Here is a 144,179-nt window from a genome sequence, read left to right as displayed (position 1 = left end):
AAAAAATGTCTGAAAGTGTGCAGAGCCAGCAATCAAAACGTCCGCGTTTCAAGAGGTTTAAAGGTTATCGCGGCTTGGAAAGCACACACATACACATCAACAGTTTATACTTAGATTACCACAAAAGTAGTAAATAAAAATGAATATAAAAAATTTATGTATGTTCTATATATACATATGTTCAAGCTTAGCTTGACGAAGTGAAGAAAAGAGAAATTGTTTCAAGAATGATATATATTACCAGATGTTTTATGGAATTTTTTTGACAAAACTGTGTCTTAGGGATTTCAATGAAATTATTTATTCCCGTGAAAGTACATTCGTGCATATTCCATGAGTCACTATTACATCCCGAAAAAAAATACGATTCGGTACTGTTTATGGGCCGGCAGCGTCATTGGGCCGTACTTCTTCCAAATGAGCAAGACCGACACGTTACTGTAGATAGGAATCGCTACCGCTCAATGAGAACCCAATATTTTTGACCCAAATTGGATGACATGGACTTGGACAATATGTGGTTCCAATAGGACGGCGCCACAAGCCACACAGTCAATGTCACAATCGATTTATTGAAAGTTTGCGATTTGACGCCGATACACTATTTCCTGTGGGGCTACGTCAAGCATATGGTCTATGCCAATAAGCTAGCGACGATTGATGAACTTCGTACGAATATCGAACGTGAAATTGCAGCAATATCGGCCGAGTAATGCTTGAAAACCGTCGAAAAAATTTGGGCTCAGCGTCTGATATATATCGATATGATATCGATATCTTAAAAACCTAGAGACTATGACAGACGGACATATGTAGATAAATAGACTCAGTTAGTCATGCTGATAATTTACGTGTACGATGCGAAAGGTTTGTCTGGCAATTTTTACCATGGAAAATGAATTGAACAACGGACCAGGGAATCTGAAAATATTGCAGAAGTGTTTTAGGGATTCTATTTTAACACAAAAACAAGTATTTGAGTAGCATAATGCATTTAGTGTAGATCGTGAAGTCTTCGGAAGCTTGCTTCATGCGCGTCGGCCATCCTCATTGGTTATATTGCCCTGGCATCAGGTAGATGCAAAAGAGATTGCTGAGGGCCCTACATTTATCAAAGGCAAAATTACTGGTGACAAGACGTTGGTTTATAAATAAAACGCCGAAATCGTAAAAACCCATTCAAAGTCAGTTAAAAATCAAAGTAATGTACATTCGTTCTACAGAATCAAACGATTAATAAGGATAGGCCGTTTTAAAGCGTTTACGTGAAGCCGTCCGTCGTAAACCAGCAGTCTCTTGGGCAGTTAATGCGCCATCACATTCCAGCAAGATTGTGATAGACTTTACCAATCGCGAAACGAGAGTCATCGCTCACTGACCGTATTCGTCAGATTTTGGTTTTCGAAACGGAAAAATTCACTTCGGAAAACTCGCCATGAGTCCATTGAAGTCGTTAAAAGTTATTGGCTGTATGCACTTAAAACCATCCCAGCCAAGCTTAGAATAATTGTATGGAAAATTGGAAAAAGCGATGGCATGTGTGTTCTGGCCCAAGGCTCTAGGATGTTAGTTTGAAGGCGATAATGAAGATTTGTATTAAAATACGTAAAAGTATCGATTTAAGATCCAAGGTATATTAAGTTTGCCCCGATAATTCATGAGCTGAGTTCATTTTGCCACGTCCGTGTGTCGGTTCGTTTGTATATACATTATATATTTGACGGACTAGTCAAATTTTTGAGATGTCGACCTTAAATTCTGTACACGTCCTTTCCTAAAGGTTCCCACAGAGTGGTTCTTTTAGTAACTATGTGTTCAGTTTATATGGAAGCTATGTATATGCTATAGTAATTCGATCTGAACAGTTTTTTCGGAGATTACATTGTTGCTCTAGAAAATAACCTGTGCCAACTTTTGTGAGGATATCTTGTCAAATGCAAAAGTTTTCCCTAGAAGAACTTGATTCCGATCGTTCAGTTTGTATGGCAGCTATATATTATAGTGGTCCGATATCGAAAGTTCCGACAAATGAGCAGCTCTTGAAGAGAAAATGACGTTTCCAAAGTTTCAAAACGACATCTTAAAAACTGAGGGACTAGTTCGTATATATACAGAGAGACAGACAGACAACAGCTCAACATACTGATCATTTATATATACGTATACTTTATAGGGTCTCCGACGCTCCCTTCTGGGTGTTACAAACTTCGTGACAAACTTAATATACCCTGTTCAGGGTATAATAACGAGATATCTTCAAGAAATTTGGCGTGGCCTATGGTCGGAAGCAACGGTTCAATCTCCGAAGCAATTAATCAGATCGGGCCACTATAGCATATACCTGTCATATCAAATTAAGTTCATGTGAGGAAAACTTGAACCTGTGAAGGGGATTATGCTTCGCTGCACCTGAAGTTAAAGTGTTTTTTATACTCTCGCAACAATGTTGCTAAGGAGAGTATTATAGTTTTGTTCACATAACGGTTGTTTGTAAGTCCTAAAACTAAAAGAGTCAGGTATAGGGTTATATATACCAAAGTGATCAGGGTAGAGTCGAAATCCGGATGTCTGCCGTCCGTCCGTCCGTCCGTCCGTTCAAGCTGTAACTCTGAGTAAAAATTGAGATATCATGATGAAACTTGGTACACGTATTCCTTGGCTCCATAAGAAGGTTAAGTTCGAAGATGGGCAAAATCGGCCCACTGCCACGCCCACAAAATGGCGGAAACCGAAAACCTATAAAGTGTCATAACTAAGCCATAAATAAAGATATTAAAGTGAAATTTTGCACAAAGGATCGCATTAGGGAGGGACATATTTGGACGTAATATTTTTGGAAAAAGTGGGCGTGGTCCTAGCCTCCTACTACAAGTTTTTTGTACATATCTCAAAAATGGAAGAAATCGGATAATAACCACGCCCACCTCCCATACAAAGGTTATGTTTAAAATCACTAAAAGTGCGTTAACCGACTAACAAAAAACGTCAGAAACACTAAATTTTACGGAAGAAGTGGCAGAAGGGAGCTGCGCCCAGCCTTTTTTTTTAAATTGAAAATGGGCGTGGCGCCGCCCACTTATGGACCAAAAACCATATCTCAGGAACTACTAGACCGATTTCAATGAAATTCGGTATTTAATATTTTCTTAACACCCTGATGACATGTACGAAATATGGGTGAAATCGGTTCACAAGCACGCCTTCTTCCAATATAACGCTATTTTGAATTCCATCTGATGCCTTTTCTGTATAATACGAGTATATATGTACATTAGGAACCAATGATGATAGCGGAATAAAACTTTACAAAAATACGGTATTTGAAAAATATGTAAATGATGTATAATGAAATCTCGATTATCACTTTATCATGCGAGAGTATAAAATGTTCGGTGACACCCGAACTTAGCTCTTCCTTACTTGTTTGTTATTATTTTGCTAAAATTTTGTATAACAGATTATAAAAAAATAAACAATTAAGTAAAATATTGACTTTATTGTTGAAGTTATAAAAGTAATTATATACTCAAAATTGGAAAAAGAGTTGTAAACATATTTTTAATGTAATAGAGTATTACAATCTAATAATATTATAAAAGATTGCTTAAATTATGTAATATTATTTCTAATTAGAAGTATTATTATAAATTGTTTTTGTTTTGAAAAATAAATATTATCGTATATTTTACTTTTAAATATTTAAAAACATTCTAAATGATCACCGCTGTGCATGTATGTATGTATATTTAAATTTTATATTTTAGTTTTCAGACGAAATAAACGATGTGATAAATTTTAAATAAAAAATGTTTTTGAAGTCAAATAAATTTTTTGCAAAGTATGATTTCACACAATCTTTCCACAAATGGTTGACGCTCATATGTACATAAGTATATATTCCAACTAAGAAGTATTATTTATTGACTCATATTACAAAATTCACAGGAGTTATTTTATCAAATTTATAAGAAATTAACAACATCAAGCAAAATTTTGCACATTTGTATGTGCATGAAATTGCGGTAAATGCCCTTTTGGCTCGCGCCAAATAAATGTGTCACATACGCCAGTATAAATGCCGAGGAACCCGCACAAGGTCGATGAGTCAAGTTGAATTCAAACAAATGAGTTTCACAGCAAATTCAAGACATTGCGTATTTATCGCAGCACACATTTGCATGTATATTTAGCACTAAGCAATTTCTTTCTTCGCTCTCAAGTATGAATAAAAATCGCAGACACGCAAAATAGTGGGGACTCGAAAGGTGGGTGGATGAGGATGAAAGACGAGTACAATTGTGACGCTGGCGCTTAGCAGTCAAATGCGAAGACACCGCGCACAAAAGACTTGTAGTCGTGCGAACATACATATACACATTTGTACATATGTAAGTGAAATAATTTATCATTTAAATTGAGTAGAATCGAGCCGTGAAGGCCGCCCGTAAATGCTATTGATTGAATAGCGCTTTCTTTCCTCAGGTTGATACATGTGCATGAGGAAGTGTCTATTTGTATAATTTATATTGCATTTTCCCCATTACATATTTAAATTATAGTGTAAAACTTTAGACACACACAGTTGTCGGCAATATATGGCGAAACAAAGTGAAATCGTTTGTTATAATGTTAGGCACGGCTCCGACAAGCAATTGCTGCTGACAAATAAAAAAAAAGAAAACAGGAAAGGAAAATCTAATTTCTGGTGAGATCTCCATTTTTCTTTATATTTTCAAAAGACATTGTCACCATCTAGAGCATGGCTTATTGGCCTATCAGATTAACCTAACCTACATATGTATGTAGGTATTTGTATTATTGAGAATTAAGTGTTAGAGTTATGGGTTTCACGGCCTCAAAAAGCGATATTTGTATTGTCTTAATTAATTCTATAACATCTCTAAAATATTATTCTAAATACTCAAGTTAATCCGAGTAATAGTTTTGGTTATACAACCTTGAAAAGTTGCGATCTCGAGGTCAGCTATATAGTCACTTAAAACTTTAACGCGGATTTCTCAAAAATGTGTGTTCAAAGTCCGTTGTCAAGACTTCTCGCGAACTACTCAACCGATGAAATTTTACACCGATCTTCGAGAAATAATTTACAAGGTTTTGAACAAACGAAGGTCTTTTTTGTTCAATTACAACCGTTTAGAAAACAAAACACTTCGACCAAACTTGACTTTTTTTTTTAAAAAGTCTGCCAAAAATACAATTTTCACATTTTTTGATTTTCTTAGTCCAATACCTAGTTTATGATCTTACTGAAAACACTTATTATTTTCTTTTTTACTTTAAATGATCTTTTAAGAAGTTCTGCTGTCAACCCGGAGGCATCTTTTTTCGAAAGCTTGTTGGAAATGACGTCGTAATGGACGAGTTTTTAATATTTGCCTTTGAGCTGTGGTGCGGAGCTACCATAGTAACGGAAAACTACTGTACCAAACTATAGAGGAATCACGACAGATAGCGGTCACGTTAGGAGCACCACAAGAATCCATTCCAGGCCCAGACTTGTGGAACATCACCTACTACGCTATACTAAAACTCGAAATGCCAGACGAATCGTATTTAATTGACTACGTGGGCGACATTGCAGCAGTAATTACAGCATGCAAGCATGGCTCGACTCACACAACCTCGCTACGGAAACAACGAAGTTACTAATGCTAACAAATAAGCATATACCCCTCGAGATATGCATGCAAACGACTACGGATATTCTTAGGACACAAAGGGCAGTAAACTACCTAGGCGTAAGACTTTACACCAGACTAGCTTTCTGGGTACAAATTCAGCACGCCGCAGGAAAGGCAGCGAAGATCACCTCCGAACTCAGCAGACTAATGGCCAAAATAGGAGGCCCCAGTCAAGAAAAGAGGAGACCTGAGATCTGGACAGATGAGCTTAAAAAGGAAAATCAGCCTACCGAACATTGTCAGGCGTTGCAATATTAGGTATAAGCGGTAATGCCCCTATTAACTTTCTGGCATACGAAAGGAAAAAAAAGCTTTTGGAGCTTAAGAAAATATCCGAAAATAACAAGAGTGCAATAGAAGAAATAAAGAAAGATATAATAACAACATGGCAACGAAAATGGGAGAATGAGAGACGCGGCAGATGAACGATCAGACTAATAACAGATCTAAACTTATGAACAAGCCATAAGTTTGGAGATTTTCTGTCACGGATACTTCAATAACTACCTCCAAAGAATGAGAAAAGTCGAAGGGCCGACATGCCTATACCACGACGCGACAGAAGACGACGATACACACACATTCTTTGATTGTGGGCGATGGTAATAAGAACGCACCGTCGTAAAAGACCTGGTTCGCCCAATTATCGCAGACAATTTAACCTGCGTCATGCTGGAGAGTGAAACAAACTGGGGATTATCAAGAAATATTGAAGCAATGCTTTGGGTAATAATTCACACCCATTTTCGTGACGATATCACCTAAAAATACAACAGTTTTCCAAACAAGGACTTGACTTTGATTGGAATCTTTATATAGCAGCTATATGCTATAGTGGTCCGATATTGGCGGTTCCGGCAAATGAGCAGCGTCTTGAGGAAAAAAGACATGTACAAAATAATAAATCAAAACTAAGGGACTAGTTCGTATATTGTGCTGTCTATTGCGTTTAAAGACGGCTAAATCAAAACCAGTCGTCTTACAACTACCGTTATGTGTAAAAAAGCTTTATTACGTTACGGCTTATTAATTTAGGCAATGACAGTTCTATTTATATTAACACGCTGAACAGCAAAACAAAATTAGTGAGCGACTCTGTGACGTACAGATATAAACAAAACTTAAGTCGTTAACCTTGCGACTGGCACGTGCACGCTCACCCACACAATATCTGCAGTCGGGAGGAAAAACAATATTTGGCGAACAAAAACCATACACTCGGACAAAAAAAAAATTCACGAAACCTCATGAAGGTCAACAACATCAAAGCAAATTGTCAATGAACAAGGCTAACAAAGAAATCAAGGACTTGTCGACGGCGGTTGTCCTGTTTGCGATGGGAAAACAGCAGCAAAAACTGGATAGGGGAGAGTGTACAGCTATGGAAAATGAAGTCGAGAGCTTTTTGCTGTGAACACCCAATAACAAAGCAGCGTGAAATTTGCACTTTCCCACAGTTCATGGCTAAGGCTAAGAAACAGACTGTTTGCAGTTAAATATTAGTGTCGCTCGTCAATTATCCAAGCAAACAAACAACAATAAAAAATAACAAATGAGAAATGGAAAAGGCACAATGTTAGAAAAGAAACTATTTTAAGCAAATATGTACACACTTTCACACTGTACTTAGAAGCAAAACAACTGTTGGGGTGTCGCTTTTGTGTGCTGTGGGCTGTGGGCTGTGTGCATACGAAAATATGAAATGGAGCGGACAAGCACAGAAGGCGACCACTAGGCCATTTTGCGGCCATATGCTAATCAGAGTACAAATTGTTCATAATTTAGAGCAGTGGCTCAACGATCTCGGCTGCGTGTCTCAGACAGCTTGTGGGTTTAATTTCTTTGTCATTGTTGGTTGTGTACTTTATAAACATAGATGTGCTGGTGTTTAAATTAATGAAAGCTATATCTAAATACAATCATTTCATTTTGGAATAAATATTATTTACTTATATTGTCAGATAATTATAATGTTGCGTCGCTGTTGTTGTTGCAGCAGAAAACGTTTCTGAAGTAATTTGAAGGAATGGTGTCGAGATGACAGTCCTCGGTCGGATATTCGGGTTCGTTCCGGTTACTGAGACCCGACTGCCGTGGGAACGGTAATTTAATGGAGTTATATCCCTTAGCCTAGGTGTATGGTCCTTTGCGCATTGGCAACGGCGAATACCGCAGTCGATGGCACGATGAGCTATATGAGATATACGACGACAATCACATACACATTTGTCGGGAAAGTAATAGGACTGAGTCGATTAAAGAAAATTTATTAAACCAATCGATACAATTCTTAAAAAACATTCAAAAAAGACTCCTTTTGCTTCGATGCAGCGCTGTCAGGGAGATTTCCAAGCATTGAAGGCGTCACGGAAGGCATTCTCCGGAATAGCCTTGGGAGCCGAGGTGCATGCTGCTTGGATCCTCTCCGTCGTCTCTAAATGCTTGCCTTTCATCGGGATCATATTCAAAGATCCACGACTCGTCACCTGTGATTATATTATTGAAAAGTTGGGGGTCACTTTTACATATCTTTAAATTTTCTTGGCGCACTTCCATTCGCCGCAATTTCTGGTCGTCATGAGCACTTTTGGGACCATTTTCGCGTACACCTTGCGCATGTTCAAGTGCTCCGTCACAATGTCATGAACCAGAGACTTTCATAAATTTAACATCTAGGCAATTAAATAACTTAGTCGACGGTCTGAGTTCAAGACTTTGCGCATACGAGTCACATTGTCGGTGTTTGTAGATGGTACAGGTCTCCCAGCACGATCTTCATCAGTGACCTCATCCCGGCCCTCCAAAAAGGCCTTGTTCCATCGAAACACACCTCTTTTTGCTAAAGCAACATCTGAGTAAGCCTGCTTGATCATATCAAACGTTTTTGTCGCAGATTTACCGAGTTTCACACAGAATTTATTCTCGCACCTTTGCTCTAATGAACACAGCATTTTCGGCTTGCACTACTCACAGAAACACGTCGCGCGAAAATTTTTGTCACGACTCTCCAAGTGCTCGGAGACAACTGACCAGCCGCTCGTACGTTAGCTGGGAACGCCGAATCCAGTTGGTGCGCGCCGAAGAACAGTCGCGGCGGAAGGAAATCGGTCCTATTACTTTCCGGACAAACCCTGTATAACGCCGGACCGTTGTGGTATCCATATTTCCTATAATATTGATCTTAAAAACACTATAAAACGACTAAGCGCTTTGACCCGATCACAAATCAGTTGAGGCAGTTTCCGCATGTCTCCTGTTTCGCCGAAGGTATGACTGCCGATATGTTTCAGCCTTCGTCTTGCAAAGACTGGACAGTGGAAGAAAAAGTACTTGGATGTTTACCTCACTATCTTTCATATAGCTTTGACAAATTGCGTCCGACTTGATTTTTAGCATTGCAGTATGAATGACTATTGGACAATTCCAGTAAGAACTCTTATGTTTGCGGCAATATGAAGGGCAAGTAGTTCAGTAGATTTCCTACATCCTACTCTGACCAGAATGATTTCACAGTCGTGCTGGTTGCCGAGCAGCGCTTGCGAAGCGCTTGCGAAGTCCATTGCCTGAATGCTACACCACAAGATGACAACAGAAATTCACCCTAATTCCACACCGATGTGAACGGATACAGGTGCCCTGCCTTGCTAGCTCATCGGCTGTGCATTTTCTAGCGATTCCGCCATAACCAGGCATCCAGACGAATATGATGATGAAGTAGACGAATATGATGTTGAAGTAGACGAATATGATGATGGAGTAGACGAATATGATGATGAAGTAGCACGTTATTTCAAAACAAAAGTTGTGTTACAAAATACTTGAGCCTTGAAGATAGAAATAATTTTTTTTAGTAGTTTAGTATAACTCGACCCAAATAAAAATGTTTCTCCCTCAACAAATTCTAGGTTATGGGTTGATTGTGCTCGCAGTTTTTTGCAGTCTAAATAAAACAAAAATATATAAAAAAATGTTCATAGAACATATTCACGTGTGTATGCAAAAGCTTGGCAAAGCGTACAAGTAGAATAATGTCACATAATATTCGTGGGCACCCGTACAGGCTTTGGAATTGCGTGAGCACATCATTAACATGCCTGTTGCTTTCTAAACAAATTCAGCACAACGTTATAGGCACAGCAATTGAAGCAAAATACCGTTTTTGCGTCAGCTTAAGCGCACCAGATGCCAGCACCAACAATTTAATTTGATTTTGAAATGTTAAAATTATGGTGGCGTACCCACATTTTCGCCATACTACCTCTCATTGCGCATGTCAAGGTGTTAGTAAATTTTTTAAATTTTTTTTGAAGTTGTTTACATTTGTGGCTGAAGAAAAACTGGAGCAGAAAAACAGCGTGTTCCCCATTCACTGCGCGGAATGGTCCCGCATGCCACTATATTATGCCACTTCACATGTAAACTTTGTTACACTATGAAGCAAATGAGAGGAGTAATTTAAACCCACCAAGCCTCGAAATTACTTCAGGAATGTTTTCTGCCGCTACAAAAACAGCAACAACAATATACACAATTGAAGTGTATATTTGTGTAACGTGTGCGGAAACCTACAATGTATAAAAAACAGCCAATTAACAGCAAAAGTGTGTTGTCTTGAAAACGAGTACAAAGCACCTCAAACCGCACTTTCATTTCTTCTATTTATTATTAATAATAATTATGTACAAATGAAAATTACTCTTTTCTGTTTTAAGTACAGGGCAGAAAGGGAAGGAATTCGATTTTTTGTAAATAACAAATCTTGCTCAACAATCAAAATTTAAGTATAGAAGTGAACTCATACTCATATGTACATATACATATATCCGTACTCATATTTTATTATTATTGTTTTTGGTTTACTATGCTCATATATACAAACAATATATTTTATTTTCTATATACACAAATGTACATACATACATATAAAATATTATCTAAACCGAGAAAAAATGATTTTGAAACTTGCTGATAAGATTAGAAAAGTTACAGCTTGGTACAGCTGAATAAAATGCATACAAATTATTCACACATTTAAGAAATAACGTGTGGGGTAAAACAAAAGCTGTTTCTAAAAACTAATGTAATGTAAATCAAGAAACAACCAATTAACGGAAGAAAACTTTGCACGCAGTGTCGTAGAAGTATGCCACCTTATGACCAAAAATTATCCAAATCGAACCAAAACCGTTCTAGCCACTAGGTACCGAATATGCGAACCCCAATAATTGACTTTTGACAGAAAATATCGATCAATGTGTGAGATACATATGTAATTGAATTCCTTACACTTATGTCTGCGTGTCAAAAATTAAATGGAATTAGTTTTTTGTAAAAAGAATTTAAATTCAGAGTGGCTTAAATAACCAGGCTTAAGGGGCTATACCAGTGTGACACTTTCAAAAAAGAAATTTTTTTTTTGCTTTTTTCGATAGCTTATATATTCAAAAATATCCTGTGAAATCGGCGAGATCGTATTTTAAATAGTTTTTGAATGGCAGTTCTAAATAGCGACCGCTCAGAGGTGCAAACATATATAAGTGAAACTTTAAACGCGTTTTTCTCGAAACGACATTTTTCAAATTTGCTGACATTATAACTCAACGAGAAATTAACCGATTGTCAATTTGGCATTAAAAAAACGACAATTTCTTTCGTAAAAAAACGATTTTTTTTTCAAAATGGCGCCATTTTCTTAATTTTTGATATTTTTCAAAGATCGTAGTCCATTGTATAGAAAATATATTTAAGTTTAATAAACATTTTGAATTTTTTTGTTTCAGCTACTCAATCGACCGGAATCATGCCAGCAGTTGAAGCACTTTTTTTTTGGCACTTCCGCAGACAGCACATTACTCCGTTATTTTTCAATATTTTTGTAAATTTTTTTTTTTTTAATATAGCTAAAAATATACTTTATTACGTCCATAGAACGTCGAAACATTCAATCTAGTACTCTCTTTTAAAAAAATTCACGAAAATCGCCTAATTTTTCATGCGTCACACTGATATAGCCCCTTAATGTAATTATAGGTTATAAACAATGATGCTGTCAAATGTTACTAAAGAAAAAATCACCTAATAAACACTTTTGAAAAAATCGCATAACTTTCGTTTTCTTTTGGCCAAAATCAGAAAACAAATATTTGTAGATGTAAACAAATAACCTGTTTAAATAAAGAAAAAATAAACTATAAAATCAACTAAAAAGATTCAGTATAAAAAGCGTAAAATAGAGCTAGAAGTACGAAGTTGATATTGGAAACTATACAAAACATGTTTCGCATGTCTGATTCAGTTTGAGCTGATTATTATTCCTCAAAAGTTTAAGTATGAGCCCCTCTTCAAGGTCGATTTTGTATTAAATTGAGTTTGATACAAATTTCATACACTTTGCATTTATCTTCAAATTTAAATACGGATGTATAATTAGCATTTACTGTATTATTATTTTTTTACTTATACTGTTAATTGATACCCGTTTATTTGAATAAAAAAAATATATATTTCGGGTACTCACAACGTGTCATAAAGCATCGTAAAATCATAAATTTATACTGGTTTAAAAAAAATTGTTGTTGGATTGCATACTAAAATAAGTTTACGCAAATACAACTCTGAATGCTGTTTTCGGATCTTTATTACTTATAATGGGTAAATTTTAGAATAGCATCCCCGGATTTCGGGGATCGATCGGATTGCAGCCCTTATAAGTTTATGATACTATGTGAAAACCCTATTTGTATACAAGATAAGTGTTAATTTTTTGTTTTTATAACAATGATCTCTAAACATATAATGTAAGCCCATTGTCTTGTTTTTATATATTAATAATAAAAATATTAATACTAACCTTCATTGCCAAACATGCTCCATAATTTTGAAATTAAAAGTCCCATTTTGTTGTTAGCTGGCGTTATCCGTTTTTAGAACTAAATTGATTAACTGTAGTTTCTAACCCGTAGCTCCACTTCACTTTTACACTATTTGCTGTACACTATTTTGAAAAACAAGTATTTACACGTATTCAGTAGAAATATTGATTACAAAATATACACAAAAAATATATTTATCACCAAAAAAAAAAAAAAATCAGTTACAATAAAAGTAACAGCTTAACAAGTTTTTGGCCAATCGCTTGTAGCGGCAGTGGTATGGTACCGGTGGTGCGTAGACCAACTGTTGGCGATGGTGCGATCGTTCGCAATTCCGTTCACTTTCCGCTCAATATAATGACGTAAATAGAGCTAAATTGCAACCAGCTCTCACAAATAATAAACGACTACCAAATAACAAAAAAGCTACGTTTAGCATTGAGTATTATAAAATGGCAGTAACAAATTAAAGAAGGAAATAAGTAGAAGAAATATACAGCTATTCGTTGTCACCGTTATGTCTAGGAAAGTGTAGTAATTTTAGCAACAGCCACACCATACTTAATGGCCCGTATTTAATGCAGTTCGCATAAAGTTACGCAGTCAAAAACAAGCTTTGTTTTATATTCCGTTTTTTCCGCAGGTATAAACTTTCACTGTTAATCACAATCCTCTGGTAATCGAACCACTGCGTTTTATAGTGAAAACAAATCAGAAAAAATATGCGCTTATGTATTTTTTTATTTCATATGGATACCGCTGATGAACTGGAAAGGAATGTGTCCAGTTATTGTTAATGTGCACATGCAATTATTATTACTTTTTTGAACCAAAAAACCTTTGCGCTATTGGCTATGAAGTCTCACTTTTTATTCGAAAATGTATCGACACAAGCTTTCCATTTTTCGTTTTGTTAAACACTATTCGCATATTCAAAATAATTTTTTTCTTAACATCTTCGAAAGGCTCCCAATATGACAAAAAAATAAATTTATATAGAGAAAATAAAGCTAATTAAATTAATACACAATATTCTCACACGCATTAAAAATCTATCAAATATCACGAATGACTGAAAGAAGACCAAACTTTATCAAGCACCTTGACAGCAGCCACCAAATGACAATGGAAAGCAATAGCATGAAAGGTGGTGTTGCCATTATATAAAAATTAATAATTACAGGGGCACTCAAATGTTTTAAAACTAAATAGTAATTTTCATGCTTAAATCATTTTCATTTGCTTCTTTATTTGAACAATATTTTAATTTACAGAAAAGTTATTTTATATATCGATATTCATTTATATATAAATATATACACTTGCATATACTACAATAAATAACAACAGATGATTACAAGTTATTTTATTTTAATCCATAACAACTTTATAACTATTTTTCTATTATTAAATATTTTCATTATTTTCGTTAACACAGCGATTTCGCAGATTTGCTTTAGGTACACTTTATATTATTTACAATTCGTAAGCCAAGTAATCGGTTTCATTGTTCGTCATTCTGGTAGCTGGTATGTATTTTTAAAATCCTATGAGAAATGCTGAATCACCAATGTGTTGATGTGAAACTCTCCTGAAATCAAAAAATTAATTAATTAAAAAGACTGAAAACCAATGAGCCAATTACACGTACTTTATTTTAAACTCATAGTCCTTTAGCGCCTTCATTAGGGCAAAAGCCAAAATTGTTCCTTGTCCAAGTAATATGTATCCATGTTTCCAATTTACGTTAGTCCTGGTCAGTGGGCTGGATTTCACTTCATTAGCAGTAGATTGCCTTTGCAACTGTTCAAATACTCGGATGTCAATTCCACGAGAAAGCTCACGTACCACAATTTCTGAGGGTTCATTTTCTAAACGACTTCTCTCTACCCATGAATCATCACGACTTTCTATACGATCATGCCATACCTGACGACTACTACGCCTAGCAATATCATTCTGTTCCTCTCTGACATCAAAGCGCTTTGACTTTTGCCGTCGGTCATCTACATGCATTTCGATGGCTCGGCGTTCCTCGCGGTCATCAACACGTCGTGTAATCTCTCGTCCTTCTGGTTGTTCATCACGGCGCATTGATGTTTCACGTCTTTCTTTACGATCATCAACACGTCCTGAAGTCTCCCGTTGTTCCTGTCGGTCATCAAGACGCATTTCAATGGCTCGGCGTTCCTCGCGGTCATCAACACGTCTTGTAATCTCTCGTCGTTCTGGTTGTTCATCACGGCGCATTGATGTTTCTCGTCGTTCCTCGCGATCATCAACATGCCTTGAAGTCTCTCGTTGTTCCTGTCGGTCATCAAGACGCATTTCAATAGCTCGGCGTTCCTCGCGGTCATCAACACGTCTTGTAATCTCTCGTCGTTCTGGTTGTTCATCACGGCGCATTGATGTTTCTCGTCGTTCTTCACGATCATCAACACGTCTTGAAATCTCTCGTTGTTCCTGTCGGTCATCTAGACGCATTTCGATGGCTCGGCGTTCCTCGCGGTCATCAACACGTCTTGTAATCTCTCGTCGTTCTGGTTGTTCATCACGGCGCATTGATGTTTCTCGTCGTTCTTCACGATCATCAACACGTCTTGAAATCTCTAGTTGTTCCTGTCGGTCATCTAGACGCATTTCGATGGCTCGGCGTTCCTCACGGTCATCAACACGTCTTGTAATCTCTCGTCGTTCTGGTAGTTCATTACGGCGCATTGAAGTTTCTCGTCGTTCTTCGCGATCATCACCACGTCTTGAAATCTCTCGTTGTTCCTGTCGGTCATCAAGACGCATTTCAATGGCTTGGCGCTCCTCGCGGTCATCAACACGTCTTGTAATCTCTCGTCGTTCTGGTTGTTCATCACGGCGCATTGATGTTTCTCGTCGTTCTTCACGATCATCAACACGTCTTGAAATCTCCCGTTGTTCCTGTCGGTCATCTAGACGCATTTCAATGGCTTGGCGCTCCTCGCGGTCATCAACACGTCTTGTAATCTCTCGTCGTTCTGGTTGTTCATCACGCCGCATTGATGTTTCTCGTCGGTCTTCACGATCATCAAGACGTCTTGAAATCTCTCGTTGTTCCTGTCGGTCATCTAGACGCATTTCAATGGCTCGGCGTTCCTCGCGGTCATCAACACGTCTTGTAATCTCTCGTCGTTCTGGTTGTTCATCACGGCGCATTGAAGTTTCTCGTCGTTCTTCCCGATCATCAACACGTCTTGTAATCTCCCGTCGTTCTGGCTGTTCATCGCGGCGCATTGAAGTTTCTCGTCGTTCCTGACGGTCATCAACACGTCTTGTAATTTCTTGTGACTCCTGTCGGTTATCAAAGTGCATTGTAATTTCGTGCTGTTCTTCGTGGTTATCCAAATGTCTAACGTTTTCTAGTCGCTCCTGTTGGTTAACAGCACGCTGTTTAACTTCACGGTTGTTAGCCCGATTTGAATAGTCTCGAGATTCTGTGCGATCAACATAATCATAATACCGTTGAGGTTCTGGACGCTCTAAACCCGACTGTTTTGAGAATTCAATGTTTCCTCGTACCCAAATTTCACCGTTGCTTGAATATTTGGTCGTGGCGCTGTTTAAACATACAAAGTAATCGTTGTCTTCACAAGTGCGTAATTCCTCATGAGCGAAACTAGTTGCTACTAACAGGTAAAGGACAGTTGCTTGCAACTGCCAAAACCTGAAACCCATTTTATTTACCACTTGGTTCAGTATATTCGCGAACTCTTGTGCTTTGGATGAAATAGTAGTGATGCTTTTGTGTTTGTTGCGATTGTCCTTGTCGAGCGGATGGCTTTGACTTGACTGACCTCCTGCAAGTATTCGCAGCGCTTTTATACCAATTCCTGTGGATTCGCTGCAGGAAAACTCGCAGCGCTGCGCTCATAGTCAAAGATGTGTTCTAATTTCTTCCTTCTCAATGAACTTCATTTCCGCGCTGATTGATTAAATTCGCTTATCGCACATGTGCACCACTGCACCGCGTTAACACGCTTCAAACAGTGCGTGATTGGCCACAAAGACTTCTGTGTGCCTTCTTATGCCGGTACGGATTTGTGTCATAGCGCTTTTTTATCGTTTTCTTCTTAAACAATAATGGTCCTGGTTTGTGAATGAATTTTCCGAAGCCTTGACAATGACGTCAATGAAGTTTCACTTTGAATGCCAAGGACTTGTTTGAGATTCATAAAAATAACTGGACGCCAGTGGAGTACAGTAGTTAATTTATTAATAACAAGTGATGAAATTGTTTTAAATTCACGAACTTTTAAATAACAGCATTTCGTTTTGAGAAAATTTGTTGATCAAACGCTTTTTTTCAGGGAGAAATTTTGTAATTATAGAAAATTCATTGTTTATAGTCGTCGTTTATTCAATACTTGCTCCAATCTCCCGCGCTTTCTGGTATAGCCTGACATATTTGACCGCAACCGCATCTAAATTTTCTGCACATTTCACAGGAAGCGACGTAAAGGTATGTTTTGTTGACGTTATATCTTCGTCTGGCGACTGTGATCGCTAATCTATAGTAACCATACCGTTCATTTGGTTGAACTACAGAATCTGCTCCTATGTTATGGAACATTGTCTTCTTGCAGTATCCAATCATGGTAATTTTCCCCTTCGAGAGTGTTCTGTGAAACACCTCAAAACCCTAAATCCATGAGCAAATCCATGAAGCATCCACAAATATACATTTTTAGGGGTGCTTAACTCTCCTTTGGAAAACAGTTTCTCAACTAATCCGATTATCAAATTTCTTTGCTATTAAGCGTTTCCGACAACTTCTTAATTTAGTCGAAAAATATATTTTTCATTGCGGGTTGCGTTCATCCTAATGGACGGTAGGAGATCGCATGTGTCGGACAAGGAGTTTGGACTCATCAATCTCTCCTCTTTTGCACTTAGTAGTATCTCAAGAAATGGACTTTCAAGGGCACATCATTCCTATTGCAAAGGTAGGTCAGTGGTTTGGTTTTGAACCGAACCTTAAGCATCTCATCTTCAAATTTCACTGCAATAAAACGATAGTGGCGGAATGTAGTGGAGTTTGAAGATGAGATGCTTTAGGTTCAATTCAAAACCAAATCACAGACCTACCTTTGCCCACACAAGGTGGAGTTCTCTTGCAACTTCTCTGGATCATAATTGTTAATGATATTCTGGAAAAGCTGGAGGAAGTCGACTCCCTGGTGATTGGACCACGGAAGACATAGTTCTCACCGTTAAGGGAATATCATCGTTAAGGGAATATCTCTGAATACCGTGTACGAGCTAATCAGGGGTATTATAGAATCGTAAGCAACTGAGCAGCTGAAAACGAGCTTTTTATTAATCCTATCTAAACCGAACTGGTTTTATTCACTGTAAAGCCAAAGTAGAGTAGGCGCATTCACCATTAATGAGAGAATCGCATCTTCGGCCTGCCGACAGAGTTAAGTACCTAGGGATCCTTCATCGAGGAAGGAGCAAGGTATCGGTTGCCATATACTGCTGGTGGGGGCTCTCATCAAATGTACTTCTTAGTTAAGCCTATAATGTTCCACGGGATTTTATTTGGTGGAAGGCACTTGAAAAACTACACACGCGAAAAAATTGGTGAGTGTTCAACGAGCTACTCTAATCAGTATTTGTGTGTAAGAATCACAGCAATTATGGCACAGAATCTGAGAATCTGGGTACTTGGTACTTAGATGAAAGCAAGGCGATATTGCAGGAAACTGTAAGGCTGATCAGTCTGCTAGGACAGGTACTTCAGTCTCAATAACTGCGGATTGCTAACGGCTAGAAGCTTTCGGTGGCTTCCTGTGATTTGCTACTAAACCCCCGTGTCTCGGACCAGCTCAGCAAGCGTTGGTCAACTATCGCAAGGTTATTCTCGCACATAGTAAATAGTAAGAAGTCTAGTAAATTCTTCGCTCTCAGCAAAGCCACCTTTCAAAGGTTAGCGGCGTTCTAACTGGACACTGTCCGATCGGGATTCATGCAGTAAGATTGAATATCTTACCAGCTGGAAGAAGACGAGATAGAATCATTTTAACACTGATATTCGAGGAAGAATGGAATCTTTGTCAGTTCAAGGCAGAAAACCTCATGCCCTTTTACTTTTAGACATCCAGGTGAAATAGCGAAAATACAAGTAGAAATAAAACACCTAAACAGATGTCGTACTACTCAGGGGACCGCTAGCTGATATCCAGAGTTTTTTTAATCTGACTGTACATAGTGTACATAACAGTCTAAGCCTGATTCCTCACCATGATGATGAGGAAACAGCCATTTAACATAACCTAAACTATATTTGTCAATAATCTGTTCATATATCACGTCAGCATGTGACGTCAAAGCATTTTGGATTTTTATTTTTAAATCTGAAACTATTTAACCGTCAACTAATACATAATTTATGACTCTTATTTAGTATATCGTATAAAAATAACCTTACATTATTTGAAATCAATTTGTTTGTATGTATGTATTTAAGTACTTCATTCATTCATAAAAAAGGGTTTCATTCACATTTTTGTGACTTGAGGAAGTAATGAAGTGGCAAAAATTACCGTACAATAAATTTGACATATCATATTTTCAAAATTGACAAAAATAAATCGCCCTTACGACCGTTTCATGATCGTGGGCAATGAGTGCATGACTACCAGCAGATGGGTCCAGAGTTCGAACGCCGGCGAATAAAAAAATATAAAATTTGAGTATTTTAAGTTTTTTACTCCCAAATTTCCAATTTCTGATCAAAAAGCTGCGCTCTAAATGCAGTAGACGTTTGCAAGCGGTTCAATGCTGGCAAAGTCTGTTATGCGAACAGTTTAAGGAAGAGAAACTCGGCCAAAGTGCTAGTCAAGTAAGCTTAACTTCACTCTCTGTTTATTGAATGTTACATTTTTTTTATTTTTTTTTTTTAAATTTTGCCACTTTTATGGCGAAATATAAAATTAATAAATTCCTTAGAAAACCCTTTCCATTTAGAAATCCCTTTCCCTTACGATTCTAACAATATGTGTGTTGGCGCAAGTGCACATTTGTGATAAGAAGAAACCAATCAAAGGAAATTAAATCGAACACTCAATACAGAGAATGATTAATTTTATTTAGCGCCGGTTGAGCGCAGCCTGATAGCATATTACTTGACACTCAGTTAGGCGGAAAATTTAAATTGTATTAAAGGATACACTGCACTTGTATGAGTGTCCACATATGCTTTTGTGCTGAGAGAAAAGTATAAAAGAGCGAATCCATTCTAGCTTAGAGCTTAGTGCATGGATACCGCTCCCACTTGTGTGAGCTAAAGTTTCAAAAATTGTGCCGACGCTGATTGCCTAACTGTAACGTATTTTCGTGGAGAGAGTAGATGTTTGCATTTGAAAATGGGTGAGTTTGTGTTGGTAAATTTTGGAAGTATTAACAACAGTTTTCCTTACCAAACGTTGTAAACTTTTTAGCACACACCAAACCAAATAAACTCTTAAAGTTTTGTCGGTTTCGCATTCTCCTGAATTCTTCTTCTTCTTTACTCACCGCGTACCCGGTTATAGCCGAGCTTACAACAGCGCGCCAGTCGATACTTGCCGATGCCTCTTAATTCGCTGAACTATGTCAAAGTTGTCGTATATCTCGTACTGCTCATCGTTCTATTGCCTGCGATATTCGCCGTTGCAAACGTCCAAAGGACCATAAATCTTCCGCAGAACCTTTCTCTCGAAAACTTGTAACGCCGGCTTAACAGATGTTGTCATCGTTCATGCCTTTGCACCACACAGCGGGACGGGAATGCTGAGTCACTACGAGAGTTTTTTGGTCTTTGTTCGTCGAGAGAGGACTTTACTTCTCAATTTCTTACTCAGTCCGAAGTAGAACCTGTTCTGCAGCTCGAATTATTTTTTCCAGCAGTATTGTTCAACGTCGGTGTACATAGCCGTATTAGTTTTGCGGGGATACCAAATTCAGATCTAGCAGCATAAAGGCAGCTCCTTTTCGTGCTATCAAAAACTGCTTTAAAATCGACGAAGGGGTGAAGTGTGTTTTCACGGGCCTTTTTCAAGATTTGGCGCATGGTGAATATTTGGTCAATTGTTGATTTTCCAGGCCAAAAGCCACACTGATAAGGTCCAATTGATTTGCTGACGGTGGGCATTAACCTTTCACACAGTACGCTCGATAGAACTTTATATGCGATGTTGAGGAGGCTTATCCCACGGCAGTAGGCGCAGATTGTGGGGTCTCCCTTTTTGTGGATAAGGCAGAGCACACTTAAATTCAAATCGTCGAGCATGCTTTCGTTCGACCATATTCTACAAAGAAGCTGATGCATGCTCCTTATCAGTTCTTCTCCATTTGAATATTTGAATAGCTCGGCCGGCAATCCATCGGCCACCGCCGCTTTGTTGTTCTTCAGACGTGTAATTGCTATTCGAACTTCTTCATGGTCGGTCAACGGAACGTCTGCTCCGTCGTCATCCATTGGAGAATCGGGTTCGATATCTCCTGGTGTTATGCTTTCACTGGTATTCAGCAGATTGGAGAAGGGTTTTCTCCATAATTTTACGCCTCTGGGGGTTCTATAAGAGTATGCTCCGGTCTTGAAACCTTCTGTTAGTCGCCGAATCTTTTCGTAGAATTTTCGAGCATTACCCCTGTCGGCCAGCTTGTCAAGCTCTTCGTACTAAAGCATTTCGACATCTCATTTTTTTGTCTGCAAATGCGTCTCGCTTTCCTTCTGAACTCTCGGTATCTATCCCTGCCTTTTAGTGTACTAAATTAGTAGATTTTCTGTGCGTAGATTTTAAGGACCTGTTTGTAGCGTCCATTGCTTTTAGAATCCGCAATTTTAATATTCGGTTTTTAAAAAAGTATTAATTCAATCGTCCACATTAATATTGTCGATTTCAAAATAGATATTATGCACCCATGCCAGCGCTTCTTTCTTGAACTCGATTTTTGGGTTAGTCTTTAGCTCTTTCAGCGGTTTTATCGTACTTCAGGGCATTTTTATCAATATAATAAAAAATATTACAATTGGACTCTCCAAACCCGCGAAATTTATAACTTTAGAAAACTCGTTATCTTCTCAACACACCTCATATATCTGAATATTATACATCTTAAATTTGATATCAAAAACTTTTTTATATTTTCAGAATGACGAAGGCTTACTACAGGGTGCGAGGCGCCCAAACTCAACACTTCTGTTTATTGCCTTTATTTATTTATTTATCTAGTTTAATTTTTTTTAGTAAATTAGAAGCGTACAACATTTTCATAAAGCCTAATCAGTCGAGACCATCCATGCACAAAACAAAAATGAGTTAAAAACATATTAACGGTTATTTTTTGTGGTTACATAAACGTTGCTGACGCTCCAACAAAACTTTGTGCGCATTGCTGAAAGAATTCTCACTTCAGTTAATATAATTTAACACAATAAAAACAAAAACAATTATGGACAACTTTCGAGCGTGTGTAAATTGGACTACCCTACTAGATGGAAATGTGAATCACAATAACTAAACTTAGTAGCACATAAGTATGTGAAGCGAGTGAAATTATACGCCATTTCATGTATATATAACCAGTAATTAACCAAAGCTTACTACTTGTTGCAAAATTTTCAAAATATTACAAAAATATGCTAGAAAAGTGTTGAAAAATTTTCATGCTTTCCTGAAGCCTAGAATTGAAGAATGTGAGAATTATAATCATACCTACATACATAGATGTATATGAAATATGCTATAAATTAATTGTCATTATCAAAATAAATTGTTGTGTGTGTATTAATTAAAGTTTATTATGCTCTACTCAGTCCTTAAGTCATCATCTAGTATGAATATTCGAAGACCTCAAAACATGTTGCTGTTGTTTGGGATTACAAAACAAAAAAAAAACATAATGACTTAGAAAGAGCATGACATTTTGAATTTTGGTTGCGAAATACAATAAATTTGGCACTAAATCTCAAAATTAAAAATACAAAATTATACGATATTAATTGACTATATGTATAATCATATGTAAATGCACCAATACGGCGATACAAGAAATACATATATACATATATATACTATGTTTACTAAGCGATTTCAGGAGAAATGAGCACTTATGTAACACATTATACCAAGCATTATAAATATAAATAAAAATATGTAAATGTGCAAATTTAACTTAAGAGAGTTTCACAAATATTAATTATTATTCAAATGTTCAACTATAATTGCATGCGTTTAATGAAAAAATATAACTTTAGTGTTGGGTGAAATGAAAAATGAAGTTGTTTCTTTATGTTTCAATGTTTTTGTTGTTACAAAAATTAAGTGGGTTTGGAGAATGGACTCTGGATGTATATAAATTTGGTTTAATTTTGGTTAGGTAGACTTGAGTAGTAAAGAAGAAGAAGTAAATTTGAGCAGAAATTGTATTATTTCATTACTTTGAGATCTAAATCTACATGCAACCGTTCTCAAAAGTACTATATATCCACCATAAATCCTTGTTTCTAAACATCAGTTTGTTATTCATTACTATATGAATGATTTATTTAACTGATATAAAGGGTGATCCATCTCGAGGCTTCTTACTTTTTTAAAGAAAAAATACAGAAACTTCAAGTTTAATGGGGAATGTTTATTACCATTCGAAAGAACGTTCTTTGGTATTTATTTTTTTGAAGATTATCTATTTCAAACATTGACCGCGGCTACGTCTGCGATGGTCCAATTTTCGATGATTCGTTCGAGCATTTCGACTGTTAACTGGTGAATGGCACGCATGCTGTTTTGCTACATAGGCCTGAATCGAAGCGGGATTATCTGCATAGACTTTAGAGTTTACATATCCCCACAAGAAAAAGTTTAACGGTGTGATATCACAAGATCTTGGTGGCCAATCGACCTGCCCAAAACGTAAAATTTTCTGCTCACCGAAGTGTTCTCTCAGTAAATCCATCGATTGTTGGGATGTGTGAGAAGTAACGCTGTTTTGTTGAAATCAAATCTTCTCGAGATCAGTAGCTTCAATTTCAGGCATCAAATAGTTGGTTATCCCAGTCTTTTGGATGTCAAAAATTCCTAACTTTAAATTAAAACAATCTCATGTATCGACAAAGTTCTTTGAGTCTTATCGTTTAATATAAACTCCCCATAATATGCGCGGTTGACCAAAGGTAAAATGTCTACCAACAAGAAGGACGTGATGTTAAAATGTAATAAAACACTCTAATTTGGTCAAAGTGGGTTCTGTTTTTTTTTTTTTTTTGTTAGGCGGATAATTGTACGCCATTTATGATCCGTTTGCATTTACGTCAATTTTGAACGGATTCAGCATTTCGGCTATAGTGCGTTATAGGTTGTTTGGGATATCCGAGGGAAGATATTCTTCTTTATTGCTGAACTACATATGCCAATGCCGTCGTATAACTCGTACTGCTCATCGTTCCGTCGAATGCAATAGTCACCTTTGCCAATGCGCAAAGGACCATAAAACTTGCGCAGAACTTTTCTCTCGAAAACACGTAATACGGACTTATCAGATGTTGTCATCGTCCATGCTCGTCGAGAGGGGACTGTACTTCTGAATTACACTTGTTGGCAAAAGTTAACTTGCGTTGGATTTCGACGCTGATATTGTTATTGTTGTTAGTACTGGTTCAAAGATAGACGAATTTATCTACGTCTTCGAAGTTATGACTGTCAACAGTGATGTGGGAGCCTCGACTGTTTGTTTGATGACAGGAAATATTTCGTCTTACCCTCCTTCATTGCCAGACCCATTTGCTTAGCTTACTTATCCAGTCTGGCCAAGATATGAATAAATTAAAGCAACACTTATAAGGTACAATCAGTTTGTAGACGGTGGGCTTTAATCTTTCACACAGTACGCTCGATAGATCCTTATAAGCGATGTTGAGGAGGATTATCCCACGGTAGTTGGGTTGGGCAGTGCACACTTAAATTCCAATCGTCGGGCGTGCTTTCGTCCGCCGCTTTAATGTTGTTCAGACGGGTAATTGCTATTCAAACTTCTTCATTGTCGGACAATGCAACGTCCACTCCATCGTCATTGAATGGGGAATTGGGTTCACCATCTCCTGGTGTTATGCTTTCTCTGCATTCAGCAGGTTGGAGAAGTGTTCCCTCCATAATTCTAGAGTGCTCTGGCCATCAGTCACTAGATCACCTCTGGGGGTTTTCCAATAGTAAACAATAAACCACCTTGTCCAGCTCTTCGTACTCACGCATTTCGGCCTCTCTTTTTTGTCTGCAAATGCGTCATGCTTCCCTCAACTATCGGTGTGGTCGATGGTAATGTTGTGAGGTTGGCAGTCTGTTTTCTCTCCACTGCGACACGGCACTCCTCATCGTAAAAGCTGTTCTTTTGCCTTTTCCGAAAAACAATGATTGCGATTGCAACTGTACGTAAGGAGCTTGAAATACCGTCCCACAGTTCCCTTATATCGACTTGCTGGTTTAGTGCTCTCAGAGGGCAGAAGTGCAAGTCTAGTAGAAAATCGTTCGGTTGCCTGTTGTAATTGCAGCTTCTCGACCTTTCTTGTGTTCGTTAATGTGCTTGTGGTGGTTGGTGTCGACGTTAGAATCTTAACCATGTTTAAAATCCTGGAGACGTATCTTCTTTCTATCACAACATGATCGATCTGGTTGGAGGCTTTTCGATCCGGAGACAGCCAGGTAGGTTGATGAATTTTCCTACGCTGCAATCTTGTAATACAGGTAACCATATTTCGGGCCCCGGCGAAGGAGATTAGTCTCAACCCATTTGGGGTTGACCGTTGTGCCAAAGATACCTTCTTTGCCCACCCTGACGTTAAAATTGCCAAGCACGATTTTGACATTGTGGCGGGGGCAGCTCCCATAGGTGCGCTCCAAACGCTCATAGAATACATCTTTGGACACTTCGTCCTTCTCTTCAACTGGAGCGTGGGCGCAAATCAGTGATATGTTGAAGAACTTCACCAGGACTCGGCGAAAGAGAATACCACACCGATTTTGGCCTCCTTTATATGGCCACTGTAGTAATTGTCACAAGTACCTACTCGTCTCAGTCCTTCTACCATTTCCATTGCACTTCTTGGACGGCAGTGATGTCAGCCTTTACTTTTACGAGGACATCAACCAGCTGGTCAGCGCCACAATCCTAATCAAGGTACCGCACATTCAAGGTGTATGCCCTTAAATCGTTATCTTTAATTCGTTTGATATTATCGTCATCAAAAAAGGTCTCTCGTCCAAGGCTGTTGTTTCCTTTACATTGGGAGCGTTTTTTACTTGGCGGGTCTCAAACCCAGCCCACAATGTGTGTGTGGCGCTCCGTCTTGTGGGAAATAGAGATCGCCTACATGGACCTCATTAAATTTCGAGAAAAAAACCAGTCAACAACCTGTTATAACGCTCGTTTTGATGGTAGTGGCATTTCCTGCTCATTTCGAAAGAACGAAAATTTTAGGGATGCAATTGAGTTTCCTGAGCCACACGAGGATTTTACACACTCCAATAGCGACAATTTTGTTTGTTGTCGAAGCTATCAAGCTAGGAATGGAACTCAAAAATAAAAATATTTGTCGATTACAGTAGCCACCGAAGAACGTGAATTTGCTGTCTGACAAAATCACGGATGAGCATTGCTGAGAGAAAGTGGTTCAATGGACCTCTTGCATTTTACTCTGGACTAGAAAGACTTTGAGGAACTGGTTGAGGATCGAGCTCATTACGCGGAGAATGTGAGAATACTTATACATTCAATTAGAAAATGTTTCAAAACTAAAACTAAAGTCAAAGTCAAAATTGATTAAACTTTTCGAAATCTTTTATTTATTATAATAATTTGTGATGTAATTATATTAAGTTGTATTTTTATACAGTATATACTGCAAGTTACGTAAAAATATTTCAATACGCTATGGAACACAAGTAAAATATGATAATAAGAGGTCAACTACATAAAATTTCTTCATGAAACAATATAGAATAACGAACCATTTTCCAAGATAAGTAAATAAATATTTTCGAAACTAAATAACTTTCCAGCTAAAACTTAGTAATATTTACAGAACCTAGAACTTATACTTAAGTGGAGCTTAAGTGAAGGATATCAGTATTTATAGTAAAGCATTTTGTAATCTTAGGAGGTGAGTTAATTGAAACCGAATGGGTATAAGATTTATGGGTTTAAGATTCAGATTTAGATTCAGATTAGATCTTAATATTTATGGGTTTAAGATTTAGGTGTAGTTATTTAGATACATGCTCACCATATTTATATTAACATTTCAATCCATGTGCGCTAATATTCATCAAATAAGTTCCTTCATAAAGGAGGACCCAACCTTATTTTGTAATCGATTGTAATATTTACGGCTTTGAGTTAAGTTTTTAGCTTGAGATCAGTGAGTTCATGCTGAAATACATCAGAACAGTGGCGTATTTTGCATAAATTGACAATTTTCAATTTTGTTTTATTTTATAATTTATTGTTTTATTATTTAAAATTATTTATACTTTGCTTCGGCCTAATTCATATTTGGTTACTCTTACGCTTATGGATTTCTTTTTTAACTTTTATTGAATCGTCTCGACTTGCTCAATTTTATTTCAATAGTAATTATAACGTTTAATAACTACTGTAAAAATAACACACAACTATTTCTATTACCTATGGCTTACATAATTACTTGTAATAATCATATGAACGGTTTCCGTAAAGAAATTGACGGTAACTGACGGTCTCGAAATCGCACATTTTGGCATTGGCATTCCGTTTACAGGCTTTTATGTATGTATATTCATATATTTATACATAAGTATAAACTCACAAACATATTTTTATTTAAATTTTAGATTTAATAATATTATAGTTTCCGAAGTTTGGCATTTTTTATTCAAGTTCTATGCAGAGAATTAAAATAAAATCAAATAGTTAAAGAAATGTTAATATTACTTGGTAAAAAAGGAGCAGATTTCAAACTAAAAGTCTGTACGAAAAAATTTTAACTGATAAGAAATTAAAGCTTTTGACTTTCCCAGAATTGAATTTTGTGCAAAGCGGGATGTAAGTCAATGGTCGAGGTCGAGAAATTCTTAATATTTTAAGGAAAGCATTTATTGTCAAATAAAAAAAAACGATTATAACGGATCATCCAAATAAAGGTACTTTTTTCAATAGCCGTTTTTGACAGATCACGCGCGAGTCGTGTCAAGCTGTCATGATATTTTTGTTCAGTATTTTTTGGCATTTCATTGTGGAAAGACTTTCACCTGAACAACACTTACAAATCGTTCTACTTATTAACTAAGTTCAAGTTGTGTAAAAATGTGTTTCGAGCGCTTCGCTCAATTTATGGTCAACTCATATACACGAAGACCGTGGAGAGGCGTTTCGACGCCTCTCGCAGCAACACTTTTCAACATTTTCTTGATCTAGAAGCAAGAACACCTCCTAAAAAGCCACCACAGTATGTCTCACTCTATGGAAGTCATGAAACGGATTTTTTGATGAAGAATAATGTAGGTAGGTATGAGTACTGCCACTTTGGGCTCAATTTCCATAGGTGGAATAAAGAATTAAAAAAAATCATTAAGTTTGTTTCTTAACTGGTAAATATTACTAGCTACTATACTAAACAGAAAACGACTGTAACAAACTAGAGAGGGATCACTACAGATAGCGGTCACGTCAGGAGCAGCACAATTATTCATTTTAGGCCCAGACTTGTGGAACATCAGCTACGACACTACACTAAAACTCGAAAATCCAGACGAATCGTATTTAATTGGTTACGCGGACGACATTGCAGCAGATATTACAGCACGAGATATAGAAGAAGTGCAGAGACAGCTTAATCAGGTCATGATACGGACGCAAGCATGACTCGACTTCCGAAACCTCCTGCTCGCTACGGAAAAAAAACAGAGTTACTATTGCTAACAAATACAAGGACACAAAAAGCAGTAAACTACCTAGGCGTAAGACAGGATCTCAGACTAAACTTCTGGATACAAATCCAGCACGCCACCGGAAAGGCATCGAAAATCACTGCCAACTTAGCAGACCCACATCGGGCCCCAGGCAAGAAAAAAGAAGAGAAAAAAAGAGGGCGTAAGGTAGTGGCAAGAGTGCACCTCACCGCAGCCCTTAGAGTTGCAGCAGGCTACCGCGATGATGTCAGGCGATGCAATATTAGTTATAAGCGTTAATGCCCCAATTGACCTTCTGGCATCCGAAAGAAAAAAGCTGTGGGAGTTAAAGAAAACATCTTAAAATAACAACAGCGAAATAGAAGAAATAAAGAAAGATACCATAACAACATTGCAACAAAGATGGGAGAATGAAAGTCGCGCCAAATGGGCGACCACGCTAATAAAAAACTTATACTTATGGACAAGTCGTAAATTTGGTGAAGTCGACTTTTACACAATCCAGCTGTTATCCGGTCACGGATACTTCAAAAAGTAACTCCATAGAATGGAAAGAGTCGAAGACTCGGCAGAAGACGTCGCTGCACACACATTTTTTGAATGTGGCATGTGAAATCGATGGCAGAAGACCTGGTTGGCACATTAACAGCGGACAATTTAATCAACGTAATGCTGGAGAGTGAAGCAAACTGGAGGATTATCCTGAAATTCGCAGCAATAAGCGTGACCTGGACGCAGGAGCGCAGATTTAAATCTCTCAATGAGAAAAATGGAACGCCACCCTGATGTAATGCAAATGTGGTTCCAAGGTGGGCGACGGTTGCTTAGAGGGGGAGTTTTTAGTGATCTGCAAGTGGCACAAACCGTTGCTGTGACTCACCCGCACAAAAAAAAATATTACCTGCTAGACAAAAAGCGTTTCCTAACCTCAAAAAACTGAAAAAGCTGAAAAGAACACAAGGGAATTGTTTATAGCATAAAGGGGTATACCAAAATCGCTATTTTGACATTGATCGGTCAATTGCATGGTAGCATCACTGTGGCATAGATCCGACCTGAGCAATTTTTTTTTAAGTTTGTACCGTTGCCAAATTTCAGATCGATATTTCAAAAACTGAGCAACTATGTATTGTAGTTTGCTTATATACATTCAGACGAACGGATAGACATACGAGCATGGCTAAATTGACTCAGCCTGTCATGTTAATCATTTATGTATATATATCTTATAAGTCTCCGATATTTTATACTGAGTCAAGTGGCAAACTTAATAAATGTTGTTCAGCATATAAAAAATAAAACATTAACGAAATTAATAAAAAATAATAATTAATAAAAAAATATAATTGATAAAAAACAATAATAAATAAAAACAAAAAATGGGAAAGAAGTAAAATTAGCGACGGGCGCATTGTTTGCAAATTTTTGGCAATTCGAGTCTGCCATAAACTCAAACGCAATCTGCTTAGAACTATTTTCAACTTGCTTATGGTTAATGCAAAGTAACTTTTCATCAAACTAATATAAATTTTAGTTGAAACATTATTATCAGTAATTATACGTACTAATTTGAATTCTATGTGATTACAGCAAATTTCTAAATGGCAGCCACTCCCCTAATTACTCACAATATAACAAAATATTGACGTACCATTACAACTACACACACATATTATATCTAAACTACATACATACATATATATGTATATATGTATATCTAATTAAAATCTGTCATATCCCGGTAATGGGTGTCACATATGCGCCCAGCACAAGCGCCGCTCAGCGCATGCTTTGTGTAAATATTCAGTCAACTTTGTTTTTGCTTTTAAGCGCATTTTGGACAATTTTTAATTGCATAGTCAATTTACAAAGCAATTTAATGGACAATGTGCAATGCAATTTTTTTTTGGTTTGATTACAATACTTAATATTATTCGCTTACAAAATAGGGTATGTGTTTTAAAAGTCATACCTTATGATCGTTGAATAATTACTGCATAACCACAATTGAAATGGATGGCAAACATTTGCTGCGCTCCTTAATGCATGCACACACACATACATATATGGAAAGTAAAATAACTTTAAAACCGCTCAACAACGCGCATATGACTTGCTTGTTGCATGATGAGCATTGAATTGAATTTAAAATTTTGCAACTAAAACTAAACGTTGTTGTACTTTAAAAGAGGGCGTTGTGTGGGAGCGCGCAGCTATGGGCGGGCACTGTACTTAATACTGAGCATTTTATCTTTAATTTCTATTTTTTTATTTTTTGCGCTATACAGGGTGCTAAATAGCAGCTAGGAGCTTGGCCGATGCTTGCTGACAGTCGGTTCTACGTAAACGGAACGGACCCGGTGTTTTTATGCGGTCAACTACGGTCAACTCGTCAACTAAAACAACAACAACATGATTGATACTGACGCTTAAACGCGCTTTTAGGTGCTGCGCTGGTTGTTGTTGTCGCCGAGCAAGTCCTCAATAGCGCCAGTGAGACGTCCTTTGCTCAGCGCATCCACGAGCATGCGCAGACGTTCCTCACGCTCCGAATGGCGACGCTCCAACGACGAAACCTGCGTTTACGTAAGACAAAACAAAAACAAAACATTAAACATTGGCTGTTAAAAATTGTTATTAAACTGCAATTAACCTACAAATATACAGTTATACGCTTAAATGAATAACTTTAATTTCGAACATGAATAATTTTTAAGCGGCAACGTTACAAAGTCGTATTTAACTAGCAAAATATTATGTCGTAATACTTAGTTAAGTATGGTTGAGCAACATACAAGCACATTACTACTTTCGAGATCGAACGCTGAAGTGGTAAGAAGCGCAGCACAACAACAATATATCAAACAAAATATTATTATGTAAAAGTTAATTAGTTGCGCTCGTATATTAAATGATAAATGACCGAAAGAGCGCGAAGAAATGCGTAGCAGCGAATGAACTGTTAACAATTAAAGCAAAGCGGAAGGAAGCGTCAGCAAAAAGCAAAGCGTACATGAAAAATACCGCTTTAAAAATCATAAAAATGCGCAAAATTACAATTACAAAAATACAATACATATCACAGACATATATACATATGTATACATGTATGTATAGTATGTGCGACAAAAATCATAACAATCATAAATAATAAGATTTCCAAAGAAAATAGACTATAAGCATTGTGCCAAACATTATATGGCAATTAAAAAGCAACAAAAATCACATAAACGCCAACAAAAGCGAATAAATTCATTTATAAGTACGTTGTCGCATATTACACGCTTGAGTTTTGCTGTTGCATTATGACGCTTGTAAAAGTTTTGCACTTCATATGATTGTATTTAATTGATTTTTTTATAATTTTTTTTTTTTTATTTTTTATATTTTTTTTTTTTTTAATTTTTTATATTTTTTTTAGTTTTTAATTTTTAAATATATTTTATTATTTTTGATTTTTTTTTTTAATTTTAATTTTTTTTAATATTTTTATTCGTGCGCTTTTCTTGTGCTCGGACATTCAGTGGCGCGTATGCTTTTTGCTAGACTTCTTTTTCTTTTTCACTGTTACCGGGCTAACATTGTCGCTATGGCAGCTTTCCAACGCCGCTTTACATTCAGTTTGCAATGCTGCGCTGCATTCGCTTATGCTGCTGTTATCTAGCAGACTAGCAGTGCTCGTGCCACTCACCTTGGCTTTCAGCGCATAGTAGTCAACTGGCAATTTGCGGCGTTTTTGTGTGGCAAATGCTTCGTCGCGCTCGTTGAGCCGTTGTTGTAGTACGCGTACCGTTTCATGACACGAGGCCAACTCACGTTCATGGGCACTCTGCAGGGTCTTCAGCTGTTTAAAATGACAAAGTGTGATACTTCTTTAGTGAATATGTAAAATATGCATACTTTAAAGTATTTTTATTTTAGTGAAAAATTGCTTGAAATGGCATTAGCAAGCAAGCAAGTAATTCTTATGTTGCACTCACATCGTTCAAACGCTTGTCATGTAGTATTTTATAATCCGATTCCAGCAGCTTGAGTTTGTTTTGCGCCTCACGCAACGTTTGACTCTCTGTGGTAGCGGGCATTTGGTCGCTGTGCGCTTGGTTGTGATGCAGTGCCTCGTGACTACGCCGTGCGATATTTAAGCACGTATAGCTGTTCCACTGTGACTTGTCGGATTTTTGTGCTATTTTGTGGGGAATAGAGAAAAGAAGAAATTTTGTAAAAATTTGCGAACAAAAGTTTCTATAGATATGTAAACAGAACAAAAAATTTTGTAAACAATCGATAAGTCGATAATTTTTATAGCCTGAACAGGGTGTATAAAGTCTGCCATAAAGTTTTTAATACCCAGAAGAAAACGCATGACGAGATGAGTCGATTTATCCATGTCCGTTTGTCTGTCCATCTGTCTGAATATAGACGAACTCGTCCCTCAGTTTTTGAGATAACGCTCTGAAATTTTGCACATAAGAAACTGTTCATTTGTCGGAACCGCCGATATCGGACCACTATATCATATAGCTACCATACAAACTAAACGATTGAAATCAAGTATCTTCACGAAATTCGGGATGGGTTATTTCCTAAGACAATAATGTAATGAAGAGGGAAGCGACCCGTATTTGCAGACAAAAAAAGAGAGAGGCCGAAATGCGCGAGTATGAAGAGCTTGACAACCTGGCCGACAGGCGACTAACAGAAGGTTTCAAAACCGGAGCATACTCTTGTAGAACCCCCAGAGGTGATCTGAAATTATGAAGGGAACACTTCTCTAGCTAACAAGTGAAAGCATAACACCAGGAGATAGTGAACCTGATTCCCTAATCGATGAAGATGCCACTGCCTGTCCATAAAAAAGTTCGAATAGCAATTACCCGTCTGTAGAACACCTACAGCGGCGGTGGCCGATGGATCGCCGGCCAAGCTATTCAAATACGGCGACAAAGAACTGATAAGGAGGATACATAAGCTTCTTTGTAGAATATGGTCGGACGAAAGCAAGCCCGACGATTGGAATTTAAGCCACTACAAAGTGGGAAAAGTTTCCTAAACTATATTCTATAAGGTTTTATCGAGCCTGGAAAATCAGCAACTGACCATGCACCAAATCTAGAAAAAAGCTCGTGAAAAGAGGGCCGACACACCACCTCTTTGTCGATTTCAAAGCAGCTCTTGACAGTACAAAAAGGAGTTACCTTCATGCCGCTATGTTTGAATTTGAACAACACAAAAAGCTCTGTTAGAATTGGGAAGGACCTCTCTCTCTCGATAACAAACGTGGTTATAGATAAGACGACTCCCTATCGTGTGACTTGTTCAACCTACTTCTGAAGAAAATAATTCGAACTGCAGAACTAAACAAAGAAGGTACCATCTTCGACAAGAGTGCACAACTGCTGGCGTATGCTGACGATATTAATATCATTGGCCTTACCAACCGCGCCGGTAGTTCTGCTTTCTCCAGAATGGATAAGGCAGCGAAGCAAATGGGTCTAGTGGTGAACGAGGGCAAGACGAAACAAACAGCCATCGCACTCGCGACTTGTCTCTCACGTCATTGCTGATAGTCATAACTTCGAAATCGTAGACAATTTCGTCTATCTTGGAACCAGCATTAACGCCAACAATAATGTCAGCCTCGAAATCCAACGCAGAATAACTCTTGCCAACAGGTGCTACCCCGGAATCCGTAGGCAATTGTGAAGTAAAGTTCTCTCTCGACGAACAATGACCAAATTCTACAAGTCCCTCATCATCTCCGTCCTGCTACATGGTTCCTAGGTATGGACGATGACAACTTTAGGAGTTTTCGAGAGAAAGTTTGTGAGGAAGATTTATGGTTCTTTCCACATTGGCAACGGCGAATACCGCAGTCAATGGAACGATGAGCTTTACGAGATATAGTTCAGCGAATTAAGAAGACAGCGGCTACGCTGGCTAAGTCATGTCGCCCAGCTCTGAGAGTATTTGACGCAGTAGCCACCGGGGGAAGCAGAGGAAGAGGAAGACCTTCACTCTGTTGGAAATACCAGTTGGAGGACCTGGCTACACTTGGAACGTCTGGTGTGTTTAACGTGGGTACTTACTGACGACAGTCTTACCCCACGGCGCTCAAAAGCACAGTGGATCAAGCCAATGCGTTGATCAGCGCCCTGAGAATGCTAAGCATTTTCAGTACCAATTGGCAGTGTGGAATGAACACACTAACCACCCTGATAGGGTTAGAGGCCCATCTAAAACCTCTGCCGTGCTTTGGGTCCGAATCTCAGATTGGCGCCAAATAGCGAAAAGGAAGAACGACTGACGCGCTGTTGCAAATTCGGCTATAACCACGTAAGCGGTGTCTACGCCAATTAAGAAGGAGAAGATCCGTTCATATCAAGGCTCAAAAAAACCTTCATACGGTTACAATGTTGTTTTAATAATAATGCCGTACAAAAGACCTCTCTCTTAGTAACATAATATGGACCTTTTTTGTTAGAAATTTCTTGGGTGTTCGTGAGTGAACCGAACCGCAGATGCTGTTATCAAATAATTAATATTGTATAGAATTTAAAATATATACATACATATCTACATATATCACTTTCTAAAATATTTTCCTGAGAAAACACAAATTCCAAATTTGTCATTGACTAAGGTCGCCGTTCGACGTGCTTTTATTTTATGTTATATACGAAAATATACAATATCAACTATTTTGTTTACTTTATTTGCTTTAACTAATTCGCTCAAGCTTGTTTCTTCCCCTACTAACAAGCGCCGCATCACATTAGTTTACAGTGCTAAAGCACCCAGCCACTTTCTTCGCCCACAAACAATCAACACAACACATACAGACACAAATTTATGCGCGTAAATTTCACCGCAGCAAAACGCGTGTACCTCAGTGACATCTTCTTATGCAGATCAATGCACTATTATGCCACTAACCCCACCCACCCGTTCACCACAAACACTCACATCTGTCAATGTCTTATTCAAGTGTGGCTGAAGTTTCTTCTTTTGGTCACTAAAAAATTATGCAGCAATTTAAAATTTTAATTTCTTCCCGCTACCAAGCGAATAAATAAATTGTACACATAAAACAAAAAAAAAAAACAATTAACAAAACGTTACATAATAAGCAAAGCGATTAATTTTGAAAACATCGTCAAAGTAGCCGCTGAATAACGAATTAATTAAAAAATCGAATATAAGCCGGTAATAAATGTGTAAAAACAAAAGCAATAAGCTACGGGTATTGTCAAGAAGACACACCGAAGAGCCTGCTACTTTCGCTTTCAAAACAAAACTTTTTCTTTCGACGCAAAGACACAGACAGACAGCAACACACAGCTAAAAAAAAACACAACTAAAAATAAAAGAAAACAAAACAATGCACACTTTATAGAGGTTATTAACAATAGACAAAGCCAAATGGAGATGATCAATACGCCACGCTGCGTTGACTGCTACAAAATGTTGCGTTCGCTGACATAATAGAGTGAGCGTGTAACGCGTGCAGTTTGCGTCGCATTGCTGCCGCTGGCAATGATAACGGCGACCACAGTGGCATTTAAACGCGACGCACGTGGCGAAGGTGTGCTAATGGATAATAAAACAAAAACGAAACTATACGTTATCTATGCCAAGTAAATTTTACATGCGCGATTGAAAGAAGCTACTACGCACGTACATATATACTTTTGTACATGTTGCGCCGCCGCCCTTCGCTGCGCACAACGCGCAGAAAAAAAACTCACCCAAGTGTATTGCACAAGCGCGACGGCTGTAACGGCATTTGAACACACTCAAGTAATCAATTTCCCATTTCTATGTACAAGTATGCGATCGAGCAGAGAAAGTCAATTAATCAACGGCATAAATGTACTCTTCACCAGCAAACAGTGGGAGTTCACGCTAACGCCACGCGGCGCGCAACCTAACATTAAATAATCGAAAATGTCCATTAGTGGAAAATTTGGCAGCGGTGCTGGGAAGCAAGCGCTTACTGAACGCCTGCACGTGCAGCGCGTTACTTATTAATACACACTACAGTTACTTATATATACATACATTCAAAGCGCACATGCTCACCCTCTTTCTCGCGTTGCAATTTCTTTATTGTCTTCTTGCACTCCTCCAATTCGCGCGTCAGCCGTTGCATGGCCTTGTCCTTGATCGCCAAATCGACGCGCATGCCGCGTATGGTGGCCAGCAAGTGTGCATCCTCTTTGGCCGCTGCGTGTGCGTGATGTGCGGAAATTGTCAAATCCGAATGTGAGACAGGCAGTTTCGATGCAAGCGCCGAGCTGAGTGTGCCCATGGCGGTGGCGAACGGTTTGCGTATGCCGCTTTGTTTTGAGTTTGGCCGTGAGGTGTTGGGCGTTGAATTGGCGGTGCTGCTGGTACTTGAACTTGCCGAATGTACGGCGCTCGAGGTGCCAATGGTGTTGGTGCTGTGATCGCGTGTATGCTTCGTTTGTACCGTTTGTGTGCCGGTAGTGTTGGTGCTGCTGTTGTTCGCACTGGCATTGGCATTAGCATTGGCATAGGTGGTGGTGGTGGCAGTGTTGCTGGCGCTGCCTCTTTCGCCAGTTGTGTTTACACTAGCGCATTTGGTTATATCGCCGCTGCAGCCTGCCTCCTGCTCAACGGCCACGACATTGGCATCGGTTTGCGTGCAATTGTTGTAGTAGCTCTCAGCCTTCTTGGAGACAAAGTAGTCCAGTGTGCGCACTTGCGATTCGATCTTTTCGTTCAGTTTCGTATTGATCTCCTGGAGGCTGTTCGCATGTTGATTTCCAAATTAAAAAGTATTAATTTGGCGTGTGAATTCTTTAACACAACTTACCTGAGCACTTGTGTTTCCAGATCGGCTATGTGCGTCTCATATTTGGACTGTACTGAGTTGAAGCGCGCCTGCACATTTGCGAGTATTTGTTGTGCTTTTAAGTCTTGCTCCTTGGCATCCGACTCCAACTGCGCTATACGCTGCTCCAAGAGTTTGCGACTGTTGACATTCTCCTGGTCATTGCTCGCGCATTTGCCGGAATTTTTGGAAGCAACTATAAAATAAGTCCAAAATTTAGTTTTCATGCTTTTAAGCCCTAACTTAACTATTATGTGGGACTCACCTATTAGCGCCGACACCGAGTCCGGATGCTTGCGCATCAGTATACGCTCCATTTCACGGCACTGTCGCTGCAGATCTTGTATGGTTTTGGCATCTTTGTCTTTTTGTTCCTGCGTACGCTTCCTGTCCTGTCGGCTCTCCTCCAGTTCACCCTGCAGCGTTTTCTGCAAGTTCAACGCCTCATCGCGATCGGCGCGCGCAGTTTGCAGCTCGGTACGCAATATATTGGCACATTCGTTCAGATGTTGCACATCCAACTTAAGCATTTCCGACTCTTCCTGCAGTTTCGTGTTACTTTCACGCAGATCTCGATGTAGCTGCGACAGTGAATCGTGTTGTATGCGTAACGATTTGAGACGTTCTTCGGTGTCCTTTAGTTTCTCCTGCAATTGTTCGATTTCGTGCTTTAGCGCATGCTCTCGTCCCACATTCGCCGCAAAGGGTTCAATGGGCGAGGTGAGCGCGGAGATCATGTGCTTGGGTGACGAGTTTACGGACTTGTCACAGTACGTTTTGGCCGGTAACGGTGTGGAAAGCACTCTGTGGGGACTGTACGGACCAGGCGTGCACGACTGTGAGGATTGCGTTTGGCTGATGCCGCTGTCTGGCGTGGTCATCGAAGAGCGTTGTGCGCCTGTGCAGTAACCACCCGAGCTACGTCGTTCCAGCATGCTGGGACTGCTATGTTGCATGCCGCCGAAGTTGAGTGGGTTGCGACGTGCCGGACTGCCGCCGATCAACTGCATATGTGTTTGTGATGCGTAGTTGACGCTGTGCGCTTGCTGTGTGCTGGATAATGATTGTTGTTGTTGTGTCTGCTGCAGCATTGCATCGAAACTAGGTCGACGTGCCATCACGTTTACGCTGCCGTCTTCACTTTGTTTTAATTTTGTTGGCGCGGCGATACGTAATGACGTCGACATAACGGATGATGATGATGACACGGACAAATGCCCCGTATAAAAGGTTGTTGTGGTTGTTGTTGCAGTATTGGCGGCATTCTCAGCGGTATTAGCATCCAGTGAACTGCCGTCGGCACTCAAAGTGTCGGCGTCGCCACTCGGTTCGTCTTCGAGTTCGTTGGAGTAGTTGTTTGCCGACACTTCATCCAACGCGTTCGACCCACTTGAACGCGCATTGTTGACCTCTAACGGCTGCCCTTCATCATTCAATATTAGATCAATGTTTTCAATACCTTCAGTGATTTCCTCCATCTGTTAGCGGTAAGCGTGTTGGGAAGAGAAGAAAAATTAAAATATTTTAGTTGTTGCCCACTTCAACGTCAATAAAAAATGATCGGAAAATGTAATGGCTGCCCTAAAGCTAAAGTTATTAGAAAATAACCGTTAGACGTCGGGACGAGTACCCATTTCAGTTTACTCATTCTACATTTTCCTTAATTTTTTTAAGATTCCTATACAGACAGATTGTGTGTATGTAATCGTAGGTATGCTACATATGTAAGAGCTCGTTTGGAAATATCAACTGAAGCTGAAGGCTGCTGGCAGCATCGATAATAATCATGTTGCACGTACAGTCAGTGCGATGGGCGTACAACATGTGAAAGCGAAATCCAGTCAATTTTCGTAATTGCAAATCACCGTCAGCAGCCATTTCTCACCCATAGAAAGGGCGTTTCCTTAAAGATTGTGGTAACTACGCCCACATCTCTCCGACTGTTAACAGACTTTGTGAAAATTTCTCATGTTGCGCGCCGCAAGTGCATTGCGTAATGGCAAATCGATTATAATTGAACCTGTCGAGGCAGAATTAAAGTACTAAGGCAAGCATTAGAGCGGCTGAGGTGCATTCGCTGCATTAAAGTTGATTTGATGGCGATTTAAGCGCTTTAAAGTAGTCGGTCTCGAGCACTTGTCTGTTGGTGTATTCGATTACACTTTAAAGATTTTGCAGCGCCGATAATAAATATTAAATATATAGTATAGGAAAATCATTAGCGTGACGAGCTGAGACGATTTATAAATGTCTAACTGTAAATGTCCGTATTAGGTCCTCAGTTTTTGAGAAAACGATCTGACATTTTCAGCGCATCGCTGCCACAAATGGGAGACATCCGTCTGCAAACGGCGGATACAGCGTAATATCTAGGGCTCATCCTGAATAGGAAAGGTTAATGGAAACCGATGGCAGATGGAAGAGAGGCATTGATTTCCTTGTACTGCTATAGGGGAGCCATTAACCAAAGATGGGATCTCTCACCAGAAGTGGTCCTCTGGTTTTACGACACCATAGTCAAGCCCATTACGTTATATGGAGCCTTTATGTGATAAAGACCACACTTGCAAAGAAACTCGAGAGCGTTCAACGAGCGGCGCTCATCAGCACTTAACGCCATTTTGTGCATACTGCCCGTAGACAACTTCGGAAGGTGTATGTCTGCGAAAGTGGCTATCAGACTCAGAGAATCTAAGTTCCTAAAAGAGCACGTGTCTGAACACTCGGAAATCCTCACTCACTTTGGCTTCATACCGGATCACATGGAGTCGCCAAACCGTACTCTGGCTGCTCCTTCTCTACCCATATACCGGCGAGGGAGATGTGGGTGCGAAGAAGCCGTTAGTGAGCTTCTTAACAGCTGAATCAAAGCTTGGGCGTAAAGTTGGTGGAGGGGTTTACTGTCAGGAGATCTCTATCAACTCCAGCTGCAGACGTCCTGACTAATCTAGTGTTTTCCAAGCAGTTCATCTACTGTTTCGGAGTTCAGCCTCCTTCCGAAAGTGACCAGTCACTCGGATAGCAGAGTGAAGATACTAGCCTTGAACTCATTAACAGTGCGTTCAGGTCTGGTCAAGGAGTGCCTAATGTAGCTATCAATAGCATCGAGTGTTTTTGTGATAAGACTGGTATGGGTATAAGTCCACAGGGGAATTGCAGAGAATTGTAAAGCTTATGAGCAAGGCACCGTAGAACCGATATCTGTTTAAAAGGAGCGGGTCGGTGTTCCCGCATCCTCTTGTGTTCTACTACTAAATAAATGGGCATCGCGGAAGCTTGGCCAGCGCTGGGCCTCAATTGTATATGCGCTTTCGTAAAAACCTTTTGTTCTGAGATCGATCGCAAGAGATCTAGTACTGTCAACAGGACATTGCCTTATTGGCACCCATGCTGTAAAGTAGGGAAGAAGATGAGGTGGAAACAAGATTATTTAAACCATTTGAGCTAAACTCCGACTAGGACACGTTAAGTTCTACCTATGAATCGATAAGTGAGGTAAATTTTACCGAACACAGTTTTAAGGAGAATAAAATAGAATGGACAATCCTCACATTCGACCCATACAAATCTCCCTGTACGGAAGGAATCATTCCATACATTTACATGGGCAATAATGGCGGTTTGGCTAACATCGACTACATGATCCTACTTTTCAAATGGGAAAGAAGGTTAAACATAGAAAAAGATGGTTGGCGTAAATGTTAGCTGCGCGCAACACTAAACATTTATGCGGATGGCTCAAAAATGGAATATGGAGTTGGTGCGAGGATATGCTGTCCAGAGTTAGGCATAAGCGGACGAAATAGTGGACGAGATTACCAAGAATGGTGTACGGCTAGCACCCTAAAATGTGACCAACATTGGGAAACCTATGCATTGTCTATACGAGGATCTGGACAGAAGAACATCAATACTCGATGGAACGAGCTACTTGGGTGCATAACTGAAAATATCATGTGCAAAATGGTAGATCGGATGTTCACAAAATTCCTATTGGCACTCGATAGAAGCGACAGGAACGTGATCGGAATACTAACTGAATTCCATCAGATATCGCAAAGGACCAAAACTGGTCTATGCGTAGCCCATTGGCCTACCAGACTAACCTAACCCATTTGTTCGATTCACCGTTTTCGTCTTCTGATCGTCATATTCGAAATGGACCCAAATTTGTATCCAGCTAAGAATTGTCAATATGACAGCATTACTTTTATTATTTGGAAACGGTTTTTTGACATTTCAACAGCAACAAAAATAATGACCATTCCCAACTGGCTGTCAGTGCAAAAAGAAATAGCAGCAGTTTCGACATTAGGATATGGTAGCAATGAAAATACAAAACTACTCTTTGGTTAGCCATATACTGTAATATGTAGATATGTTTTTAGTTATATGTAACAGCTTTGGAAATTTTTTCCAACGATCAATTTTTCTTCTACATACCACAAATGGCTGTGTGTTATTTAAAAACAATGCGAAACCACTTTCCATTTTTTCTTAAACGAGAAGAAAAGTGCTTTAAGTTAATGCCGCACAGTAGTTCACATTTCTATTATAAGCATTTAGCTACATACGTACATGTAAGTGCATTGTCTATTGTACAAAATCCAGAAAATCCACTAAGACGAACACACAGCAAGCAGTTACAACAATAAACGCTGTCACTTTCAACGATGCCGCATGCGATGCCACCACCAGCAAGCGACCGACCGACCATAATGTGCACCACCGTTGAACCAGTGCGACAAGTAAACAAAACGGCCAACTCTTTACCACTTTCAGACATCCACACAAACATATGTACATATGTAGTATAATGGCGAGTGGCCGAGTAAGTGAGCTTACAGATCGACCGCGCTGAGCAGAGTTTTTCGCTGCACCAAAGCATTAACCCATTTTTCGTCGATCGGAACATTTAATCTCAACCCGGTCACAATGGCGCAAAAGCAAAATAATAACAATAACAATAATGTGGCGCATGCAGCTTGGGCAGGTGTTTAGGCCAAGCTTCAGCGTCGATTTGTAACGTGCCACGGGGCACAATGAAGCCACGGCTGGTGTACCTACAGCCAGATATAAATAACGGGTGATTCAAGGAGAGGTACCTTTTTCAATAGCTTTTCGTTCAACTTATGGTCAACATAATCGGCTACTGACCCTACTATTCACCACACCAACACACATCTTGAGACCCAGCATTCTTTATTATATTCGACCGAATAGACCACGTCCAGCACGCTGTGAAGGAATTATAGCAGCGGTAGCTGAGAGTGTACATGAAGACTGTGGACTGACGTATGGAACGAATGGATATGTAAACAAGCAAAATTGCCGTATTTGGGACGAAGAGCAACCAGAAGAGAAGAGCTGCCATTGCATCCAACAAATCGGCGCCACTTCTCATACATCGCATCAATCAATGGATTTATTGAAAGAATACTTCGGTGAGCAGATGAATTCAAGTTTTAGGCCGGTCGTTTGGCCACCAAGATCATGTGATACCGTACCATTAGACTTTTACCTGTGGGGATAGGCAAAGTCTTAAGTCTGTGCAGACTATACCCCTTCGATTTAGGCCTTGGAGCAAAACATCACGCGTGCCACTCGCCAGTTACCGGTCGAAATGCTCGAACGAGTCATCGAAAATTGGACTCAACGGATGGAACATATGAGACATAACCGCGGCCAACATTTAAAAGAGATAATCTTCCAAAATAAATGCCAAAGAATGTTATTTCGAATGATAATAAACATTTCCAATAAATTTGAAATTTCTGTGTTTTTTCTTTAAAAAAGTGGGAACCTCGAAATGGATCACCCGCTATCTACAAGTAAAGTACTAACTGTGGCCACAAGCGCTACAATAACACTAAAGCTAACGTCGAAGGTGCAACGCTTGAAACGCCACGGATTAGAAACTATTGAATTTCGATAGCCTTAGCAACGGTCCGAGCTTGAAGTAACAGCACGAGCACGAGCAATGAAGCGTAGCAGTGTGATCTTCCAGCCGTAATACTCTTCTCTGGGCTTATGACAACAACACAGTTTCAATTTCGGTCTATGCTTTTAATATTTTTCGGCGCTAAGCCCTTCAGCTAACTTGTGGCTCGCTAGATAAGTGTTCGTAAAGCTTAACTTGCGGGCATTTGTTGCTAGTCTTTTCTATAATTTTTTGTGCCTGTCAAGTGTTCAATAGAAATTCAGCATGATTTGCTATTTAATTAAATTTGCGCGAATTTCTTTGGAACCTTATCGAAAATTGCTTGCATGTACTTGGGAGCATATTGGATTTCTGAGCGCTAAGCGTTTTCGCTAGGCCAATTCAAGCGCCATGGCTTGCTCATAAAACGCCAACGGCATAAAAGCGAAATTATAAAATCTTAACGATGATAAAAAATACCGTTGAGGACAATTTCACTACTTGAAATTAGATTTAGTAATGTGAGCAGAGCCGATTGTGACACTAGTAAGCGACTTTGCTTCGATAGGAAACCAAGAGTGTTTCATTAGAGAAGTGAAAGGTGTTAAAGATCACATGATTTCTATTGTATAAGCATATGCATTGCTTCAAGTGAGGACAGTAATTATTTTTTAAGTGTTCACATTTGTAAAATAAAAACAAATTTCAGAATAAAACTGAACGACAGCGTTTGAGGCAAGCGAAAGTGAGACCGGCACTTATTGATCGGCAAATAAATATGTAATTGAAATAAGTAAATCACAACAATACTCAGGCAGAGTAATTAGTATGTCTAGTATGTGCTTCGAATCGAGTGAAAAGACGTATAAAAAGTTCTTATCTTTTCATTGAGAAGGAGCCACGGCTGAAATTTAAAAAACTCTTAAATGATTCTTTCTCATATACTTCCAAGCGGCTCATGCAGCTGGCATCCGTTAAGATGTCCAACCTGACGGTGTCAATCCCGATCGCACAGTATACGCCTAGAACTCCTACGACCATTGAAAGATGGACTTTGCTGAGAGCGAAGAGTTTCCTATACTTCTTTCGATTTACCCTGGGCCAGGCGGACCTTGCCACTGCACAGCTGTTGGTAGTTGGCTAATTCTTGCTGAGCTGGTCTGAGCCCCAACAGTTCTATAGTGAACCACTTTACATACCGTAGTCATTGAGTCTGAAGCATCTCTTCTAAAAAGCTCATCAGCCTTATAGTTTTCTGAAATAATTTGACCAGGTATCTTAGCAGTTTAATCACTAAATAACTTTATTCTCGATTAAGAGTCTAGACGTTCTTTCACTACCCAAGGATAATATCACTTTTCTACTATTGGAGTTGATATTCACCACTCTGAAGAAGTCTGCGTTTCAGAGCAGTAGATTTAATGCTACCTTTATTGTAGCCACCTCCGCTTGGAAAACGCTGTAGTGTTCAGGAAGCATAAAACAATATCCTCAAGCTCCCATTCGAAAAAATTTCACCGCCCTTCTCCTCCAGCGAGTCCTTCCCTCTCACACCTCCCTCAAAGGCATGTAAGTATATAAGTAACCCTGGGGCTAGGTCGAGCGACCTTATAATCCAAGTATTATGTAATTCAGACAAAGTGTGCGAGGATTCCAAAGTGCCGAGGCTCGCAGTCATTTAACTACCCTGATTCTGCAATGCGGAGGGCAGCTCTCGAGGTCATATCAGACTCGCAATCATTTAACCACCTCTGAGGCTTTCGCGGCAATACATCTTGTGGCTATGTTCAGCAAAACATTCAGCGCCATAGTTGGGGTGGTTCGCAGTGCACCGCAAAGACTGATGAAAACAGCCAGTTGAATATTCGCCAATTTTTCGCGAACTTATAGGCTGTTCACGATAAGGTGGTTATCGGGTTATGTGGTTATGTGATTAAGTAAACAACAACAAAATGCGGTATGACAAAATAACCAACTTTGACCAACCTAGGCCCTTGTTTACAGATTATGAGGTTGTTTGCTTATTTCCAGTGTTAAAAGGTCGTTGGAATTTTACTAAATGGCAGCACAAAAAATAAATAAAACTAAGCGATTGGCATTTCCATTTAGGTTTTCTTATTGGAAAATGTGCTATTAACAGCTGTTTATTGTTTACAATCAGCAAATTAAAACCGAAATAAAAAGCATCAAAAAATAGGAGATGAGCGAATTGGCATTTGCTGACGCGCAGCATTTGTAAAAATCTCCATCGTCAAAGCAACACAGAACATTTTCTAGCGAATAAATAGATTTTGGAACATGGAGTTCATCTTCCCGTGTACTACAGATGATTAAAGTTATATCCTCTAGCAGTTCTTCTAATACTTCATCCATTGCATTGTGACACTGTTCAGGGCGCAAAATGTCTGCAAATTTTTTGAACTCTTAAAATTCGGATTATTTAATGAGCACACACCTTCAATAAAGTCCGTTTCCTGAATAGCAGAATTTATTTTAAATTCGATTATTTTGCTTTTTAAACTTTGTTTAGGCTTTTTATAAGTAGGAATTTCATTGAACTAAAATTGTAAACAATGAACAGCTGTTTGTGTAAAAATAAGCAAATAACCATACATAGGATGTTCACGGAGCATAGAGGTTATTTTTAATCTAATAATCACATAACCCGATAACCACCTTACCGTGAACAGCCTATTAGTAGTTTCCAGCGCCTTTCTACCATACAAACACTTCATAGAACTTCAAAGTACTATATTTGGTGAGAGTCCCACCTTTTCACAATGGCTATACGGTAACAATACGGGACAATCGATGCTTTCCTTGCATTTTACTCAATGTTGGGATTTTACGAGTGGTTTCTGTCTAGAATGAGCCCTAGTATTTATCGTTGGATATTGCAGTAGTGGTATCGAAAAGTTTAAATATGGAGGGAAAGTTTCATGTTCGATCTATGCAGACTACAATAATAAAAATGGAGTTGTCTTTCTTAATAAGTACACTTACGATATGCCATAAACACAGATATTTTTTTCAGGCGATCACCGACCTTAATTATTGCGCATACCGGATACTCTAATAATTTTTTGAAATCCATTAACTTTCCAATAGATAATTTCAAGCATTAAGGGAGATTTAGTAAATTAGATATTTTTGACTGTACATATGTATATCAAATGTTTATAAACATTGGTTCATATATGTATAATCTCGTCTCTAAATGAAGAATTCTTAAATATTGGTCTATCGGGTTGACTTCAAAGTGAACTTTCGGACATTAAATATATCATACGTTCAGTCGAGTGTTAAGCTGTGGTTCCATTGGGTCAACTTTAAGCGAACCTTTAACTTTTTTAAAGATAATTACGGTTTCACATCTTGGGAATGAAGCCTCGGTACCGAAAGGTCATCAAACCTCTTTTAACACAGTTTGAGAATAATTTTTGTTTATTGTTGCTAACCTTAAGACCAGCCATGAATTAATTTTTTTAGTGAAAGTGTGAGTTTTTAAATAGCGAGAACTTCCATAATTTAAAGCCTAGAATTTTCAATGAAATCAAGTCGCAAACTTTGCTTCACAACAAGGTCACTCAACTAATAAGCTAAGAACAATGTTAGAAATGATCATGATGTAGGCTGAAAGAATTTTTCATTTCTTTACTAGCATTCTCAAAATCTCTGTAATTTCAAAACATTGCTGTGGAGTAGTTCCATAAGTTAAAGTTTTTTTGAAATCCTAGTTTAGAATGAAAAATACAATAAGGAAGTAAGCAAATCTGTCTGTGTTTAAAAGGTTTATATCTTATAAATCGCCTTATTGCAGATTTGGTGAACAAATATTAAATTCCGACTCTTCTCTTTTTAAATTTTTGGCTTCGAAATAGCTCTTCAAATAAAAAATAATAGGGTTAATGACACGAGATTCCTACTGTAAAAATAGGTATAGAGTAGGCAATTTATATGATAATTGGCGAAAGATATCGTACTTAATAGACTAAGAAAAAATAATAATATACGATTTTTTCTATGCAAAACAATAATGTGGAATTCAGAAAGATTATGTTTAAACTAAGTTATTATATATGCTGGGAAAGCCAACGATTCATACAATGAATGAAAGATCCACACATATACCACGCATTGCAGCATTCATTGATAGCCAAACAAAAGCCAGACTTAAAAATGTTACTGGAGAAACTAGGTCTACAAAAACAAAAAATAGAGTAATAAGCACACAAAACTCAATATAAAAAGTAAATAACAGATTGGAGCCATATATTTGTATATAGTAAGTATTTGTAAATATATAAGTACAAATGAAAATATTTACAATTTGACGAAGGAAAGAAGAAGAAAATCAAAAGGTTATTACACAAATATGTTAAGTAAATAACGAAAAGCAAATAAGAATCTATTGACGGTTAGTATTTATATTTATATTTTCTAAGTTCGTAAGTGGGCTTTATTTGCAGGCAATTTACAGGTAAATGACTCCAGAAATGACTCGTCTAAAGAATGGACTTTGAGCAATCATTAGCCAATGCATTCCATTTTTATTCTCAATTTTTTTAATTTAGAATTTGAACTAATTTCTATTTAGTAATTCTTTTCTACAGATTTCATCTTAAAAGAAGGACAGCAGATCGCTCTCGTCCTATTATACGGCGCGGTACCGAGGCGATATGAGAAAGTATTTGGACCAATCGAGCGAACTTTTCTCCGCAAAGTCCTTGGAGTCGTTTCCTTGGCGGTCAACAAAAACACGGGCGCCCACGCATTAAATGGAAGCAACAAGTGCAAAGCGGGCTGAATGCACTTGGGATGTACAACTGTCGGGACTTTGCAAATTACCATATTGGGGCAACTGGCGAAGTTTTGTGTAGTTGGCCAAGAGCGACCCACGGTTCTAGTGCCAAAGGAGAAGAGGTAATCGATTATTAATTTATTATCCATTATAATTGCTATCTATAAAAATACTATTTTTATACCGATCCTCCCAACAATTATAATCCGATAAAGAGGGAATTTATATGCCTTTACTTACTTGTAGTTATTATATATTTTATGCTTTTCATTGGGGGCGCGCTCACGGCCCGACGGAAGAGTAGGACGATGTGTCATTTATGAGCGCTTGGAGAGCACCTATGAGTGCTGTCCGATGTCAAAATCGAGCACTACAAAGGTTGAGGGTTGAGGCCGATCGACTTCCCCTGGGCCCGAAATATGGTTTTTTGTAGTACATATTAGATTCCAGCATGGAACAATTCATCAAGCAACCTGTCTGTCTCCGGATCAAAACCCCACCAACCAGATCGATTATTGTGCGATAGACGGATAACACGCCTTTTTAGATGTGCGTACGCTTCGAGGTCCTAACATCAACTCGGACCACTATTTTGTTGCAGGCAAGATACGCATCCGCCTCTGTGCAGCAAAAAACGCACGTCAACAAACACAAGGAAAGTTCGACGTCGGGAAGCTGCAATCACAACAGACAGCGGAACGATTTTCTACTTCTCTTGCACTCCTGCTCTCTGAAAGCACTCATCAGCAACTCGATATAATGAATCTTTGGGACGGCATTTGAAGATCCTTACGTACAACTGCAAACGAAACCATGCAAAAGAACAGCTGGTACGATGAGGAGTGCCTTGTCCCAGTGGAGAGAAAACAGACTGCCTAACTCGCAAAGTTACAGTCTATCAGAACACATGCTGGATGGGGTAGATTCCGAGTGTTAAAGAGGGAAGCGAGACACAATTGTAGATAAAAAAAAGAGAGGCCGAAATGCGAGAGTACGAAGAATTTGACAAGATGGCGACAGGGGTAATGCTCGAAAATTCTACGCCAAGATGCGGCGATTAACAGAAGGTTTCAAGATCGGAGCATACTCTTGTCGAACCCCCAGAGGTGATCTAGTGACTGATGCTCAGAGTACACTGAAATTATGGAGAGAATACTTTTCGAGCGTGCTGAATGGCAATGAAAGCATAACACCAAGAGATGGTGAACCCGATTCCTCAATCGATGACGATGGAGCGGATGTTCCATTGACCGACCATGAAGAAGTTCGAATAGCAATTACCCGTCTGAAGAACAAGGCCGGCCAAGCTATTCAAATACCGTGGCGAAGAACTGATAAAGAGCATGCATCAGCTTCTTTGTAGAATACGGTCGGACGAAAGCATGCCCGACGATTGGAATTTAAGTATGCTCTGTCCATTCCACAAAATGGAAGTCCCCACAATCTGTGCTAACTACCAAGGGATAAGCCTCCTAGCTCCTTCTATCGAGCGTATTGTATGACAGATTAAACCTCACTGTCAACAACTGACCAGATATTCACTATGCGCCAAGTCTTGGAAAAGACCCGTGAAATGAGGATCGACACACACCACCTCTTCGTCGGCTCCAAAGCTACTTTTGACAGTGGCTAAGTGTCTACGTGTCTACATCAATGAAAAAGAAGATATATTCTATGCAAATGCAACGCTTTGCATAGGTAAAGATTCGTAACTATCGGCCGAGAATGCTTTGATGATGTCTCGGAGGTTTCACAAATAAAACCTTTTGAAAGGAACACAGTTTGGTACATATAGGAGATTTCAGTCCGGGTGGTTTCACAATGGGTCCTCTAAAGGCTTAGGTGCGTCGCTACGCAGCCACAATACCTAATGCTGAACTAAAATCGACTTTATTTTTCATAAAATGCATTGTCTCTACGATGATCTGGACAGAAGCATGGTAATGAAAACAAAAACTTGATGGACCGAGCTACCTGGGTGCAATACTCCAAAAGTTATGTGCAAAATGGTACGTTGGAAGTACACAAAATTCCTATTGGTACTCGATAGAAGAGACTGCAGAAACATGATCGGAATACTAACTAGTCCACTGTCTGGTCCCGATACACGGCCGCGGAATGGGGCTGACATATCGAGAAGACTGCAGGAAATGTCTACAGCAAGGAACCAGGGAAGCAATGGAGCATCTCTTGTGCACTTGTCCTGGTCGCAGAGTCTGTTAAAATTCGCGTCAGGCGCAGGCATCCTAAAGGATGACTACTCTTCTTGAACTAAATCTGGTATCACAAAGGACCAAAACTAATCTATGCGTGGCTTATTGGCCTACCCGACTAACCTAACCTAACCTAACCTCATAAATTAGAGAGGAGCAGGCGCTCCTGTTTCAGACTTATTTGGAGGTTTCTTTGGTTTTCGAAAAATATTTTCGTTGCGAGTGCCTGTTACCTAACATACCTATGGTTACGTTGCATTGCTGTATTATATATGTATAACCCTCCATAGACAAAATAAACATTTTTCCTAGAAAATTGTTTTTTTTTTTCGATAAAAAGAAATACAAAAGTAACAAGATGTATGTATAGATACTATAATGAAACTGCAAATGAGCGAAAATTAATCGTATTAAGAGCTGGTGATATTTAAAGCGGAAATATGCGCACACAAGCGCCCAAACACATGCATGTATAGCGCCGCGACTATTATGAATTCATGCCAAATAAAACGACAACATTAAATGGTATTAAGCGCACTCACACTCACTCCAATTTATAGACGAGAGAAACGTTCAACGACAAGTACATACACACACATATGGACAAATGGGCGAGTGCGCGCTTGCGCGTCGCAAAAGTCATTAAGAAAGTAATGCTCACCGCGCGCCATCAGAATTAGACACAATAGCTGATGCTGAGCGCAAGAAAAAATATGAAATATCGCTGTAGATCAGCGCAGAAGCGCGCGCTATGGCGCTAGCAGCACGAAGTTAAATACAGAAATAAACATTTAACGAGCTTAACGATAAGCGCTCATCAATCAACAGCGCGCCGAGCAGCAGCGGTGCTGTAAAACCGCGAGTGACACTTGACTCTCAACAAAGAAATTACAAGATGCACACATACAAACCTATACGTATGTAGAGTGGACGGGGAGCTTTGTTGAGCTAAGCGCTGAGCGCACCACGAATTATAAGCGGTTTTCAGAGCGTATGCGCATCAAAGGCGCCTCAAACTCACGTCATCATTGGCATCTCATTTACATACACATCACGCTCTGGTATTTGCCTTAAACTCTAAACTCTGCATGTCCAGCAAGTGGTATTTGTGTGGCTCAAAACAAATTTTAAGCAACGCCAACAAAAATGAACGAAGAAGAAAGACAAATAACAAATGGTAAAAACGTTGGCGACAAAACATAACGCTAGCCAGCGGACGGCGGCGCAGCCACTGCACAAGAGACGACGGGAAGCTAGAGTAACTAGACAAAAGAGACACCAGCAGCAACAACAGCGGCGATGGCGACGGCAACGCTGAGGTGGAACAACGTGTTACATGTAGTAACGGCAACGGCTAGCGACGAGCAGCTGCGCGCTGTGTACAACGAAAACGAAATGGAATTACTTTCCCAATCGTGGTATAAAATAGCACTACGGGCATGTGGCTTGTCTTATTAGTGTTTAGTGTCAGATCTCGCAAAGATGTGCGCCGGGAGATCAAAAATGTTTCAAAAATCGACAACGTTGTCGCCTTCAGCGCGGTTCGCGTTCTACGCAATCGCTCTACTGTTACTTTCCTGCGCCACCCAACGCGCGTCGTCAATGTCACTCGAACGTTTGGGTGTCGATCAGAATGAGTTGAATTCGGCGGTCATTGCAAATAATTATGAAGAGAAAACGGAAACGGATAATGGTGCCGTTGTGGTGGATGATATGGAATTGGAAGCAGTGCCCGCTAGCGGCTATACGGATGCCTATCTGTTAGTGCCAGCCGGAGGTGCCACCGAGCGTGAAAGTGTTGAAAAGAATACAATTGAAAGTGCGGGTGATTCAAATGATGCTGCCGAAGAGCCACAACTCAACGAAGCAAGCGATATGTTGATGATTGAGTCCAATGATGCGCCTATGCATGTGTCCTTGCTCGCCGTGCCCGCTGAACAAACTGAAACGGTCGATGCGGATCAAGTGGCGCAAGTGGCGCAAGCAGAAGAAATCATTAACGACGATGAGAGTGTCGTGGACGAAGAACTACCCAATTTAGATGATAAGATTTTGGAGATTCCCATCGAACCGGAGCTTCAGCAGGTCGTGCCTGTAGTCGCTGTGGAAGTACCAGTAGAATCCATTGAAAAAGTGGATAACGCAGCCGCAACCGCTGAGGTGGAACATGATACACAAAATGAGGATACCATTAGTGCCGAACATGAAACTATTGCCGACATGATTGCCGATGCCGTTGTGGAAGTCGAGAAGGATATGGAGAATGCGCAGTTGGCTGATGAGCAGCCAAGTAATTTAGTGCCAGTTGAGAGTGAAATATTGGACGAAAGTGAAACGAATGTGCAGAAAAACGAAGAAACTGATAATATCCAGGAAGCTGCGGAGCAGGATGCTATCGAAAGTTTGTCTGCGATGGAAGAGGATTTACTACCCGAAATCGTTTCAGTGCCCGTGGAAGCAGTGCACATTGAGCCGGAAAACAGCAAACCCTTGCCTATCAGTGACAGCACAGTGAACGAGGTGAATGTAGAGGAAAACGAAATTAAAAAAGAAGAAAACGAGCATTCCCCAAAGAATGAAATTGCTGAAGACGCGGCAAGCAAACCTGATGAAATTATTGCAAATGCAGAGCCGGTGCCAGAAGAAATTGTGGAGGTCCAACCAGAAAGCACTAATAATGAAGATACTCTAAATGAGGAAGAGTCAAATGTGTTACCCGATACTATTATGCAAACTCAAAGTCAAGAAAATGAGATTGCAAATACTAATCCAGAGGCTGAAAGCCCAAATACGGAAGATTTGACTAAAGTAGAAGAAGAAAGTGGTTCAGCGCTTAAGGACGAAATTAAAGTAGAAGCCAGTGAAGATGGAGTAGCTACGGAAGAGCATGAAGTGAATCCCATGGCCGAAGCCATTGAAAAGGAAATTGAAGCTGAACTGGCAGAAATGATTGCCGAGGATAACAAGGCTGAAGAAACCAATGCTGAGGCGCTGACACCAAACGGAGACCACCTAGAAGATACCAACAAAGACATGGAAATTACCGGGGATAAACACATCGACGAAACTCAAATCGTTGAGGAAGCGCAACAAACAGAAAATGATCAGATGGCAGAGGAAAGTCAAACTGCAGAAGAATTGGAAGCAGTTGAAGAAATCCAAACCCCTGAAGAACATCAGTTGATTGGAGAAACTCAAACTCTTGAAGGAAACCAATTGGCTGAAGCAGCGCAAATAACTGAGAACCAACAGCAAGAAACAATGAATACCGACGTGGAAACCGAAGAGCTAAAACCGGAAGCCGCTAACCAGCAATTAGATGAAGTTACGCAGGATGCTACGGTAATTGGAGAAAGTCTACAGGCCGAAAATATGGAAAATATTGCGGAGGACACTTTACCAGTGGGAGAAGTGGCGGAAGTCGCTACACCAGAAGAAACTCCTGCTGATATCATTTTTGAGCAAGAATCAACGGCTGAAGATGTTAAAGAAAGCATTAAGCTTGAGGAAACTGCTAGTGAAGACATTAAAGAAGAAGCGCCAATTGCAGACGAATCGCAACCAGAAGAAATTAAAGAAGAGCAATTGGAGCAACAAGTGTCCGAAGCTAACAGTGAGCTGTCAGAATCGGAACAACAGCAGGAATTGACTAATGAAGAAGTGCAAGAAACCGCGGCCAATCAAGCTGAAGTAAACGAAGAGGCAACACAAAATGATAGTCAGCAAATTACAGAAGAGAAATTGGAAGAAGAATCGATGCCAACAGAAGAAGAAGCAGCACCCGAAACACAGGAAATAGTGGAGGAGAAATTGGAAGAAGTGCAACAACTAACAGAGTCCGAAACACAACCAGAAGCACAAAACTTGGAAGAACAACAGGGACAGGAACAAGCCGTACCAGCTGCAGAGTTGGTGCAAGACGAAGAACAACAGCCTCAAACACCACTACAACTTGTAGAAAATCAAGAAGAACAAGAGCAACAACAAGAAGCTCAGAAGACCACGTCTGAAGAGCTGCTACAGCAGGCTGTAGCGGAAGAAGCTCAGGAGCCGCAACAGCAAGCGAACGAGCAAGAAGCTCAGGAAGCTCAACTTGTAATTGCACAACAGCATGCTGAAGAACAACAGGCACAAGAGTCCGAGCAAGTAGTAGAGCAACAGCCATTGGAAGAAGCCGAAGAAAGTGAAAATCTAAAAGAACAAGCAGAAGAACACTTGGAAGAGGAAATCAAAGCGGTGCACGAACAAGTCGAGCAATTGAAGCAAGAGGAATCAGTTGTTCAACAACAGCCAGAAGAACAGATCGCAGAAGAACAAACACAAACTGAGGCCCAAACGCCTGTGGTCCAACAAATACTCGCCGATGCACCTGCAGAAGTACCGCTTGAGCTTGTTACGGAACCGCTGAACGCCGCCCCAATCGAACCCAGCAATTCGTTGCTCACAACGATCATCCAAGTGCCACAGCAACAACAACTATTGCCAGTAAAAGTCGAAAATGATGAAGCACCATTAATTGCAACACTTGTCGGTGTCAACAGTCCACCCGCCGCTGCAGCAGCGCCCACAGTAGCACCACTAAACGTCATGGATAGCGTGCTCAATTATGTGAATGCCTCATTTATGCAACTCAATGGCAACAAACAACAGTTAACCACACAAAATCTAAAGGATGACGATGACGCTGATTTGAATGCACAGTTAAGACGCTACGATGGTGCTCAGGTCTGGAGAATTGTTGTGCAAAGTGATCACGATAGGAAAATGGCGGATGAGCTGCAAACCAAATACGGTAAGTGTGGCCAGTGGCAACTACAACAACAGCTATCACAATAATAATTAAATAGTAGACAACAGGTCGATGCGAACCGTGTATGGTGGGGGTTAGGGGGTAGAGGACAGCGTGTTGGCACAGTGAAAGTGAATGCTTGGTGCGCTTGTTTAGCGGCTGTGCTGGCATTGGCAGTGAAAAGCGCAGGCAAGTGCGCTGCATGAGGAGCCTGACAGGAAGCATGCCTCTGTATTGGTGCATGCACGTATGTGTGTGTGTGATGGCGCTCATTTTACTATGTGACCAAGAGAAAAATAGAAAAATGTCGGCAGATATGTTAATCACTGGCTGTAGAGGTTAGCGTCAATAAGTAGCCGTACTTACAAACCAACAAACTAACTAACTGACAGACACACAAAAAATCATGGTAATTAGGCTAATGGCACTGCTGCAACGTGACGGCTTTTGAACTATTTTCAATATTATACATATGCATGTATATACATAGATATTTTTCACTTTTTATGCAAGACAAAATGTGCAGTTAGAAAGTTTGCAAAACGTTCAAAAATTCGCTTACGCTTCACGTGCCGTCGCAGGCAAATGCCAATGTGAAAGGGATGCAGGCAGGCACACACAGCAAGCCTTGGGCGTTTACAGTGCCATTTTTGATGTGGCAAATTTATTGCGTTCAAAACAAATAGGAATGTGAAGGGTAAATTGGCTAGATAGTGACTTGGCAGCGAAAGTAGCGTCGTTACTGCGCCACTAAAATATTACTTCGAGATTAATTTTTGTATAAAAAAACAAGAAAAAATTTTGAACTACTTTTCACAGTTCCGAACCGAAAAATTTATTTAGAGAGACTCGCATTGCCTAGAACAAACGCAGGCCAAATGTTGTGAAGATATCTTATTAAATAGAACAAATTTCCATATAAGGGCTTAAGTTTGATCGGTCTGTTTGTATGGCAGCTATATAATATAGTGATCCGATCTGAACAATTTGTTTGAAAATTGTAGCTATGCTTTGGATAATGATCTCAGCAAGATTTTGTGAAGATATCTTAGCAAATAGAGCAGTTTTACATACAAGAACTTTATTCTGATTGTTCAGTTTGTATGGCAGCTATATGTCGTAGTGGTTCGATATGAGCGGTTCCGAAGTATTAATAGCACATTGGGAAAAAAGGACGTATGCGAAATTTGAGAACGATATCTAAAGAACTAAGGGACTAGTTCGCGAATATACAGACAGACGAACAGACATACTGGATATGGGTAAATATTGTTTCGTCAATGTTTTTGAAGACTAGTAGACTAAAATTTGCTATATGCATAGTTACACTATCCAATCATTCGTCTACGAGGATATTATTTACTATTTTCTGCTTTCCTCGAAAAACCGCTTTGTTCAATAGATCAACAAATAGCAAGTATTTATACAAAACAGGAGTATCAAAATCAATACTTTGTGAGGATTCATTGTAAACCTTCAGAAAAACTTAGAATATAAAAGTACAAATTATACCACGACCGACATCATCGAAAGAGATATTTCTAAAATATCTAAAATGATAGGCCATCAAAACTTGTCGACAAACTTTGTCTTACATACTGCACCGAAAAATTTGATTTTGATATTTTTTTAAATTTTGTTTGTGGAAAAGTATCTTTAACTCAGATCTTGTCGGCTTAATATTTTTGAAAAAAAAGAAAGTTCATAATGTAAAACATCCTCAAAATAACAAAAGCGAGTCTTAATACCATAAACAAATACAAAAATTTAGAAAAAACTTCGTTGGCCTCGCAGATGCGTCTCTTGCAAACAGTTTATTAATCTGCGCAAGCGCTTTACCTGCTGCATTACTCGGTGGAAAAAGTTGCTGCTGCTCATGCAACACAAATACATACAAAACAGTCGTCAATTGGGCTTCTTTGCTACTCTCTGCACTTACTTAACTGATTTATTTATTTACTTTTAATCATTTGCATAGTTTATTTTTATTGTTATTGGATTTTTTTGTTTTTTTTTTGTTTTTTTCAATTTTTGTAATTTCACTTTAAACGTTAACATTTTGAATTTGCCTAACTGATTTTGTATGCTGCAGCATACTTTTCCGCCACTGAGCTGCCGAGTGCATATAAAACTTTGTTCGCGCTTGGCATTTAAAATGGGCAAAGGAAAGGAGCCTCAGCTGCAGCTGGCCACGAGCTGAACAATGAGAGTAGTTAGCTTTCTTTGCACAGCCGCCAGAGCGAAAGTAAAAGTAAAGTAATTGAAAAGTAATGCAAATAAGTAATCTATATTCAGCTAATGAAGCGAGATATACATACATAAATGCATGCAGAGGAAGAGTAGTGCCACAAAAAAATATATGAAAAAAATTTAAGTTTGTTGGCAAAAATGCGCGCTATTTTCAAATGCACAGAGAAAGTATGCGAAATATAAATATTTTTAAAATTTAGCAACAAACAGTTTTTACTATCGAAAATAATATCTTTTTTATAAATATTTTTTTTATATGAATATATGAATATGCTGTATCAAGGTCAATGTAGCAAGACATACAAACATAACAAACCTATACCTATGGCAAATGACAACCTAAATACAATATCAAACGCGTCCAAATAACTGTTCGTCCGTACATGTGTATATACGTAAATATATACATACATATGTACATATATATGAACACATATACATATGTAGCTACAACAAATATACATAAGTCCATATCCATGCTCTGGCTAATCGCCTGCGCCGTCGTGCAGAGCAGATTCTGATGATATAACGAAATATACTCAACTTTTTTACTCGTGCAATCACAAAAAAGTCTGCAAATAAGAATTTTCTCATGGTTAATGAGTTTGTGATGATAGCAGAAATGTTTATAATGAGTTTTCTCAGCAGGAATTATTAAAAAATATATTACACGCATATTCATATACGCATATATGTATATGTAGGTACATATATACGTATATAATATACATATATACTTATGTATTTATAAGTTAAGGAGCTTTTTCATAGTAATGGTTAAGAATACTTTAATTTAAAGTCTTTTCACAGCGTCACAACGTTATTTGATACAAAAACAAAAATATCTTATAATTGAAAATAATAGAACCTTTAACGCAGAGCAACATACAATATATAATTTCAAATAATTCGAAAAGTGAGAAACCTCTCATTAATACCAATATTACAATACAACGATTAGAAATTTAAAAAACAAATTTCCAATAGTAGCCACCCTCAAAAAAACAAGTTTTTATTTGGATGGAATCGTTCCTTTATTATATCTGTTTCGGAAAGTATATAATGTCTAAAAATATTAAAAAAAAATTTTTTGAACTAAAAATTTCAAGTAGGTGGCAACTCTGGGCAAAATTTGCAACCTATTTAAAAATTAATATATTTTTGAAACCTAATTAAAACTAGTTTGAAGTTTTGTCTCCCCACCTTTTAATTAAAAAAAATCAAAAGGGTGGCAACCTTCCTGCTTTAGTTTTTGTTAATTTTATTCACTTGTATGTTTTTAGCAGTTCATATTGCTAATTTTAACAAATGTTTTTAATTAAAAAAAATGGTGGCAACCTTCTTACTTTGTTTTCATTAATTTAATTCTTTTGTAATTTGTATTTTTTTAATAAAAGAAAAATATTTAAAATTTTCAAGTGGTAAGAATTTGTATTTCTAAAATTAAAAACGAACTATATTTCAAAAATGTGGCAACTTTCATAATAATTTTTTTAATAAGTTGTATTTTTAAAATTAAAAAGAAATTATTTAAAATTTTCAAAGAGATGGCAACCTTCTTAATTTGTTTTTCATTAATTTTAATCGCTTTATTTTTTTTAATAATTTGAATTTCTAAAATAAAAAAAAAATATATATTATTTGTTTCAAAATGGTGGCAATCTTCGTGCTTTACTTTTGGTTAATTTTATTCTTTTTTTTTATATTTTTTATTTCCACGTTTTAAAAAATTTATCAAATTTTCCAAGAGGTGGCAAACTTTTTCTTTTGTTTTTCATTAATTTTATTTTTTTGTGTTGTTTTTTAGTAAGTTGTCTTTTTAAAATTAAAAAAAAATATATTTAAAATTTTCAAAGAGGTAGCAACCTTCTCACCTTGTTTTTCATTAATTTTATTATTTTGTAATTTCTTTAGTAATTTGTCTTTTTAATAGTTAAAAAAAATTTTTAAATTTTCAAAAAAGTGGCAACCTTTTTACTTAGTTTTTCAATAATTTTATTCGGTTGCCTATTTTTTATAGAAATTTGTATTTTTTAAATTTTACAAATTTATTTCAAATTCTCAAAGAGCTGGCAACCTTCTTACTTTGTATTTGTAAAATTTTAAATAATCTATTTTTTTATATGACGACCATTAATTAGTTTAGCGGCCACAGCGGTTGGTGGTCCATGCCACTGAGCTCTGTTTTTGTAATAAAAAACATATAACTAAATAACTAATAAGCTACCGTTATTTTATGCACTACCATAGGTTAAGAAACTCATAAGGCTCTGAGTGAAGTTACAGTAATTAACAAATTTCCATAATCGATTCGTTCCGCAATTTCGTAGCTCTTCAAACAATTGCCGCCTATTCGTACACACACACATACCCATATGTTCATGAATACTTATACTACTTGAATGTAGCAGAAATTATGAAAAAATTTATTATTAATGTACAATCGATCTATTGAAAAATTTTCTAATTTCTTTATTTTTCACTTTTGTTTTTTTGCTTTCTTCCATTTTCACACGAACGCGGCGCGATTCCCATTTGTGCTTTCAACTAATAATTAACCAACCAAACATTAAAACACCAAAAAACAAACTGCAGGTGGTCAACTGTGGAAGGAGGTGAAGCAAGAGGTCGATTACTTGTTGAAGCCACAAGTTTTGGCCGAAGCCGCACAGCATGTACGCGCCGCAAATCTGTCGCGCATCGTTCTCATCGATAATTTACAAAATGTCATCGAAACGGAAAATCCCAGCGCAGCGGAAATCGCACAATACCAGAACCGAAAGGGTAAGTTTTGCTAACTTTTTAACCAAAAACAAGCAAAAGAAATTCACTCCATAGCAAAAAAACAAAAAAATGGCAGACGTTTCCATTAGATGAGCGCCGGTAGGCAAAGCGCGGTGATGTTGTTTCAGGTGTAAATGTGTAACATGTTGACGCCGTCGCGGGCAACAATTCACACTTTATTCAAAGAGCACATGCTTCATCATGCACATATAAATATCCTAACTAAGGGGTATTCACGATGCCAACGTTAACTGTAATTCGTTATACCACAACTCAGTTAAATATTATTTGCTTGCTGTCCTTTCTTACTTTATTTTGCACAAAAACCTCGCTCACAACGGTGTGGGAACGAGTTGGATCTCGCTTGTCATCTTGCGTTCTAGCACTGGACCTATGGACCACGCATATGCTTAGCAGGCTTTGGTCAGCGAACAGCTCCTGTACGATTGCCAGATCCTTCGGGCCTAGAGTAGAACGTAGAACATCAACTGAACTGCATGCCCTTAGCAATGTGCTTCTTATGGAAGTTTTTAGTTTTTTCCACATTTATTCAGTCTCCGGTTTATTTCCACAAACCCAGATCTCGTCACCCGTAACGTTTGATCAATGGCCCGTCTTTGCAAGACTGAGACTGAAACATCTCGATAGTCATACTTTCGACGAACCAAGAGACATAGTAAAAACTGGCATGAACTGCTCATGGCTCTTTGTCGATTTGTGATCAATTTTATGGGAGTTATGATTACTCTTATGAGAGTTTTGATTTTTACTTTTCAGTTTCCGATTCATTTTCATGAACCCAAGTTTCGTCGCCAATAATGACGCGTTTGATAATGTAGGGTTCGTTGTAAATCTACTTTTTTGTGATCTCTACCCGACATCGTTTTTGCAAAATATTTAGGTATTTCGGTCCTTGTCTAGCATTCACAAACTTCATACCCAAAAGATTAACCAACAAATGTTTGATCAATCCAAAAGTGATATTAAGATCCTCTGCTATCTCTCTGATGCCAACACGACGGTTTTTAAGCACTGTTTCTTTAAATTGTCTTTTGCTTTATATACAGTAAACTCTTCAAAATACTTCTAAAACTTTTGCAACAATTCTGCAGCCGTCATTTCATTCTTCTTCTTCTTTATTGCCATAAACACCGCTTACGTGGTTATAACCGAGTTTACAACAGCGCGTCAGTCGTTCTTCCTTTTCGCTGTTTGGCGCCAATTGGATATTCCAAGTGTAGCCAGGTCTTTCTCCACCTGGTCTTTCCAACGGAATGGAAGTCTTCCAATTCCACTGCTTCCTCCGGTGGGAACTGTGTCGAATGTTCTCAGATCTGGAATGCTTTCCTCCGTTCGGACGACATGACCTATTCAGCGCAGCCGCTGTCGCTTATATTCACTGAACTAGGTTAATGTCGACGTAGTATACTTATCTCGTGCAGTCCATCGTTCCATCAAGTGCGATACTCGCCGTTGCCATTGTGCAAAGGACCATAAATCTTTCGCAGAACCTTACTCTCGAAAATTCGCAATGTCCACGCATGGTTTTTGTTCGTCGAGAGAGGACTTTAGTTCTCAATTGCCTACCCAATTCGAAGTAGACTTTTCCGAGGACATCAACCAGTGGGGCAGCGACACCTTCCCAATTAAGGGACTGGACATCCCATGATTCCATTAATAACACAAAATTTCATATAAACTCGTCGTTTAATGAATATAAGTACGTCGAACTTCACACGAACATAAAAAGAATTGTATTTTATCAATCGACAGTTTAAATGTAATCAGCTGGTGTGCAAAGCAATAAAATTCGCGTAAAAAATTGTCGAGTTACGAGGTTAACTAGTTTGAATACCCTCAATGAATAAAAAGTGCGCCGTTATCGTGACAAAACTGCCACCGTGTGCCGAAGGAGGTATAGCGAGAGGAAAAACGGAGAAAACTTTTCCGTTGAGCTGCAAAAAGTAGTTGCGTTAAATAAGTAAGAAAATCAACACAATTTGAAAATTTCGGGGGTTGTTGCATTTACTCATCTGTGTCGTCTGTATGCCAACACCTTCGCACAAAACTTTGGCAATGCAGACAATTCGATGGTGACGGTTATAACGGAGTTAATGGCAATGGCAGTGGTGGTGCCACTTTTATGCGCTGTTTGTGGGGGGTGTTGCGCTGTTGGGCCGTTAGTTACGCCAAACTAACTTTGTCGATATGTTTGCAGCCAGCCACTGTCATAAGGCGGTATGAAAAATGACGTTTAGCTGACAATGGCGCACGCTTGTGAGGACAATGCATGGCTTGCAGTAAGCAAGCAGTGTGGCAAGAGCATGTAATTCTTACACGCCTGACTGCGCTAAATGACTTTTTTATTGTTTGGGTTTGAGAAGTGTTAGTTATTTGTCTTCTAATACATTTTCGATTGTTTGTATATGTGACACCACAAATTTTTGGGCGTACTAACTAATTTATCGAAAATCAACACGAGCACAGGAGCTCCAGTTGCCACGAAAATTACGTACATATTCCCAACTTTTACAAGGGGGAGTTGGCCTCTTGACACCTTTGCCATGCATTGCTAAGTTCTCTTCTAAGCACTTACACCCTTCTAAGTTTTTCGGTGATTTTTGGCTACGCTTTGTTATACTTTGGTATGCCGCGCTTGAGTTTATTTTTCGGTTACATAATGATGTGTAAATTTCGGGCTTTCGTGTTTTGTTACGCCCTGATTAAATGATAAAGTCAATTTTAAGTGCGGCAGAATTATTGCTGCAGTTGACAGACGCTATTGCGACACGAATGTAGTTAAAAGAAAAAATAAAGAGACATATAGCGACACTTTGGTAACTTCGATTGAGAGTTAATGATAGTGGATAGATAACGTGGATTACTAGATAATTTAGTAGTAGAATCTCTAAAATTTGCATAACAAGAAGAGTTTTTCGAGAGAAAGGTTCTCCGGAAGATGTATGATCTTTTGGACATTGGTAACGGCGAACACCGCAGTCGATGCAACGATGAGCTGTCCGAGTTATACAATGTCTTTGACATAGTTTAGTGAATTAAGAGACAGCGGCTACGCTGGCTAGGTCATCTCGTCCGAATGGATGAAAATACTCCAGCTCTGGGAGTATTCGACATAGTATCCCTCGGAGCAAGCAGAGGAAAAGGAAGACTTACACTCTGTTGGTGAGATCAGGTAGGGAAGCACCTGGCTGCCTTTGGAATCTCAAATTGGCGCCAAACAGCAAAAAGAAAGAATGACTGGTGCACTGTTCTAAAGTCGGTTATAGCCGTGCATAGCAACCTCTCTGCACTTGGCATGTACAACTGTCGTGACCTCGCATAGGGTAGAGGCAAGTGGCGAAGTTTTGTGGTGTCAAAGAAGAGAAGAAGAAGAAGACGAATTTCATAAAAGTCAATGTTGTAACAATAAAATATACTCGCAGCGTCGGAATAATTGCAGAGTCATAAAAATTTTCCCAACTAACTGAGAAGGATATAAAATTCCTATTGGCACTCGATAGAGAGACTGTAGGAACTTGCTGGTCAATGTCTAGTGGCGAAACACGCCCGCAGTATGGGGTTGACGGAACGAGAGGACTGCAGGAAATGTATACAGCTGGGCACAAGAGAAACAGTGAATGTCTTGTGCACTTGTCTAGCATTGGCAAGACTACGCTGTAAGCATCTAGGGACCCCAGATGGTATGATACATTAGCGGATTAGCGGCTGCAGGATCTGTTACAATTTATGCCAAGCGCAGGCATCCCAAAGGGTGACTACTCCTCTTGGACCTAACAACTGAACTCCATCTGGTATCGCAAAGAAACAAAACTGGTCTATGCGTGGCTTATGGCCCTACCAGATTAACCTAACTTTTGCTCGAAAAAAACTTTTTAATATTCTAATAGCCTTCAAAGTCCCAAAATCTTTTTTCAGTAGGCAAATTTGATTTTATTATTCAACTATCGAGAGTCATACATCAATTGTAGGGATTTTTCGTTACTATTTTCTCCGTGCGATTAATCTTTTGACTCAAAACAGGTTTCACTGTATACGATTTTTTTCAGGCGGCTATCTTTTCTGGTTTAGACACATGTAAAAATCGACAGAGCCCAGATCCGGTTAGTAAAATTCTAGCAGGCATTTCGAAGCCGAACTCTTGCGAATTTTGCCATCGTTTTCGCTGATCTCTAACACGATAAATCAGTCCTTTCGATGAGCTCACGCGACATCCACTTTGTGCAGAGTTTTCTAATAATGAAATGTTCGAGAACGCTATGTCTTTCACGTCCCTTTTCTATTCTTAAAGTGTCAGCTAACTCTATCAACCAGTACTGCATCAATTTCCTTAAACAATTCCGCATTCGTGTGCATTGCGTCAATTAAGACTGTCTTCAGTTTTACGGACGGCAATCAATCAAATGCACTAAGGAATTGTTTAATCAATAGGAAGGCAATTTCAATTCGAATGTCGAGCTGTTAAAACAATGACGACTAAAGCAAAATGCGAGTCCCCAAATTCTAAATGTAAAAGTGCAACATTGTAACATAAAAGGCGCTGCAATTATCGCGAACCCCCTTTGGTGAACGCACAAACCTTGGACGAATGCCCCAAATGACAAAGGCAATAAGTGCTAAGCCCAAATATACCAATATATACATACATACATATTCTATGCGCATTTAGTGCATTTTCCTTTAAATCAAGTTCAAATCACAGGAGGGGCGGGACCCTTGTACTTTGTAGCGCTTACTTAAAGACGACAGAGTCAAGTTGTATTTATTGTTATTATATTTATACTTTCTGCCATATCCGGCGTTTTTTACGACTGCTTTGGTGGGTGGGTGGTGTTTGTCAAACGTTTTAGGGATTTCACGCTTGAGTGAATTTAATTTGCGCACCACAAAATGGAAAACTTTTTCAATCAAAGAAAGCATATGTGATTTGTTGATTTATTTATTTTTGTTCCTTTTTTTTTTGAATATTTTTAGGACACCGCTTGACTTGGAAGGCCTATCATCGTCTCGCAGACATACATGGTTTCTTTGATACAATGGCAAAAACATATCCCGACATTTGCTCTGTGGAAACAATTGGCTATTCCATACAGAAACGTCCATTGAAAATCTTAAAGTGAGCATAAATATAATATTTCAAAATAATAATAAAAAATTTCCGAACATAACCCAGAAATGAAATTTCACTTGCTTTCAAATCCATGCGCCACACTTTCCACACCCTCACAATAATTTTCATATTCACTTTTTCCGCTTTATAGAATCTCCAATGGTAATCCTGGCAATCCCGGCATCTGGATCGATGGTGGCATGCACGCACGCGAGTGGATTAGCCCCGCAACGGTCACATATATTGCCAATCAATTGATTGAAGATTGGGAGAACTTGCCCGAATATATGCGCAATGTCAATTGGTAAGCCACCGTAAGCCGCACTTATTGCCACTTTCATAGTGAATTCAATTTCCATTCCACTTGTCAACAGGTACATACACGCTGTGGCTAATCCCGATGGTTATGAGTATACACACACCACCGATCGTCTCTGGCGCAAGAATATGCGTTCGCATGGCCGTCAATGCCCCGGTGTCGATTTGAATCGTAACTTCGGTTACAAATGGGGCGGCAAGGGTACATCGGCAAATCCATGCGCGCAAACTTATCGCGGCAGCAAAGCTTTCTCGGAACCGGAGACATTCTATATTTCGAAATTCATTAGCAATTATCCGCGCGACACCTTCAAGGCGTTCCTTTCGTTCCACAGTTATGGTCAGTACATCTTGTATCCATGGGGTTATGATTATCAGCCAACTGCCGATAAAGCGGATTTGGATCGTGTGGCGCGCCAAGCAGGAACGGTAAGTTAAATAATTATTTTTACATTAGGTTAGGTTTTATCTGGTAGGCCTATAAGCCACGCATAGACCAATTTTGGTCCTATTCGATACCAGATGGAGTTCAGCTGCAAGTCATCCTTTAGAATGCCTGTGCTTGACGCGAGTTTTAACAGACTCTGCGACCCCATTATCGATACCTTCTCCAGTGTATCATACCGTGGAAATCCCAGATGTTTACAGCGTAGTTTTGCCAATGCGGAGCAAGTGCACAAGAGATGTTCCATTGTTTCTCTGGTGCCTTGCTCTAGACATTTCCTACAGTCTTCTTGATCTGTCAGCCCCATCCTGCGGTCGTGTGTCGCCAGCAGGCAGTGAACAATTAGTTATTTTTACATTAAGTAACCATAAAAAATTTTATATTTAAATTTTGCCAGATTAGACCACTGTCCCAATGGAGAGATTGCTAAAAAATACTCGATTTTAGTTGTTAAAACAATAGTAGTGAGAAACTGTAGAAACAAAGCATTTATTAGAGGGTAATATTTGTGGTTTTCCCTGAAAATAATCGGTGTTACAATCGAAACTATATAATAGAGTAATTACCAAAAGTATAGTTTTCTATTTTTTGGAAACGAAATTGAAGCACTCTGTAGTTAGCACCCACACGCTAGCGTTTTAAACTAAATTGCATGCCATTAATTGGGTTCCACACTCGGCTGGCCGGCGAACTAGCACGCTCTGCGGCAGCGTCCAGGATGATGGGGCCAGAACCATGCATTGCACTGGGGTCGCACACTATAAAGGAGAGAGGAGAGAGTGGGGAGAGAACAGCATTGGCAGCAGACAGCAGGAATGCGCCATGCCAAACTACTTCTGGGTGGGTATAACCTTGCAAGATTTAAGGAAATGATCAACCTCCCACGAGACAAATTCCGTCCCCTTGTTAAGTTCTATACAGGGCACTGCAAGCTCACGAAGCACTTGTCTAACATGGGCATAGGCTCTGGCGCAAACTGCCGGTTCTGCGGAATGGAACAGGAAATTCCATAACAACTGATTCTAGATTGCCCAGCAATATGCAGAAGCAGGCTCAAGGCTTTAGGTGCCATCTACGTGGACAGGGATCACATCACCTCAGTCACGCCAGCAAGCTTCTGGAATTGTTCAGGATGCTGGACCTTTACGACCTTATGTGATATAGGGGTGGGTCGCAGTGCAAAGCCTCAATTTTACTATCTATCTAAGTCCCAAACTCGACTTTGTTAATTTACATCTAAATTGTCTTCGCTAAGAGACTTGCTTAAACATATTGCGGTTGCTAAATATAAAACTAGAGGCATTTTTTAAAAACAATGTTGTTAAAAAGATACTGAAACTAAAACTTTCCAAGTCTATAGTCTATCAATGAATGTTTAGGCCAATTTACTTGTTTTTTGTCGTACAAAATGCATATGACTGAACAGGTCGTAAATCTGATATGGTTTTTTGGTGAGAATGTGGAAGAACCAATTCTATTTTTGACCAAAACCTTCAAATAAATTAAACTTAGCTTTGGAGCTATAAGTGAACTTATAAACCGGACCCGTTAAAATTAACATTATTATAGCTTATTCTAACAAAAAATTTAAATTAAAAACTATATTTATCACACTAAGTTTATTACTCAGTTCTTAAAATTTAATTTATTTTTCTATAACTAGACCATCACCAAGAAGTCCGGTGGCAAGTACACAGTCGGCCCATCAGCCACGACACTTTATCCAGCAGCCGGCGGTTCGGATGATTGGGCCAAGGGCTTTGCTGGCATCAAATACGCCTATACAATTGAAATGGGTGACACAGGCCGCTACGGTTTCGTGCTACCCGCCAGCCATATCGAACCTAACGGCAGGGACGGTTACACTTTCGCTGAGACGGTGGCGCGCGCCATCACACAGGGCAACAAATACAGTCGAAAACGTGCCTTGTAAAATTGTGGATTAGTTTAATTTTCTAAATTAATTTAACATAATTTATTTAAATTATTTATTTATTAATTTAATATTTATTTATTGCAATGCTGACTTAAAGTTAAGTCTGGCCGGTAAACTACCTAATTAACTGCAAGAAGTGTGTAGTCCAGCAAAAGCCAATTTAGCTTAGTAACGAAAATGCCAATTATAGTAATGCCTATTTATTTATTTATTTATTGTATTTGTAAAAGTAATTTATTACCGTATTTATGTTGTACTGGCTTAAAGTAAGTGTAATTTTGGCCGATTAGTTGCATTTAAATGGACTGAAGTTTGTTTAAACAAATGAAAGCGTACAGACAATCCAAGTGAATAATAAAATGAAATGAAAATGAAAATAATCAAATGTGTTTTTATGTGAAATGCAAATGCAATGGTTTTCGATTGGAATGCGTGCAAGATTTAAGATTCACTACATGTCAGCTGAGTAAGTGTGCTGGCAAAGTTTTCAGACCGCGTGTGTGTGTGTGCGAGTAAATGAGATTTTGGTTATCCACTTGCGTACATCAAAGAAAAGTAAGTAGAGGGGTTCAAAAAAATTCAACGTTAACTTCGGTCCACTTATTTGAGTGCATACTAACCTTTGTAGTCACGCAGAGACATACATTTGTATGTAAGCGGACGGTTGGAAAAGTAATACTATAGTTTGTTACATTCTCGTAGTTGGCTACTACTAAAAATTTTAAGGGGTTCTATACTCCTGAGAATTTCAAAAAACCGATCCTTCCTTTGAATGTAATGGGGTTTTCCATAGGGACGCCACAAAAGTAGACCGAAAGGGACTGCAAACGACGCCATTTTTTCCGCTCTTTTGACATTTCTCTTCAGTAGGGTTTGTCATTTCATCACGGAAGATATACGATTCAACAACGAGTCGGAATTATTAAAATTTACTACCGAAATTCGGAGTCAGTGGCCTCAACTTTAAGAGCGCTACGTCCAATTTATGGTCGTCATAATCGGTCTGTCAGATCGACAAGCATCTAGTGGAAAATTTTTAATCTACAGGCACAGTACAAAATATCCCGTGCCAGTGAGACAAAGAAGTGCCCGTAGTGTCGTGGATATTGCTGCCGCTAGCGCATCAACTGAGACCCAAATCAGAGTCTCTCACCTCGTTCTCAAGCGTTGGGCATCTCTGTGACGTCGTTATGGCGAATTTTTCGAAAAAATCTTGGCCTACATCCTTCCAGATCAAATTGACACCAAAATCGTTGTATGTTCGTGATCCGGGCTGAGTAACTACTTGAAAATGCTTCGTATTTTCATGGCAGAAGCTAATTTCTGGCTGAATGGCTTCCTCAATAAGCAAAATATGCGTTATTGATCAGGCAGCAATCCACAGTACTCCATGAGTCACCATTGCATCTCGAAAAATTTACGGTTAGGCGCAGTTTATGGGATGGCGGAGTCAATGGACCGTTCCTCTTCCGTAATGATCAAGACTGTGAATGGGAATCCCCACCGCTCAGTGATAATCGATTATTTTTGGCCCGAATTGGATGATATGGACTTCGACAATATGTGATTCCAACAGGATAGCGCCACAAGCCACACAACGAATGTCACAATCTAAATTAAACTATTTCCTGTGGGGCTACGTCAAGGCTATGTTCTATGCCAACAAGCCAGCAACGATTGATGAACTTCGTATGAATATCGAACGCGAAATTGCAGCAGTATCGGCCAATTTATGCTTGAAAACTCTCGAAAATTAGGTTCAGCGTCTGGAGTTCTGCAAGAGTGCCGGTGGTGGCCATGCGACAAACATCGAGTTCCATACATAATGGCCTCGATTGCACTTCCACAGGAATCAAGAATTTCATTGATATCCTAAACCGTTTTTTTTTTATTTAAAAAAGTTTTAGTTTGTAGCGCTCTTATTGAAAAACCCGTTACATACATATATTTGAAAATATTCTCAGAAAATGTGAAGTGCATCCAGCGAGTAGTTTCGAAGAAATAAGCGTATTTGTAAGAATCTGAGTGTAATCGGAGGTTGAAATCAGAAAGGTTTACTTTACTTAAGTAAAATTGGAATGATCCGGGTAAGGTTACCTTCTGAAAGTGAAGTGAAAAAAGGCTTAGCAAGAGGAGAGTATTACCTCTAGAAGGATACAGAAAACATAGCCACGCAGCTGCTAGTCTTGTCAGCGCCACAGATTAATCCAAGCGTGGTTAACAATAGCAGAAAGGATTTAAGCTCACTGGTAGGTCAACTCCTCTTGTCTGTAATTTCGGTTCCCGGTCACAGGAGCAGTTACGTAGACGTGTTGGCTAAGCTCAGGAGTCTCTTTACTAAGTATCATTTGGAACATTTGGCTAAGCTAAGGAGCTTTTTCAAAATATTCTACATTAAGATCTATACATTTTTGATTGAGCTTCAACCAATTGTCAAGGCACTTTTGCCACTCGGATTAAGGTTCCTTCAAAACATGTCTTCTGAACGCATGAATCATTCAGTTTTTTTCAAAAAAAGAGGCAACCATTTGCTTAGCAACGCTTCATAGTCCAACAGCTTTTGTTAGATGCGGCTCATTTTGAAACACACATACAGCCGACTGCTGTTTACATTCGGGCTCAACCTTCTCCTTCAATGACAACAGTCTTAATTTGGTTCAACGAGTTGTCAGCAGTCGTTTTTGGAGCAACCACGTCCACAAATCTAGAAGACGGCTACCACAGAGGATAACGCGAAAATAGCTCAAGATCTCGTATTAGTACAGAACGCTGATTGAAGGTGAGCGAGAAAGCGGCGACTATAGCCGTATCAAAATACACTTTTTTCTTTCGTAGGCTAAATACTTATCGGACTGTCCTCGTAAGTTTATACCTAGACAGCTAATATACAGTATATTGATATGGTTTTGACAACTGCACACACTCATTCATACGAATATGACAGAATCAACAATTGCCAGCGCAGTTTGCGCTCCTCTCTTCCCGCTGTGTTTATCTTGCAAGTTGCCATGCACAGCCTTGACCTTCTTTCGGCATTGTTCTTTATTATTTTAAGTTTTCTTTTTTCGTTTTCGGCTACAAAGTATTTAGGCAAGTTAAGTAGAATGCATGCAGTTTGCACGGTTCCTGTCTTTGACGGCGCAGTAAATGGCGTTCTTCATCAAATTTACTGCTGTTGTTGTAGTCCTTTGTGGCACATCTTCTTATAGACGGAAAAGAGAGCGTATAATGCATACATATTCATGTTATAGTATATGTGCATATATATGTATGTAAATGTTTTATTCAGCGTCGCAATCGATATCCTGACAAGTGGATTTCCTTTGCTTGCGGCAACCTCAAAGTTATTGGCAATTGTCAATTTTATTGTTGGCTTAAGGGACATATTTTGTGTTTGTCGAATATATGAGATTGAAAGACACATTTTCTGAGGCATATGTTCATGCATATACTCACAATAAAACTTAAATTTCAGGCAACATATAAATGCAGAAATAGCGGATTTGTGGAAGATGGGACATACATATTGACGAAAGTCGGTTAATTTTTTAAAAGTTTAAAAATGAAAAGTTTTTTTTTTTTCAAAATGACTAGGGAACTGAAAATCCGCCTTGACCAATATCGTTTGAGCTAGTACCTATGTATTTTCAGCCGGTCATTTAAACCAAACGAAAAAGTTGATGAACATGAAGAAAAGCCTCTGATTTCAAAAAGAGATGACATTGACATTAACCGCCTGAACTGCAGATTTGATGGCACCCCAATTTTTTATATGGGGTCATTTGAGATGTAATGTATCAACTGTAATCTTTTTCTTTTGAAGAAAGAAAAAAAAGTCCAAAAGAAAACTTCGGACATCCAATAAAATATAAATATAAATGATCAGCATGACGAACTGTCAGATTATATGCGAAAGAATCGCTCAGTTTTTGAGATATCGATCTGAAAATTGTCACACGTCCTTTTCTTATCGAGAATCGCCGATATCAGACTATTAAAGTAAAGGATAAAAGTAGACCGATAGAGACAGCAAACGACGCCATATTTTTCCCCGCTCTTTTGATAGTTCTCTTCAGTAAAGTTTGGCATTTCATTATGGAAAGATATACGATTCAACAACGAGACGGAATTACTAAAATTTAGTAGCGAAAATCGGAGTCAGTGGCTTCAACTTTAAGAACGCTAGGTCTATTTTATGGTCGTCATAATCGTATTGTCAGAGCAACAACTGAGCGTCTAGTGGAAAAATTTGACGTGACTCTGTGACGTCGTTATGGCAAGTTTTGCGAAAAAATACTGGCCTACATTCTTACAAGATCACACTGACGCAAGAACTGAAGACGCCTGTTTGCCAGAATTGTCGTATGTTTGTGAAATGGGATGAGCAACAACTTGAAAATGATCCGGATTTTCATCGAAAAATTATCTTCAGCGATAAGGAAGTCAAGTCTATAGTCTATGACAGCAAGCCAGCCGTCAATGGTGACCATGCCAAAGAAGTCAAGTGCCATACATAATGACATCGAATGTACTTTTCACAGAAATAAAAAAAAAACTTTTGTAGGGCTCTTATTGAAAACCCCATTATATAGCTATAGCTGCCACACAACCAGACCGATAAAAATTGAAAAAAAAAATTTAAAAATTGGAGAATATTGATATAGACGATTTATGGTTTCAACAAGAAGGCGCTACGTGCCATACAGCCACCGAAGCAATCAATTTATTAAAAGAAACTTTTGGCGAGCACATTACCTCGTATCACAAAGCAAAGATCGTGAAATTTAACATCTCTGAACTATTTTTGTGGGGTTATGTGAAGTCGCTTGTTAATGCAGATAAGCCCGAGACTATTGGCGCCTTGAAAGAGATTATACGGCGCGTTATTTATGACATACGGCCCAAACTGCTGCAAAAAGTGATCCAAAATTGGGCTTCTCGGGCCAGACTAAAATTTATTCGAGCCAGCCGTGATTACACGAAATCATTTTTAAAGCTTAATGGCAAACTCTTATCTTAATAATAATGCCAAATTCTTGTCCATAACATTAAATTATATTTGTTTACTTTTCTTCTTGAAAATCACATGCCTAAAAAACCACCCTTTAATACTTCGAGGCCCTTAACAAAAACCCATATTACTACAGTGCAATTAGCATACAATTATATTCTCGCCAGAAGGGTTTAAGCAAGTTACAAAAAATTAACTTTAGAACCTCTGTATCTCTACAGTTAAAATATAATATATACAATTATTATAAATCATTAGCAACAAATAGTTAAATGAAGGAAAGCAAAAGATACGTGTTTTAATGAACAGCAATAAAGTGATCGAAATCACAAAAAAAACAACAATAACATGAATATATGTTCTCTATCTCTAGATTATTAATTTACTTTCCAATGCTTCATAAATTTTTTTTAATTTTTTGCGAACAAAGAGATAAATTTTTAATATTTAACAGTTTGTTCAACTGTTTCGTAATAGAGAAACAAGAAATGGATTTTAGAGGAACCACCACATTTGTATGTCGGTAAGCTGAAGATTTCGTAATAGTAGAAAATGCTTAAATTATTGAACGCAGCTGTGGAGCTCACTCAGTTCATTCAACTGTGACTAATATTTGCGCCCTAACTAAAGTCGAAGTCACACATTAAGGTTAGGTTTCTTAAGTGAAATAAGAAAAGGAAAAGTAAACTAAATAATAAATATATAGTACAATTAACAACACAAAATGCAAAATATAATGTAATGGAATGAAATTTAAAAGGCAAAAAGTGATTATTTTTGGAGAAGAAATAGCCTTAATGAAAACGGGAAGTTAAGAAGTGCAATGAAGCTCTAAGAATTTTATATGAAAACAAGTGTAGGAGTTTGAAAGAGGAGGGTTGAGCAGAAAAAAGTGTACGACAATCGTGTCGCAGTGAAGATAAAACCAACTGCCTACCCCGCAACGTTACAATCGACCACAACACCTGCGTGATGGGATAGATACCGAGAGTTGTCGACAGCACGATGCTAAGCCGCTATGTCTGAATTTGGTATACCCGCAAAACTAATACAGCTGTGTAAACTGACGTTGAGCTATACCAAAAGCTTCATCAAGATCGGGAAGGATCTCTCCGAGACGTTCAATACTAAACGAGGTTTCAGACAAGGACTTTGAGAAAATAATGCTGCTGCGCATTGGCAACGAAAACATTGAATTTTTTGGAAAAAAGGCGTCGCGTTGAAGTGTGTAAAACGATGCATTCCGACTACCAGGGTGTCATGAAACGCATTATAACTGGCGATGAGACTTGGATCTATGCGTACGACCCCGAAACAACCGATCAATCGAGCGAATATCGTGCCAAAAGAGAGCCGAGACCAAAAAAATTGCGCCAAAGTCGCTCAAAAATCAAGGTCATGTTGACTGTTTTCTTCGATTATCGTGGTGTTGTGCATTATACTATGTTCGGACCGACATTGAAAACATTTTGAAAACACATTTGTATGTTGTGGAATCTAAGTGGTTCAGACCGACAATGTGTGTTTTCGATGGGTTTTCACTGACAACTATCAATAGCGGCATTCTCTTGCTCTTGCAAGATTGCACGATGTTACAAAATGCAAAAATTCTATACCGAAATATGCAAAGCCAAGAGAGCACCCATTGCAGAATCTAGTGATATATGACGGCACGAAAATAAGCGTGGGGTTTGGTCTGACATATTTATAGCCATTGCAAACAATTTTCAGCGTGTGTTTGTTGTTGTGCCGTTGCACCAAGAGGAAAATTCTGCAATTTCTGCACCGTGCAAGATTTTGCAACAGCAAGAGAATTCCCCTAATATGAGAATATCAAGCGACAGCTGTTTTTGTATATGGAATGTAAACAAATATCAAGTGACAATTTAGGGCCGGCAAAATATGTCTTCCAAAAACATCGATTAACTAGAGCAGGCACCGATTATAATGAGTGGAATGTAAGTTTTCATGTAATTTTCAGCGAGAACTGTTTTTTTGTTTGACAGATTTTACATGGAGGAAACACAAGTTTTCGTGCGAAAACTAGTTTTTCCCACGAAAACATGTTTTCGTTGTCGGTCCGAACATAGTATTATGAATTCCTTCCAACCGGTCAAACAGTCAACAAGGAATATTATTTGAACGTTATGCGTCGTTTGCGTAACGCTATCCGCCTAAAAAGGCCGGAATTGTGGAAAGACAATTCTTGGTTTTTACACCACGATAATGCACCATCCCTCGTAATTCGTGATCATTTCGCCAAGAACTCAACCCATATCGTTCCGCAACCACCGTATTCACCTGATCTGGCGCCGTGCGGCTTCTGGCTGTTCACCAAGCTCAAAAGACCGCTCCGGGGACACCGTTTTTATACGATAGAGGAGATTCAAGCCGCAGCGAAGACAGAACTGAAGGCCATCCCGGAAAGTGACTACAACCAGTGTTTCGAAGATTGGAAAATCCGTTGGCATAAGTGCATTGCATCGGGAGGGGATTACTTTGAAGGTGATGAAATTGATTTGGAAGAGTAAATAAAGAATTTTCAAAATAAATACAATGTCACCTTATTTTTTGGGCACAGTATACAACGACATTGACATAGTTCAGTGAATTAAAAGACAGCGGCTACGCCGGATCGGTCATGTCGTCCGAATGAATAAAAACACTCCAGTTCTGAGAGTATTTGATACAGCACCCACCGGGGAAAGCAGAGGAAGAGGAAGATCACTCCGTTGGGAAGACCAGGTGGAGAAGGTCCTGGCTACACTTGGAATCTCCAATTGTCGCCCAACAGCGAAAAGGAAGAACGACTGGCGCACTGTTGTAAACTTGGCTATAACCGCGTAAGCGCTGTCTACGCCAATAGAGAAGAAGAAGATCATGATGATATACAATGTGGAAATAAATAGAATCCATAGAAAGCCAGTTGTTGAAAATATAAATAAAATAATAGAAATTCTCGAGTCCGGAGGTCGTAAAAGCATTGTTTCAATGGACCAGCTAAATATTGCACAAAACCCATTCGGAGCGTTTTAAATAAAGCTGGATACAAAGAAAAACTCAACGTATGGGTGCTTCATGAGTTCAAGCAAAAAAGAACCTCGTGGACTGCATTTCCATCTGCGAATCGGTGCTGAATCGCAACAAAATTGAAACATTTCTGAAGCGTATGGTTATTGGTGATGAGATCACTTACGACCTTCAAACCTTCTGACCTTCGACGTCAAACCTTTAATTCGAAGCAATTACCCAGAAGCGACTAGTTTTGACCAATAGAAGAGGAAATGTGTTCCAACAGAACAACGGAAGACTACACACAGCGATAGTAACTCGCTAGAAGCTTGGGTAGAAGGTTTTTATACATCTCCTTTATAGTCCGGACAAAGAACCAAATGATTACGACCTGTTCCTTTCAATCGCCAATGATTTTACTTTGAAAAATTTGGGTGATGAGAAGCTTGTGAAAATTAACTGTCCGAAAAAGCGCTAGATTTTTAGGACGTCTTTTAACTTTAGAGCTAATAACTAGTAATCGGTCAACTTTTCTAAGTTTACATGACATTATCAGTACTACCTAGTTTTCTTTCAAAAGGCATGGAGTCGCCAAACCGAACTCTGGCGGCTCCTTTTCTGCCCATATATCGGCGAAGGAGTTTTGGGTGGGAGAAAGCCGTTGGAGGAAATGGACAGTGAGCATCTTTACGGATGGGTCAAAGCTTAGGGAGAAGGTTGATGAAAGGGCTTACTGTCAGGAACTCCAGCTTCAGACTTCCTGACTATTGCAGTATTTTCCTCCTTCAGATAAGTGATCATTCACCCAGATAGGACGGCGGTACTAGCCTTGAACTTATTTACAGTGCGTTCAGCGTTGGTCGTTGAGTGCCTAACCTCGCTAACAATAGCATCGAGTGTATTTGCGATGAGACTGATATGGGTCCCAGGCGTGAAGTGTGAAGCTATCAGCAGAATGGGAGCGGGTCGGATGATTGCTTCCTACAGGCGGCCCATTTGTTGTCAGTATCCGTTTGTGTTCTACTAATTGATAGCTGGGGTTCGCGGGAACTTGGCCAGCGCTGGGCCACCATAGTAAAAGCCTTTTGTGCCAAGATCGTTCGTAAGAGATCGATATATCTTTTTGACCCCAGTAAGGCTAGTCTAGTTCTAACAGACTATTGCCCTATTGGAGTTCATGCTGTAAGGCTGGAAACTTTCTCAGACACCATCTCCAGAAACTGTATGGATGAGTTGGAAACAACTCAACACTTCCTTCTTGACTCTCCCGCGTATACCTGCAGACATTCCACCGAAGTGGCGGGAATGGAAAAAAGCGCCTATGCAAATTAATATAGCAGCCTACTAAGTGCTTTGCTAATTTATAATTTCGAACACAGGAAGGTTTCTTTTCTATGGCTTCACAAGGGACAACATATAGCAGTCTACGTCTGATATTTCTATATCAGCCATCTAATCTAACCTATTAGGTGTTAAAAATGAGAATAATTGTGGTTCACCCTGTATAAAATACTGCCTATATTGCCAAGCATTAGCTAGGTAATCAAAAATCTTAATGAAATGCAATTTGTTTTCGAAGCTATGAATTTACTGTTTCAACAACATACTATATACATATATGTACATATGTGCTGATAATCGCAATAAACAAAAGATCATCAAACTAAGAAAAGAAAAACAATATCGCTAAAATGAGCCACTTCGATCGTTACCTTTCCTACAGCCGGCTGCTCGCCGGTTCAGGTGATTATGCTGCTAATGATCATTACAAACAGCGCACTGTTAAAACAGTTATTTTCGATTTCCCCCCGAAATTTTATTGTTGTTAACTTTTTTTGTTATTATGCAAATTAATTAATTTTGCTCATGTGTTGTCGTTAAAAATTATTATAACCGCTATTTGGGCAAAGAAAAAAGAATAAAAGACAACTCCTCCGTTGGGTGCGCGCAGCTGCATTGTGAATTATGATTATAACAGACAAGTCTGTTGAGATGACTATCACTTTCTTGGCTTACAAGCATAATCGTCACAAAAGAAATTTAGCTTGAAGCTTGACGCGGCGAAATGCTCCAACTTTTTCACCAACAAACTGTCACGCACATTACTAATTAAGCACTTACGACGAGCAGATCGCGCTGACGGTTCGGTATATTTTTGGCGAGTTCGTTCGTGTCAACTTATTAATAGAAATTTAATGCTAAATAGTTTGAGGAATTTAAAGGATGCATATAAACTTTCACTTAATGCTCTTGACACTTCTGCAATTATGCTTGTTGTTGCTGCCGGCAGCAAACGCGCAAGCTATGCTAGAGTTGCCAGTCGATGTGAATGAAGTGCCCGTTAATTTGGTGGAAATACCGCGCACGAACATCCTGGCGCATATTCCATTCTTTCGCAACTTTCTACGCGCAGTGCGTCCGAATGCGCACGTCGGCCGAAAATCCGATTATCGCAGTGAGTTCGATGAGAACTATATCAACTATCACGGCGCTCAGTTGTGGAAGGTCATATTTAATGCAACGCGCAAACGCAGCAGCGACAACAAACGCACGGAAATGATGCAGACTTTTGTGGAGAAATTCGGTAAGTCGGTGAATTGTTTAGACGCACATCTTCGGCTTTAGTGTACCATGTACGAATGCGATTAAAAATAGGTTATTAATTCCGAGAGGTAGAAAAAATGTCACAGAGCAAGTAACATATGCATCAGGGGAGCTCTAAAAACAACGCAAAGTCAGACTCACATACTCGTTCTTTAAGCAACTGACAGCGAAGTCAGCTCTTGGACTCTGGAAATCCTTTATAATACAGGAAATCTGCGGTAAGGGACATCCTAAAATACCCAATACCACAGATTTTCAAAATCCTATGGAATTAAACTTAAATTTGGTCCCCAATATAACCTTCTCTTCCGGAGAAGAGTGTAATAGGGGTGCGGTGGGCAGGGAATCAGATATAAGTATCTATACAGATGGGTCCGTACTAGATAATCAAGTGGAAGGCGGTGTCTTTCCGTAAAATTAGATACCAAAATCGCCTTCCGACTAAAAAAAATTAAAGAAAGCCATCTTGTTTTGATAAAGCGTTCAATCACATCAAGATATATTTCTATATAAAGACAGCCAAACGGCTTTAAAATCACTAGTCTCCTAGGGTTTTTCTTATATAGTGAAAAAATTCCTTGATCTCTTAACGAATCTCACATCTCATTTTATGATAACAATACAATGAGTTCCAGGGCAAAGTGGTATTCCTAGTAACTGAGAAGCAAATAAACTAATCAGAGCAGGCACCATATTAAAATTAGACTCCAAGAGGAAACTTAGTTATATGCTTCTGGTTACTTGTGTATGTTATCGATGTTAAAACTAGATCATTAACTTGCTCAACAAGCAGGCAAATGTGGCATGAATGGGATATGGACAGCCTTTGCCAACTACTAAAATTCAACAGGAATGACATAGTAACTCTAGGAGGAGTGTGATGGTCCAACCGTTGAGACTAATTTTCATGACCCGTTCGCGCATTTTGACTTTTAACTTTACTGATTGTTCGCATAAACTTTAAACTTTACACATATCCACAAGAAAAAATCTAACGGTTTTATATCACACGACCTTGGCGGCCAATCGACCGGGTCAAAACGTGAAATTATCTGCTCACCGAAATGTTTTCTCAATAAATCCATTAATTGGTGCGATGTGTGGGAAGTGGCGACGTCTTGTTGAATTCAAATGTCGCCGAGATCACGCGCTTCAATTCCGGGCATCAAATAGTCGGGTTATCATGGCGCGATAACGGTCGTTATTGATGGTTACGTTCTCACCGCCATCATTTTTGAAAAAAATGGACCGATGATCCCGCCGGCTCACAAACCATATCAAACCGTTGTATAATCTGGATGAAATGGTATGAATGAATTTTGTTGTTTCATAGGTCAGTACGAGTTGCTGCGAACGATGCCGATTCGACTGTCTACGGTCTTCGTGTACACTTTCACCTATGACAGTTATATTTTTCACTGTGTGCTGGACGCGTTCTATTCGGTTGCATATTATCCCATAATGAATGCTGTGTCTCAAGACGAGTGATGGTGTTGCGAATAGTACGCTCTGTAGGCCGATTATGTTGACCATAAGTTGAGTGAACCGCGCCAAACACACTCTTCACAGAACGTGAATTTTCGTAACAAAGTTGAACGATTTGTAAACGTTGTTCAGGCGTTAATCCTTCCATGATGGAATGCAAGCGACACTGAAGAAAAATAACAGGAGAGCTTGACACGACTCACGTGTGATCTGTCAAAAAAAAGGCTATCGAAAAAAGTTACTCAACTTGGATCACCCGTTATATGAATGTATATAATTGTTCAATAAGTATTTGCAAACTCACTTTCTCAAGAAAGTTTCACTTAATTACAACCATCCGGTGTAGTTGAATAAAAATTCGAATAGCAACACCGAAATCGCGAATTAGGCAATCAAAATTGCAAAAAAATTGGCAAAAAAAAAGAAACAAATATTGAAATGAAGTTGAAAGTAAGAAATGCAAATTAATCTATGGCTGGCCAAAACTGTTCTAACGGCACTGCGATCTCCCAACTCTCCCAATAGTTATTTGCTAAAACTTATGCGCTTGGAGGCAAATATAGCATGACCACCTCTACCGCATTTGTATCATGCCAATGACATGACACGCAAACCCGTTATTCAGTGTTCTTGCATAAAATTTTCATAAATCATTATCTAAGTTTGTTGGTCAAACCGAAAAAGAACTAAACATAACTTGCTTATTTAAATAACGAAATTCCAGATTTGCGCTTAATCGGTCTTCGAACCGAGTTTATTTGGTCAGTAGTCGAAAACGCCGCGTGCACGTTGGAACTGTAAATGAAATCTGACGAAACGCCATATCGCGAAACAAATTTTTCGAAATTGTAAATTGAAACGCTGGAACTCGCATAATGTTAATAAAATACTTGTATTACAATTCGCTTGTGATTTCACTGTTATTGTTGCTGAATCTGCCGACGCATGCTTGCCGGAAACAACATACACAATTCTTTTTATTACGCAGTATACCCGGTTTTCCATCCGCGCTCATTTCGAGTGATGAATTGTATGAGAATACAGTGGAGAGTTTACAGTGGCTGGTGCCGATGGACATACGACAACTTAACATTTTCTCACCGCAATCTTCGTATCAGATTAACTTGCGATATCGCAATAGTAGCTCGGTGAAGCGCTATCCCGGTTATCAGTTATGGAAGATACATGAAAACAATATTGAAAATAAAGTGCTCAGAACGTTTTGGCGACTTTTCGGTTAGTAGTTGTGCAATTATTGTTTTTGCATGGTGGTTTTAGTGAAATATGGCATTTTCATTTGAGATTAGAAAAATTGTGTGTTTTAGTAAATTTATTAAAACAAATTTGTACTATAAAAAGCGCCACTAATGTACTGTTCTCCATTCTGTTTCAAGAGTGCAAGGTGCGTTCCAAAGCAAAAAATCAATTTATTTTATTCAATATAGTCTCCTTCTGCTTCAATAGAGCTTTTTGTACGGTCCAAAAGCATGTCGAAGGGGTGTTTTAGCTCGATGGCTAGTATGGCCGCCAGTATGCCGGTGCAAGCCTTTTGAATGGTCTCTAAGTCTGCATAACGCTTCCTTCATGGGAATTTTTCAGGTGAATACGGGGAGTTGTTAATGGTTAAAATGTGATTTTTGGTCAAATACTCGGTCACAAGCGTCGATCGAATGTTGGATTCTGAGCAATTTGTGGTCGTCAGTCAATTTGTGCGGAACAAACCGTGCACACACCTTTCGTAAGCCCAAGTGTTCGGTCAAAATGCGATAAATCGATGTTTTGGAGATGTTCAATTCTATTTCCATGAATTTCAATGATGATTTCGGCTGATTTTTGATGAATTCACGCACAGTTCCGATGGAATTTCCGGTGATCACGGATTTTGTATATACGTAGTACGAAGATCATAAGTAAAGAAAGGGCTAAGTTCGGATGTAGCCGAACATTTTATACTCTTTCAACTTATAAGCATCAAAACCCGGAAAATACCTTCAAGTGTTGATAAAACCTTATGTTAAATTATGGATGCACTGCATTAGAAAGACTGTTATTAGAATCATTATTACTCCATCCGACCGATATATACGATATAAAGTCAACCAGAAGCGCGAATATTTTTATTTTAAGTATAAGGGAAGTATTGACCCATATTTGATACAAGAAATGCTATCATCACAAAAATATTATCTCCGAATGTCAATCCTAGACCTCACAGATTGAACATTTGTTTGGTAGAAACAGCCATATAATATACATAATTTGGTCAAGTAGGTCCTGGAAGATGGACTCATGTATAGAAGTTCACGCAAGTGAGGAAAGTTCTCTGAGCGCCATTTACTTGGCAGTGGCTATAACGATTATTTTACATATGGCTCAAGCAGCTCACGACTGAAAGTCTTAGTCCTCTGGGTAGTCACTCATCATCAAAGTCCTGCAGTGGGCGTTGCAGTGCCATGGATCATGACAACATCTGATGAGTCGGCGTTACGAGTTTTCAAGAAAAAGATTCTGCGGAAGATTTAAGGTCCTTTGCGCATTGGCTACAGCGAATACTGCAGTCGACGGTACGATGAGCTATACGAGATATTCGATGACATTGACGTAGTTCAGCGAATTAAGAGACAGTGGCTACGCTGGCTAGGTCATGTCTTCCGAATGGATGAAAGCACTCCAGCTCTGAGAGTATTCGACGCAGTACCCGCCGGGGGAAGCAGAGGAAGAGGAAAACCTCCACTCCGTTGGAAAGACCTATTGGAGAAGGACCTGGCTACACATGGATTCTCCACTTGACTTCACTACCCGAACCCATAAAATCCTTCCCTACCACCTTGGTTGTAAAATTATATGCTTGGGGCCGATTTATTCAGTGAGTTATCTACTTTTGGTAGTTTTCAAGATAACAGAGCGTGGTGTACTTGATTTTACCTATTTTCATAGTGTATAAAAATATGCTAAAGGGACTTTTTTCTAACAAGTTTGGTTGATTTAGCTCCAGCGGTTTGGAAGATACATATGAACAGACAGTGGTCCCTCTTGCAAAAACAACCTGTCGGTAAGCAGGAAAATACGTGAACTAAACTTGGTTGTCGTTCTAACGGCAGAACAGACTTAAAAACTGTTCATTCGGCAGCAATCTTCAGAATTATTGGATGATTTGGAATAAGACTGGTATGGGTACCAGGCATTGCGGAATCGCAGGAAATTGCAGTGCTGATTAGGGAGTAAGAAAAGGTATTCTAGAAATGCTTTCGGTAGAATGGAAGATAGCTTGGCTTCACCAAAGCTTTGTCAGCGGTGGGCCACCATCGACACATGAGCTGTCGCAAAACCTTTTGGCCCAATATCGAACACAGGAGATCTAGTGATCTTTTTGCCCTCATTAAGGCTACATAGCTTCTCCCTAGTTGTTGGCCTTTTAACAGGTAATTATTGGCGTCCATGCTGTAAGGTTGCGAATCTTCCCAGACGCCATCTGCAAGAGCTGTATGGAAGAGGATGAGGTGGAAACAAATCACTTCCTTCTTGACTGTCCCGCATTTGGAAGGTCAAAATTTAGACACTTGGGATCGCATACCTTCAGACATCACACCGAACTTGCGGGAATGGAAACTAAACGCTTATGCAAATTTGTATTGGCTACTAAGCCGGTTTGCTAATTTATAAGTTCGAACACAGCAGTTCTTCCTTTCTATGACTTCACAAAAGACATATAACAGTCTACGTGCGATCTTTGAGCAGCCATTTACTAACATAACCCTAACCTTTCGCACAATTTCAGTTAAGTTTGGTTAAGAAGTTTGGAGTCGTTAGAAGAATAGACTAGTGTTCTATCATATAAACGACTGATTTTAAATCATTTTTGGTATCAACAATGTGAGGCGATTTAGTGTGCGAAAAACCCTTCCTTCATTCAGAATTTCTACTCATTAGCTGATCAAGAAGTCTGGAATCTAGACTCTGTGCAATTGTCCCGACTCTATGTAGTCTCTCGAGCGGTAGACTCTATAGTCGGTACAACTACATCTAGTCCACTACTATAAACACGTGAATAAAATGAATCGGTATCTCCAAGTATGAGAGATACGATAGAAGAAAGTTTACAAACCACCGAGAGAAGTTTCAGCTCTACGCTACGAATATCTTTTAGCTGTTACTATATCTATATAATGAGTTTAAATTTTATAAAATATTTTCACTGGAGAAAACATAATTAAATATTAATTTGCATTTCACTTTTCCTGCATTTTAGGCACTGAGGTATGGAATATAAATCAAGATGGCATCGATGTCTTAATTGACTATAAGAATACGGCTAAAGCCAAAGAGTTCATAGCGAAAACAGATTTCACCTACAATATAATGATCGACGATATTGAAACGGCGATCGATGAGACTTATACGGAAGTGAATAACAGCAATGCAAACATGCCGTGGTTAGATAGAGACAGTAAGTGGAATTTGGGTCAAGTGAGCTAATTTGGCTTTTATTATGTTTGACGAAAGATAAGAAATGTAATAATAATATAATGTTTTTATAGGCACAATATTGAATTGGAATCGTTACCACGATATTGGTGATATACAGCAGTTTTTGCAGCACATTTTGGAAACATATCCAGATTTGGCGGAGATAGTGCAAATCGGTGTGACGCACCACAAACGACCGTTGGAAGTGCTGCGGTGAGTAAAAACGGTCTTTAGATCTAAAGCAAATTGAGAGTTGATGCAAACTCATAAATAATGAACTTATGAAATAGCAAAACTAAGCGTGCACCGCCATTTTTACAGCATCTCCAATGGCAACCCCAAGAACTGGGCTATCTTCATTGACGCCGGCATGCAGGCACGCGATTGGCTGAGTCCCGCCGCGCTTACACTCGCCATTTCGAAGCTAACTTGGCTGTGGGACAAGGAGCCGTCGGTTATGCATAACATAGATTGGTACTTCTTGCCCGTGGCGAACCCGGATGGTTATCAGTACGCACGCATCACCGATCGTCTGTGGACGAAGAACCGCTACTTCGACAGTCAAACCGGTTGTTATGGCGTCAATTTGAATCGCAACTACGACTATCAGTGGGGTGGTGCGGGTTCATCCGAAAATCCCTGCAAGAACCTGTTCAGAGGTCCGAAAAAATTCTCCGAACCGGAAACGAAGGCGATACGTACCTTCATGCATAATATGCGTGAGTTTCTGGGCGCATACGTTTCGTTCGGCGCCTATGGCCAGGCAATCGCCTATCCGTGGGGTGATGCGGACTACGTGACGGACAACCAGCGCAAGCTGCACAATGTAGCGCGACGTGCAATGTTGGTGAGTGTTGCAACAAACTAAAAATCAATTTAGAAGCCACTATAAAATGGTTTGCCATTGTTTAACTTTCTTTTTGACTTTTTCTGGCTTTTATTGTTGCCATTGTGTGGCCGCCATTACACGTGTTGATTTTTTTGTTTTATTTGATTTTTTAGAACTTTCGCAAATTGAATCAAGCCGAGTACCGTGTGGGCACCAGCTATCGACTGAAATTGGCACGCGCCGGCAACTCGGCCGACTGGGTGCAGCAACGCGTTAATCCCCAATACGTTTACAATGTATTTCTGAAGGACCAAGGGCGCTATGGGTACTTGATGCCGCCGCATTACATTGTCGAATCGGGCGAGGAGGTTTACGAATTTATGAAGACAATAGCGGCGGCGCTGAATTGAAGCCGAGCCAAAAAGTGCATGCCACAAATCCATGTGGTTGAGGAGAAGAAATATAAAAAAACAAGGTGGAAGAAAATACACAAAATGCATGGCGCGATTGGGAAATTTCAAACTCTCAAAAAAACAAAAACAAAGAAAGTATTTAAACAAAGTTTAGCAGACGCTTTCAATTTTTCTTCAGGCGATGTTAGGTTTAGCAAACGTATTTACTAAATATTTAATATTTAAGCTTATTTATTTATAAATTTTAATGTAAATATGGACGAAAATAATAAATTGCATTTAGTTTAAGGTTTCTGTGTACTACTTCCTCGTCTCGAGGTTAAAAATGCCGAGGGCCAGTTGCCTAAACACGAAGCGGGCCACACATGTTGCAAAATTAACGGTAAATATTTAACAGTTATATTAGGAATATATCTTATTTATACAAGTGCAACACAATAAGTTGAGGTTGCATAAAATTTTAAACAAATATTAGGCAATTTGCACAAACAACCATTCAAATGCACGAAGATAGGAAAGTACAGTTAAGTGTTTTTTTTTCTCTATTAAACAAATTTATGTAGATTTGCTTTCAATTTTAACGAAACTTATTTATTTATCCATATGTAACGCACTTGTAATTGGAGTTCATTGCATATTTTTAGGCCTCACAAAAAAACGAATATCTGCGAGAGATTGTTACACTCAAAGCCGTACTTAAACACTTACGTGACGGCTGTGCTTAATATGCCACAGAATATATAGTATGTATATGTAGGTATTTGTTCACAATTAAATTTTTACACTTTTTTTTTATAATTTTACGATTTTACGATACTTTATGACAGGTTGTGAATTGCTCAATTGTAATATTGGATAGTTGAAAAAGTCTTTTATCATTTTAATGTAACCTTACCTGCAAAAAATAAAATAAAATTGCGTTAATTAAAAATTGTATGGCAGATATGATATAATATATGTACATATATAGGTCAAACAAAATAGTAAAAGTACAAGTTAAAATTATAGAATAGATTTAAGTGATCCAAGTAGAGGTACTTTTTTCGCCGTCCGGCGAAACCCATACATGTAAACAAGAAAAATTGACCCATTTGGGCCGAAGATCAATCTGAAGAGATTTAAGAGCAGGCATTCCAACCAGAAAACAACAAAGGGTTTTTGTGGTTTGTGAAATTATCGGTTTATACTATATACTCCAAGCTAAACTGATTTTGGAATTTATTGCTACAGGGTTATCAAAGAGCATTGAATATGTAAAACTAATGGAACGAAAAAGTAGAAGGAAAATGCTGTGTTAGTGTCTTGGCGTATAAATATTAGGGTGGGTCAAAAAATTAAATATTTTTTTCGCTTGATACTCAGCAAAATACATCCGGAGACGGCTCTAAAAAAATCTCTCCTAGTATGAACACTTAATTGAAACGGAAGGGTTCTCCGCCTTACAGTGTTCAATTTTATACATATCAACAGATAGAAAAATTAATTTCTTGCTTCCAGCTACTTGAAAAATTATCTATATCAAATTTTATTAGAAATTTACTGTGTTTTAGACGATTTTTTCATAAACCAAACCGGTATGATATTAACGGTTACAGCTTGATTATTTTAAGGCAATTTTTTTCTCATAAATTTTATAATATAATTTTATAACTCAATTAAAGAAACTGGTTTAAATTGCAAAAATCCAAATTTTATAAGAAAATTGCTGCCTAACCTATTTTTCAGTGTACTCAGCGAAAAAAAAATATTTTTTCTTTACACATCCTAATACATATGTTAGCATAGCATAACCTATGCGTTTTAAGTTATAATTTGATACCCAAAACTAATTTCAACTAGTTCTAAATAGAGCTAACACTCGCTATATATTATTTTCCTACATACCTGAAGACATCTTAAAGTGATTCTTCTAAAACAGCACACAGCCAATAATGGAAAGCTTTAAATAATATTTTTTTGATAAAGGCTTACAGAAAGTTGCACGATCACGAGCACACGATCTTTTAGATAGTCTAGATAGAATGATATCCAAAGTTTTACAGAGAAATTATATAAATTATATATTTTTGAATAACCTCGTTTTTTTATCTTAGAGAGTTTAAGGCCTCCAGGATATAGAATGTATGGGATACCGGCAACAATTGACAGTCCTACAAAAATTACATTCACTACCTGCCACAAAACTCTTAAACTGATTAGTTTTATTTCATCAACACTTCTTTTAAAATCGTAGCTAGGATTGTTTATAATTATGGCTATGGTCAGAAGACGTAACCTCAACTCTGTTGGCTCCACACCACTTCATTGCGCATATGCCTATATGTTTGGGGTTGTCATCTTGTTAGGATATCAACATTTTGACATACTTATGCCAATTGATCAATGACGCCTTCAATGTATGTATATCAGGATTTTGACGACTTTTGTTGTAAATCGGCTGTAGGTCAAAACGCTTCGCCGATCTATAAGGATCTGGTGATCCACTTTTTGGAGTTTATGGATTATAGAGGTCAAATATCTGTTCAAGTGAGATCCATCGATATTGGATCAACCCTACGACCTTAATCTAACCGTTACTTTTCGTGGACTTCTTGTTTTATGACTTCACCATCGCTCCTGACTGGGACAAAAGCATAATTGACAGTTGTTCATATTTATTGCAATTATTTAAGGAATTTGCTACAATTTGAGCTGAATTTTCTTCTAATTCTTGGATCTTTTTTACTTTCTTTATCTCAGTTTATATCGTATGTATAATATTTTTCTCTACACACTGAAGAAAAATATTTCAAAGATTCGACTAACAATAATTTCAGCAATGAAAAACGAGTGCTCAGTGGAAGAAACGTTTTGAAGCAGCCTCTTCAAGGATGCTAAAAGATCTCAAATGGACTATTAAAATACTGCAAACTGCAAATTATTTAAATACGAGTTGTACATTTGTGAAGAGGCGGTCTGATCATTATGGAAAAACTGGAAACGTAGATGACAAGTCAGGAAGAGGGGCAATCACGTGAGATCTAAAAGTGAGGCCAAAGCTATTGTTCTTCTTTTTAAGCATAAACCAGAGCACAGTCTAGGAGAAAACATAAAAATTTTTTTTAAAAAGAGATTAAATATAACGCAAAATACAATATGCGACAGACTTGAGAGATCTTGCACGAATCAAATCCCTAACTTTCAAAAACACACATTTAAAAAAGGCAAACACCAACCGTGATTGGAGCAAGGTAATCAGAAGAGGCCATTAGGTGTTTGTATTGGCTGCTTCACTACTTATGGATTTGGGGTTTCGAGGTGTTACACAGAACACCTGAACGCCATTAGAATGGTAAATTGTATAAAAAGGACTTGCTGATGCCAGCTGAAATGCTTGGCGGCACAATATTTATGACTTGATAGTGTAAGAAGACAATGAGCCGAAACATCTCAATGATACCAAGAAAACAATTTAACGCAAACAAAATTTTTAAACGGATACTCAAGCAAACATGGAGTTCGCTTTCTATAGAATATGTGAAAAGTTTATTAGCAAGCTGTCAGCAAAGATCCGGGTGGGAAATTGGAGCAAGTATTGAATAAACATCCGCGATAACATTTTGCCAATAAACCCAATGTAAGTCGAAAATCCATGTTGAAGAGAACTTTACGCTTTCAACAACCTAATGCAGTTAACATTTTGCTTACGCAAAAGAGATGCTTACAGATAAGACGAATGTATTTTTCCCAATATAAATATATTTTTTTTTTATTTACAAACATTACTAAATGAATATTACTGGATTTACCCAAAACAACAAACAATATTACTTAATGAGAAAAGCCACGACTTTATAGCTATGAGTATATATTTACAGGGTGGTCCATAGATTTGTTTCTTTTTAATTTTTAATTTGTTTATTTATTATTATATTTTTTTTGATAATACCACTAAGCCAATGGCTTAGTACGGCGCTTAGTTCTTTTACACGAGATTTTTATATGTTATTAAGGGTTCTACATCTATAGCTACACAGCTATTATAAGACCAATTCTGCTCTATAGTGCAGTAGTATGGTAAACAGGCATACGGAAATCCACCTACCCGAAGTCAATGAAAAGGGGTTGCGCTGTGCATAATGGGAGCTTTAAGAACAACTCCAAAGGCGGCTCTGAAATGGGTACTAAACCTGTCACCTATAGATGATGACTACTGGCTGCAGGAGAATTTTCATATACAACTTTCAAGCATAGCTCGGTGGGTAATGGCGGTTAGGCAAACACCGACTACATGATCCCACTTTTCAACTGGGAAAGAAAGTTGAAAGTAAACATAGAAAAAGAAGGCTGGCGTAAAAGTGTGTTAGCTAAGCGCAACACTCTAAACATTTTTACGGATGGCTCGAAAATGGACGATGGAGTTGGTGCGGGAATATACTGTCCAGAGTTGGCATAATGCAGCCTTTGACGGTGCCCGACTACTGCAGTATATTTCATGCTGAGGTCTTTGTTATTGCGAAAGCTGCGGAGCTGGTCTCTAAAGCACCTGCAGTCAATTCCAGAGTCAACAGCTATGTAGAGTGTCAAGTAGCAATCAAGACAGTAAACTCGTATCCCAGAAATGTCTTGGGAAGCAGGGAACCAGTGAAAAGTGTTGTTAGAAGCAAGTAGCTTCACTTCTACTGGATGCCAGGTCAGAAAGGCAGTGAGAGAAATGAAATATTGAACGAGAGAAGAATGGTAAAGAAAGTAAAAACCCGATGGAACGAACTACCTGGATGCAAAACTGCAAAAGTCATGTACAAAACGTTAGATCCGAAGTACAAAAAAATTGAATTCTTCGGTTTTACTATGTCTGAATTTTTGAACAAAGAAGTGCGATAATGCCCAATCTCATACATCATTGGTTATTCGTGATCATTTCGCCACATTTTCAGCTAATATCGTGCCGCAACCACCGCATTCGCCTAATTTACGTTCGTGGAACTTCTAGCTATCGAGTAAATTCACATGGCCACTCCGAGGACACCGTTTTGACTCAATTGAGGATATAAAAGCTTAATCGAAGACGGCCATCACGCTGGCCATCACGTTGGAGGATTTTTCCAAGTGCTATGATGAGTGGAAAATTCGTTGGCATAAGTGTATAGTAGCGGGAGAGGTTTACTTTAAAGGAGTGGAAATGGACAGAATTCACCTTTCAATTTGATCACAGTAGTATATGATATGACTTACTGTCAAAGTTTTCAGCGAACAAGTTCATTCTAAACTGTCAAAATGTCATATGAACCAACCTGTAACGGTTTATGTTATTGCTCATCGTATTTGTACAAATATACCTACATTACAGGCATTAGTATCATCATTAATATTACAAATACTGAGTCACTCGACGTGTTTTTTAAGGAACATACAGGTAGCTGGGCGGGAAACGCATGGGCTTTTACAGCACTGCACTTGGTGACTCTCATCACGTTCAACACAAAACTAAAGAATTTTTCTTTTTTTTTCAAACAAAAAAGCAAAAGAAAAGAAACAAAATACCGGTATTTCTTTTTAGCAAGCAAACCAAGATTTAATAAATTCGCGTTTCCTTTTCTGTAAAAAGAAAAAACACCAAACAAAAAATTGTCTAACCAAACTTTTTTACGCAACTTTTAAATAAAATGCGACTTTGTTGGCTGATAAAGGCAGCGAAAGAAGCAATCGATTAAAAGGAAATGTTACACAATCACAACAATAGTTAGGTAATGGTGAAAATAATTAACATATGTCAGTTGTTTACAAGCGTCAAATGCAAAACAAACAACAACAAGCGGTAAAGCGTTAATATTTAATTAGAATATTGACATAAAAAACTCGAAAACGAAACTAATCCGAAATTGTGAGCATTTGTCGTCGTCTTCGCGGGTTGCAAGCAAGCATTTAGAGACCTTTGTGTGCCTTCATAAGTCGCTTTTCGATTTTGGCCGATTTGAGAGATGTATCTAAAGTCAACACTTTCACTTTTGAAGTGAGAAGTGAGATTTCGAGGTGGCCCATTTGATTTATTCAAATAATGCACACATTCACATAAGCATAACTAAGTGTGTATATAGAAGCTTTGTTTGAATTGTGTGCGGCGCCAGATGAAGTGATCATCGAGAGCTCGTTAAGTCATAAAAAAGTGGGAATTTCAAATGCGTGAAACCACAACGAAATCTGCAAGTAATGCTTTGGCACAAATGTAATCAATAAATCAAATTAAAATTGCATTTAACCGATCTTAATAATGATCACATGAAAATGAAAATTAAAAATAACAACAAAAATATTTTGTAGGCACAAGACAGACCAAATAATTAATAAAAGTAGATGCCAAGTGAAATGAGAAAGTATTAAGGGACAATACAACAAAGCAATAAGAAGTATAAAAAATACAACAAAATAAAAAAAACTAAGCAAAATATTAAAAAACATATAAAAAATAAATAAAAAATAAAATAAAAGAAGTAAGGAGAGGCTAAGTTCTGGTACAACCGAAGATTTGCAGAATTCAAAACTAGGAGAATACTTTAAGGGGGTATTCTGGTCTAGAAATTTAAAAAAATCGATTTTTTTTTTTTTTCAAAGTTTAACTATGCAAGAATACGTGTACAAGAGGATTTTTCAAAGTTCAAATTATTTTCGGAGATATAGGCATTTTTCTGACCTGGCATTCAAACTGGTTCGGCCGGAAATAATCGAACAAAAGACTTTACGCGAAACTATAAACGCGTTTTTCTCAAAACTGACTTTTTGGGAACGATACCCACGATTTCTCAGCTTCTACTGCACTGTTGAAATTTTTATAGAGTCTTCTTTATAAACTTGTCTATGGTTGGAACTAGCCCCATCCCCAAATTTTTATTTTTATTATTTTTAAAAAAATTCGAAATAGTCAGAAAAAGTGATCCAAAAAAACTTTTTTTCGAAAGTCTTTATATTGGGTAGTCGAAAAAGTATTTTCTTATTTTGTCAATAGATGTCGTTGCAGTCGTATATCTCCAGTGCTACCAATCACATTGTGTCATATTATATAGTGTTGGAAAGATGAGATTTTAAGCTTCATTTAATCTACCAAAAATTAAATTCGGGGAAGTTGAAAAAAAGTTACAGCTGTTCAAAACTGATTGATAATAATAAAGAAATTCGCTATGTTTTGAAATTTTTTTATAAAAAAAAAGAAGAATGCCACCCAAGCCACCAATGAAATTTGTGAAGTTTACGGAAACGATGCTGTATCAGTTCGAGTAGCGCAACAATGGTTTGCTCGCTTCCGTTCTGGAAATTTTGATGTGAAATATGCGCCTCGCTTTGGTCGACCTATCGTTGAAAAAGTCATAGAAATTATGGAAAAGATTGACCACGACCGTCACATAAGCAGCCATGACATCGCTAAGGAATTTAACATTCGTCATCAAACGGGTTTGAACCATTTAAAGAAGGCTACAAAAAGAAGCTTGATGTTTGGGTACCATATGACTTGGCTGTGAAAAATTTAATGGACCGAATTATCATCTGCGATACTTTGCTGAAACGAAATGGTCGCAAAGCCAGGATTGACGCCTCGAAGGGCTATGCTGAGTGTTTGGTGGGATTGAAAAGTAATCATTCACTCTTAGCTGCTCCAGCCTGGTCGAACGATTGATTCTACATTTTATGGTCAACAACTGATGAGATTGAAGCAAGCATTCGAAAAAAAACGGCCAGAACTGATCAACAGAAAGGGCTTCGTCTTCGATAATGACTACGCTAGACCACACACATCTTTGATGACTCGGCAAAAACTGGGAGAGCTTGGCTGGGAAGTTCTGATGCATCCACCATATAGCCCTGACCTTGCACCATCGGACTACCACTTCCTTCGGTCAATGCAGAACTCCCTTAATCAAGAGGAGTTGGCTTCAAGAGAAATTTACCTGTTGCAGTTTTTCGCCGAGAATCCAGAAAATTTTTACGTTGAGGGAATAATGTCTCTAGAGGAAAAATGGCAAAAAATGTTCGACCAAAACGGTACATATTTGGTTCATTAAAGTTCATTATAAATACAAAATAAAAATAAGTTGAAGTTTGATTAGAAATACGAAAAGACTTTTTTGACTATCCAATATTATGTATAAGAGGACTCAGGGTAGCATTGACCCGATTCAACCCATTTTTGATACACAAAGATACTATTATCAGAAAAGGGTTATCTCTGTATTTCAATAATATGTATATCTCCCACATTGACCGATATTTTCGGTCAAAAGTCAACTAAATATAATTATTGATTTATCACACTTTTAGTAGTTTTGAACAGTACTGTTATATTGGCAGTGGACGGGGTTATCTTCCGATTTCATCCGTTTTTGTGTCGATAGGAGTTCTTAAGGGATTTGACCTGAGCGAATTTGGAAGGCTGTACCGCCTATCACTTTGAAACCGTGTACCATTGATCAGGGTAGCCGGCAATGAGCTGGCCGACGAACTAGATCGCTCTGCGGCACCGTCCAGGATGAAGGAGCCAGAAGTATGCATTGCGGTGGGGTCTCACACTATAAAAGAGTTGTTCCGCACGGAGGAGAGAGTGGGGAGAGAACGGCACTGGCAGCAAGAATGAGCCATGCCAAGCTACTACTACTACCTTGAAAGGTTTAGAGATATGATCAACCTCCTCCCGAGACAAATTCCGCCTCCTTGTTGCGCTCTATACTGGGCACTGCAGCCTCAAAAAACACTTATCGAACATGGACATAGTCTCTTGTGCAAACCGCCTGTTCTGCGACATGGAACAGAAAACTCCCAACCTGATTCTAGATTGCCTAGCAATTTTTAGAAGCAGGCTCAAGGTCCTAGGTTCAATCTACGTGGACAGGAATCACATCACCTCAGTCTCACCTTGCAAGCTCTTGGAATTATTCAGAATGCTGAACCTTTGTGACCATATGTGATATAGGAGAGGGCACAATAGACCATAGGTCGCAGTGCAAAGCCTCAATTTTCTATATCTCTAGCTGATGTTGTATACAGAATTTATGTAAGAGAGGCTAATAGTCGAACACGCCTAAAAATAACCGACTAAATGGGATAATGTAATGTGTTGATATGGATTGCTAAATCAATTGGTTCCAATTAAGTCACTTTTGTCAATATTTTTGCGTTTCTTTCACTAGCTTTTTGCCTCTAAGCTAAATATATAAGCATTTGTTAGCGATGTTTTTTTACATGTTTCATAATTTAGAACTCTTAAATTCATATTTTTTCTAATTTCGTAGAAGCGTCTGCTTTCGAATGCATCAAGTGTCAAATTAGTTATATTATTCTTATAACATATAAGTCTTTACAATAAGTGTAAACAATATATAAACACATTATTATGGCAACAAAAGAATAGAGTTTACAAAATCATTTTCATACATTGCACGAACACAAAGATTTTTTACAATTTTTACAAATCATTAAAAACTATAATTGCTAAGAAGCAGACAAAAGTAAAGCAGCGGTTACTTTTATGTTTCTTTTTTAGTTACTTTCCGTGAAGGAAAGTCGCACTTTTGACTCATTTTGTGTCTCACGCAGTTTTACAGCTTGTCCACCGGCGTTATCAAGTACTTCATAAAGTAGTAAAAATGAGATTCAAGAATGTAAAGAAGTACAAAAGGTGAAAGTCATAACAGAAAGTGAGAATCGGGTAATTAAAAAAAAACAGCTTGAGCTTGAGCTCGAGCAAAAATATATAATAACACGCTTAACGGCGAGAAGTATGGTAAGTTGTATGATATTTCATTTTTTTATACGAAAATTATTTATTTTAGCGAATATGTAGGGGAAGCGAATCAATTCGATAAATTCTAGTGCTTATGTGGAACGAGCTATATCCCGGTTAGGTCTATGTTTAATTCAAGTCACAACTTTCAACATTATATTTAAATATGTCAGGCACTAAAATAACATACATATGTACATGCATACACACAATATACAAAAACAGTATACATATACAGGCGTATATACTTGTTTATAAGCACCCAGTAGGAAAAATATAATTAGTTTCGTGAAAAAATTGAAGCCGTCTTAATTAAAAGTGAAAGGAAAAAAATGGACGCAAGTCACGATATGTTGCTAAATTGGCTTTATAACGGTTGATGCAAGTAGAAGTACTTTTTCATATTATTTTTGTGCAATATTGTTTGACATTTCTTCAACGTGTTTCGCGCGCTGCGCTCAACTTATGGTCAACATAATCGGCCTGCTGAGCGTACTATTCGCAACACCACGACCCATCTTGAGGCCCAGCATTCATTATTGAATAATATTCGACCGAATAGATCACGTCCAGCACGCAGGGAAGAAAATATAGCAGCCGTAGCCGAGAGTGTACACGAAGACCGTGCACAATCGATTCGGCCATCTTAAATTGAAGGCTTACAAATCACAGCTTATGCAAGAATTCCCAAATGACATCGTTTCGCTCTATGAGCTTTTCAAAAGTTCTAAGAAGATCCAACGTTTTTCAGCCAAATGTTGTTCAGCGATGAGGACCATTTCTGACTCAATGGGTATGTAAACAGTAAACACGCAAAATTGCCGCATTTAGGACGAAGAGCAACCTAAAGAGATTCAACTATATTTCCTCAAAAATTATGACGGTGAGAACGTAACCGTCAACGGCGTCCGTTATCGTCCCGTGATAACCGACTATTTGATGTCTGAAATTGAAGCTCGTGATCTCGGCTACATTTAGTTTCAACAAGACGGCGCCACTTCCCACATATCACATCCATCAATGGATTTATTGAAGGAAGACTTTGGTGAGCAGATAATTTCACGTTTTGGGTCAGCGATTGATCACCAAGATCGTGTGATATCAGACCGTTACCACTTTCCTGTGGGAATATGTAGAAACAAAAGTCTATGCGGACAATCTCGCCTCGATTCAGGCCCTGCAGCTAAACATCACGCATGTCATTCGCCAGTTACCAATCGAAATGTTCGAGCGAGTCACCCAAAATTGGACTCAACGGATGGACCATCTGAGACTTAGCCGCGGCTAACATTTTGAGGAGATAATCTTCAAAAAATAAATACCAAAAAATGTTCTTTCGAATGATAATAAACATTTCCCATTAATTTTGAAATTTTTATGTCGAATCGCAGGGCCAGAGGGAATGTATTCAAATTTGGTAAATCATTTTTGTTCATACCCGAGCACTGATTCTGTCAGTATGTATGATTCATGCATACGAATCGAACTGTTTGTCTTCAAATCAACGACAAAGAACAGTGTTGAATCAGAAGCGATCAGCTTAAACATGACTGGCTTGTGGATCATACTCATATTGGTATCATTGAAATGTTCGGCAGTGTTCGGGTTGTTATATACAATACACTGATTTACTGAAAAACAATTGTTTTATGTTCTGTGGCTGATGTGAGTTCATACCGAAGTCGGCCATACCGTTTACTCGATCGTGATTACAGAAGAATATATTATTCAAAGACTTCGAGTAGAGATCGCGAAAAAATGCTTGACAAAGTAGGGGAGGACACTACATTCATCAAACGCCTCATTACTGGCAATAAGACGTGGGCTCATGAATATGATGTCGAAACTGTTCAACAATCTAGAGAATGGTGATTCGAAAATGAGCCGATACCGAAAAATACCAAAACTCTGTGAAGACGCTGAAGCCAATCACATCCGAGGCATATAGCAAGTGTATGAAATATTGAATTAGTATTATTTTTTCTCACGTAAGCGGATATCAGACCCGTTAGCTTTCGAAAAAAATGTATTTTCCTACTTGGAATTGAAAAGCGTCAACTGCTTATATATTTATATGTAGTCAAAAGTGGCTCAAAAAACTTCATGCGTACATTTTATGTACCTACATATAGTAAGCACATTTAAACATATGTATGAACAAAAAAAGCGGCGATTAGAATACTAAAATCGGTAAAAGCAACAAGTACGCGACAAAAGAATTTCAAGTTTAGGCCATTTTAGGAAAAAATTTAAAAATAAAAAAATCAACTAAATTTAAATAGTAATTTAAGTTGAGGTGCGCTTAAACCAAAATATTGCACAAGTCAGTCAAATAATTGAACAATAAATATAATTTAATAATATTAAATATATTCGTAGATCATTACACTTAGGGTTAATAAGGGTTCGTATGTCTTCTGTTTGTTTAATTTAAAAAAAAAAAGTTAATGTGAATGTGTCAGCGTCATTGATCATATTGGTTACAAACTGTGTTCAGTTAGTGCATTATCACCTAGAGAATTTTTGTTGCATATTATCGGCAACTTAATTTTTGTGTTAATCATTAAATTCAATTCTCTTAGTGCAAATTTCTGAAATTTTTTTTCTAAAAATTTTGTAAGCCGCACTCACAAACATTTTATTTAATCATCAATATAAGAATCTTAAGCAAAAAATATCACCTGACGCTATTTCTTGATGATATCGGTTTTTTTTGAGTTGCTGCGTGTGCACACAGCGTTAAGGCTCAGTGTTCTAATTTTCTCTGATTAGCGAAATAAAGTGAACAATGAGTTGCGACTGCAAAATGGTGGTTTTTTCTGTGATGCATTGAAGGCAATCACACTAATTAAACAAATTGCTCACCCTAAAATCGGGTTCGTTCACTTATTCACATTAGGAAATAAAAATTATATTATAAATAATTAAATTTTGATAACTTGCTATTATGACAACGCAGTCTTCAGTAGGCCTTCAACTATTGAAGCTGCAAAGGCTCGCCTGCGTCTGTGCTTCAGGGGCAATGCGCAATTCCCCAACCGTAGCACTTGAAGTCATGCTGGAGCTCACATCACTGCATGTAGTAATCAAAAAAGTAGCGAAACATACCATGCTGCTCATGGCAGGTTTTTGGTAAAGGGAAGATAATGTTGTCTCAATAAAAGAAGGCCTTAAGGGAGGACACACCACTGGCCCTTCTTACAAGGGACGACGTTACGAAGAGGGTAAACTTTGCAAAGAAGTTTAGAGTTACCCTCGGAAGTAAGGCGGAGTGGAGTGATTCCGCACTCGACCTACTACTGAGGGGCAGCACTATCCAGTGGTACACTGACGGCTCGAAAACACCGGAAGGTATTGGAGCAAGCATTGCGGGACCGAATACCAAAGGGACGTTTTCCGATCATCTTTCAAGCAGAAGTCTTTGATATAAGTCAGTGTGCAGAAATCAATCTGCATCGCTACTATCACAATCAGCGTATCGCTATGCTCAAGCGACTTCAGTCTATGAATTCAAACCGCTTTTAGTGGAGGTGTGTATAAGAAGGCGTTCGCACTCTTCACAGGACTCTGCGGGCTAAGGAATCACTTGTATAACATGGGCATAGTCTTTTGTGAAAACGCTGTTTTCAGAGTCTCAGAGGAAAATTTTTTCGAAATGATCGCAGAGATACGCAGAACCTCATTGCAATGCGTGCGATAAATGCTTAATCGGCTGTAGAATTTACAACGATTTTTAAAGCTTTTTTAAATTTTTTTTTGTTAAATACATTTTATTTGCAATCTATTTTAGTAAATAATAATTAGCAAATTTGACAACAAAACCATAGTTTTACTTATATATTTTGGTCTCCCATGAGATCAAAAATAATATACAATATAACAATATGTTCTAAATACAAATGTTTATATAAAAATTATATAATTATACATTTAATATCGTAGTAACATATATAATTAAACATTTACTTAATTCCTAAATGGGATATCTAGAACACGTTGTCTTTTAAGTCTAATAGTTTCATTACTATCATCTAATAACATGACTGCGAAAGGATTGTCGTGATAACTTATCCTGTGCAAATATGCTGAACTAAATCTTTTAATTTCATCTTTAACAAACGGTATATTGAGATCTTAATAAATGGCTTCATTTGTTATGAAAAAAGGCGCGTTTGTAATTAATCTTAGGGTTTTCGATTGGTATCTTTGTAGAATTTCAATATTTGAATTACAAGCAGTGCCCCAAAGTTGCACACCGTATGTCCATATAGGTTTTAGTACAAATTTATATAATAGTAATTTATTTTCAAGATATAACTGCGATGTATGCCCAAGTAGCCAATAAAGTTGTTTTTTAGTTTGATTTTTTTTAGTTTGGTTTTTAGATTTTATCGGAAAGGCCTTTTTAATAACTTTTTTTTCTTATAAAAGAATTAAATATTTTATTCAAACTTTTTATTATTCTGAAGATAGATATTAAAAGACAAGTCCTTCGAAAAAAAGTTGCCGCCAGAATTTCTTACAGTACCATCAAAAGTAAAAAAGAAAAAAGACCTCAAACTAAGTACACTCAGCCCTTTTTTTACGCGATCTCTTTTTACGCTATTTCACTTTAACGCGGTTATTTTTGCAGCGCAAATTCCTCTTTTTACGCGAATGTCTCACTTTAACGCGATTGTTTTTTTAAAGAATTTCAATTTTTGCTAGCTTTACAATGGAAGCTAATTCAGGAAAAAATAAAAAACGCAAAGGCATTTCTTTAGAAACAAAAACTCAGTGAATCTACTGTGCGGACAATAAAAAAAAATAAAAATGCAATTAGGAAATCTGTAGTTTCCGGAAAAAATGTGAATGCGAAGAAAACTTCATACTCAAGAAATGTTTTTATTGAAGAAATGGAAAAAATATTAACAATTTGGATTGAGGATCTCAACCAGAAACGAATCCCAGTTGATACTACAACAATAAAACAAAAAGCTCTATTTTCAAACGATTAACATCGAACCAAGAAAACCAAAACGCCAGACCAAGTTTTCATTGCGGACGAAACAGGCCTATTTTGGAAGAGGTTACCAAAACGAACATATGTGTCTAAGACCCAAAAATCACTTGGTGGCTTCAAAGCTGCAAAGGACCGTGTACCGTTTTAATTATGTAGCAATGCTTCTGGTGGCCGCATGATTAAACCGCTGTTAGTAAACAAAAGTCTCAGGCCGCGAGCACTAAAGGGCAAAGATTTAAAACATTTACGTGTTCACTGGATGGCCAATAAAAAAGCCTGGGTAACTGGAAATATATTCCAAGAATGGTTTGCTAAATGCTTTGTACCAGAAGTTAAAAGTTATTTGGAGAAGAAGAAACAGCCCTTTAAAGCTCTTTTAATAATTGACAATGCACCAGGCCATCCGTTGATTGAACATCCTAATGTAAATATCATTTTCCTCCCACCGAATACTACATCAATTATCCAACCGATGGATCAAGGCATTATTGCGACTTTTAAAATGTACTACCTCAAAAAAACTTTTGCATTATGGAAAATCTGGAGGAAAATCCTGAATTGGACTTCACCGATGCTTGGAAAAAAAAAAAGGATTGCATCTTGTACGCGTCAAAAGCAATTTCTGAAATAAGGCAACATATGTACGTTAAACGCATGCTGGAAATCTCTTTGGCCAGAATGTGTTAAAAGTGGTATGTCCGTAACAAGCAATTCAACTAATTATTCAGATATCATTGATTTAGCACGTTCCGCAGGAGGAGAAATTCTTGCAGATATGACGATAGAAGATATTGACGAGATTCTTCTAGACCGACAGTTCGAGGATGACGATTTGATTGAAATAGCAACGGAAGTAATCGAATCGGAAAATGGCAGTGGCACCGAGATAGACGAGCATCCAATTAAAGCAGAGACGATTAAGCAAGGTCTTACACTGGCAGCAGAATTGGAAAATTATTTTGTAGCAAATGATACTGATGCCGAAAGTGCACGAATTTTTCAAAAGAATTGAGTCACTGCATGTTAAGATACAAAGAACTACATCGGAATTTATTGGGTCCAAAAAGAAGTGTTCAAACAAATTAATCATAATCATAAGTCTGAAATTTGAAACTTATTGTATTGTTTTTGAATATTTTTTTGCGCGTATATTTTGTTATACGCGATATTTTTTATATTCGGAACCAATTCGTCAGTTAATATTGGAAAAGTAACCATTTTTACGCGATTTTTTTTTTTACGCGATTAGTGGCAGAACCAATAATCGCGTAAAAAAGACCTCAAACTAAGTATTTGATCTTCAGTACCTCATTGCAATGCGTGCGATAAATGCTTAATCGGCTGTACAATTTATAATGATTTATAATGATTTTTAAGGCTTTTTGAGCTTTCTTTCAAGTTCATGAACGATCTTTCTTACTGCCATTATTTATTCGGAGAATTTGTAAAACACAGCAACATAGTCGAAGAATCAATCATTATTTGCTTATAATTTGGAAGTCAAAAATATTTGTTTTCTTTTCCAATATGTACAAAAATCTTAAGCGTGTCTGTAAACAGTAAATATTAACAACTCGAAGTGTGAAAAAATAAGAGAACGCAATCAAAATAAAGAGCTGATTGCCAATAATAAAAAATATAATATAAAAGTCGCAGTCAAATCCGCGCTCGCAGTGTGACAAATACTTTTTTGAAAACTTTTCCAGACGAGCGCAGCGCACTGAACGCCACCACAATAACACACCTTCATAAACCACGAACGAAAAGTGAAGAAGAAAAAAAAATACGAAAAAAGTAAACGGTAGATAGTTGTAATGAAACACCGCATAAATTGCACAAATATGAATATTCAACTTTGTTGTTGTTGTTATCATTGCGGCCTACGCATAAACAATAAATTTGTGCTATTACAAACGCCATCAGACGCAGTCAAACGCGCAGCAGTGTAACTGCAATCAGAGCAATATTTGCCATTGCAATCGCAACAGCAACAGCCCCTTTCATAGCAACAACAACAACACGACCAATAATCAGAGCATTTACATGTATAGATAATAAGCAGATATTAGCGGCGCAAACGCAACAAAGCGACTGCCTCGCGACAGCACCGAGGCAACGAACGAAGCCCCTATGCGGTGGCGCGATCGCTGCCCCAACACCAAACGACGAACGCGCCATTGCATAGCGCAACTAAGCGTTCGATGCGCGCGCGCGTGCTTGTACGATTGATAAGCGAACGCAGAGCATATAAATTGAGGGCTCAGCATTTCCGACGTTTAGTGTCGACTGACTGCTCTTTCAGACAAAACGCAACGCGGCGCGGATCGCGTTCGGAAAAAAGTGAAAAGTTTATAACAAAAAAAAATTAACGTAAGGTGTGCGCGCTTGCTCACGTAACGTAATAAAAAGTGTGAAACAAAAACGTAACGCAATTGTAGTGACTTGAAAACGGAAAAGGTCTACGAATAAAAAGGTGAATAAGAAAAAATTTTTTTTTTTCGTGTTGTCAAACTACAGTAATAATTTAATTAGGAATTTACATAAAAAATGCAAATAACCAGCAACGTTGCATTGCGCGCATGCGCGGCTATACTGAAAGCAGAAGTTTAACGAAAGTTGCGGCGCCGAGACCAACAACACTTTGAATTTTTGTTGTAAAAAATATGCAATAAACAAAGTCAGACACGCACACATATGTACATATCCTTACCTCAAATACAAAATAACGTATTATCAAAAAAAATCGAAAATCACTGTCAGATATAATAACCAATATATAACCATTTTATACTTCAAACTCAAATTTTGTTTCAATATGAGTGTATGATAACCAAAATATAACCAATATATAACCAAAACTCAAATTTTCTTTCAATATGAGTATTTTTTATTATAACGTTTTTTCTTCGCCAGCAAACTTACGAAAAGTGATGTTACGTTATTTTGAATTTTAGGTGACGTTATATACATACATATATACATATACACGCATACATAGAAAAGAGAAAAGACAAAGGAAGACGAGTTTTCGAAATTGTTGAAATTTTTTGGTGAAAGACGCTTACAGCCGCGGCCAACACAAATGCAGGCAATGCTGCCCAAAAGCCGTCATAACGGCATAAACGAGTTTGCTGCCACACATTTTTTTGTGAAGCCTGACTCGGCGCTCAGGCGCTTTTTAATTTCTGCGTTCATTGACGGCGTCACTTGAAAAGTGAACTGAAATGCCCGCGCGCTGCGCCGCAAAGTCAAAGGCAAATCGTGCAACGAGCCAGCGGCGCAGTGGCAATGCAGCAAAGCGCTCACCAGCCTCCTGCGCAGCGGCAGCCTTGACTTCAGCGTCCAGCAGTTCGTATACTGGAGTTGCGCGTCGATTTTCCAAATCAAACTTTGTGGTTTACATGAAGTTCAGTTTATTTTAAATTTGCCTTTCAGTTGATTTATTTTTTGACTTTTTGTACGCGTTTGTGTTGTGAGTTATTTATTCAGAAGCACTTATAGTTACATACATACATATGCACATAGATTCTATTGGACGCTGCGCAGCTGCATTGCAATGACTGCTATTAATTTGTATTTTTATTTACGGCAAAAACAAAGGTTAATGCCAATGATAATGCAATGCAATTGCTTGGCTAGTGGAGTCTGGCTTTTACGTGCTTCGCATGTGTGCGTTCGCGCTCACGAGTTGGCGTGTAATTGATCGAACGCTCGAATAGCAACTGGAGTGCCGCTTATTGGCTTGAAATTTTTTTATTTTATATACATATACATACTGCATATATATGTATGCTTATAGATTGTTTTATGCATATTTTATTATCACTCTTCTGATTCACTTAGCTTCAGCTCAAGCGCGCAGCTTTACAATAGCTATTTGAATAATTTTCGCGAGGCGATATAATTAAATATCGCGTGTATACACATATATACAATAATTGCGCGAGTACATATAATTATGAATATAACTTTCGAAAGGGTTTTTATCCATTTTAAGATCACAATAATAAACAAAGCGTTAGGGAAATGAAATTTTTTACAAATACAATGTTGACACGAGTAAACAAAAGCAATTATCTATAGCAAGATTAATTTCATATAACTCTAAAGGGTGCTAGGTCCGTCACTGGACTGAAAATGTAAAATACATCGCGACCGTGAACGGTATTTTAAATAAAATGTTGCAAGTTAATAGCACACACGAGCATTGTCAACAAATAAAAGGTTTGTTTCTGAAACAGGAAGAAGAAGCATGCAAAAATTGACAAGTTACAGTCACAGTGAACGAAATATGGAAAAACCAAGAAAAAACGTAAACTTCGGTTATACTGAAAGTACAATAACCTCCACAAATACAAAAGTTTCCTTACAAGTACAACATTTTGAACGTTCAGTTTGTAAGACAACTATATCTTTAAGTGGTCCGATCTGAACAATTTTTTCGGAAATTGTAGCGTTGCTTTAGGCAATAACCCATGCCGAATTTCGTGAAGATCTCGCGTCAAATGAAAAAGTTTTCCACACAACCACTCGATTCAAAATGTTCAGTTTGTATGACAGCTATATGCTAAAGTGGTCTGATATCGTTGGTTTCGACCAATGAGCAGCCGATTGGGGAGAAAGGGACGCGTACAAAATTTCAGTTTAATATCTCAAAAACTAAAGGACTAATTCGCTTATATATAGATAGACAAACATGGCTAAATCTACTCAGCGCATCATGCTGATCATTTATATACATACATATGTATAAACCTTATAGTGTACCCGATGTTTCCCGCTGGGTGTTACAAACTTCGTGGCAAACTTAGTTATAACCTGTTCAAGTAAAGAAACAGAAAGCTAGCAGATATTAGCAAGAATAATCACATCATATTAACACTTAGAAGTTAGTTGAATAAATTTTTGTTTTAAGAATTTAGAACTAATAAAACAAACAAATTCAAATCAGATAGGTCAAATCTGTTTTAGCAGCTGTTTCTTCAGAAATTTTATCAGCATCTGCTCTGCTTCTTACGCTCGCAAATTTTGCTCGCTTCAGCTAGTTTTTTGAGTTCTAAAAACGCTTCTCCAAAACAGAAACTTAGCTAGCTGCTAGTTGATAGTTAGCCGTACAGAAACAAATCCAAATTTTATACAAAAAACAGCTGATCAGCTGAAAGTTGTCAAAGCGAAATCAACAGACAAATATAAATATATTTTTCTACAAAGCTTTCCCGAAGCTTATTTTAATGTTTAGTTGCGAAAATTTTTGATAGAAAGAGGGGGACATAAACACGACAATTAACATTAATTTATATTAATTTTACGAACATAAACTGAAAAAGGTTTCTGAAATTCTGCTTAAAACCCGACAGACGTCATTACACCTGCATTCTTTGTAGTTAAGTGCCTTTGTACCTGACATAAGTAACTTTCACTTAGGTAAATTAAGTTTACTTAAACTACTCGAAGATTTTCCTATCCACGTATTTTGGCACTTTAAAGTAGAGATCTGCGGTTTTTGGATTTTTGGGACAACACAAGTCTTCAAAATTCCAGTAACTTTCGGTAGATGTGTCTATTATGCCTTTTGTATTTAAAAAAAAGCAAGGTCGTTTTTAAAAATGCTACGAATATTAAAGATATTAAAGAAAAAATTGTAGAAATGAACCACACTTGTGTGGTTAGATAGGTAATACCAGAAGTATCAGAATTTACCGCAACTAAACTTCCACTCAAGTGCTCATGAACGCAACAGCTGATGGGAAATCCCGAGACTGCTGACATTTCCAAATTTAAATTAATTCAACCCCAAGCTTTCTGAATAGTAAAAAGGGAATCCCGAGACCTAAAGCCTTAACTATTCTTGTTATATTGTGCACAGAATATATAGAAAATTGTTCATAGAATATATGCTTAAGGATATATCGCTCATTTTCTGCAAGACCGTCATAAGTCAAAAAAATCGATTTGCCAGAAAACGCGTTAAAAGTTTTCAACTGACTCCAACCTTACACGGAAAAAAGGAATCATATTCTCTTCTCAAGCGGAGCATATAAGAGGTATTCATATGAATTTTTCACCCAACATGAAGTATGATATAACGAACAATTCTGCATCATTAACTCAAAAATCACGTTTTTTGAATTATGCCGGTCTTGCAGCAAATGAGCGATATGTTATATAGATATTTATGATAGAATATGTACACATGACAAGAAAATAATCCACGATATTGCTACTCACAGGTTGCGGGCTACGTTACTAACAATGTTACAACCTGAACCTGAAAATAATAACAGTTCTGTAGCAGGTCGTTTTTATATACTTCATTAAAGCAGTATAACCGCTTGCTCTACTTAACTGTGCGTTCCACCAGCCTACAAGTCTTTAAAAGAGCAGCGCTTAGAAGAATTCTAAACTGAATGATTGGAAAAGTTTCAAAAAACGATAAATTCGTCTAGTGGATTTGTGACATAGTACATATGAATATGTGTATGCGACTGCTAGAATGTATTACAGTAGATCAACCGAGATGCGGTATAACCAATGCAATTTTGATTGTAAATATTTGCCTCACCACTGACCTTGCAATATAATGACTTGCGTCAATAACAGTTGTATCCTACCACAAACCAAAGACATTTTATTTGGAAGTATGGTGTTACAATTCAAACGAGAGCTTCTTCGCTCATTTAAAGTGCAGTTCGTGTTCTTTACTTGCTTTCAGCTGTAAGTTGTTTGTGCTGTAACAGAACTCATTAAATATTATTAGCGGTAATGAGTGATAACGTCCTTGTTTACGGCACTGAAACTACTTAAAGTTCGCTTAACTCGCGGTAACTACAATTTGTTATAATTTAATTGTTATGCGAATGAAAGCAATAAACTATTTTCTATATTCTATTTACGTAAGGATTGTTGGTAATTATGGATTTATTTATAAAAATAAAATTTATATTTAATTGAGTAATTTATATAAAATTATGGAAGGCAAATAATTCATTAAATTTAATTAATTAAAAATTAAAATTAAATTTTATAATTAATTAAATTAATTAAAAAAATTTAATTAATTATTTAATTATAAAATAAGTAAATTATTAATTACTTTTATTTTTTTCTATTAAATTTAATTATTAACTTATTACTTATTTTTTATTTTTTATTTAAATTATATGAAAACTAGGGAAATATTTTCAAAGCATGAGTTTTCATTTTCAGTCACACAATTGAAAAATAATATTAACCGCCATTGACCCTGATGTCTAATTTAATAGTTTTAAAAAGCTTTTATTGAAAAATAATAGAAGCCGTTTTGTAATTAAAACTATTTAACTTCAGTGGAAAGGAGTGTTGCTTTTAAAACAAAGGTTTGATCAAACAAAGAAATCCAAAAATTCTCAAAGTGTTTCGGCAGCCTTTCTTTCACTTTTGTTGTGATCTTTCATTTTAGTGTGGTTAGATATGGAGGTCAACAATAGACGAAAGAGGGATTACAAAACACTTGCAGGTACACCCCACACAACAACACACCGTTTAAGCATTTGTGGCTTGCTTCTCTTGTATTTTTATATACCACTTATCGAACGATTTTTTAATACGTGTTCTGAATTGTATATAAAAAGGCGACGTACGAACAAATATTTTCTCAGAAAATGCAAAATATCGCTTATTATATTTAGCAAACATTACTCATATTTCATTTCAGATATATGACCATATAAAATTAAAAAAAAAAAAAATCAAGAAAGTGGGTTCATATTAAAACTAAGTTTCAAAAATTACTCATATTTCGTTTAAGAAGTATTACCACATAAAATTAAAAAATTCCGAGAAAGTTTTTTCGCATTAAAACTAAGTTATCTTCACTTATTGTGTTGTGTTTCGTTTTTTATTATATACAAGTATTAAGCTCGATTCGAAGTTTGAAATACCCAGAAGAAAAAGTGCGAGAACCTATAAGTTAAATACAGTGAAATCTCCCACAAAGTATATGCAGTCAAATATCTCGGATACTGATGGGAGCAGCCTTTCTTTCCGCTTGATTGATTGTTCTTAATAAATATCTATGGATTTTGGCGCCCGTTTAGTGGAGCTTTCACTGTTTATATGTTATTATATTAAAGAAATCAGCGTGACGAGCTGGTCTAATTTTCCCATATCCACCTGTTTGACTGTCTCTATATACGTGAACTGTCCCCTCAGTTTTTGAGGAATCGATCTACAATTTTGCACATGCCCTTTCCTCCTCAAGAAGCTACTCATTTGCCGGAATCGCGACCGACGGACCACTATAGGATACAGCAGCCATACAAACTGAACGTTCAAACGTTCGTTTTGTCAGAAAATTACCTACAAGGCAAAAATTTGAAAAACTATAATAAAAAGAAACTAAAAATGCAACAAGACGCATCTTCGGCTAGTCATTTCACACTTTAAAGTGAAAATAAAGTTATAAAGTTAATTCAATGTCAGAGATTAGGTGCATTTAGAGGATTTTACATAGTAGATTTCTATCTTACTAAGCGATTATTTAATTTTAGCGAGCTGTTTATTCGATACGCCAGTCTCTAAGTATTGCACAAATCATATAATGACAACTTTCGAGCGTCTGCGCTATTTTGAGGTCTAAACGCCTGTGAAAACTTCGATTTTTAGAACTTTTCATAGTAAAGCCGTTTAGTTTTGGAAAGTGCCAAACTACATTTACCGCTGTGCTCAAAGTTTTCTTTAATTATATAAGTAAGTCAACATCAATTTAAAATTTCTTTAAAAATCATAACGATGAAAACTGCAAAACGCAACAGCAAACCAACAGTGAAAATAATAATATTCAATAAGAAAGTGAAATCAGTAGTAAAAACAAACCATAATGTATAAAATAATTAAAACCGCTATTTTCCTGCTTTTTTACAGTTACATAGCCGCAGACAGCGCGTCCTTCAGCCAGCCGCACTTGTACGTGCACATCTCCACAAAAACTTAACTATCTCTCTCCCCTACGCCCCACTCCAGCAGAATGCTACGCTGTCAGTGCAGCTTATTTAGCGTGTTTGTGCTTTTTGCGCTCACCAATGCTTTCGATATCACACGCATGGAACCCATTGCCGATAAAAACATACACACCGGAAATCGTATGCTCTACGAAAGGGAAATCAACGCCAACATTTCGCATGCGGCGGCAGCAGAAGAGGATGCAGCAGATGGTGTGCTCGATGTAAATGAGATCCCAGTGCGTTTCGATGATGCACAACTGTGGCGTATCTATAATATATCAGAGCATATGCAGAACAACATGCCGTTGGCAGAGATGCTGGAGAGTAAATTTGGTAAGTGCAGAGCATGTTGAAACGCTTAAGGGAGAAAAAAACTATTTGGCGATATGTTAAAAGTGCTTAAGTCGACTTGAGATTTTCATACATTTTAACTTAAATTTATGGTAACTTGAAATTGTTTTGGAGGTATAAAAACGCAGCGGAGAGTGTCGAATATGCTTGTCATAACAACTCTAAACTGCTGAGAATAATTTTAATTGACTTAAGTTACTTTAATTGAAAACAAAAAAAAAAAAAACACTTAAAAATATAGAATATTATGAGTTTGGACGCTTATAATCGTGCTTCTTCTTTCAGGCGGCGTTATTTGGAAGGAAAACTCGAAATTTCTGGATATCTCCATAAATAAGGAGAACTTGAAAGCAGCACGCAGCTATCTCTCTGAGCACAACATCGATAAAGAGGTGATAAATACGAATATACAGGAGATGATCGACGCTGCCGAATTAGAGGGCATCAAGGCGAGCCAAGCAGAGGCGGGCAGTCGTACAAGTGAGTGTAATTTAAAGTAGATTAAAATTTTTTTTATAAAAAACTTTTCGCAGAGAAACAAACAAGCAGCGGCATTGATTGGAAGGACTACCATGATTTGGAAACGATTTATGCGTTCATGCGTGAAATTCGCCAGAAATTTCCGAAAATCTGTCGTTTGTACTCGATTGGAAAGTCGGCGGAGGGACGTGATCTGAAGGTGTTGAGGTAAGTGAAAGAAACATTCTATAAGAAGATTAATACAATTCGGGCATGGCAAATCGACTCAGTACATTACGCTGATCAGATTCTAATCGGACCACTAGAGCATGTAGGAAAGAGTTAGGTTAGGTCGTAGAGTTGATCCAAAATCAATGAATTTCAATTAGACAATAAACAGTATTACCCATAAACTCCTAAAAGGTGGAGTACCGAACTCTTATCGATGGACGAAGCGTGTTGTGCTTTGCACAAATTTAGTAAGACGGCTAATTTCGTGTTTGTTAATTTCTAGTGATTTCGCTAGATTTGCTGAAAGTGGTCTAGTGAGATGTTTCCACATCAGTCTGGCAAAAGCGTGAAATAGAGAAGTGTCAACATGATTCCACCTCGCCTTTCTTCACACATCTTTGGCAGAATATTTTGCCGCACAGTTTCCAGTCCTATAATTGTGACGAGATTAACTTTGCTAAGAGCCATAAGTTCGGATAATCTCTTACGGTTAACTCTGGGCCAGAAGGTCCGAAGGTCGAAAAATCCAAAAGTCCAGAACGCAAGCATACATCAGACAACCGACTCGACTTCAAACGGACGAAATTCGGCAGTTTCCAGCGAGTCTAACATGGAAAAAGCTTGAAGCTATTGTTAATGACGTCATGCATTCCTTGACTAGTTTTGTGCGCACAGTCAGCGAGCTCAAAGCCAGTATAGCTGCTGTTGGAGTGAAACAACCAAAGCAGTGGAGAATTTCAGTGACCCTGCCCGGGCCGCTTATAACTGTAACCAGCTTCCTTAGGTCTAATAGCAGCCTTCGCCGCCAATCATAAAACTGCCATGCAGACGTTTCGATAAAAATCAAGTTCTTGTATGGAAAATTTTTTATTTGTGAAGGGTATTATAGATTCAGTCACAGTTTTAAAGTGAGTTTGTTTCACAACTGCATGCTTAGAATAGGATAATCAATATTTACAACTGGCCTTCCATACCACCAGACTTATTGAGAATTTTAATGGCCTTTAATTTTTAAAATTTTATGAAAACCTTGAATAGTCATATAATATTTCCAAAATATGACTTTTTATCTATGTGAAAAATAATGAAAAATACATACATACATATGTTTGTATGTAGCTTCTGATAGCTTTTTACTTTGATTTTGCTACCATTTTTTATAACAAAGTTTAACTTTTCTGATAACAAACATGACGTGACATGTCGGCGCAAGTTGTTGACAAACAGTGCTCTTCAGCACACAATTGTTATTGCAACCACAGAAACGCTGCAAATGGTGAGATAATTAAATTTTATGCCCAGCTAGCTAAATGTGTTAAGCACTTTTGAATGAATTTGACCCATTATCATAATGAGAAAATTACATTCAAACGTAATATCAAGGATGTTACTGTGTATACAGTATGTACATATGTACATATGTATATGGATATTTGCAAATACTTACTTATGTATGCAAACACATACAGGGCACATTAAGAGCAGGGAATTTGGAAAATGTGTTTACAGTTGTTTCTATTATTTGTGTGTTATTTAAAAAAATAAAATAAAAAAATTTTATTAGTGACGATTTTTTCAGCAAATCAGTAAAATTAATTTTTTGAGATTTTTTTTTGTGTTCAAATCTTAATAAGAAGACCGCGGAAGTTATTTTTATACTTTTTCTTTAATTTATCGTGACTTAGGCAGGATTCCTGAAAGTTTCACATTCTGATCATATGCAAATGTTTTCTGCTTCAACAAAGTTAACAAGTGGCTGTCATATCAGCTGTTCTTTGTTTATAAGTAGTTGAAAGCAAAATTCATAAAACACAATATTAGAAAAAACTCCTTAAAAATTTAGAATTTTAATATTAGAAAAAAAATCATTAAATATCTAGAATTTTAGCCTCTTTGATTAATAATATTAGAAAACAAGAAATTCGATTATCTACGGAGATTGTGGAGTTGTATTGGCCAAATTTGCTGAAGATATTTATTTTATTAAATAAAAAAGCTTTTTGAGACAAAAAAACGTGTACAAAATTTCAGATTGATATCTCAGACGCGTTTCTCGTATAAACAGGCAGACAGACAGACATTATGATGCTGATATTTTATAGAGTCTCCTATTTGGGTATTACAAACTTCGTGGCAAACTTATTATACCCTTTTCAGCATATGAAAATTCCACAAATCAAACTTTTAAATATAGTATACAAATGTTTAATGTATAACTTTCGAACCAAAACCAAGCAATACTGGAATCAGAGTATTTAAAATGAGTGAAAAATCTTGTCTCTACCTAATTAATGCTACATACTTCCTCTTATCTTACTAATAAATACACACAACTTTTTCTTTCTACACAGAATCTCGGAGAACCCACGTGAGTACAAAAAGATCTGGATCGATGGCGGCATTCACGCACGCGAGTGGATCAGTCCGGCAACAGTTACTTTCATACTTTATCAGTTAATGATCAAATGGGAAGAGCAACCGGATTATATAAAGCAACGCACTTGGTACATTATGCCCGTTATGAATCCAGATGGCTACGTCTACAGTCGCAAAGTGAATAGAATGTGGCGTAAGAATCGGGCACGTATTCCAGGTTCGAAGTGTATTGGTGTCGATTTGAATCGTAATTTCAATATTGGTTGGAAAGGACGTGGCTCGTCGACAGATCCGTGTAGTGACGTATATCGTGGCGCAAGCGCCGGCTCTGAATTGGAAACGAAAGCAGTGGTGAATTTTCTGTTGCGACGCAAACATAACCTAGAAGCTTATTTGACATTCCACAGTTACGGTCAAGCCATTGTCTATCCGTGGGCATACAAAGCGGCGAAGGTGAAGGATTCTGCCTTATTGCAACGCGTTGGCCAAACGGCTGTGCAACGCATTCTCAGTAAGACCAAGTCTGTGTATACAAGTGGTGTGACGTATCAGCTCCTGAGTGTTGCCGGTGGCGGTTCGGATGATTGGACGCGCGCAGCTTGTGATGTCAAATATGTTTACACCGTGGAGTTGCGTGATACCGGCAAATATGGTTTTCAACTACCGCCTTCGCAGATAATCGGCACTGGCGAGGAGGGCCTGATCATTGTGGAAGCTGTAGCTCAGGCTATTACACTTTAATCTAATTTATTTATATAAATTTATTTATTTATATAAAGGTATGTGTGTGTTTGATGAATGTGTGCATGTTTTGAAAGAAAAAAAAACTAAATATATACAGACAATTTTACCAATAAGCTATGTGCATATGTACTACTACATTATGTGTGCGTTGAAAAGAAATAATAAAAATCTATATAATTGATAAACTAGCCTTCATTCTATATAGATAATTTTATAAGAAAATCAATGCACCTCAATGGATCTGCTTTGACCCGAAACCCCTAAGAGCAGATTTTGTAAACCGAAAAATATAAAACATAAATACTCGTATGCTCATTCTATTCAGACAAAGCTGACAAAATCTGGCTTAAATGGGAAAATAACTCCCGACAACAAAAGATAACAAGCATAACCTCAAATTGCTTTTGAAAGACATTGGCTGTGGTTGGTCCTGCTTTATTATCCATATAACGCTGTTGTTGTTGTTGTATCAAAAAGTGTTCTTTAAATTATTTGAAGGAAAGGTGCGTGGTTGACAACCGTTGGTCGGCTAAAAATCCGGGTCCATTCCGGTTGCTTAGAACCGGCTGTCGTGGAACGGTTGTTGTTGTTCTAACGGTTATCTAATGCCTCTAATCCCCATTAGAATGGTAAGGATTATCTAAGTTGCCATCGACGTAATCTAACGGGAGGTTCAAGAAACGTGCTGTTTCGACGGGATCGGACCAAAGGGAAAGGGTTTCAGATGAGTGGTGTTGGAGGGACATGCAAAGAAGTGTCATGTAGAGATTCTGGATAAGTAGAAGTTTAACCTGCTACAATATCCAGAACGAAGCTGTGCATGGGTCACTTCGTATCTCGTGACAACTCGGACTCTTCGTCTGCAATGGGTGGTGATTTGACTCCAAGAACGTCATTCACTGGAATGGAGCCGGTGAAGGTATTGATGCCTCCGCTGTGAATGGCGGCCAAAGGGTTTGTTGGCAGTTAGTGGGAACGATCGATACTGCTGGTAAATGGAGTACAAATTGGGCCTATCATATTTAAGATGGATCAGTAGTAGCGACCATCTGGCCGAAATTCTATTCCAAATAACTAACTCGGCTATCTTTCCGGGAGATGAATAGATGTTCTGAGTAGAAACCTATTAAAAAAAAAAAAACTTAAAATACCGACGTGGGAAAGGGAAGGTAGTACATGACTTCCTTGAATGGGACTCACCATGAGTCACGCTAGGGGCGGTAAGTTAGTTGGAGCCGGCAAGAGCCTGTGGATAGAAATTATATGTAAGGCTGTAGTGAGAGGTGAAATCGCAATCCCTAAGTTAACATACTTCGTTGCCGGACTCGTTTAGGTATCTGGTCATAGCGGAATCGCTTAAAACTAAAAAGTCAATGAGTTTACAAGCCATGGTAAGGAGGAAAGTTCCCGGCACTTTTTCTCCATTGCAGTCACAATTTCACACAACCAGGTAAAATAGTCGTCTCAAATATCTACCCATCTACTTGTAGTATATCATCTGGTACATCATACCATTTGATACCCCGATGGCTACAGCCATTTGGCGCATCATTTATGGCTCAAAATACGCTCAGCTATAAACGCATAATCCCACAAGCAATGGTTTTCAGAATATGAAAATCAAGTAATCTGTTCTTTTAGCGCACAAACATAACCTCAAAAGCATGTTCCATTGTTGTGCAGAGCTGATTTTCTAGCCTTAGGCTTACAAAATCGACAATATTGGAAATATAAACGAACTTCATCGCGTTTATAATCTCTTGGCGAATAGAATATAAACAGTAACCGGCAAAATTTATCAGAGGAAGCAAAAGTAATATACTTTCAGATGTGTCGCGACACATCTAACAGTGTTACAGTCTTTTCAAGAGCTTTTGGCATTAACGACAATAAAATAAAGTTCACCAATCATAAGCAATATGTGTTAAATGTAATAATATGCACTTCTTTAGTTACGAATAAATTTTTATTTATATCCAACATAATATTGTCAGCGGATATAATTTCAGTTCAAAAAAATTTATCAAACACAAATTTAGATGTGTATATGAACAATAAAAAATCTTTATACAAGCACTCTTATTTATAGCCCTAATTGAGTTTCAGTTAAAAGCCGTTTAAATGTACACACATACACTCAACGACTTGCCGCTTCATTAGGCGGTTGAGGATGTGCTTGCGTAAAGGCGCCCCCCACTCACCGTGTCGGTATCATCGTCGTCGCCGTTTAGCAACGCCATTGTAGTAACATCGGCATCTGTGGACATCATGGTTTGCATATCCTTCGGTGTAGACTCTTCAGAGATGACAGACACCGATGGTAAATTGTCGACAAAAGCGTCAAAGCGTTGGTTTCCATTTGGCGTGGCGGCAGTTGGTGTTTGTGGCGTGTTTGTAGCTGTAAGTGTAGCATCCGCCGTTGCAAGTACACTGTATTCCAATCCGTTTTTTTGTGATTTCATTTTTTCCTTATGTGTACAATTACCGTTTGTCAGTCTTGTATGCGGCACAGATTGTAATTGCTTCGGCATTGGACTAACATTTTCGATACGTTTTGTATACTTGCTATTTAACTTGATATTTTGTGTTGCAACTGCGGGTTGTTGAATTTGTTGATGTACTGCAGAATTTGGCTGTGGTTGATTCAATTGATGACTTTTTGATTTGTTGCCTCCACTTACTTTCAGTTGTTTACATTGCGCTGCTCTATCTGTGCATCCGAAGATCGACTGCTGCTGCATTAGACGTTCAGCTTCACGTAAAATTTCGTCCACACTACGGGTGTCTGAATTATCAGCCAATCGACTTACTTCTTGGAAAATACTTTCTGTGTCTGCCTCAGTGCAACATTCTTGTTCCCTTGCTAGAAACTCCAATATAGAACTGCTGGTAAAATCATCGCAATCGACTGTAATGGGCGATGAAGAGGTTGATGGAGACTCCGAGGAACAAACCACGGAATTGGCGGATGTGCCTCTCATGCTGGTGCAACCATTTATACTACTGCAATTGCTATTGAGCATTTGTACAGTGGGTGTGGTTTTTTTGTGATTTTCAATTTTTTTTGGCTGCTGTGTAGGCAGGACATTTTGTTGAGTCAACACTTTGGACATAATTTATTTAAAAGCTTCCGTAAGTAAAATTTTGTAAGATATTGTTGTTAAATTGAAGCACTAAAGCACAACAAAATTCAAATTGGCCAGAAAGAGGAAAATGCTAATTCGAAATTCAATAAATTTACGTCTACAGAAAACCGAACTTCAAGTTATCTACACAAAACTCTTCACTCAACTTTTTCACATATGTATATATTTCGAACAAAACACTTTTTAACGTTTGTATACAACACTTTCACAATAAGAAAACATAATATTAAATGTTTCCAATATATTTGACAAAAATACCAACTATTTTTCAACACCGTCTTCGCGCAATGAACATTCACAACCGAATGCTCAGAGACAACAACGATAACGATTTCGTATAAACACCCGTACGAAGGAATACCCGAGTAGCATAAAAACACTTGTCCTAGAGTCCTACGAAATCTTGTTTGTGTTTTGTGAATTATCCTTTCGACGATTCAATTTTTTGATTTTGTTATATTTATTTGTTTTGTTATTAGTGTTGTTGGGATACAAACCGCGTTGACGCTTGCCACTCTTTTATAAAATGCTGAATTACCATTAAAAGATGTTGAATCGGTTTACAGGGTTGCAACGAAATATCTCATACAACAAACGCGCAATAAAAATTGAATTTATAAGAGAAAAATGTTTTGTTTTTTGATCAAACTTGAATTTATTTCGATTTTTTTTTGTAAAAAGGATTTCATGCCTTTACCTTAAAACTGCAGACACTCTAATTATTGTTTAATGACATTTAAAAGCAAATATTTTAAGATATTTTCCAATAATATTATAACATTTTTGCAGAAAAGAGACTATTCTGCACATTTATGAAAACAAAACTATCAGATCGTTGGTTCATCTGTTAAAAAATTTAAACCACTAATAGCCTTGACAGACGACAGCGCTAATATGCATTAGCGGGCTTAATTTACATTTATTTGCGCATTTGACCCATGTTAATGAAAGTTTGTAATGCACAAGAATTTCGTGCATTTAGCTGAAATTACCAAATTTGAGTAAGCAACACTGCTCAAAAATGGCCGATTTTTGCTATTTTTTGACCGATGTCGCTTGAAGTCTGCTGGCTCCTTTGCGTTTACTGCATCAGAGGTAAGCAGTTTTATATTGCTAAAAAATTATGTGCAAGTATATTAACAAAAACAAATTTTTATATTTTTAGATGGCAGAAAATAAACAACGCACAGTTTGCTATCCATTTTTCCAATATTCTTAACTTTTTCGCACACTTTTCCGCATTACAATCAATTATTGTTTTTAATTTCTCTCTATTATATTTTAACGTAGTCAATAATAAACGAATTTTTTCGTTTAATTTATATTGATTTTCTAAAAATACCAAAATTTCTATTAATAATTTATTCTATTCATTTTTATTTCACTTTTGTTATTTTAATAAATAAACAAATTTCACTATCAGCTGTCTAAATGCACAAGACTGCCGTCTGTCACCATAAAATTTCAATGCGCATTAGCGTTGCTTAAGGCAATAATAGCGATTGATTTATTTTTTATTATGCTCACTTAACATTTCCAATTTAAGACCATTTACAACACTAGTGGTGGTAAAGCAACTCTGTTTAAAGGCAAACCTGTAAAATGTCATGTTTTCCTTTTGACAAATTTGTTGGAAAAGGTGTTATTTGTGATTTATAAAGTTCTATTGATATCAAAATACAATTTGTTAATAAAAGTAATAATTTTCCCAAACTAATATATAAATAATCTGCAAACATGCTGTATCTTGAAGATTATCTGGAAAGTAAGTTTGTTATCGCAATACGAATTAAAAGACCAGGGTGTGCTCTAATGATTCAGTAAAACAAATTTAGAGGTTATGGATTTGCCAAATTTTGTTTATTTTGATGTTTTGTTTATGTTTTGACTTTTGGTTGTGCTGCACCCGCAATATTAGTAAACAATAAGTAGTAATGTTCTTACTAAATTTTTTACAAATCTAGTGATCGAGCATTTGCCACAGGAGCTCCGGGACAGATTTACAGAGATGCGTGAACTGGATTTAACAGTGCAGAGTAATAATTATTTATTTATACATTTTTTAGTGAACTCAGAGTAATATTTTTTTTCACAGATAGCATGGATTCTTTGGAGAAAAAAAATCGCACATTTTTTCAACAATGCAAACGTGGAGAATTACAAAACGAACCTGCAGATTTAGAGTTTCAAAATCTTCGTAAGGAATACTACAAAGTTTTGGAAGACGCTGATGAAAAAGTTAACATCGCCACACAAATACATGACTTGGTGGAGCGTTACCTACGCCGATTGGACAGTGAACTATTCAAGTTTAAGTGTGAACTAGAAGCCGATAATAATGGTATAACAGAAATACTAGAAAAGCGTTCGTTAGAGTTAGATGGTGGTTCAAGTGCAGCCACGGCTTTGATGAATGTAATTGGTGTTACACAAAAAGAGAATAGATATTATGGATCAATAGGGACAGCGGCAACAACAAATAGTCATGGTATACTGGGTGTACCCAGTAGTAACATAAGTGGTTTATCACTTTCTACTACACCCGCGGCAACCACAAAAGATCGGTATCGTACACCCAAACCGGAAAAACGCAGGGACAGTACAACAAATTTGGCGCTTCTACCGGAGAAACGTCCAAATTTAGGAAACAATTTAACAACCAATACACCACCGGTTGCGGTTGTTCGTCCTATAACACCAGGTATAAGCACGCATACGGTGCTAAATACCCCGGGCGCATCTGTCACTTCTGCAGGCAATCCCACTGCTGTAGCTTATAATTTACAACAATTAGGTGGCTCGGCATCGAACGCAATCGCTGCAGCTGCCAGTCAAGCCATAGTGGCAACACAACAAATGCCTCAAGGTCGACGTACGGCGAGCCTTAAAGCCAGTTATGAGGCAATACATGGCGCTGGTGGTGGACCACCGGAATTCTGGATCAGTCGTGATATTGCAAATGCTGCAAGCGCAGCTGCACAGACAACACTCCAAACTACAGGAGTTGAGAAAAAACAGAAAAAGTGTGTAGTATATATACGTTTAAAAAACACAAAAGTTTAACTTAACTCCACCTTTATTTCAGAAAAATAAATGCCAACAGTATTACGCACACCAACAGCGCTGGTAGCAGCAGTACTCCTTCATCTGCCATATCGCTGGCATCATCGTCGTCCTCTGTGAGTGTAGACTCTGTAGACATGTTGCCATCTTCGTCTAATTTAGCAACGGTTGGCAGTCTTGGTGTGCCCGCTATTGGCTTATCAACAATGGGAGTGGGTGCGGCTTCTACATCTGCCGCAGCAGCTACGAATCGTGCCAACTCGGCTTCATCTTCGATCTCATCCAATACTCTTACGCCTGCCACTAACATTAATATTAATGAAAGCGGTCTAGTGGTAGAACAAACACCAGAGGGAGAATGGTCTTACGATCCAAATGAACCACGTTACTGTACCTGTAATCAAGTTTCATATGGTGACATGGTCGCTTGTGACAACGATGCTTGCCCATACGAATGGTTCCATTACCCATGTGTGGGTATTACACAACCACCAAAAGGCAAGTGGTATTGTCCTAAATGTACAGCATCTATGCGCCGGCGTGGGAATAGGAAAAACTAGTTGTATTGAAATTAAAGTTTATTTCAAAAGCACGGCTAAATTCAGAGTTTGCTAATTGGACAAAATTTTGGTATATATACGTCTTATATTGAAATGAATTATTCAATGTTATTAGCGCACTTGGAATCAAATTAATAAACTTTCATTAATCGTCGTATACAAATTTGCTTTATTAAAAAAAAATTATTGTACTATTTGTTAAGAACTGCTCTTGTTATGGGAATGTTTATTCTTTACCCTTATTTTTTGGTATTTTTTCATAGACTGATTAATCAGCGTCATGTGTAACATGTGCCGTGTAAGTTATATGTATTAGACTGATCATATAAACGTACAGAACACGTACTTGAGTGGGGAGAAAATAAAAATTTATAAATTGCGCAGGTGGCCACAACATCCACTCAAAGCGATATATTTTCCACATTTTATTCCGCAATTCTTGTAAAGAATGTTCAATAGTATGGCCCTCCATGAAACCTAACGTTGTGAAGAAGACCGTCAAGTAGACTGGTGAACAAATCACTTCATCTAATACAATTTTTAACATCACAGTTTTGAAATTTCTGCCTTGTAGACGTTTATCAAGATATATGTACCAGTGATGACACACAACACCGCTACAGAGACCAGCAATACACATGCTGAAAGTACGCCTAGGACTCCATTCTTTACGTTTACCCGAATACTTTTCGTAGCTTTGGTCTATGATGTCCGCAACTCCACTTAATACAAACGATATTCCAGTGTTAGTGTAAAACAAATATTTCTTGGAAAAAGCGATTTTAGAGAGCCGATAGATAAAAGACATAAACGTATTTTACAATTTGTTTTGCTCGCACGTAAAAATTCTCTCAAATTAAATAACAAAATGAAAATGTTTTGTGAAGGTATTTAATTCTTATCATTTCCCCGTACGCCCATAGGGTGATGCAGATATTTCTTTTATTTTTAATTAAAAAGCGCATGTTCTGATGCTTTTCTGTAAAAAAAAATATTTATTTTGGTTTTTTATTAAGCACAAAAGTGTTCCTTTTTATAAAATGTAAGGAAAAGCTAGAATATACATATAAAAATCCACTGAGAATTGTCACAGCTCACGATTGCTTAGCGCCTCATTTGCTTAGTATTAACATTTATATTGTCACATATGATACCAATAACAATGGTTCAACTGATGGTCCATTATATGTATATAAACATAGGTAGGTATATTGTTTAATCATTGTTTTTCACTTGCGATGTATAAACGTCATATCCTAAACTTATGATGTTATCGTAGAATACACGATATCGTGTGGGCAACCAATAGAAGTTCACAAATTGTGCTGGTGGCCACACCATCCATTCAGCCGCATACAATTTCCATGCCTTTTGTTTCATCTCTAGCCAAGTGTCTTCAATGGATTTGTCTTCTAATGCGCCCATTGTCATGAAAAAAGCGGATATGTAAAGTGGTGAGCAAATAAATTGATCCAAAACAATTTTCTGCATAACTACGCGTATTGTGCGTCCTGGCATGCGTCGATCCAGAAACTTATACCAATAGTGACAGATCACGCCAACACCCATACCAGAAATTCCCATATTAGTAGTACGTGTTCTATCCCATTCCTTTAAATCGCCGCTATACATTTCGTAATGTTGTTCTAACAGATCGCCTGCCGTACTCAAGCTCAACGAAATGCCGACATTGGTAACCAGTAGAAATTTATTACTAAACGCTCGTTTGTGTATTTCACGGAAGAAATCCATGGACTTAAGCGCCGCGCTGCGTAAAGCAAGCACTGCAGTAGGTGCCATCGGAAGTGATTTTGATGTTGTTGTTATTTGTGTGACCTTCAATTTTATTGTAAATTATGTAAACGTAAATAATTTCGGCGATTATGGTAATTTTATTTGGTTGTGTGTAATGTTTTTTCGTTTTTGTTTCAATATTTATGTTAATCTTTCTCTGTTGCTGTTGTGTATCAAATTTAGGTAAAAGAACACAAATACCTTTAGGGCGCTGCGCACTTGCGCCCTAAAATCCTCAGCACCACGTCTAATAAATTAAAATCCAGACCAACACCACCGATCACAAATGTATAGAAAAAGAAAAAAAAACAACAACTACAATACAACACGTGCCAATCAGATTTTTTCTGTAGACAACTACATACATATATCAGTAGCTCACAGCTATAGAGCAATGAACACTGCCACCTCTATTTAATAAACAATAAACAGCTGTTTTCTTATGGCCTCAAAAAGGGTGGTGCATACAAACGGTTAAATGAGTAAATGTAGTGTAATTTCACAATATGGATATATCGAAAAATATCAAATTTTTTGAAGCGTGTAATATCCTACAGAGAATACAAAAGGCTCCAAGTCCAGCTGCAAAAGAAAAGCTAGTACGCCACTATTACGAATCATTTCAAAAGTTTCGGCTATTATTCCGTGAGAGAGTGGGCCTCACTGCAGCAGATCGAGAGGTACCTACTTAAAGCCATTAAGCAAGCATTTGTTAACTTTAAGTCTGTTTTCTATTTTGTAGGATGGTGGTACCAGTTTCTTTTGCATCCTTAGATGTTTAGTACCCCGTGAGGATATGTCTCGTAAAGCATATGGACTCCAAGTCAGTACGCTTGGTAGTGTCTACACAGAAGTGCTACAACTAAATAAAGATTGTATGATTGACAATTGCATTTCTAATATTTTAACAGCTATTAAGATTGCAATATATTTAATTAGCACGCGATGCACAGCTTTTACAAGCGCGCACATATAATGGTTCTGGCAATGACTTTGCAGAGATTTTGCGCGAAGTGCTGTATCTGCGAGGCGGTAATGGCAAAGGCATGAGTGACCTGTCGCTTTATGATGTGCATGAGATGTTAGATACTATAGCAGATGGTGATCGCCAGGGTGAATATTTCCTTAATCTACTAATTTATTGCCTAAAACTTTACGTTTTCCCTACTTTCCGCTTGCTTCGCTTGTAGACACGAAAAAGGTATTAACCAGCTTAGCGGAGGTAGCAACGTCCGCAGAGCAAATGTGGTTCGTACGTTTACTGCTAAAAAACCTGCGTCTGGGAATTGGCGAACAACGCATTTTCGCGCTCATACATCCACAGGCGAGAGATCTCCTTAGACGTTGCTCAGATTTGAAACGCGTCTGCTGTTTGCTGGCAAACAACGAAATAAGTAATGAACCTTTAACCGACCAACCAAACGAAACTAAAAATGCTCTTACCACATTCAATCTAAATAATATCGTACAACCCTTCCAACATATAAAAGCTATGTTATGCGAAATGTTTCATGGCAGCTTAGAGCAATTAATGGCTGAGGATGTGCTTTATTTGGAGACCAAAATGGATGGTGAACGTTTTCAATTGCATTACGAAAATGAACGTTTCAAATATATATCACGTAATGGCATTGACTACACTGATAGTTTCGGTGAAGACTTTTTGACCGGATCATTGACACCATTACTCCAATCGCTATTACCGAATAATCTACAATCAATAATTCTCGATGGCGAAATGATGGTCTACGATATGCGGCGTCAATGCTACCGTGACAAAGGCGAAAATACAGACGTCAAGCATTTGAATAACAGACAAAATTGGAGACCTTGTTTCGTGGTCTATGACGTGCTATATTATAACGGTAGCAGCTTATTGGAAATGCCCTACGTACAGAGATGTCAAAGAGTCGTTGAACTTATAAACAGAGAGGAGCGTGGTGTGTTGCAAATAATGCGTCCAATCAAATTAACATCGGCAGCGCAGTTCCAAGAGCTTTTTCAGCAAGCGCTAGATGCGCAGGCGGAGGGGGTAGTGCTGAAAAAACAAAACTCCATCTACCAACCAGGCATACGCAACGGTGGCGGTTGGTACAAGATAAAGGCCGATGTAATTTGCTATGAATATATATATGTATATATTGAGCTCTATATAATGAGGTGTTTATGTTAATTTTTTAACAGTACATCACTGGCTTGACCACTGAATTCGATTTGCTAGTCATTGGTGGTTTCTACAACAAAACGCGCACTTTCATACAATCCTTCTTGCTTGGCGTACTCAAGTACAACTCCGAAACACAGTACGAGGTTTATAGCGTTGGCAAAGTCGACAATAGAACACGCCAGCGAGCAATATTGAATGACACACTCAAACAACATTGGCACGATTGTAAACGAGAGCCACCACCGAGCTGGTATCATTACAAGCCAAGCAGTGCTGATGGCCGGCCCGATGTGTGGATCGAACCAAATAATTCCGTCATACTGCAAATTAGGGCTACCGATTTAGCGCCTTCCTCCGCTTTCGCGTTGCCTAAATCATTGCATTTTCCGCGCGTAGAAATGTGGCGCAACGACAAACTGTGGAACGAGTGCCTCTCGTGGCATGATTACATGACAATGATACAGGTGCGTGCGCTTTGCTATTACAACTTCAAACATAAAGTATGATTTCTATATACTACTCTACTCAGGGGGAAAGTGGTCTCACGAAAATCCACAAGCGCCAAGTGGAGTTGAGTGATTTGTTATTGCCGCAAAAGAAGCGTAAATTAACTGCGGCCGAGCGGCGCAAATTGGGCGTTTTATCCTATGAACGCCGTTTCAATGCAGATGAGGTAAAAAAAATATTTAAAAATATTGTATAGGCAATTGTTAATAAAATCTCCATCACAGGTAAAACAGCGCTCAAATTTGTTTGAGGGCTTCTCATTTTGCATACTGAGCGCTAGCTTGAAAACCGGTTACACGCCTGAGGCACTCAAAGCATTGGTTGTCACCAATGGCGGCGATATAGTCGAGAATCCCTTACAGGACCCCAGATGCATATCGGTGGCGGGCGATATCACATTTCGTGTAGAAACTTTGTGTAAATCGCGCCGTTATAGCATTGCCAAACTAAGCTGGCTGGTGGACACCTGTGAAAAGCAAGAGTTGGAATTAACGCCAATTGACATGATTTGCACGACGGATGAGCTGGAATCTGAATTCTCGAAAATATTCGATAAATATGGTGACTCATACAGACAGTGCACGGATGTGGACAAATTAATGCGTGTGCTGGAAGGCATAAAGGATGAAGACGTAAGTATAAATCGTCCAATGCTTTTGTTTGCTTGAACTTCATTTGGAAATTTGCTTTTTAGATCGCTGTCGCGAAGTCTTCCGCCGCCGATTTAGCCGAACTTGAAACGTTGTTGTTTGATGAATCTGTCGATTATTTTACAAATTGCAATGCTGCATTTTATAGCATAGATCAGCAAACGAATTTAGCGAAATTGATTTTCACGTATTTTGGCGGCAAGTGCCTGGAGGTAAATGCGTCCAACTTTCAAAGCATCAAATATGTGCTGGTCAATATCAATTTAATCGATAAAGTTAAATTGAAGGCTTGGATTTCCGAGCGATTTAAGAATTATTTGGGCAATCTTTATGTCGTTAACATTGCTTGGATATTTCATTCACAACGCGCAAACCGAAAACTCGACATACTTGAATATATGTGGAGTGAAATTTAATTGTGATCAATCAGTGTTTTATGTGTATGTATGTGTTTGTGTAAGTTGCTAAAGCTGTTGTTAAATTTTTGTGATGTATTATTGACATTTTTTAAGCGCATTTCACACGCTGCAAATTTTGTTTTTAATTTTACACGTTTCTTCAATATTTGTGTACGCTTGATTGATGTGTAATATTATATAAAATGTTTTAAAAAATATGTATGTAATAGGGCGCTGAAAATTATTCGAATAACCTGTAAACCGATTATTCGAATATCCGGTTTGTAACCTGTAAACCAATTATTCGAATATCCGGTTTGTAATCTGTAAACCGATTATTCGAATATCCGGTTTGTAATCTGTAAACCGATTATTCGAATATCCGGTTTGTAATCTGTAAACCGATTATTCGAATATCCGGTTTGTAATCTGTAAACCGATTATTCGAATATCCGGTTTGTAATCTGTAAACCGATTATTCGAATATCCGGTTTGTAACCGTTCCAAAAAACCTAACCAGTTAATATTATTCGAATAGTCGCAATAGTCGACAATAAATGGTTTACCGGATAGTCGAAAATTTGCGGTTAATCGAATAGTCGACGACTTATGACTATTCGGATACTGCAAATCGAATATTATTATTCGAATAATGCCCTATCGGGATAATCCGGTTAGTCGAATACCAAGAGCTCTAGTATGTACCGTATATTGTTTTATATGTCACTAATTTTTAATAAAAATTTATAGTAAAAAATCTAAAGAGTTAATAAATCACTGTTATTTATAATTATCAATAGTCAATATTTATTGTTATAACAACCCTTCCCACGACAGTCGGGTCCAAGTAACCGGAACAGACCAGGATTTTTATACAGCCAAAGACTGGATGGTAGGGTTCAAGTTGATTATCATCAAAGCCATCTAACAGTAGGCACAGGAAACAAGCTGTTTCGACGAGGTCTAACCATAGAGAGAGGGGTGTTAGAAGAGTGAGCGTGGCGTTTAATATGTCGGGTCGATTATGGATAAGTAGGAGTTTACCTGCTACAGTATCCAGAACGATGTTGCGCGAGGCACACCTCAAATACTGGTGGTTTAATCCCCATCCCGCCGTCCACTAGAAGGAAGTGGGTTAAGGTGTTAATGGCTCCATTGTGAATGGCGGCCAACATGTATCTGAAGTTAGTTGCGTCCGTAATCTGTTTGGTGTATTGTTCAATGTCGTCGGCATAATCTAAGAATGGCCTCTTCAAAAATCCCTAGGAGATAGTTTTGCCTCAAGTGGTCGACTGTAAGGAACTACTGGGAGAAGAGTGCATCGTGTTCTTAACCGGAAGCATTCAGGCCTCACTAGGTAAGTGTTCGACAGGTGTACTGCCGGTCGCTCTGATAGCTTAACGCTACTAGGATCGTCCTCTCACAGTGTGGTTTTTTATTTAGGTAACAAACTATCTGGCTAAGTGCTGTGTATTACCAGGAAACTATGTTGATGATCTGCTAGACTCAGGTGGGGAGTAACAAGGTCTCAAGTGTCTACTACTGAAGAAACGGGAGTTATCGGACGATAAGACTCCACTATCGAATTGAATTGAAAGGAGGATGGAAAATCCATGCTTTCTTTCAATATTGTGGGAGTTTGTCTCCTTTGGCCTCTTAAGATCTTTTTCAGAGAAGCTTGCCTAAAATGTTATCTTTTTTATTGTTGTTCAGGGGATGAGCTATCATTATTCGTAGTATTTTCCGACATCCGAAGAGTAAATAGTCGAATTAAATAGACGGATATTCGTATTTGAAATGAAATTTTGATGTTTCGATTTAAAATCTTAAAATATGATACGATGGTGTTTGCAAATCAAGGAAATTTATTACAAAAAGAGAATGGTTAAAGCTGCGATTGCTGCTATGGAGCAGAGTATCGAAGAATATCCGCAGCAGCCCCTACGCCATCGCTGTCAACAATTGGAGCTGTACCCATCTACTTTGTGGAAGATTTCGCAGAAGGATCTTGGTGTGCAGGTTTAAACTCATGCAAGAATTGAAGCCATCAAACATGTCGCACGTTCGGTGAATGAGTCCACAACGAAATGTCATCGATCCCGACTTGCACAACAAAAATATTGTTTGGTTACCTCAATGTGCAAAGGGAGTAATTTGCTCATATTCCTTTAGAACCGAGAGCGGCCATAATGTTACTGTCAATGGGATCGTCATACTCGTAGATACCTGATTAAAGAACTTTTCGTTCCTGGATTGGAGGATGGTGATGTGGATGAACTCTGGTTCCAACAAGTAGATGCTGCATACCATACCGACAACAAAGCAATCAGTTTATTGAAGGAAACTTTTGTCTAGCGCATTATCTCGTGTCGCGGGCCTGTGTCGTAGCTTCCAAGATCGAGCGATTTAATACCGCTATACTATTTTTTGTAGGGTTATGTGAAGTCGCTAATCTATGCAGATAAACCCGAGACGATTGACGCTTTGAAAGTCAACATTCGACACATTATTGGTTTCATACGGCCTCAGTTGCTGTAAAAGGTGGTCGAAAAACTGACCTCTCGACTCGAATTTATTACCGCAAATTATTTTTAAAACTTAGTATCAAACCCTCAGCTTTATAATTAAGCTATTTACATTCTTGGCCGTAACCTTAAATAATATGTATAAATGTCTAAAATAAAAGTTTTGTGAGGTTTTGAGATCAACTAGGTATACATATATGGTAATCGAAAATATTATGCACGCAGCTGAGAGTGTACGCGGAGACGGTGGAGGGTCGACTCAGCGCCGTTCGCAGCAACTCGGACTGACGTACGGAATTGAAAGTGTACAAAATAAAGCTTGTTGAAGAATTAATATCGCTTCGCTTTATGGACTCTTGAAAAGTTCCAAGAAGATGCGACGTTTTCGAGCCAGGTTTTGTTCAGCGATGAGGCCGGGGAGAACGTAACCGTCAATGGGGTGATCATTATCGCATTATGATAATCGAGTAATTGAAGCCTGAAAATGATCTCGTCGACATTTGATTTCAATAATACGGCGCCACTTCCCACACATGGAATTAATTAATGAAGATTTGTTCTGGTATCACACCGTTAGACTTTTTTCTGTGGGGATATGTAAAGTCTAAAGTCTATACAGACAATGAAGCTTCGATTCAGGCCTTGGAGCAAAACATCACGCGTGTCACTCGCCAGTTACCAGTAGAAATGCTCGAACGAGTCATCAAAAATTAGACTCAACGGATGGACCATCTGAGATGTAGCCACGGCTAAGATTTTAAAGTGATAATCTTCAAAAATTTTATGCCAAAAAATGTTCTTTTAAATGATAATAAACATTCCCCAATAAATTAAGTTTTTGTGTGTTTTCTTTTAAAAAAGTAGGGAACCTCGAAATTGACTTAAATAATAGAAAATATATAATATTTATTTTATTAATATAGTTCGATCCGGCTTATTTATTGTAACAGGCATGAATTGTGTCTCTAATAATAGCAGGGTATATTACAAAAACCGTTAATCCTACAAAATTCGAGTATCAAGAAAGTGGTGATGATGCTCTCTGGCATAAAAATTAACTGAAATTGAGTTATTATTTAAATTTCGTGCTTGACCTTCGGCAAATTTTTTCTCAACTTATTATAGATCGACAAGCTTACTAGCATCACATATTATCATATACATACATATATGTATATATATATATATATATACATAAACGTACATGTATATATATACTTAAGACTGTTATCGACTTCATGGTTTACATACAAAGTTCTTTCTTACGGATACTAGAAACTGAACCAAAAGCAAACAAAACAAAAATGATTTTGCACAAAAAATATATGCAGAATTAGGGGATCTTTTTGAAACTAAAACTATATATATTATATATTGAAATTAAATATGTATACAAATATATGTATGTATATGCATAGATAGTATTGGCATAAATTGTTGCAGAAACTAAAAACTGGTTACTTTCGAAATATCGTCTAGACCTAAATGCTTTCCAAGCGCAAAAAGTTCAACGTTCTTCAACATCATCCCACTTGTTTGACTTAATAAACTAGAACACATTTATTTAACATTTCGATTTATTTTAAAAATATTTTTGTTTAGTAAACTCTTGTAGCTGAAATGTTTGCTTCTCTAACAGCTTCCACTTAGCTGTTAACCATCTCATCGATGTTGCGAAATGAAGTGATGGTGAATCGAACTGAATAAAACACGGAAATATAACAAAGAGCGATTTTTTGCTAAAATCTGCTTTATAATTGAACAAAAAGTCGAGTTCGAATGTTATTTCTGCGCACTTCGAAATTATTATTTGATAACTGTTAAACAATGCATCATATGTGGTAAAAAATTTGAAGTGATGATGGATAAACCTTGTGTCACTCAAAAGGCCATATCTCGTGTAAAGATTCAACTGCAGTGGCGTCGGTATAAACACTACTTGTCAGCCTACCAGCTAGATACATATCAAGCAAATGTAAGTGTTCCCGGAACTGTTAACATCACGTTTAGTTAGGTTAGGTTGGTGTCGGAAATAGCCACAACTGTCAATGCTTTGACTGAATTTGTTAGAATATAGTACTATTTGACATTTAAATACACGGAAATCTTTCAAATCGTTGATGTAGGAACATTTGCGTTCAAATGACACCACTTCTAAAATGTTGGAACATTTCAAGGCTGTAATGACACCGGGTGTTAGTAATATCCCTATGATTGTACCGTGGAACTGCTTTTTTTTTGATGTCGCGAAATACACCGAGAGAAAAGTTCTGCGAAAGATTTATGGTCCTTTGCGCGTTAGCCACGGCGAATACCGCATTCGATGGAACGATGAGCTGTACGAGATATACGACAATATCGACATAGTTCAGCGAATTAAAAGACAGCGGCTACGCTGGCTAAGTCATGTTGTCCGGATGGACGAAAACACTCCAGCTCTGAAAGTATTCGACGCAGTACTCGCCGGGGGAAGCAGAGGAAGAGGAAGACCTCCATTCCGTTGGAAGGACCAAGTGGAGAAGGACCTGGCTTCGCTTGGAATATCCAATTGGCGCCACGTAGCGAAAAGAAGAAACGACTGGCGCGCGGTTGTTAACTCGGCTATAATCGCGTAAGCGGTGTCTACACCAATTAAGAAGAAGAAGAAGAAGTACACCGGAGAACCACTAGTTTGAAACTCCTATAAATGTATAAAACTCCTTAAGGACATGCCGGATCGCCAAGATCTTGTACAAAAGCCCCGGAGAAAAGCACACATACTTTTTACTCACACGGTCTCGAAATAACTGCAGGACGATTGTTGGCCTTATGACAGGTTACAACCAATACGTATCTATTCGAGCCGGATGGACATAAGTAATGACGATACGTGCAGAAAAAACGCTGGAACGCCTTCTATGCTTCTGTCTAGTATTATCTAAAATTCGTCTTAGACTAGATAAAGTATTGAAATTATATATCAAATCGGTCTTCTTCTTTTTTACTGGCGTAAACACTGCTTTCGTGGTTATATCCGAGTTAGCAACAGTGCGCCAAAATCCGGACAACATGACCTAACCAGCGCAGTCGTTGTCTCATGATTCGTTGAACTATGTCAATGAGCCTGCCGGGCTTAAAGATCCTAATTCTTGGCGGAGATCCGAAGAGGTAGAGACATTGAACAGACAGACACGTGGTTGTATATTATCATCGTGAGACAGATGTTTTCATATGGAGCAGTTTCTTGGCTTCGAAAGAATCGTAGACTTTGATATGACACCAATTTATCGAAGCTCAATGACTTGCCTGCGCTTCTGAGGTAATGCGAAACTGCCCAACCGCAACACTCGCTGTAATGCTGGAGCTCACACCGCTCCACATAGTAATTAATCAGACAGCAAAGCATACCATGCTACTAATGCCCGTAGAGAAGTATGGAAGAAATAACAAATTAAGGCCTTTGGTGAACAGACACCACTAACCCTGATTCCAAGAGACGGCATTACCAAAAGGGTTAACTTGATAAAGAAGTTTTAAGTTAAACTCGGCAGTATGGCTGGCTGGAATGATTCCTTACTTGATATACTATTGAGGGGCAGCAAAATTCAATGCTACACTGATGGCTTGAAAACATTAGAAGGCATTGCAGGACTAAACTAAAACTTTTCGTACCCATGGTATGTTTTCCGAGCAAATATGTGAAGCAGAGTCCTTTTCTATAAGTCAGAGTGTTGAAATAAATCTCCAACTCAACTATCATAATCAACGTATTGCGTTAGTCAAGCGGCATGAATAGCGATCTCAGCCTTTAAGATCAAAGGTTGAGAGCAGGGGTATATCAGTTTGCAACCGTGTGCACCCCATCAGGGTTCCTGGTTCATTTTACTTGTTTTTGATCGCTCCTAACAGAGTTTTGTGACTAGTATTCAAAATAATGTTTTTAAACGCAGTGAGCTTTACAAGGTGTAATATTTCCACAACATACTTGCCGTTTAGTGAGTTAAAAATGTCATTATTTGATGTGGGTCAACAATGAGATGATGTTAAATTTAAATTTATAAAATTAGGCTCAGATAAAAATCAATAAAACAAAAGACACACACTTCAGCTTCGTAGATCTGCAGCCGGTTCTCAATTCAAAACAAAAAACAGAAACAAGGAAAAAAAATTACGCGTATGCTAATCAACCGCCAACATACATACATACATAAACGCTCAAATACTAGACTGACAGTTTCAAAAACGTCGAGCGCCCGTCGCAACAAGTTTTACATACAAATTTGCTCTGCGGCACTTGGCGCAAAAACGATTACAGAATAGACAAAGCGCTAGCCGCTAATGCTGTGACTGTGAGTGTGGCTGTCGCCATCCGCTCGCAGCTCGCTTGAGTCGCGTGCAAAGGTGCTTCACAGCCATCATTGTTGGCCATTATTAATCTAGATGGGATGTTGGCTGATTACTACAGTGAACATAAGTGGCTTTAAGGAAAAAAACAGCGTTTAAAACAAATATGATAGTGACTTACTGGCTGATACGCAACGCAGACAAATATACCGACATCCAAACATAAGTACGCGTTTGTGATAAAATACCGAGCACGAATGGCTAGAATTATGCGAAATGGCGTGTGGCTATCGTCACGAGCGAAGACGAGCGCGTTTCGTCGATTTGGGTATGGCGGCTTACATAGATAGAAGTCGATGTAGAAGATCAGAGTGGACTCCGAGGGCATATAAAAGCTACTGTTAAAGTTAACAACTAGTTTCGTTTCAATCGACGGGAGCAATCGTGTAGTTGCTTTTAAGTGCGCCAAAGAGCCGTTGAGCCAACAACAGATTTGATTATATTTAAAAATAATAATTATAAAACAAAAATAGTTAAAAAATAAAAACAAATTTTAATAGATTAAAATATCGTTTTGTAGTGTCGCGTATACTTTGAGTTTTATAGAAAATGTATAAATTTGTTTTTGTAGCCATCGTGGCATTGGCCGCCTTGCAGATCCAGCAGAATGATGCATTCATCATTGTTTCGAAAAGTATGGAATATGTTTTTAATAGAAAAAAAAATATATAAAAAAAGTGTGTGCTTGAAATATCCGGTGTGCGAGATGGTATCATTAATCAAGTAATATTTTTTGAACAAGTTTTGAAAATGCATGGAATTTTGCAATGAAAAAGCAGGAAATGTTTTTTTGGCCGTTACGTGATCTGCGCTAATTTTTCCATAACACTCAAGCTTTTCTGAAGTGTATTATTAAAAACAAGTTTTAAGTGGTTTTTGGCTATAAAAATTATAAAAAAAACACACAATATATTGAAATATTGAAAATAAATAGTGAAAATTGTTGCTAACAAATCAGGTTTTGTTTGGACAACCTGATTTTGAGTATAGAATTTTTTTGAATAAAAAAAAAAATAATGTTAATTAATAGAAAGTGAGAGGAATGAATATTGAACTATTTTCCAATTTTTATCAAAGAAATAAAACTTTGGAAAATAATAAAAAAAAACTAATTAATATTCCAAAAACTATATATGTACATACATATGTATGTACATATATTAAAAATATTTATTATTTTTTGTATTACATTTTAATAATTTTATCTAGAAATAATAAAAAAAAATGAAAGATCGGAAGAGCAAAAAATGTTATTATTAAAATTTTTTTAAAAAATATTTTTATTATTTTCCAACATTTTAATTTTTTTTTTATCTAAAAACTATAAAAAATATAATAAAAATTGCAAAACAAAAATATTAAAAAAATATATGTATGTATTAGAAATAGCAATTTTTTTTCAAACTATAATAAAACTTAAAATCTTGTAAAATAATAAAAATATTTTCCTTATTATTAAAAAATTACATGCAATATTATTAAAAATATTTTTATTATTATGTTTTTTTTTGCAATATTTTTTTTTATTTCCCAACATATTAATTTTGTATCTGAAAATAAGAAAAAAAACAAATATTGCCAACAAAGAAATATAAAAAAATATATGTAATTAAAAAGTTGAAAACACACATTTTTTTTGCAATATTTACAATTTTTATAGTATTATATTCCAACATTTTATTTTTTTTGTTAGATAAAAATAATTAAAAAAATACAAAAAAATACATTTATTTATATTTTTCCAACTTTTGAATTTTTTTTATCTTAAAATAATAAAATTGTAAAACAAAAATATTAAAAAAATATTATGTATTAGAATTAGCAATTATTTTTCAAATTATTATAAAAATTAAAAAGGAAATTGATATGATATTCGAATATTTATTTATTTTTCGAAGTTGAAAAATGTTAGATCAGTTTAAAAGAAAATTATGAAAACATGCATTTTCGAACTTGTTAAAAAACATATTTTTAATTATTTTGGAAATTCGAAAATATTTGAAAAAAATATGTTTATATAATATTTGAATTAGTTATTATTTTTCGAAGTTGAAAAATGTTAGATGAGATTAAATGAAAATTAAGAAAACATGCATTTTCGAACTTGCTGAAAAACATATTTTTAATTATTTTGGGAAATCGAAAATATTTGAAAAAAATATGTTTATATGATATTGGAATCAGTATTATTTTTCGAAATTGAAAAATGATCAGATGAAATGAAAATTATGAAAACATGCATTTTCGAACTTGTTGAAAAATATATTTTTAATTATTTTTGGAAGTCGATAATATTAAAAAAAATTGTTTATATGATATTGGAATTAGTTAGACGAGCTCTTATTTTTCGAAGTCGAAAATTGTTAAATCAGATTAAACGAAAATTTTTGGGTTAAAAAAATATTATGCTCACAAATATAACCAAAAAACAATCAATTTGCAATTTAATAACTGTGGCAACCGTCTTGCAAGCAAAAATTCAGTATAATAAAATTATTGATTTCCGTTTTCGCATTCGCAGTTTAGCAAAAGCAAAGCCTACTCATATACACATTTCTACATTTAAATCTAACGCCTTTCACTTTCCTCTCTCAAACGCTTTTAGGTGTTGGTGCCGCCCCGGCCAGTTCTGCAGCCCCTGCAGCACCCGCCTTGGATCCTAACGCGCTCATTCAGGGTCTAACCAATGCCGTGACAGCTAAGATCCAAACGGTTACGCAAGTGGTTGGCGGTTTGGTACAAGCCAAGACAAATCTGAAGCAGAGTTTGTTAAGGAACGTCTTGAACACGGTTAGCAGCGCCAGCGCCGCTCTTCCAAAGCCAACTTACATTACGAAAACCATTCGTATACCCATTTTTGTGAAAGGTGTCGCCGCTCCAGCCGCTCCAGCTGCACCCGCCACGCCTGCTGCCACCACAGCTGCAGCCCCATCGGAGCCCGAGGCAACTACGACGGCTGCCCAATCGGCTGGTTACTCATACGGCTACAGACACCGTCATTAAGCAACACATACATGCATACAAATATTTAGTACTTAAGTTGGTACCTAAGTTGAGCGGAGAATTTATGTGCTATACAAAGATTTAATCTCTAGAAAACTATAATTACAAATATACGAATTAAATTACGATTGTATTTGTATAAATATGAATATAACGATTATTTGAAATAAAAATTGATTTTTTTAGTTAATTTGTTATTTATTATTTTAACAAATTCCATTAAACAAAGCTAGCACTTCTGCACTGATATCAACTATCGCTTCTTTTGACACTAATCAGAATATAAGGGCCTGCTTAGGTCATATACTAAGCAATAGATAAGTTATAAAATCGCTCACTAGATCACTCGTGGCACTCCACAAGGAGGCATCCTATCCCTTTTGCTTTGAGTCATCTTGATCAGTGAATTATTACTACTCCTCAAGAGGGAGAACTTTAAGTTCGTCTACTACGTGGACTGATGGTTCTGTGATCAACAGTTCCAAAAGAATCTACATATCCACCGCCGGAGCTAAGGGTGAAAAACAGGAGCGCGATGTAGTAATCCATACACAGAAGGCAGCTTAAAGATTCCATAAACATGCTAGTGAATAACCTCTAAGTTTCACGACGTTAGGTTTTGCAAGCAGGCAGTAACTAGATTATCAGCAGGTAAGTAACTCGGTTAATATCAGCCGGGTATCCGGTCATATAGGAATAGAAGTAAATCAAAAAGCAGACGAGCGGACAGGCTTGAGGGCAGCTGGAAACACGATTGATTTGCTTAGTAATATTGTAGGGGTCTTCACAGGGCACCTAACCTTAAAATCCCACCTTTAGAAAACGGAAAAAGTGGTTTTAGCGGAATTCAGAGCATGCGCGGAGAATGATGAGACGCTGGAACATTAATTATGCGAATGGCCAGCCTTCAGTCGGATGGGATATATTCCACGGCTCCCGATGCTCCAACTTAAGAGACTTTGGGCAGCTATGGTGCAAAAAATCAAATTTTTTAGCAAAGTGATTTGCGAAGTTTGCGCCTTCCTTTTTAACTAACCAACCTTCTAGAACGCAAGGCAATCTGTAGACACACAGTTAAGGTATTTGGATTAATTTATCCAGATGGGGATCACATCTTCTCCATAGCGCGTAGCAAGCCTTTGTGAGTGCATGTGATGGAGAGGAGAGCACAATAGACCTTAGGTCCCTGTACAAACAACAATAAAATTCTGTTCTATTCTATTGTCCAAGGCCACTACAATCCGCGTATATATTGTTTAGATCGAACCACTATAGCATATAGCTTTCATTCAAACTGAGCCAACATAATCAAGATTAAGAACGTTTTATATGATTTTGTGCTATTAGAAATCAACCTGTAAGTGGTTACGGTTTAAATTGAATTAAAATTGTTTACGTTAGATTCTTTATTTGGAGTAAAAACGGAAATTTGAGAGGGAGTTTGAAAAAAAAAAAAATAAATTTGAGAATATTTATATTTGTCCCAAGCCCACCTAATAATAAGGATTTTGTTGAACAAGTAAGGAAGAGAGTTCGGGTATAACTGAACATTTCATGTAACTTGCAAGGATCAAAGCCAGGAAAGTATCTTCAGGTAAATAAGGCTTGTTAGTTATATGCGGTCTAGGGCAAGTCTTCACACTATTTTATTCTTTCTAAGCGCAAAGATGACATAACTCACATATTGGCCGATATATGAGGTATGGCCTATTAGCCAGAAATGTTTTGGGAAGCAGGGCGGCACTCCACAAAGGCATTGAGGAACATTAAAAAGTGGACGAGATTGCTAAAAATGGTGTACGGCTTACATCGGAAAACGTGATCAACATTGGGGAACCCAAGCGTTGCCTATACGATGATCTCGACAGAAGCATGGTAAAGAAAATCAAAACCCGATGGAACAAGCTACAAGTAGACAAAATTCCTATTGGGACTTGATAGAAAAGACTGTAAGAACATAATGGGAATACTAACTGGTCATTGTCTGGTGACGACACACGCCCGTAGGATGGGGCTGATAGAATGAGAAGACTGCAGGAAATGACTAGAAAAAGGAACCAGGGAAATAATAGAACATCTCTTATGCACTTATCCCGCATTTGAAAGCCTACGCTGTAAGCATCTGGGGTCCACACGGTATGATACCCTCTAGAAGGTATCGCTGCATCCTAAAGGATGACTACACCTCTTGGACCTAGTAACTGAACTCCATCTGGTATTGCAAAGGACCAAACTGGCCTAACAGATTAACCCATCCTAACCTATGCGGTATAAAGTCACTCGGTAGTTCGAAAATCTTTATATTAGGTATATCTTAGGTACTAGGTATTAGGGAAGTATTGGCCCAATTCAATTCATTTTTGATAGAAGGATATACTACAGTCACCCGGATTTCAACTCCTCTCGTCATTCTGGTCATTCAGTATAAACAAAACTATTACACCCTGTATCAACATATTGCAAGAATTTAAAAATAAAGTTAAAGTTCCGGAACCATTGAAATTGTATGTCTTACGAGCCGCTTGACTAATCTTAACTAAAGTTGACATATGCCATCCTTTAAGTTAAGTTCGAAAATAGTCGAAATATCAAAAAAATATATTATCGCCGTTCCATATTCATCAACTTATGTGTTTCTCAATTCATTAATGAAGCATTGGTAAATATATTAAAGCAAAAGTGGTAACTTTCACATGACGTTTCAATCTTCTTTTCCTTTTATGAACAGAGGTGTATCATCTCTCAACCTATATAACGAATATCCCGACAGAAGTGAAAATATATGAATGAGATTTCATATCTCTTTGTAAATCAATCCGAGGACGAATATTTCAAACGTTCTTTTCCTACCTTAACATAGTATTTGTATATTCTTAAATCGCATACATTTCTGTATTTCCGGGCGAACTTCACTAGCCCATACATGCCCTTCATGAACATAGAAATAAGTATTTAGAAATGCAGCATCACATCCCTCATAAAACTGTATTCCTTAAGCATTAGATATAAATTTAAAAAAACGAAAAGGTAAGGGAAATCAACGCTATGCCATTTTCCTGGCGCGTTATGGTTATGTCTAAATGCTAGCATTTATGTATATATCGACTTATGTCAATATTTGAAAAACTCCCTACTGGCTTCCGCATATCCATATAAAAGCGTCACAACGCCACTCTGGCACCTTATTCAGCACAATAACCGTAGAACGCACACTTTTCCGCATGAATTATACGATACACTTATAATAGACACATACAAATATAATTTTTGTACCTAGAAGCCATGTTGCGGAACGGCTTTTTTGAACTTTTGGCTAACCAGTTTGGCCGTTGGTAAACAAGATAGCTTATTATAACCCTTTCATCCGTTCTTGTGATCTCAAATTCATATATTATGAACACAAAGTTATGTGAAACCTCGTTTTCCTTCCTTGTAATGGTATTTTTTCAAAAATCTAATTTCATTCCAGAAGCCAAGATTGACGGACTGCTCATCTCTGTTACAAAACATCCGATTGCAACGCCTTTGAATGTTATGCAATAATCGGTTCCGTTCGTGTTTAAACCACCTTACTTGCTTGATTGTATATGAATATTTATGTAGAAGCAGCGTATGTTAAGCACGTCGATTGGCCAAGTCAAACAAATCAATCGGCGCTCGTGTCAGGCAAAAATATGCGCACATCGGCGTAAAGTTGGCATAGATTAATAAAGAAATTCATTAATAAGCTTCCAAAATTTCTACTGCTTGACAACGTGCATGGACTGATTAAACTCGTCTATAGCGTATCATTATGATTATTGACTACGGCATGGAATAAGAAAATTATTGAAAAGAGTTCTTACGCATTTCATTTGTAACACATTTTTGCTAATAATAATCCTCTCCTTCAAATATATCGTGAATATATGTATGTATGTAAATATTGTACTATTCTAGACACAAATTGTGTCCCAAAAAAAAATTGCACTATGCTAGATACAAATCAGATAGAGTTCTTCTTATAATTTCGAAATTCTACAACAGCGTTTGTGCCCTCTATTAGTCGATGCAGAGGTTCGAATACTTTCTTTTTGCAATCACGTCACTCTCACAAATAAAATGAGCTGGTGTCTTTGCCGCAGAGTCACATAAAGGACATTTTTCAGTCTACCATATTTTCTTCAAGTCTGCAGTGGCCAGTATAGATTATAATTACGCTTGACGCTGACCAATATTACTTTTGACACAAAGTTTGTAACTCTCAGAAGGAACCGCCGCAGACCATATAAATCATATATAATACTATATGAGCAAAAAATAGTAAGACTTTGTTCATAATTTTAAACTTCTTTACTTATTCTACAAAATCTATCTCGTCCCATCCAAAGTAGTCTCCTTTGGTCGCAATACACTTGTGCCAACGTTTTTTCCATTCCTCGAAACAGTTGATAAAGTCAATCTCCGAAATAGCCTTCAATGCGCGTAGCGATTCACGTGCAATGTCTTCGATTCACTCAAAACTGTTTCCCCGGAACGATCGCTTGAGTTCGCTGAATAGCCGGATGTCACACGGAGCTAAACCAGACGAATACGATGAATGCGGCACGATATTGATAGAAAATTTGGCGAAAACTTACGAAAAATCAATGCAGCATGCGACGGCACATTATCGTCTTGCAAAAACCAAGAAATACTGGCCTCTTTTTTACGAAGAGCTTCGCGCCAATGACGCATAACACTCAAATAGTATTCCTTTTTGAAAGTTTGGCCGGTCGGAAGGAATTCGGTGTGTGCCACACCTCGATAGTCGAAGAAAACTGTCAAACTAACCTAGATTTTTTAACTGCTTTGACGTGGGTTTTTCGGCTTCGGCTCATCTTTGCCACGATTTTCGGCAGATTGAACGTCTGTTTTCGGGTCGTAGGCATAGATCCGAGACTCATTGCCTGTAATAATACATTTCAAGACATCCTGACAGTCGGAAGGCATTGTTTTACTGATATTAGCGCGACGATGTTTTTAGAAAAAATTTAGTGGAGTTAGAACCAATCGTGCTTTCAATTTTCTTAAACCCAGTTGAGCTCTCAAAATGGTTTTCCTGATCCTTCCGATATTCCCACGATATCAGTAAGATCTCTGACTGTTAATGGTCTATTCTTAAGCACCAATTCCAGCATTTCATTGACGTGTTGATCTTCAGTTGGTGTAGATGGCCGTTCATCGTCAACGCGTTCTCGAGCCTTTTCGAATAGTTTATACCAAGAAAAAAACACTTGATAGCCGACATACAACACCGAATGCCTTTTCCAAGATTCCGAACTATTTGGCACCAGAAATTCAATTTCGTACACAAAATTTTATGGAACTTCTTTGTTGAATAATTTTACTCATCGTAAAAAGCGCCGAATGCATTTTATGTATTTAAGTAAGACAAACCGGTACTAAACATTAATTATTATTTTGATATCACGTTTGACACAGATGTCATTGACAGATATACCACTTAAAAAAAAATATTTCAACGAATTAAGAGTATGTTTGATGGCAAATTTCTCGCTTAGATCATTGCATTATGACAATAAAAATTTATGAAGCATACAAAAAATGAGGGAATGCTTAGATAAAAACTAATTAATACAAAAAAATCGAGCTTTACATAAAGTATATAATTGTTCCGACAAAGTGTACACACACTTAGAACAACATAATTATAATTAGGATAAAAAATCAATAGACATCGAAGTGAAACATCGCAGATGCCGGTTAATGGCCAAAGTCTGCGATGTTTCTTTAAAATCTGTTTTTATTGTGTCTGATGGCATTATTTTGCACTTGTGCAAGTATGCAAATATCACAATTATTCACTACAAATTGACCTACTGCTGTTAAAGTCTTATAACGACAATAAAAATATTTAATTCCAATATGCAGATATATATAGTTGTGTGTATTTCGTTTTTGTGCCTAACATGGATTATGTCAATTGCATTGACCATTGGCCAACAACTTAGTTGTGAATTAACCACAATAGCACAGAGCCAAAGCAATGCCCCGATCAATGCTATGGCACTCAAGTTTAACTTGTGATCACATATCCATATGGAAGATTACATATTTATATTAATTTAAAAATATATCATCCACGCCGATACAAAAATGCGAACAGATGCTTAAGAAGTCTAGAAATCTTTTTCAACGAGCTGAGAGTGTTTTTATCGCTGTCAACTGTTGGCAAGGATAATGATAATACAGTTCGAAGGTTCATAGCCCACACTCAAATAATACGCGTTTTCATTTTCTCCTAGTATGAGGAGATGGAAAAGTTTTAAGCCACTTCGATAGCTTATAAAGTCTACAAAAAGAAGCTCGATGTTTGGGTACCAGAAGAATTGTGAAAAATTAAATGGACCGAATTAACAACTGCGGTTCTTTGCTGAAACGAAATGAAATCGAACCATTTCAGAAGCGAATGGTAACAGGAGACGAAAAGTGGATCAAATGCGACAATAATTTGCGAAAAAGATCATGCTCCAAGCGTGGTGAAGCTCAACAAATGGTCGCAAAGCCATTATTGACGCCTCGAAAGGTTATACTGAGTGTTTGGTGGGATTGGAAAGGAATTATCCACTATGAGCTCATTCAGCATGGTCGAACGATTCAATCTACATTTTACTGTCAACAACTGATGAGATTGAAGCAAGAAATCGAAAAAAACGGCCAGAACTGATTAACTGAAAGGCCTTTGTCTTCCATCAAGATAACGCTAGATCATACATTGGTACATATTTGGTTCATTAAAGTTCATTATAAATATAAAAAAAATAAATTGAAATTTGATTAGAAATACGAAAAGACTTTTTCAACTATCCAATAGTATTGCATCCAACGGAAAACGTTTCGCTAATTTTTTGGTATATCTTGGTTTGATACAAAAAACTTCAAGTCAAATTAAGGTTACTAAATAATAATTTGCCTAAATTGCCCAATTTCCTGTGCGAAATCGTTGCGGATGTTGGAAAAGGATTCAGTTTTATCAAAAACACAAGTCTAAGAGTGGTACAAACCATTGAATGACGGCCGAGAGATCATTGAAGACATGCCTCGTTCTGGACGTTTTTCGACCTCTTCAACTAATGAAAATATTAAAAAAAAGTGAAGGATATGGTGCTTAAAGATCGTCAGGCAATTGTTAAAGGGATGGCAAGAGAGCTCGACAACTCTCGCTAGTCCGTTTATTTTGGGTATGAAACGTGTTCTTGCGCGACTCGTTCCTAACATATCCATCCATAACAGGTCTCTTTGGACATGCTTGATCGTGCGTATTCCGATTCCACATTCATGGAGAGCACTACAATTGCCGATGAGAAATGGGTCTTGATTAATTAGAAGGCGCCAAAATAAATATGAATAATTAAATATTACAATTTCCGTACATATGTATATATTTTATAGGATCTCCGATATTTTCTTTATTGAAGTGAAATTTCTAAGATTTCAAAAACTTACAACCTAACCTCTTACTCTTTACTTTTAAGTTAAAGTTCAAATTAGGCTCGACGATCTGATTTGTAAATAGTCAATTGAAATGTGTCGGTAATATCAAAGTCAATATAAGGTTCGGCACAAGTTTCAGAATGAAAATCATCAAAAGTCTAGTTGAGAGTCCATTTATGGTCTCAAACAATCTCATCCGAATATGCATAAAAGTTACAAGTAAATTTAAATATATTCTATATGTTTAAGGAATATTGAATTTGTTTTTATGCGTGCTCCTTAAAATATAATTTTAAATAGATGAAATTGGGCAATATCTTCCGCAACAGTTTGAACTGCTATCTTACAGTGATCCAAATAAAGCGGTTAGAAATAATTAAGTAAACAAACAAGGAAAAGCTCGGATTTAAAATGTGCACACATAAAGCTCTTTCGTTACTGTTAAATAACATAATTTCAATGTTAAAGCTTAAATATGCAAATTCGACTGACTGTTTGTCGAAAAACAAAAGACTTCAAGTTCGTTCGCTTTCGCTTCCGTGGCTTTGCCAGCCAAAGACTGTAAATTGTTTGTGGCCAAGTAATGCCAAGTTCAATGTCGCAGCTAACTTTGTTTAGTTTACTATAGTTATGTAATATATGTATATGTATTTGATTTTAGTTTGTTTTTTGAGAGAGTAAGTAAAGGTGAAGCAGCAAATTCAAGCTTAATTTGAAGATCTGATCTTTTTATACTTAAGGTAGTAGTCTGGTAACTTATGCCTATTTTCTTGATTTCTTTGGAGGGTGGTTTTTTATAGGAAAATAAAAATGAATTATCTTGAATATT

General features: G+C 37.8%; 10 protein-coding genes and 1 long non-coding RNA gene across 15 annotated transcripts in view; 6 read left to right on the top strand and 5 right to left on the bottom strand.

Moving 5' to 3' along the window:
* LOC120775178 (ADP-ribosylation factor-like protein 5B) overlaps positions 1 to 13,679 on the bottom strand; it is a 329,667-nt gene extending 315,988 nt beyond the window's left edge. Inside the window, exons 1-2 of one of the 4 annotated variants that reach the window (XM_040105235.1) lie at positions 13,614 to 13,679; positions 12,553 to 12,696 (exon numbers count right to left, since the gene is read on the bottom strand). In XM_040105235.1, coding sequence (XP_039961169.1) covers positions 12,553 to 12,598 — 46 coding nt within the window. In that variant the 5' untranslated portion in view covers positions 12,599 to 12,696; positions 13,614 to 13,679. Of the gene's footprint in view, positions 1 to 12,552; positions 13,263 to 13,394; positions 13,574 to 13,613 lie in introns of those variants that run through there. The other 3 variants (XM_040105232.1, XM_040105233.1, XM_040105234.1) reach the window with 3 other exon arrangements.
* Positions 13,680 to 13,870: 191 nt separating this feature from the next.
* LOC120775173 (trichohyalin-like) lies at positions 13,871 to 16,372 on the bottom strand. Its single transcript, XM_040105224.1, has 2 exons — positions 14,226 to 16,372; positions 13,871 to 14,165 (listed from the first exon to the last, which is right to left on the bottom strand). The coding sequence occupies exons 1-2, from the start codon at positions 16,277 to 16,279 to the stop codon at positions 14,114 to 14,116; spliced, it is 2,106 nt and encodes a 701-aa protein (XP_039961158.1). The 5' UTR covers positions 16,280 to 16,372; the 3' UTR covers positions 13,871 to 14,113.
* A 3,485-nt stretch (positions 16,373 to 19,857) lies between these two features.
* Positions 19,858 to 22,496, top strand: LOC120775180. The gene is made up of 2 exons (XR_005705297.1): positions 19,858 to 19,975; positions 21,742 to 22,496. It is a non-coding gene; the product is annotated as an uncharacterized LOC120775180 (long non-coding RNA).
* A 9,532-nt stretch (positions 22,497 to 32,028) lies between these two features.
* On the bottom strand, positions 32,029 to 117,278 carry LOC120775172 (serine-rich adhesin for platelets). The gene is made up of 6 exons (XM_040105223.1): positions 115,880 to 117,278; positions 37,647 to 38,859; positions 37,364 to 37,577; positions 36,607 to 37,295; positions 32,508 to 32,710; positions 32,029 to 32,371 (listed from the first exon to the last, which is right to left on the bottom strand). The coding sequence occupies exons 1-6, from the start codon at positions 116,789 to 116,791 to the stop codon at positions 32,048 to 32,050; spliced, it is 3,555 nt and encodes a 1,184-aa protein (XP_039961157.1). The 5' UTR covers positions 116,792 to 117,278; the 3' UTR covers positions 32,029 to 32,047.
* Positions 78,293 to 85,783, top strand: LOC120773538 (carboxypeptidase B). Its single transcript, XM_040102496.1, has 7 exons — positions 78,293 to 78,572; positions 80,802 to 80,874; positions 81,066 to 81,313; positions 84,327 to 84,524; positions 84,616 to 84,757; positions 84,866 to 85,391; positions 85,547 to 85,783. The coding sequence occupies exons 1-7, from the start codon at positions 78,293 to 78,295 to the stop codon at positions 85,781 to 85,783; spliced, it is 1,704 nt and encodes a 567-aa protein (XP_039958430.1).
* LOC120775175 (carboxypeptidase B) lies at positions 102,808 to 113,863 on the top strand. 2 transcript variants are annotated; one of them, XM_040105228.1, is made up of 5 exons: positions 102,808 to 103,009; positions 109,438 to 109,850; positions 110,154 to 110,348; positions 110,402 to 110,555; positions 112,910 to 113,675. In XM_040105228.1, the coding sequence occupies exons 2-5, from the start codon at positions 109,541 to 109,543 to the stop codon at positions 113,673 to 113,675; spliced, it is 1,425 nt and encodes a 474-aa protein (XP_039961162.1). In that variant the 5' UTR covers positions 102,808 to 103,009; positions 109,438 to 109,540. The 2 variants fall into 2 exon arrangements, with proteins under 2 accessions (XP_039961162.1, XP_039961163.1); XM_040105229.1 differs by lacking the exon at positions 102,808 to 103,009 and having other exon boundaries at positions 109,541 to 109,850; positions 112,910 to 113,863.
* Positions 117,279 to 118,452: 1,174 nt separating the features above from the next.
* Positions 118,453 to 120,604, top strand: LOC120773930 (inhibitor of growth protein 3). The gene is made up of 4 exons (XM_040103129.1): positions 118,453 to 118,589; positions 118,789 to 118,860; positions 118,920 to 119,847; positions 119,910 to 120,604. The coding sequence occupies exons 1-4, from the start codon at positions 118,562 to 118,564 to the stop codon at positions 120,445 to 120,447; spliced, it is 1,566 nt and encodes a 521-aa protein (XP_039959063.1). The 5' UTR covers positions 118,453 to 118,561; the 3' UTR covers positions 120,448 to 120,604.
* On the bottom strand, positions 120,448 to 121,424 carry LOC120773931 (mpv17-like protein 2). The gene has a single exon (XM_040103130.1). The coding sequence runs from the start codon at positions 121,253 to 121,255 to the stop codon at positions 120,716 to 120,718; it is 540 nt and encodes a 179-aa protein (XP_039959064.1). The 5' UTR covers positions 121,256 to 121,424; the 3' UTR covers positions 120,448 to 120,715.
* Positions 121,425 to 121,512: 88 nt separating this feature from the next.
* LOC120773929 (mpv17-like protein 2) lies at positions 121,513 to 122,544 on the bottom strand. Its single transcript, XM_040103128.1, has 2 exons — positions 122,443 to 122,544; positions 121,513 to 122,283 (listed from the first exon to the last, which is right to left on the bottom strand). The coding sequence occupies exon 2, from the start codon at positions 122,245 to 122,247 to the stop codon at positions 121,663 to 121,665; it is 585 nt and encodes a 194-aa protein (XP_039959062.1). The 5' UTR covers positions 122,248 to 122,283; positions 122,443 to 122,544; the 3' UTR covers positions 121,513 to 121,662.
* Positions 122,545 to 122,656: 112 nt separating this feature from the next.
* Positions 122,657 to 126,737, top strand: LOC120773928 (DNA ligase 4). The gene is made up of 8 exons (XM_040103125.1): positions 122,657 to 122,921; positions 122,984 to 123,116; positions 123,181 to 123,354; positions 123,432 to 124,351; positions 124,426 to 124,872; positions 124,938 to 125,081; positions 125,140 to 125,547; positions 125,610 to 126,737. The coding sequence occupies exons 1-8, from the start codon at positions 122,748 to 122,750 to the stop codon at positions 125,979 to 125,981; spliced, it is 2,772 nt and encodes a 923-aa protein (XP_039959059.1). The 5' UTR covers positions 122,657 to 122,747; the 3' UTR covers positions 125,982 to 126,737.
* Positions 126,738 to 133,186: 6,449 nt separating this feature from the next.
* On the top strand, positions 133,187 to 136,064 carry LOC120775531. The gene is made up of 2 exons (XM_040105752.1): positions 133,187 to 133,505; positions 135,477 to 136,064. The coding sequence occupies exons 1-2, from the start codon at positions 133,421 to 133,423 to the stop codon at positions 135,872 to 135,874; spliced, it is 483 nt and encodes a 160-aa protein (XP_039961686.1). The 5' UTR covers positions 133,187 to 133,420; the 3' UTR covers positions 135,875 to 136,064.
* The last annotated feature ends 8,115 nt before the right edge of the window (positions 136,065 to 144,179 follow it).

This window comes from Bactrocera tryoni, chromosome 4 (genome assembly GCF_016617805.1).
Source record: "Bactrocera tryoni isolate S06 chromosome 4, CSIRO_BtryS06_freeze2, whole genome shotgun sequence".
In the NCBI taxonomy this organism is placed as follows: domain Eukaryota; kingdom Metazoa; phylum Arthropoda; class Insecta; order Diptera; family Tephritidae; genus Bactrocera; species Bactrocera tryoni.
The sequence above is the reverse complement of the archived record's forward strand: the minus strand, read 5'-3'. Positions and strand labels throughout refer to the sequence as shown.

What these genes read in the sequence shown, in the direction of transcription:
- LOC120775173 (XM_040105224.1), bottom strand. Translation starts at nt 16,279, where the DNA reads ATGGGTTTCAGGTTTTGGCAGTTGCAAGCAACTGTCCTTTACCTGTTA. An exon ending in GACTATGAGTTTAAAATAAA is followed by an intron (nt 14,166 to 14,225) that starts GTACGTGTAATT and finishes TTTTGATTTCAG; the next exon opens with GAGAGTTTCACATCAACACA.
- LOC120773538 (XM_040102496.1), top strand. Translation starts at nt 78,293, where the DNA reads ATGCTAGAGTTGCCAGTCGATGTGAATGAAGTGCCCGTTAATTTGGTG. An exon ending in GCCGCGTGCACGTTGGAACT is followed by an intron (nt 80,875 to 81,065) that starts GTAAATGAAATC and finishes TTTATTACGCAG; the next exon opens with TATACCCGGTTTTCCATCCG. An exon ending in CGACCGTTGGAAGTGCTGCG is followed by an intron (nt 84,758 to 84,865) that starts GTGAGTAAAAAC and finishes CCATTTTTACAG; the next exon opens with CATCTCCAATGGCAACCCCA.
- LOC120775175 (XM_040105229.1), top strand. Translation starts at nt 109,541, where the DNA reads ATGCTACGCTGTCAGTGCAGCTTATTTAGCGTGTTTGTGCTTTTTGCG. An exon ending in AGAGGCGGGCAGTCGTACAA is followed by an intron (nt 110,349 to 110,401) that starts GTGAGTGTAATT and finishes AACTTTTCGCAG; the next exon opens with AGAAACAAACAAGCAGCGGC. An exon ending in CGTGATCTGAAGGTGTTGAG is followed by an intron (nt 110,556 to 112,909) that starts GTAAGTGAAAGA and finishes CTTTCTACACAG; the next exon opens with AATCTCGGAGAACCCACGTG.
- LOC120775172 (XM_040105223.1), bottom strand. Translation starts at nt 116,791, where the DNA reads ATGTCCAAAGTGTTGACTCAACAAAATGTCCTGCCTACACAGCAGCCA. An exon ending in ATTGCAACGCGAGAAAGAGG is followed by an intron (nt 32,711 to 36,606) that starts GTGAGCATGTGC and finishes CCCACAAAATAG; the next exon opens with CACAAAAATCCGACAAGTCA. An exon ending in ATGACAAGCGTTTGAACGAT is followed by an intron (nt 32,372 to 32,507) that starts GTGAGTGCAACA and finishes CATTTTAAACAG; the next exon opens with CTGAAGACCCTGCAGAGTGC.
- LOC120773930 (XM_040103129.1), top strand. Translation starts at nt 118,562, where the DNA reads ATGCTGTATCTTGAAGATTATCTGGAAA. An exon ending in ACTGGATTTAACAGTGCAGA is followed by an intron (nt 118,861 to 118,919) that starts GTAATAATTATT and finishes TTTTTTTCACAG; the next exon opens with ATAGCATGGATTCTTTGGAG. An exon ending in GTTGAGAAAAAACAGAAAAA is followed by an intron (nt 119,848 to 119,909) that starts GTGTGTAGTATA and finishes CCTTTATTTCAG; the next exon opens with AAAAATAAATGCCAACAGTA.
- LOC120773931 (XM_040103130.1), bottom strand. Translation starts at nt 121,255, where the DNA reads ATGTCTTTTATCTATCGGCTCTCTAAAATCGCTTTTTCCAAGAAATAT.
- LOC120773929 (XM_040103128.1), bottom strand. Translation starts at nt 122,247, where the DNA reads ATGGCACCTACTGCAGTGCTTGCTTTACGCAGCGCGGCGCTTAAGTCC.
- LOC120773928 (XM_040103125.1), top strand. Translation starts at nt 122,748, where the DNA reads ATGGATATATCGAAAAATATCAAATTTTTTGAAGCGTGTAATATCCTA. An exon ending in TCACTGCAGCAGATCGAGAG is followed by an intron (nt 122,922 to 122,983) that starts GTACCTACTTAA and finishes TCTATTTTGTAG; the next exon opens with GATGGTGGTACCAGTTTCTT. An exon ending in GGTACAAGATAAAGGCCGAT is followed by an intron (nt 124,352 to 124,425) that starts GTAATTTGCTAT and finishes ATTTTTTAACAG; the next exon opens with TACATCACTGGCTTGACCAC.
- LOC120775531 (XM_040105752.1), top strand. Translation starts at nt 133,421, where the DNA reads ATGTATAAATTTGTTTTTGTAGCCATCGTGGCATTGGCCGCCTTGCAG. An exon ending in ATTCATCATTGTTTCGAAAA is followed by an intron (nt 133,506 to 135,476) that starts GTATGGAATATG and finishes AAACGCTTTTAG; the next exon opens with GTGTTGGTGCCGCCCCGGCC.